Source organism: Conger conger, chromosome 10, assembly GCF_963514075.1.
Source record: "Conger conger chromosome 10, fConCon1.1, whole genome shotgun sequence".
Lineage (NCBI taxonomy): Eukaryota > Metazoa > Chordata > Actinopteri > Anguilliformes > Congridae > Conger > Conger conger.
Window position 1 is genome coordinate 19,652,918 of NC_083769.1, and position 144,179 is coordinate 19,797,096.

General features: G+C 42.5%; 1 protein-coding gene across 1 annotated transcript; it reads right to left on the reverse strand.

The window, feature by feature from the left end:
- Positions 1-3,679: 3,679 nt before the first annotated feature.
- On the reverse strand, positions 3,680-66,061 carry LOC133138727 (teashirt homolog 2). The gene is made up of 2 exons (XM_061257719.1): positions 65,638-66,061; positions 3,680-7,521 (listed from the first exon to the last, which is right to left on the reverse strand). The coding sequence occupies exons 1-2, from the start codon at positions 65,675-65,677 to the stop codon at positions 4,451-4,453; spliced, it is 3,111 nt and encodes a 1,036-aa protein (XP_061113703.1). The 5' UTR covers positions 65,678-66,061; the 3' UTR covers positions 3,680-4,450.
- Between the last annotated feature and the right edge of the window lie 78,118 nt (positions 66,062-144,179).

The window sequence follows — 144,179 nt, forward strand, 5'->3', positions numbered from 1 at the left end:
AAGCGAGGCCTAAATAATTTACGGCTTTAATCTGTTCACTGAGGTGTGTGGTCTATGACAGTAATTATAAATGCAAGGAGAAATTATAGCTGAATACGTTAACTGCATTAGGAGTCATCTGATGAGCAACCGTGATTGCCTGCTCATTTCCAACAATAGAGGGCAAGTTGGTGTCAGAATATTCAAATCAGGACAGAGCTGTGTGCTTTTTCCCATTTACCATCAAATGTCAGTTGCCCGTTATAAAACAGAGATATGATGGGTGGTGGTAATTGAGGACTTGATTGCTTAAAAAAAGATGAAATGGCATTAAATGTTTATGAATTTAGAAGGCAATTATTTTTTTAATAGCTTTGAAATCAGGGAGAAGAAAAAAGAAATATGTTTAATCATTATGATTCCGCAATGGCGCAACATATCAAGTAAAGCCAATTTAATCACACAAAAAACCTAATTGGGGGTTGCGTGATTAATATTAGATATCGAGCAAGGAATTGTGTGAGCGGGGGAAGAAGAGCTTTTGAAAAACAAGGATTCGGGCACCAACTTCCCGTAAGGTTTCACATAACCTGAGGAGCAAGGATAAAAATATGTCTTTCAGAATATTCAGTACAGCGTGTGCAGTTTAAAAACATTTTAAATGGGACTTTCTTGCTGCTAAGGTGATTTTCAGCCATAATGGCTATAATGTCTCCTCAATTTTACTGCATTATTGTTGTTTTCCCTCCTGAAACTGGTGGTTATAAAAACTGTGCCAAATCCACTTCTGGGATTTGTAGAGAGTCTTTCCTATTTGTACTGTACGGCATCTCACAAGAAGCCCAAACGACATGAACATCCACATTAAATATTTTAGCACCCGCTCTCATCCCTGCTTTATTTGGGAGCACAATGTCCTCGGATATTTTGGAAAAAGGCCCCAGTGATGAATGAAGAGCCTCATTTGCGGAGACTGGTCTGCAGAGGAGCCGTTTGGTCGCACGCTACTCCGTTGCTGCGGGAAAATGAAAAGGACCCGACTCGCCCATCGATCAAACAGGGGTGCGTGTGGCTCTGAGACACACAGCACGTGACTCCGTTTACAGATATGATGAGGGATAATCACCATTTTGACGTATACCATTGCACCAAGTTTACACTTTTTGGAGATTTATTTTATTTTATTTATTTTTTTACAAAATGACTGCTCCACTCGTCAGGTTCAGAAGAAAATAGAATAATTGTTCTGTTGAGGAAACGGGGGCACATATTTAAATTTTTATTTTACGAGCAGAATATTTCTTTCTGAGAAATACCCTTTTCTCTACCATTGTACAAGCTCCATTTTATAATGATGTGAAGGCTGCAGCTTCTACCTGAATAAAAGGCTTGTTTGTGACACTATGCACATTTTGTCAGTTACTTAAATTTGGGGATAGCTTGGAATAGAGTGATACTGCATTATGGGAGGAAAAAATGCCTGAAGTGCGTTTACTTTTCTCAGGCAGTGAGTCCTTCTTTCCAATTCTGACGGTTTTTGACATTTTATTAAATCCTTTGCTTAAAGCTTGAAATTCTACATTTTTTTACTGGATGATTGACGGCACACTGCATGCCATGAAATGTTTTTAAAATATATGCGGTGCAAGTTAATCATTTTTGTGCAGCACTGGGGTAACATCCACACATCAACACAAGAACAACAGTTAAGTACACTGTTAAGATTCCTAAACTGGTCCATGAGTGGCAATATGCATCTACGATTTACAGCATTTCCTGTCAGGCATGATTGCTAGACTAACTGTTTGTATAGCACAAGTTGTGAATAAACTGCAGAACTGAGTGTGAAATTCTTTTTGAATCTATTTTGTTAGTTTTGGAAAGGCAGGGATGGTGTGCTGGTGTAAGTTGTTTGGGAGCCCAGTTGGTGGTGAGTTTGAATCTCAGGTGTGATGCTGCTGTTGCTCCCTCCAACAAGGTAAAATTCTGCAATAGATTCTATACAACTTAATAAACCGATAAATATGAATGAATATACACAGTGGATATACCAACAGATAATGTGTACCATAATGACTTGAATTACTAATATTATAATTAATAGTATAATAATTAGTTTAATGGCATTTTCATTCTTGACATCTGAGCAGAATTTAAAGGCCTCCCTACTCAGAATACATGCACCATGGCAAATTTGTAAGTTTGTTAAAATTATTAGAAACACTGAATTATGTCAAAAACTCCAAGTTCAAGTTCAAGTTACTTTATTTGTACCCGTAGGTAGACTCAGTCATCAATCTAAATAAATCTCTCCATATAGTCAGGATTATTCTGGGTGGGTATCATTCTCTCAAGTAGCAGACTCCGAAGAGTAGAATGTGCCCAGATTTTTCCAGTAAAAAGATTTGTGTGTTGGGGGAAGAAATGGGTCAGGATGACCATCCCTTAGAAGAAAACCCTACTCTGAACTGCTGCCCATTTTCTTTAAAAAGCTGTTTGGGTGTGGCTTTGAGCTACTCTCCACCTGGCAGTAGTCTTGACCAACAAGCAGACATTGTGGTGAATCTCATCTGCCTTTCATTTGTTCATCTTATGACTTTTCTGCTGAAGGTTTATCCTCTTTAACTTTTACATTTCCTACTACATCTTATCAGACTTTAGGTTTATAGGTCTGTTGACAGTAATTTTCCAGCTTCCAACTGCTCAAATTTCCAACTGCTTCCAACTGCTTAAATTTCAAGATGCAGTAGCATTTAATTACAACTGCCTGTTGATTCACAGTCCATTTGAATAAATGTTATTAAATCAAATGTATGGGGAAAATGCTGTGTCAGCAATGAAAAGGGTTCTTCGCACTGCATCCCCCAATCACATCCGAATTGTTAAAATAATGTGTCTTGAAACATCAAGAGTTGCTAAGCTTAATAAAAAATAGTCAAAATAAAGCTGCTTTGGGGAGATACAGAATTTCTGTTTGTTTGAAATGTGAATTTTTTTTTGTCTAAATATCAAATACCGTGAATTTCCTAATGAGGACATCATCAAAACTGGATGTCATAAAAAATCAATTTCTTTACTGTATTTGAGATCTGTCCAGCTGGAGATGGGTAATCTACAACATTAAGTATTCTCCTTGCCTGTCAGTTGAATCTGGGAGGAAAAAGCAGGCAAAACTTTTACATATGCTTGATGTGCAGTCACATATGTGTGTGTGTTTTTCACCTTGGGTGACTAGGGGGGCTTCGTAGCTGTGACTGGGTATTTGACTACCTTATTAACGATGACAAAAAAGGCAGTCAAATTATGGTGGCAGTGTGTACTGTAATGCTTTGGGAAGTTGCAACTCGAAGGTTGTAGGTTCACTACCAAATTGCTCAAGTAATCCAAATTGCTCCAGTAAATATGCAGCTGAGCAGATGGATTGCGTGCAAAGTAAGCAAGTTATGCAAGTTGCTCTGGATAAGTGCCTAAAACAGTGGTTCCCAACCCTGTTCCTCGAGGTCGACCATCCTGTAGCATTCCACTCCAACCCTAAGAAAGCATATGTGTGCCATATTACATTTGAAATAAAAACCTACAGTAGATCTCCAGGAACAGCATTGCGCCCCAACCACTGGCCTAAAATTTAAAGTATATTTGTATTAATGATCTACAACACAGACCCAAGATGGCAAGCTTTAGACTTAAAGTGAAGAGGCCATTTTGAAAATGTTAACACTTTATTTTGCATTGGTACAAAAGGTGCGGGTCTCAGTTGTTTTACCTTCTTATTTTTGCAACATGAAACACTATTTTTGTTCTGCAATATTTACATTGATGAGAGACGCCCTTGTTTCCAGCCTGTCTAACGTTGGTAGGTCATGTACAGAATCTGAGTCTAAACTGGTGATTAAACATTTATTAAAGTGCTTTTTTCTGTTCTATCATTGCAACACAAACATTTTACAGAGCAATATACTATACATCTCAATAAATGTGTTCACAGGTGTCTCGACTACCTGTTGGAAACATCTGCATACTTACGCAGGTGTCTCATTGAAATTGTAAATTACAATTAACGCATTAATCAATTTGCCATAAAAGTAATACAATTAAAACCTGGCATATCATACAAATAAATAGTAGTCATAGCCAATGCTATTGCATGCAAACATCAGCAATTATGTTTCAAGCAGTAATACAATTCATTACTGGTGATGAATTTGAACTGGGTGCAAAAACAATCAGCTGATGAGTCATTTAACCATATGTGTTTTTTTCCCCTCAGTAACAATTTTTTTCTAGTCCAGCCAGTAGGGTCCATATTGGCCTAAATCAAAGTTTATTGTTAAGTAATGCTACTTGAAACATGGCGAGAAAACATGACCCGTGTTGGGGATGGGAAACAAAGCAAAGCAATTACAGTAACGAAAATAACAAAAAAATGGTAAACGGGTGGTAAAATGTGAATTTTTCAGCATGCTGGCCAGTGCTAATCTTTGTCCATTTCTACGTACTGTGAATGATTCTCTGGCGATTTGCTGTGAGTTTTGCTCAAATGAAGCTTGACAGCATGGTTGCTAGCGAATGTCCGGCTACAGAGTTTACATCTGAACTTAGAGTCAAGGTCTTCTTCTGCAGAAAGAGTCTCTGTCGCCCTGACACCAAGGACCTTTGAAAGCTCTGGCTCTACTTTCGTCTGATGCTCAATGGGTAATTTGCTCATGTCTTTTATCTGAAATCCCAGGTGGGACTCCAAGTGGCAAATAAAAGCGGCCGGTGTCCTGAACTGAGATGCACAGTCATTGCAGTAGAAAATTGGGCTGCCTGTGTCCATGTTCTTCAAGAACTTTGTCCCTCCTGTTTTCCTCAGCTGGTATTTCACATTGGCCAGCCAGTGGCTGATGGTGGTCATGGACAGGCCGGTGAACTTGGAGATGTGCATGCGTTCCTGAGGGCCGAGGTCAGACAGCAGGTACTTGCCCTCCGAGGTCAGGAATAGGCTGGATGCGAATTGGGCCTGCAGGATGAGGAGGTGCTGTGGGTTCCAGTTGGATTGCCTGCCCTTCCGCTTGTGCACAGAGTATATCTCCGCTGACACATCCTCAAAACGCCGCACATCTGTCTCCAACTTCACAGCAGGCATCCTGGAAGACACAGAAGGCTTTGGCGTGGTGGCTTTTGGCAGGACCTTGACCATATCGGCAATGTCGGACAGGGCATGCTTCTGTGGCACAGGAGTGGACGACTGCAGGTGCAAGGAACCCATCTTGTGGTTCTTGTATTTCGTCAAGTCAATGGGCTGGTCATTGCTCTGGAACAGAAAAGAGTTACTGATCCTGCTGGATCTGGGAGGTACAAGAGCCAGAGCTGGTTTCTCCAGGCCTCTGCTTGGTTTGGAGAACAAGGACTGGGAGCAGCTGGTCAGTGTGGCCTCAGGCTTGGGATTGGAGGGCTTGTTGGCTTTCCCCAGATGATTGTTCAGTACGGACTGCAGTGCACTTAGTGGGTTTATGCCTAGGATCTCTGGGGAGTCATTAACAAGTGGTGGGATGTGGTTGACGCCATTGCCTATGGGGGGGCTTGGGGACGCCTTGTCCCTATCTGAAAAATCCGGACTGAGCTTGCTTCTGATGGTGTCAATCCTTTCCTTCTCAGGTTCACTGTCTATCTTTGAGGAGGAGGAGTCCTCCTGGCTATCACTCTCCTCAGTTTCAGCCCGCTCAGACTTGCTGTTCTGGCCATCCATCCCATCACCCATGGGGCCTCTGTCCTTTTTGACATCCCTGCTGTGGCGCTGGCCCTGAAAGCTGTCTGTACCAACACCCCCTTGGAAAAACCTGCCTTTTGGTGCGATTGGCCTCAGCTTGTTGTTGAAGGTCTGCTTGAGCTGTATGGGTGATGAAGCAGAGAGGGGGGCGGACTTGATCACACCAGAAAGCTGGTAGGCAGCGTGAATGCTGGGATAGGCACTCCAGCTTGGGGTCCCTGTTTGGGCCTTGTTGATGGCAGAAGCCACTGTGTTGGCCAAAGACTTCAGTATATCCCCTCCTCCACCAGAGACTTGTTCAAGGTCTTCTTCGCGTAGGTATGGGTACTTGAAAGGTCCCTCCTCTGACTTTTGTTCCTCACCACCATTCTGTTTGTCATCTTTGACTTCCTCTGCCTCCTCTTTGCTGCCGTCGGTTGGTTTGTCACCAGCTCCTTCCTTCTGAGTATCCTTCTCAGCATCCCCAGAAGCAACGCTTTTTGGGGAGACCTTTCCACTGTCTGCATCGCCGTGGCTTTCGCTTGCAGGGGGCTCTGCCAGTGCCTGCATCTTCTCCACGGCCAGGGGGTCTAATGCCAGCTGCTTCCCCTTTTTGGAAGCAGAGCTGGTGACTTTGATGAAATGTCCTGTGACCATCATGTGAGTGGTGAGCTGCTGCAGGGTGTCGTGTGAGCTTCCGCACTCCATGCATTTGAGGATCTGGGACTTGCATGTCTCAAACTGCCACGTGTAGCTAGCGCCGTTCTGATAGCCATAGCGGTTGCTGTGGGAACTATGAAGGCCCGAAGCCCTCTGTGCATCTGTATAGGTGGACACCCCTGTGGTCGAGTCAGGGGAACAAGGTCTGGTGACTTCAAATGCCCGCTTCTTTGAAGGCGGGATTAACTTGGGGGCTATTACAGGAATGGGTTCTTTCAAAGGCACTTTTTGGTAATGCTTAGTCTTTATCATGTGGACACTCAGGTCTTGGAGGGAGTCAAAGGAGTGTCCACAAAACATGCACTTGAGGACCTTCTGGGCATCCTCCTTCCCCTCCATGTCCTGCAGGTTCCGCTTGCGCACTTTAGAGGAGGAGGCAGAAGCACCACTTCCCCTGCTGTGGTTGTCGTCCTGGTAGTGTCCACTCTTGTTCATGTGCACGGTGAGCTCCACCAGGGTGTCATAGGCTGCGCTGCAGTCCTTGCAGCGGAAGCGGCTCGCTCCCGTGAAAACCGTCCCGCAAGCCTTACTGCTACTCTGCCGGTACAGGTGCACAGAGCTGAAGAGGTTGGGCTTGGAGATTGGTTTGGGGGATAGGTTCTGCTGGAACGTCTTCGACAGGGCGTCCTGGTGCCAGTCGAACTCGCCCTTGGCAGTTCCGTTGGTGCTGTCGCAGCTGCCCTTGCTGGCATTGGCTCCTGCCTTCGGGTCCAGCCCGATGCCTGTCCAGTAGGAGTCAGACAGGAAGTTAGCGTAGGCGGCGCGCATCTTTTCCAGGCTGCTGTGCATCTCATCTTTCAGCTTGGCGCTCCTGCTCTCCTCGTCCCCATGGCTCCCGGGTGGCGAGGCGCTCTTGAAGTCTGAGAGGCGGTCGCTGGCGTCGCTGAGGCGAGACTCCAGCTCCGCCTCCTGGTTAGAGAGGACACTGATGGGTGAGTTCTGGTAGCTGTAGCTGCTCTTGTTATCGGTCTCCTTGTCCTCTGGCACTTTGGGGCTGGTCTTTTCTGAGCACTCCTCCTCAGTCAGAGTGTCATTGTCTGCGTCGTCCTCTCCAATGGACTCTCTGAGGCTGCCATCATCATCAGGCATGTAAACTAAAAGAGAAGGAAAGAGATTGAATAATCATAATAATAATAACAACAATATTAACAATGTTAATATATATTAAATATACTATTAAATATACTATTACTAAATATACTAATATACTATACAAGCATTCAAAAGCATTTTATTTACACAAGCATTTTAAAGTAACATGTAAAATACATGAAAAACAAAACAAATAAAAAAATCTAGAAAAATATCAGGACCAAAAGCAATTAAAAGGAATAGTAAAAACTAAAAGGAAAAGTATAGACTATGCAGGGTATATGCCCTCTAGTTGATCATTTAAAAATGTTGAGTATTGTCGGGAAATAAAACTTGATTAGAGAGGAGGAACTTTATTGTGTAAGGAAAGGGTTTTTGTGTTGCTGCGCCAATGTCAAACATGTGGGCTTCCAAAATAGAAATCATTGCAAAGAGTTGAACTGAACCATCATTCATCGAACTTTGATGGATTGTATGGGGATAAAAAATTACTGCAATTATACGCGCAAAGAAATAGTGTGGTGAACTCTAATTAAACCTGATGCAGGCATGTGATAAATGCACTTCATCGAAAACGGATTCTGATGGCAATTCACCACGGCAATCCGTCCCAGACTCCCCTTTTTCTTTTTGTACATTTTCTTTTCATTAGTGATCTCCTTGTGATCTCTCAAAATATTTATTAGGCCCCATGTTTTCCATCCTGTTCCGGAAAAAGCATCTGGGACATGTACGGCTGTGTGAGCAGCCCCCTCCTGCCCATTAGCCACCGCTGTGTAGCTCCTCTCTGCGAACAGCAGGTCGTCCTGCAGGGCCCTGTAATTCACGACAGGCCATTGACTGAGCGCCGTGTCAAAGGTCCCCCCTCCCCCCATGTAGAGATGTTTACAACAATCATGGGCCGCTGAGTGACAAAGGGAATTGATTTCTCTCAGGGTTTTCTAAGTGTTATTGCAAATGACCTATTCCAAAGTGATTATGAGTGTCTACACTGGCGCCGAACAGCCGAGGACCTCTTCCTTTCAGATAGCGTCCCGCCACACTGGGATTCCAATACATTAAATCGGTCAGGCTGCATTTAGAGGCTTCGCAAGCTGACTAGGGGCTTGATGAAAAGGCCATCTCTCATCAATCACTGATACATACAGGGTATGCACATCTCTATCATCTACTAACCCTCGCAGGTAAACCGCGGTTGTTTAACGAGGTTTCAAACGGAGGCAGTCGAGAGGCGGATGTAGGTTGACCTCTGCACAAGATTACTTCGATTGAGGAGGGATTATCTTATTCAGGGGGTGACATTGGCAGTTGTTTGCGTTTAAGCTGTGAAATGTGCAAATGGCGGGACTGGGGATAGCAGCATGAGTGAAAGGCTTTATTGCATATCAATAAAACCACAGCATTACTGGATTTGCCCATTTACAGTACATCATATCATGGTAATTCCAAAGATCTAGAAAGCCATGGAGAGAATCTATATTTTTACACCCTGTTGAGAGCAGCATGGCGGTGTGCGTGAGTGCAAGGAGTTCTCCATTCATGACTGATGAATCTATGGTATCTCCCATTTACAGTGGGCTACAGAATTATTGATACCCTTCTTGATAAATATGCACAAAAAAACCTGGAGCCCACTGTATGTATGGTTGTTAAGCACCTATGTATTCTTAAATACAGTTAGATTTTTCACCATCACATTTTTAAAGGAAGACACAGCTGCTTGTTGTCGTGACAATGCTGGCAAGTGTTGGAATATTCATTTCAATGCTTGTGGAGAAACAAGCTCATTACCTGCAATTTCAAAAGATTACACAACTAATCCCTCACATGGCTATACTATTCTTGACAACTCATAAACAGTAATTATCTTTTTCATTATTCACCTGTTCACTCTGGCAATGCACGGGACACAAATGTTATTGCATCAATTAACTGGTAATTAAAAAACAGTATTTCTAATTGGCACCCTCACTGGCGTCTCCAGATTTTTTTCTTTACTTTTGAGATGATGCATTATGTGTTCACATTTTGTGAATGCCTACGGCAGTGCTAATCATAATATCAATACTCTTCCCGAAGATGAGAATGCGCTGTGCCTTTTTGGTTTCGTAATCTTTTCAGTACTTCTAGGGAATTGACTGGGGTGATTACAGCCACAAACACTGCAACTGCGCCACACTCCTTATCTTCAGAGAGAATTGGCGCTTAAGAGTTCCCTGAGACCATTGCTTGTGGTATTACTTGAGGTCAGGATTTTACCTCATTGCTTCCCTGCTTCAGCAACGGTTTTTTATTTTCCCAGCGCCCCACCGGCTGGAAATGGCCATAGAGTAACTTTACACCAGGGTTTCACTAAGCTTTTTCAGAAGCCAACATAAGAGCCTTGTTCATTCACTTATGCATTTCATGTGGTTAATATTTCTCGTGGAGATACAGGCACTTTGTTAAGGGAATATTGAATGCGTATGCCTGAGAGCGCAACATTGTGCAGCCATTGAGTGTCTCCAGCCTTCGAATCTGGAAATAAGATTTTTTTTTATCAATATTTCACAAGCGCTTGAGGAGAAGCCCTGGAGGTGATCTACAGACAGCTAATGGAGTGAGCTGGAGATGGAGATGGGATTTGCCCCCTTCAAAACAAACATGTTCGCGCCACTCTGCCCGCAGAAGGGTTTCAGAGAGTGCGGTGACCCTGCTCCGACACAAGGGAGGTTTTCAGAAGGGCCCAGCTGGATGGGCGACGGGCTCCCTTCGCTCCACATTCTACATTGTCGTGAGTCCCTCGGGAACGGAGAATCGGGATTCACAGAGGTTATACGGAAAACAAGCTTGCTGAAGAAGACAAACTTCTAGATGGAGAATGGGCAGCTCCTGCAGAGGACCGCAGAATGAATACACAGGGCTTTGCAGGGGGTAGTGCAGCTGCCTGTGCCTTTGTACATTCTCCCCAGAGCACAAATTTACACTTCGGTACAATTGAATAGGAGTGAAAAATTCCGCCATTCCCCAAAGTCTCATGGCTTTTCCCTAATGTAACAGACAGAGGAGGATGAAGCAAATTATTGAGAGCAGTCTAACATTTTCAGTGAATGCGAAATCTCTTGCACAGTAAAATGTGCTCTCTCGGACAAACAAATAAATAACGATCCCCTGAAGAGGACACGTCTTCAGGACAGAAGTGCTTATGCATGTCCATTCATACGACATGTCACATTTCCATTTTTATGGTAATTGCTGACTTCAGCCTTTATGGTAACAAGCCTTTATATTGGATCTTATTCATGGAACTTTGCCTCATCAAAATCCGCAACAGCACGGGCCCCCTTGTTTAATTAATTAAGAACTGGTGTTCATAAATATTTTACAGACTGCCTCCAACAATGCTACACAAAGACATGCATACACTTTCCATTTCAACTCAGCTATAACAATTTGTATGACAATGTACACAACGCAACACTCCTTGACAGCACTTATGGTTGTTATTCAGTATTGAAATCTAGTAAATTATACAGTTACTGCATAGGTTGGTAATATTGATCTTTTTGCCAGTTCAAAACAAGCACTGTATGTTAGGGAGGTATTTGATCCAAGTGTTAAGGCACGCTGAGTGACACATATATGCAAGTAAATCTTTATAATCTTGTGCAATATTGTTCACGTTTCACCGACTGCCGATCTTTGTTTGTTGCCCATGCAGAAATGTGTAAACCTTCAGTTTCTTACTTCATTTGATGTAGTGCTAGTGACACTGAAGCTTTACATACTTAGATTGACGTAAATGTTTAAGAAAGAGAGAGAGCCGTTACTGGTTTAAACTACCTGAATTCAATCCTAACTATTATATTCATTATAAGTTCTTTGTTTAGAATGAAAATAGGTTAAAATGAATATTGGTGGTCTCTAACACCTTGAATCACTGAGACCTAGCTGGTCATTTATAAAGATGTTGACTGGATCCACACCTAACAGTTGTAATTACTTCAAAATTAAAGTGTAACCTACAGCACATCTGGATCCAGGAAGAGGCAGTTTGTCATTATAAAGGCACACATGTAGTTATACTTAGTGTTCAAGGAACCTACACTTTTTGTCAGTTCCTTGAAGATAAGTTTGAGCCAGGACCTCAGACAATCATTTTATTTGCTCTTCAAGTGCCTCTAGGCATTCAAAATCGAGACTATTTAAGTATATTTTTAAACATCACTAAATAAAGAATGCTTCCTGCATCATCCCTTTGCCCTCTCAGGCCTGATGCCCTGAATTAATCCAATCAAAGGCTCCAATTAACCTCTGGGCAAAGATCACCCAATACCCACATGACTACTTGGACCTCTCCAAACCCTTTGTAACGGAGAGCCTGTGTTTGCCAGCTTTCATCTGTGCCAAGCACCATGAATTTCCAGAACAGGGCCGAATGCAGGGCCGACGCTGGCCAGCCACTGCTGGCAGACACAGCTACAGTCACGCCTTTGAGCTGGGCTGCTTGCTTGTCAATTAAATGACTGTGTGTCATTTAAGTGTGACAAACAGGGACATGATGTTTAGCTATGGCTGTGTTTGTGATCTTAGTAGAAGTTACTCAATATGTTAGCAAGGACTCAAGATGTAAGTCATATATGGCCCTATTTATATAGTACGTAAAAAAGGGCAAAAACCTGAAAATGTCACAAATAGCCAAGGTAAATGGAACAGTCTGAGCCTTTTTTTATCATTTGACATGAATTATGACATTGTAGTGAGTTCTCCTGATAGACATCAAGCCTTGGATATATAAAGAATTTGGTTTACTGGGAAAGCTTTTTTCAATCAAATATCTAATGACGCAAGGGTACAGAGTGTATCCGAGCCTGTCTTTCCCCATCAAAGGATAGCTGCTAAGGCTACTGTGTAAATATTGTTGCATTTGCTATTTTGGTCCCGTAAATACAGCTTTCAGTCTAACTAGGCTTACAAAATAAGAAGCTGGCACGCCAGTTGCGGAGATGTAGCATGTCATAAACCCCTGTAAAGCCTCCAATCTGTGTCACTACAAATTTATATCTTCAGACAGGGATATGCAAAGGTCAGGAAACCTAGGGTGTCCATCATAAATCAACAACACCAAGTGTTTATAACGTTAATCCGTTAGAACAGACTCCTGGCATAACAAGCCTGCTATTCTCTGAGCAGCAACCCCCGCCCCAGCCAAGAAACTGCAGCCAATAGAGAGGGTTTAGCATGAGTGTATTGTTACCCCTCGCATCTTAACCTGCTCCTGATTTTTTTTTTTCCCTCTCCATTCTTTTAATGCACTGCATACAATTTTTTCTCCTACCTTAAACCCACAGAATGCGCGTCATAAAGACCCAAGTACCCAGCATAAGCTCGTACACGGGGGTGGTGGGATTGGCGTGTGCTTTTTTTTTTTTTTTTTTGCGGCACGACGAACGCCTTTAATTTCTTCCCCGACTTGTGTCCGTTAATCGGCCATTAGACGAGCCAAAGCGAGAAGGCAGGCGCGTTCTGACTTTAATAAAGGCTATAAACTTTGACCCCGGTCTCTCCCTCCAGTGGAAGTTTAGCTACGCGCAGGTCGCCAGGCGATGAAGTGACTGCGGAGATCACTCTTGTCTGCCGGCTTGTCTAGCCTTTATGAAATGGGAATTGGCAGTTTCTGTACATCACAAAACCAATCGTGCAGCGCTGGCTTGCTTGGCACTTCATTTGGCACGCCTTTGACCCACGGAAGAGAGGAGGAGACGTGTTCGGCATAACGAGCGCCCGCCCTGTCACCTTTTTAGCAGGTGCAGTCGCGGTGTCCGCGGGAACGGAACAAAGTTCCGCGGATACGTTCAGACAACTGCGTCCCACCAGGATCCATTTTACAAGGCTGTCACTCGTCGTACGAGCTGAAGCGCTGAATATGAAAAATACAGTTAATGTCTCCGTGTCACCGGTAATGTGTGTGACAAGGCAGATGGATTTAGAGGTTTTTTTTTCCCCGCTTTGCTCCCCCCGCCCCAAGACGAAGTATGTACGCATCAGCGTTTTGTCTGAACGATATAAAACGACAGTCCGCTTTCGGGAGGGAAGAATTCATTAGTGGATTTTTGATGTTTGATGGCAAGCGCTGAGGTGTCCCTTTAAAACGCTCCGCTCTTAATAATGCTAATCCTAAAATAATCCCAATAATCCTGTCAGCGTTATTGCTGGTACACATTTAATTGTTGATACTGTACATACAATAAACCATCCTGACAACTGACAAAGTGAGCACCCAGCATGGTCCCAGACTGCCGCGCATTAAGATTCTGTTAATGAATGCCTCAGCATTTTAAAAAGACTCCAGCTATAGAATTTTCAGGTAATTAAAGTCTTATTGCCACTGGGTGCAAATCATCTTCCAGGAAGACAGTTCTCAGATTGAGTTTCTCCGGGGTGTAAAAGTGTCAATTGACAGCTACCCTTGGGGCTGTTAAGATCATGTTTTAAAATAAGGATTGCGACAGAAGTAATATATGACAGCAGGCGATATTAAAAACATACTGAATATGGATAGTTTGTTTCCGCTTTTATGCCCCGAGTTTATGGTTCAGACTGTGTAAATCTGAATATCTAACTGTATAAATGCAAGACAAAAAAAAATAAGAAATCTAATAACCTGATCAAACCTGGACTGTTTTTACAGGATGGACATTTTCTCTTTTATGGTCAACCTCTTTTGATTGATCCGGATATAGCAGAACGGTGTAGCCTGGGGTTTGGCTCATGAACAGCTGCAATTTCTCGTACGTCCGCGTATATCCGAGAGGTAACACTATCTTTTGCGGAGACTAGGTAATTCATAGGTACCGCTGACAGGTCCAGAGGCCTGTGCCACTCTCCCATCCCTCTCCCCTTGTCTCAAGCTACAGTTTTGCTCCGCGCAAATCGATACCTTCTTTTTCTTCTCATCGATTGCCTAGCAGTGGGACCGGCGTAAGCAGGTCTGTTATGACATTTCTAGATTTCCTCCTGTCCTTGGAACAATCAATTACGTGCACGTGGCAATCAAAACCTCTTTGCAAAATGAACCTGCCCCCTGACATTTTCATCTCCCGGATTTATGCCACGCTCACGGGAGGCACGCAGCGGCCCACATAAGACCGCCGCCCGTGCACACGCACCCGCGCGCGCGCTAACAAAGCGGGTCAAAGACACGCTGTAACACCGAGACCCCCGCCCTCCCTCCCTGATGCGCTAAGCCTCCCCTGGAAGGGTTTCGCCCCCGTGCTTCCCACCGCGGCTTACGGTCGCAGAGGATATTGGTTTTTGGTGGACGGGTTTCCTGAGGTGTCAGGGCTACAGGGCTAAATTGTTAAGGGTACAGGAGAGTCGCGGGGAAAGAGGATAGCAGCCCTGGGCATTGTCATCGCAGTGACCTGCTGCTCTGGAGCATTCGTGCTTCCCCCGCGTATCACCGCACTCACCATGCACCGTTTATGGTTACTGCCATACGTTGCTGAAGGCGGACTCCATATTAAATGTTTCATTCGTGACCACACCCACACTGTGTGGACTTCGATTAGATGTGAAATTGGGGTTCAGGCATGACGGCACTGCATGACTACATTTGTCTAGCCATGACGGCACATCTCAAAACATTGCATTTCTCCAAGCAGTTCATGCCTGGGCGTCCATGATCTTTCTTTAGCAGTCTACCATTCTGAAAACACTCCCAGTTGATGCCGTAGATCTGAGACTAGACTCCCCTGGTCATTTAATAATTGCTTAGCGTTACATACAAGCTTCTGTTGATTAGACTCAACAACGTGGCATTCCCAATAGGTGCACATCAGAACAATGACAAGATGTCACTCAGGATTATCATCCAATTAACACTCTACCCCGTCACCTCCTGACTTTCTAAGCTCCAATTGCTACGCTACTACAAACTGCCTGTCATTATGAAGGGCTACAATTTCAAATACATTCACTTATTTCTATAATGTCCTATTAATGTAAGAGTGCCACACATGAGGAAAACTGAATAACTGTGGAAACCTGGTTATGATATGATAACTATATACTGCTGCTGTTGAAGGCGGTCATATAACGTGACTGCTGGATTAAGTCGATGAACACCAAATCTCCTCACAAAGAAACCGCCACAAAATAATTACACCTCCTACCCTAGATCCAAAACTCCCATTTTAGAGAAAATTGTTGTTTGTAGGTGTGAGTTCTGGTGCTGTACAATTCTCCTCCCGTTACGTGACCGCGCCTCGCCGAACCGCGCCACGCCACAGTGACGCAAACCGTACGGATCGGGAGAGCCGGACGCCCAACAGAGATGTCAAATGCAGATGTGAGCCATTAAGGAGATCAATCTGAGGCACTGTCATAGAGCCAGAGGATCCGGCCCGATATCGCTGCGTTAAACGCTTAATTAGCTCACTTTAAATACCGTTTGCCAATAAAGCGCCTGAGGCATCACAAGGCTTTTGTAAACATGTTCCGTCGTAGTTCCTTGTCAAGATAAGGAGAAAATACTCCTGAATTCTGCCCAAGCTGTCGGAGGGCTAAAAATAAAGCCGTAATCGTCCAATTAACGCAGAGATTGTCACGGACTAACCCTTGCTCTGTGTTCAGAGGCGATATTGGATTTTTGCTCTCTAGTATTTCGTTTCAAGTCTTTAATTGGCTTGTTGTACTTCAAAAAATACATTATGCACGGTTCCCGTGGTTCAATTGCAGTACTCCATGTTGCTTTGTTTTCCCTTTCTTTTCGGGTGGTGCCGCCTTTTTGACCGGAGTCGTGTGTAAAACGCCATTCTGTCGAGTGTCCCCAAGTTCACACTGTGTGTGGACAGACAATTACTGCAAAGATGGAAGACGCTTGAAAATAAATCTACATTCTATGGAGTGTGTGTTGGCAGTAATGGCACAGATTTTCCTGATGGCAGAGTATGACGTTGTGCTACTAAGAGAGATTGCTATCCATTTTTGTATGCATGAGGGGGATGTTACTTAATGCACATTACTTACTTGACTAACCAGGAGCAATTCATGCAGATAAATGCCTTCCTTTCATACGCCCACACGTTAAAAATTTAATAGTTTAATACAATCAAACAGACCGGCTCAACTGAGGAGATGAAAGACACAGGAAAGAATAGGATTTTTGTCGTCGCTCTACGGACAAAATAAGAAAATACTCTTTTGTACATCTCAGATGTTCTCATTTGAAAACATTTTCACGGATGTTTGTTTAATAAATATTAGTTGCATATGGCATTTAGAATAACAATAACACTAAATGTATTGAATGGTGTATAACAGGGTTGGAATACTGTAATTTATGCACATTTTGTATTTATTTATCCTTCGGTTTACCAGGTTGGTCAACTGAGAACTCTATTCTCTTTTGTAGTGATGACCCAGAGGAATCAAATTGGTAACAATGCAAGGGGTTGTGTAGCCAATCAGATATAAGTGGTGATCAGATTTAAATATTTTGAAATTTGGCCTGGACAATGAGGTTAACATACACACTCTTTATAAGTACTATTTTTTCAGGAACTAATACATTTAAGCAGAACATCACCATTACATTTTTGAACGATGCAGTGCCATATTGTTACAGTGAATCAGGGGAATATGTATATCTGTGTACTGCTGTTGTTCTTTGTATTAAAATGGCCACTAGCACAAACTTTCTCACCTCCGAAAGGATTTCAATGAAAACTGAGTGTTATAAGAAAATACATTGGACATGGACATTAGAGACTATTTTAAAAGTACACTAATTTTTAACACAAAATAAATTTTGAAGAGACAAGACCTTTGTTACAGAACAGAAATGCATTCCTGCAGAGCTGTGTCCAATGATACTGTGGTTCTTAGCTTGGAATGAGTACACAAAGTATTCTCATGAATGGATAATTCGCAGCTACATCTTCAGCTACCTGACAATGCTCCACACATACATACACACACACACACACACACACACACACACACACACACACACACATTTCTCAAGGGGGCACAGAACCACAGACTGTCGCTCGGCGCGATGCAGATTCCTGCTCTGGCGCCGTCCCCGCTCGCCGGTAGCCGAAAAGCCAGCGGTCCCCGCTGTGATGTCAGGGAGCCCTGCTGCTCTTCTGACGGCCGCTGGAAGCTTCCGCTCCGAGACGCATCACTCAGCCCCGTGCCTAATAGGAAGTGAGGGGCTGGCGAGGCCGGCAATCTGTACTGAAGCGCCCGAGTCATCACTCTGAACACGCCGCCGCCCGGACCTCGCGCGGCATCGTTTGCACAAGCCCCGCGTTTAGCGTGGGGGATTTCCCACAGGGGGACCACCCCCCCCCCCCACTTTATTCTCGTTCCGCCAGGGCGAAAGCAAGCGACACTGGGGGGGGGGGGACGACCATGTATAGAATTACCTACACCTCCGAGCCTCCCTCTCCCTCAAGTTTGTCACACGTCTGTTCGAGTGGGAGGCTTGACATGTGACGCGTGCCGCTTGGCGAACACCCTCCCGCGGCTGAGGATGTGGCCCGACACCTCCCGCACTGGAGGGGCTGAGAGCATCCAACGGCCGGAACATCTAATCTTCTCAGACCACGCCATGGAAGCCACAGCAGAAATCATCACGTTATTTTAGTTTTTTCTTTTTTCTTTTTAAGTTTTATACTGTTCATCCAATTAATTTATTTTAGCTGGGAGAACTGAAGAGAATCAAAGCTTCCTCTTATTGCCTTGGGTGCTGCCGGGGGGAAAACGCTGACTCAGACGAGTATGACGATTAGATCTCTCCATTTCGGCATGATGAGGAAGAACTGGGAGAAGTAATCTGCAAATTATACTAGACGACTCCAATTTTCGCTGCCATGCCCTGTGTCTGAAAACCGTTCTTTTTACAATCCACACTTGTAACATTAAACAAATAACCTATCAGAGTTGCTCTAAATAGATGCACATGCTTGCTTCTTCTAAAACTCCCTCCCTCCTTGTTGCTTTATAGGAAAGCGACTTGCTTGCTTGGTGTACGTGTCATCTAAATTCTAACGTCATGCAGTTGGTTGATGAGAGGAAGTGGAGGGTTTGGAGCTGATGCATGTTCTAACTCAGTGGTATAAACAAGGAGTGGAATCAGGGAAAGCGCAAGGGTGACACCAAGGCTAGCAAATTTTAAGTCCTCAAAATTGTGTGACACTGCATCAAAAGCTGCGCTCAGATCCAGTTTAACTATGAAGCCACCGTCTGGGTGGAGAATATTATTACTAACCAAGACTGTCAATATTGTTTTAATGGAACTGAGCATGTCTTGCTAGGTGTGTCTGATGCTTGGGAATAAATCCATCGTTCACATTTTGCTCTGCTGGTGCCCTTCACATCAGAGTGCCACAAGCTGCCCACTCCCATTCCCGCCCTCTACCACTTCCTATCTATTATTAATTCAGGTTTTTATGCCATTGGATGCTTCTCTGTATGTATTTATGATTTGGAGCTCGGTTCTGGGTCGGCATAGTTACTTTAGATTTAGTGCTTTAGCGATGCCGCACTTAAACCCGCAGGCCCGCTCATGTTGGCCAGGTCCAGCACCGTTGGTCATAAAACTCAGGTGAATGCACTTAGGTTGGCTTGCGCTGTAAGTCTCCGGATAAGAGCGTCTCCTAAACGGACACAGCGTAACGCGGGGCTCTTGCAGGGTGGGGCTCTTGCGGGACGCAGCGTGACGCGGGGCTCTTGCGGGGCTCTTGTGGGACACAGCGTAACGCGGGGCTCTTGCGGGGCTCTTGCGGGGCTCTTGCGGGGCTCTAGCAGGACACGTTCGGCGGCACGTGCCGCGTCCCTGCTAAGCCCCGGCGGTCCTCCGCTCCGTCCCGAGCCCAGCGTGAAATTTGGCCCCAAACTAATCTTCTGCTGTCGGCTTAAGCGGCCCGCCCGCACAATCCCACCCCGAGAAGCGAATGAAGAGCCTTTTTGTTGGGCCTCAGCTGCGGACAATCGGACAGTGTCGGGATTGTTCTTCGGATCGGGGGGAAAGCAGGGGAAAAGTCAAGCCGGCGTGGCTCTTTTCTCCTCTCCGGCCTGCACGACTTACGCTAAATATCCAGCCCTGACAGCTATGCAACTCTTCTGCCCAGATAATTTAAGAAAAGGGAAATAAACCTCTTCCTGGGAGGCTATGCCCATGCCTCGCATGCCTGCATTTTGTCCGCGCCCCATTCTGTCGCCTCCCCCCCCTCTCTTTTTTAGTGCAGAGCTGGTGACACGGCTCTCCAGAGCGACATGATGAGGTCTGATCGCCGCTTTCTGCAGAATGGCAGTTTACCCCTCATTCAACCTTATCAGAGGAGAGCCCATCATCGTCCTACTGTACGCCACTCATGCCGCATTACATATTGGAGCTGACCAGTCAAGCAAGCAAGGCATGCTAATAAAAGAGCAACTCGCCTCAGTTCAAATTTCCCTGATTGAATGTCAGTCAGGAATATTAGCATGGCGGGGGGAAACAGGGCCATCTTTAAAAACACCACTGTGCCTGGACATATTAGGCCTTTGTTCATACCTTCACAAGGCAGTGTAATGGGAGGGTTGCCTGCCTAAAGTGAGCTTCCGGTGCTTTTCAATGTACAGTGCTGCAACATAACGTATAGTCTGTCTAACTGCTGTAGCCCTGTACTCTTCACTTTGCATATTCAATTAAGTATCTGAAAAAGTATAAGTCCTCCATAGTATTTTGTTCCAATCACCTGGATAATTGGCAAAATTCTGCAGCTAGGAGGTAGAATGAATGAGTGAAATCAGTTGGCGGAGTTTGTGGGTGGAAGAAATGCATGACAGGACTTTCTGACCCCTGGACCTACTACCTTGGATACTCACACAGTACCCGTTCTTTGAAAATGTCTGAAAACAAAAAACAGTTGCTCGGAATGACTGCCTGGCACAAAGCTACATCTGGATTTCAATCTAAATTGCAGAGAGGTGGCATGAAGTCAGCATCTTAATTTATAAGAAATATGTGCACTGTGAGTCCAGCTGAAGAAAAGACAGCCAGCTAGCTGTATCTTCACCTAACCTGTGATGCTCAGGTTGGCGCAAGCTAAAATCAGGGTTCCACGTTAGCTCCGCTTCTTAAAAGTTTGCAAAGAATCAAAGATAGTAATTATTGTTATAGTAAATCTCACACTGTAGTTTTTATAATAATAATGAGATAAGTAGACCCACATTTTCTGGTAGCAATTAGTTATTATTGTTTTGTAAATAACTTGACACTCAAGAATATAAATGATTATGATGTTATGATGTTATTGATAAAAAAAAAGCATCTGAGGTTCTGGATGCAATGAACGGGAACAATATCATCAAATGTAATCGCAGCACTGTTAAACTCTGCATTTCCTACCATAGGCCTAGCCAGTTATAAGAATTTACACCTTCCAACACACACAGTTTTTAAGCATTTAAGAACTTCTATTTTATTTGCACCTTTCAGTTGTGTCAGAATAAACATCTTTAGGATGTCGCTGGAGTGAACCCAGTCACCTTCCAGGAGTTTAACTCAGGATAAATCCCTGAATATTTCACAAGGTCTTATAAACTAACGGACTCTTACAAATCACCCTTACTCATTTAATCAGCCATTAACCTGACTGTAAATATGAAGTAAAAAGTTACATTTGCTAAAAAATGTGTCGCTCACAAAGTATGCTGCATTTTGACAGAGGGGACCAATTCCGGGACCAATTCCGGTGAAATCTTCACCCACTGCCCCATGACTCATTTCTTCTCCACAAGTAGTTTCTTTGTAGTTTACCGTGCTTGGTACCATCCCATCTCGAGGGCCAGGCTTCAGAAAGGTGTTGGTGAATACTGACCTGAAATTAGTTGATAAGCATATTTCCCTGGAAAACGGGCAGAGAAACGCTCTGCCTCAACAGATCATATCCACCATATAGCTGTGACAAGAGCAGATAGCAATTATGGTTGGATTATTGATGTGTGTGAGTGTGTGTATGTGTGTGTGTGTGTGTGTGTGCGTGCATGTGTGTGCGTTTGTGTTTGCAGTGATTGAAGCTTCTCTCATTTTGCAAATCTGCTGATCATGTAGTCATTTGGCAAGGCGGTTTTGTCAAGCCGTGCTTAAAATCCACAGCGTTGGGATAATCACAGCATATCAGCTATAAATGATTCAGTTTCACTGCTGGACATAAAGTGTACCTTTTCACCTGAGGCATTTCTCTGAAACATTATCATTATTTCTAATATAATCTTATTTACATAATTGTCAGAGCATAAAAGCAATCTGGAACGACTGAAACTGAAAAACCGAAACCAAAGTAACAATTGTATTTTGTTGGATGTACCAGGCTAATACCAAGAACACATCATTTACAACTGAGCTTATTTTACTGGAGCAGGGGAGCTCTGTCTTCATCTAGTCAGAAACATCTCAGCAGGCAACCACACCATACCGGTGTGGAATCTGTATTTCAACAAAACCTTTTTAGTCAAAGATGGAAGTTATTTTAAGGAAATACAAAAAAAAAAAAACCTCTTCTGCTGACTGTCATCCACACTTTGTGGCAGCATCAATTTCATCCAACAACAGATATGCACTCAAGGAAGTTGAGAAAATGAAAGAATCAATTGTGAAAACCTGGACTGTTGTTTTTCACTTTGTATACAAAACTCAATTTTGACTGGCAGTGATTTCCGAGGGAAATGACTTGATGAATGATGAATTAATCCCCTTTCAAACAAATACGTACAAATGCTGAAATCATTTACAGTCCACTACTTATGACAACATCTATTTTACCATCTAGATGGCAAATTATAATGAATAGCTATGCTAATGTATACTGTGACATTTTATTAGAGGTATTTATTAGACTTCGAGGTTTGACGGATTGGGTGTTCAGAGATGCTCTTCTGCATACCACTGTTGTAATGTGTGGTTATCTGTGTTACTGTGACCTTCCTGTCAGCTTTGACCAGTCTGGCCCTTCTCCACTGACCTCTCTCATTAACAACGTGTTTCTCAGAACTGCTGCTCACGCTTTTTTTTGTTTTTTTCGCACCAATCTCTGCAAACTCTAGAGACTGTTGTGTGTGACAATCCCAGGAGATCAGCAGTTTCTGAGATACTCAAACCACCTTGTCTGGAACCAACAATCATTCCACAGTCAAAGTCACTTAGCATGTATTTGCTGTCACATGATTGGAGGCAACGGAACATACCAAGACTGCTAGCTGTACACTGTGTGATCTTCATACACTGGGCCTTGCCTGTGCCTTCAGCTTTATCCCATTTCAACAATAAACTTTCATCAAGGTCAGGCCATGCTGAAACCAACACTTTGACTGGTGGGATGTGCGTTCCTATTAAAACAATCTGCATCTTACTTACCCTCTCTCCCTCCCTCCCTCCATTCTCTATAGATCTTTCATTATATTCTGGATGTGCTCCAGTCAGTACTTTCCTTATACAAGCAGTTTTGTGCAGTTTTCAGCAAAGAAGGCATTTTTTTATATTCCAAGTTCATTAATAGTAGATTGCCACTTTTTCCCTTCATTAAATACAATGAGGCTCCACAGTAAATTTGCCGCAGAAGCGCGATACTGTCAGTTTCCATGGAACCAAAGGCTGTTTCATAGCGAGCATAAAGAGGAGAAGCGGTCCCGCCAAGCGACCGCGCCAGGGAAAGAGACGCGGCGAGGAGAAAGAGGGGAAGCGTCTCAAAACGCGAGGCTTCCTCCCGTTCCATTTCATTTTAATGGCAAATTTGTCGGGCGCTGTTGTCAAACGTCCTCGGCGAAATGATTAGAACCTGCTGTTTCTGAAAAGGCACAACTCCTCCATTCGCCTGGTGCGCATTGTCACTTTGACAGCCGGCTCCTGGAACAATTGCTGCCCAAATTTGTGAAATGTGTTGGCACCAAATCCCCGAAAACTTCCCCTCAATGCAGGCTTTCTGCCGGGCGCGGATATTTTGTTTCCACTCATTGCTGATATTTAGATGTTCATTAAAACCAAAACAAAACAAGAAAAGCTCAGTCAACTGAAGTGACAAACATCTCTCAGAGTAAGCACATCAACTATTGTACGAGATTGACAGTCTTCCATTGACTCCATATTTTGGTTCATTATGAGTGAGCAGGCCATTGTAATGTAAGCCAGCTAATGGGCGAATCACAGATGAAATCTTTGCTTTATCTGGACATTTCCACTGTTCCGGAAGCACTCATTGTGCTTTCAGTTTTCAAGTGCACTCTTTAGCCCACAAGTGTTAAGATACTGCAACAGTTATGTATTCCAGTATATTAGAGCTTGGAGAGTCTGAAAAAAAAAAACTTGCTAGGCTACATATTTAGATTTCCATATGAATTTATAGCACTATCGAAGATGAAACCAAACATTTCGAGTTGGTTTTGTCATTATTGGATTGTGTGTGTGTCTAGTATAATATGTGCCTACACACATAATATAATGTGTTCTGTACACACTAACATTCATATGTATCTCTACATGTACACACAGTGCAACTGCACAGCAGGGTTACACACGTCATATTTTATTGGAGAAAGTCCTGCTTTTTCTTTTGGTATTTCTATTAGGATTTGAGCTTGTCCACCTGTATAAACACGTTTTCCGCCCATCTGAAGTCTAACACAGAGAGATTTGCGGCACGGTCTAAACGGCGATGCAGGAGGCCGCGCGCGGAGAGCGGGTAATTCAGGGAAAAGGAGGTGGGCGGACGAGGCGGCGGAACGGAACCCGCACCCGCGAGGCCGCGGGTCGCAGGGGGGAGAGGAGGGGCGGCGGGGAGGCGGAGACGGAGCGACGGAGGACCGGTTAATGGAAGTGAGTGACAGGCTTTCAGAATGATTTACAACGCGCGGCTCCGCCGCCAAGCCGACCCTTGATGGATGATCCCGAAAGACGGAGACAAACCATAAATCATGTCTTTGAATCATTGACAAAGATAAAGGAGGGCGAGAAAAAGCAACGCCATTGACATTCATTCTTCCAATAATGTACATTGACGAGTTACACTACGGAGCCTTAATTAAAAAGTGAGCGTGCCCCCCCTCTCCTTGGCTGCGCTCCCCTTCGCCGCGGAGATATCAATGGCAATTAAAGATGCTGCGTCCTCGGCCAGCGCCCACAACTTCCTCCTCCACCTCGCAGCCGCCAGATTAGATAGGAGGGCCAGCGAAGATAATGTCAGATCCCAACCGTATCAAGCAAAAGTTGTTCAATTTGTTCCCATCTCCAAGAGGAGACGAGCATCCTTTTATTCAAATTGCGGTCCTAGGGTTGTAAGGTAGTTTTTACTCATTTTAACCTAAAAAAACCCATGATTAATCACTGACTGCAAAGCTATGTCGGTGTACGTTTTCCCGCGTAACTTTCGGCAGCCATGCTAGGGTTGTATGGTAGTTTTTACTCCTTTTAACCTAAAAAAACCCCCCATGATTAATCACCGACTGCAAAGCTACGTCAGTGTACGTTTTCCCGCGTAACTTTCAACAGCCATTCTCGACAGCACGTGAACTTGCGTAACACTTGGGTCGAGTACGTAATTGTTTTGGGCTCAAATACTTTTCTACGCTTTACTGCACTTGTCTGACATATTGAAACCTATAAAATACTCACAAAAAGTCAGAACCCAGCCTTCAGGTCCTCCTGGTTGCCTCAGTTGCACCAGGCAAGGTCAATGGAGCACAGAAAAGTATTTGAATCCAAAACAATGATATAGTATTTCACCCAGGTCTGGCATGCACCCACCACAACAAAATCATTGGGAATCAATTTTTATCTCCAAATAGGACTCTTCGATGGGGTACAGTCAGTGGCTAGAAATGAAGGAAAGCCCTGTAGGAGCAGAGGATCGGAATAACTGCATTCCACATCGGTGGCTAAAAAGCAGAGGGCCTTTAAGTATGGTGAACAGAGCAAGAGTTGCGCGTAAACCTAAACATGCGTCTCATGTGTCCCATTTCACTTCACTATTTGTTCCAGTTTGTTCTAGGAAAGGCATTAGCTGGGAAAGAGTGGAATATGTCTATTGATGCAGTCTTTTTCCAAGGGGAACGGACTGACAGCACAAATTAGTGCCATTACATCAGTTGTAATAACAACGCTAATACATTATATTATGCTCTTCAGATGGAGCAAAACAAAAATTAATATAGGATTGCAATGTAATTGCAGTGCACTCTCAGTTATTAAGTATCAATTATTTGGTTTGTTTGTCAATTATATTTTGTTCAGGCCTCTAAGTAGTTAGACATTTAGATATCTGATTGCTCCATTGTAAAGGGTTTCATCTGGAGGTTGAAGGTGTCGATGGTGAAATACCAAGGTAGAGTTGCAGGGGACAAAATGGTGAGATGAAGCTTCAGTTGGAAATGAACGAATGGGAGAGGCTCTCGATGACAGGGTGGTCAGGTTAAGCTGTGAACGGTGAAATAATTCTGGACAATTTTAGATGATGAAACAACCACATGAATGCTGGTAAAGGAGACATTGGAGAAGAAAGAGAAGTGGTTCAAATTAAATGTTTCAGATGATGAAACCGGTGAGGTTTTTAGATATGGTGAAATGGTCAGGTAAATCTGCCTGGCTATCAATCAAGCAGAATTCACAGAGCAGATGTTAAAATGATGAACATTTAATGTGCACCCACTGACTGTGTCAAACCGGCTTAACATATGATGAAACTAGGATGTAATTCCTGCTTATCAAATAAATATCAGTCTCCATCACGGTACTTACAGGTTTTTGTGTTATTTATTTATTTTTCTTAAAATGACTAAACCATTTTCTTTTCGTCACCCAAAATAGCATTGTAGCTGAATGCAGGGAGATTTTAAAAACAGTAAATGAATTAGAACATGTTCTACGGCAAAGTAAATATTCTCACTACGAGAGCATCCTCGAACATAAACAGGAAAATACAAGATTAAAAATGTCACAAGCACAAACATCCAACTGCATGACCTTACTGTCGTATGAGGCCAAGAATTCCAGATTACGGACAGTGTTTTTTCTAAATTCTTGAGCTATTTCACTTGTGTGGTAATTCCACATTTCCTTAACACGGCCTGAGAACGACCCGACTGCTCTGTTTCACAGCCTGAATGCTGGATACCAAACCCTGAGACTCCAATGTCTCTCTCCTGTTTCACAGCCTGAATGCTGGATACCAAACCCTGAGACAGGGATGCATTCTACCCGTTCTTTTCCAACTTTCATTTTCCAAAACCTCCCAGCTCTCCTGCCCAGCTTCCGTCACCCGGCCCCTAGCCGGAGGGTGCGGTCCCAGCGTGCCGAATGGAATATCGCAAGGTGGCACAGACTGGCAGTAATCCGGTCACGGGCTACCTGAGGTGGGCTCTTGCAGGAATTCCAAAGATTGATGAAAAGTTGAAAGGGACAATGGCAGACTCGCTCCAACTGGGAATGGGAATTTTGGCAGGAAGGAATGGAGCTGAGGGAACAATAAACGCCCGGGGGGCCAGCGCTGGCGGCGGTCGTCGTGATGGGGGGCATTTGTTGCCGTATTGAGAATGTGCGCGCCCAGTGCAATGGCTTTTGGGTAATGCCAACAGCACCAGCTCTCCCCAAAGCACAGTGCTAAAAACCCAATAGTATTTCAACTGGAAGCAGAACTGCAAATCGATTTGGTTTAATGTTTTTCAAATATGGTTTGACGGAGCCCTGGTGTAATAGTCAGGGTTTCCTTTAGACTTTTATGATATTTTGTTGGCGTGTAGTTGGTATGGTTTGGATATAAAAGTAGAACACGAAATGCTCAGAAAACTTTTTAGTAGAATGCAAGCTCTTCTTATCACAGAAACGACCACATTTGTGGCTACGCCACGCAGATATATTTAGCAGTAAAATTAGCAGTAACGCTCACCAAACGCTGCTTGTCACCTATTAGGGCTTAAGAACTGCTCTTCCGTGGGCTACAGTAGAGCGTTCGATAAACTCCTCTGAGTCTCTTTGTCTTCAGGCAGTCAGTACTTACTTGCCTCTGGGCCCTGTGATGTTAAATGGTCTTAAAAGATGATCCATGCAGTAATGAACAGCTCTTCCTGGCTCGGAGCCCGAAGCCGGAGCGTAATTAAGGCACGGCTACTCGAGGGGCGGCCCTTCAAGTCTGACTGCGCCTTTCTGCCACCACGTCACCGACCGCGCCCGTCATCCAAAAAAACATTCACACAAGTGTGACCACGTTCCGTTTCTGAAGTATCCGTCTTCCAGCGTATTTGGAAGGTTTAGGCCTGGGCGTTTTTTGCGGGGCCCTGGCCTCACACCCCCCTCCCTGCGCCGGCTTCGCTCGGACCACCCTGCTAGCCCGCGCCACGCACTGTGACAGGATGACGCGGCTCAGTCCTTGGACCCATCGCGCTGTTGTTCTTGGACCGTGGTGAAAGCAAATAGCAGCTAAAGGGCCGGCGCTCACAGTGAAACCAAACCCCGTGCAGCCATTCATCAAAAGCACAGACAGCCCCCACCCCCCCCCACCCCCAGGCACGGTCATCTCCTCCACTCTGGGTTTTAACTAGGACTCCAAATAATTCCAGAAATGACAAATGATACTTATATCTCTGGCCTGCGCAGAATCAATAAGCATGCAGGAGTACTATCCATCTTGAGAAGTATCGACATGGAGGCTCGCCATTGGTGGAGGAGAGCCTGCCGGCCTGTTCAGGACAATCTGGCTGTTAAATTAATAAACAGAATTGCAAAATACTGTAAACTGTGCTTAAATGTACACTCAGTGAGCACTTTATTAGGTATTTTAGACTTATTAATTATTCTGCTGCTATACCTATCCACTTAATGGCTTGACATGCTGTGTGTTCAGAGATGCTCTTCTGCATACCACTGTGGTTATTTGCGTTACTGTCATCTTCCTGTCAGCTATGACCAGTCTGGCCATTCTCCTCTGACCTCTCTCATTAACAAGGCGTTTCTGCCCACAGAACTGCTGCTCACTGGATGTTTTTTGTTCTCTCACACCATTCTCTACAAACTCTAGAGAGTACTGTGCATGGAAATCATAGGGGATCAGCAGTTTCTGAGATACTCAAACCACCCTGTCTGGCACCAAAAATCATTCCACGATCAAATCACTTAGATCCCGTTTTCCCCATTCTGATGGATGATGTGAACATTAACTGAAGCTCCTGAGCCGTATCCGCAAGGTTTTATGCATTGCACTGCATTTATCCTGCAACATTATTGATTAATTAGATAATCACATGAATAAGTTGGTGTACAAAGTACTACAAAGTGCTCAGTAAGTGTATATTGTACATACACATGTACAAAAACGCCCACTTCCACCCACACACATATGTGCACATATGAACATTAACAAAAGCTATTCATATAGAAATACAAATAATTTGTATGTATATATGTATGTGTGTGTATTGAATATAATGCGTCTGTGTGTATAATTATGTAATATACACATTCACCTTTTGTATACATATATTTTATGTAAATACATTTATTTACACATAGAGGAAATTCTATTTCTTATAATAGAGACATACACATACCTTGTAAAAGTGGAAATAAATCTGCACAAGTGCACATATATTGAATGTAGGAGTTATATTATATTATATTGGAGTTTTTTTATTTATTTTTTTAAAGGAGCCAATCTGATGTGAATTTTGCTAGCTGCTTCACGGCCGTCGTGCAGGTGTAGAGTAAGTGGGTTAACTCTAAATACACCCATCATTCCTGACGTCGCGCTGTAGCTGCGTCTGACCAGGTGTTTGGAAAAGCTTCAATGTAAGCCAGTGAAACACCTGCTCTGTAAACAGGCCGGGGTTCGGCCTCTCTCCGGGCAAACGGAACAGAAACCATCGTATTGCAGTGCTGTTTATTCAATATCAGCAATAATAGCTGATGTCTTTTCAGTGATAGGCTCAGTCAGGGCTGCCATGTTTTAACCAGTACAGAATTCAGCTGTACATTCTTGCTGCTTTTTTTAAAACTTACATTATTTTGATTGTTTTATGTGATGTTTTTATTTCACAAAAAAGTCAATGATTGCTTCATCACAAAGAGCTTAAATGAACAAAAAATGGTGTCGTTTGAATGTTAAAGCTGTGCCACGACGTTACAGGCGGCGTGCCAACGGACACTCGCTCTGGAGTTGTGACGGTTGGCAGTCGTCTCGTCTCTGCCATCTGTGACAGTTCTGAGCAGACCACAGTATTGAGCAATTTCCACACACCTTTTCATGATAAGGACATCATTTACTAAGACCTTTAGCGCACGCGAAAACTCTTAGCACATGCAAAACCAATAACACGACCAACGATTGGTTATTTGGTTGTGTCATCGGTTTCGCGTGTGCTAAAAGGTTTTCACCTGCTAACCATCTTCGTGAATCGGGCTGCAAGCGCCTTCCCACAACTTCGCCTTCCAGAAGCTTCCACACAGTCGGTTTGTCGTTATTTCTCTAACTTTTCGGGATGGCCTGCCCCACATTCTGCGGTTGTGAAGAAGCGTGCGGAGCCCGGGCGCCCGATACATCAACCCCAACGCCTCGCATACGGCGTCTTCGGAGCGAGCCGCTCCGTTTACCGCTACGCTTCCTCCGGCGCGAGCGGAAAGAAAGCCGGGGCCCGGCAGTGTCGGGGGCGACCCCCGAACAGGGACAGGGGTTTATTTTCACACAAACACCTGCGCGGTTTTTTTGGCGAAGGCAGGTTTTTCGGGGCTCAGCGCGGAGAGTTCCCCGTCGACGCGGCGAGCCGCCCTTCCTGCGCCGCATCAGAACGGGCTGACAGATAGCCCTTCAGTCGGCTTTCAGCCGCGCTTCCCCCCCAGGACACGTGATTGATGACTCGTGCCGCCACCTATATCCATTCTCCCCAGCAGCCGGCTGCCTTTCAGGCTGCGGATTCCCCAGAACTCAGGAACGCGTTTTTTCCTCTTTCTTTCCGCGAGATACGGTCACAAAGGAACCGTATGTCAGAGGGGGTATTTATTGCCACAGTGACTTCAGCTGGAAAACATCCCGCCCGACCAAATGTAGATCCTCAAGTCCGTCAACAGTGGCTTTAATGTCGATCCTATGCTCTCTCTCCTTCCAAATGCACTTGAGGGAGCAGGCTAATGTATTGCCGGCATTGCTAAACGGAGGAGGAAGCCAACACCTGTTTATTACGACTCAAGCAAAAATGCAGCAGCGCCTTCTAGGTTGCAAAATCAAACCCTTAACGTAAAGTTTTTTATGTTAATGTGACACGGGTAATGCCATCAAAATATCTCCCTGTGCACAATTACTGTAGCGCCGTGATTACAAAATTATTGCCAACTATGTCAGCAGTTTTTGGTAACCACTCAAATATTTTAATTTGAGAAACTCAAGATGAATCATTCTCTCTTCACAGACTAATTAAACCATGGCAGAAATGCATACACACACACAAACAGACAGATACACATGTTCTCACACACACACACACACACACGCGCGCACGCACACACACACACACACAAACACACACACAGAAACGGAGATATAAGACATATGCAGCGTTTTACAGAGAGACTTGACTTCTGACTGTTAGAAACACAAAAGGAGAGACAGAACTACAATGGGGAGAGCGGTCAAAAGAAGCAGTGCTGTAGCCCCTTCTTAGCCTATTTGCATTTCAGGTTTGATCTATTTGGACAGGTCTATAGCCTCACCCTTTATGTTCAAGGTTTCCGCTGAAAAAGGGCCTAAATCCATCAATTTTAACTATGCCACAACAGTAAACGCATTTAGGAACACTGAGCTTAGCCATATGGTGGAAGATTACACTGGAACAAAGACTCTGCCTCAGCAAATAAGGGCTGGGTCATCAATCACCGGGAATGACCAGAATTTAGGTTGTTGTTTCTTATGAAGCTCTGTCTAATAAAGCGGTGAACCGCAGTGACCACGGGGGTGCCCCGCTCAAGTACAGAACACTGTGGAAAAGACAAAATGTACCAAACGTTTCTGTTTGATAGTCACACACCGAAACACGTTAAAAGGTGCTCGTTATCTCTGAACAGTACCTCTGAAGTTTGTTTCATCTGAAATATGTCTGGCTTGACATGTCAAACGTGTTATTTCCACAATTTGTCAATTAAAAACGAAGCGCATCAATTAAAAATATAATTGGTTCACCCCGAAAAGATAAAGAAAAAGAAAAAGGTTGTCTTTCAGAGAAGTTGTATTGAGTAGATGAATACACAAAAATAGATTTGATTGCTAAATAAGACTGCATTTTAAATGCAGGACAAGAGAGAGACTGTGTGTGTGTGTGTTTGTGTGTTTAAGGGGTGATATTAAACATAAAAAAATCTGTCACCTTTTCCTTCAATTACTTTAATGAAATGCTTAAAAAAAATATATATAACACACACACCACAAAACATCCGAACATAAACCCATGCAGCAAAAACCTAAATAGTGACTAGCCCATATATGATTGAATCTCAGAACCTCACAAAGATGGGACACATTCAAATGAAAGCAAATCTCCAAACACTGCATAGTGAGCAGTGGATAAGCACAATGCATTCAATATCCAAGCCGTTTAGAGAAAAGACCGCTAATTAATTAGCATTTGCATCATGTATTTAATTGCAATCACACTTCTCTCTGGGGACTCATAAGGGACCATAATTGCAATTAAAACAAGGATAGGATGGTACAACAATGTCAGACAAACTGCTAATTTTGAGGGAAGGCAAGAAAAATTGTAGGGGGTGCCGTTGGATTTGTCACACAACATCTCCATTTCCTGGGACTTGGTACCTAAAGTGGCCATTTTCCGCCACAAAGTATAACAGCAGCACAGTGCTGTCACAGATGCCCCCCTCCCTCCAATAAAAGAACAAAGTGACACTGATTCCTTTTTGGAACGACTTTATTTACAGTGTCTTTATTTTCTATCGCGTTAGCCAGAGAAGGTACTGTTGAGCTTTATCTTGTCTGTCTTGCCTTGTCTGTCGTACAGCCCAAAACAGCCAGAAGGTATGTGACCACCATTAGGGTGGGCAAAGACATTGAGCAGTAAACATGACACACCATTGCACATGCGAGGAAACTGGGCATAGTATCCAGAGTCCTTCAATACTTTCCACTAACTGAAATTGACTTTAGCATTTTGCTGCCCAATTACAGTACAGTATGTTCTTACTGTTCCAGTCATACGGTCCCCTCCAAAAGTACTGGAACAGCAAGGCCAATTCCTTTGTTTTTACGGGGCTGAGATAAAAAGATGAACATGAGACAAGAGTTCAGAATTTCAGCTTTTATTTCCTGGTATTACACCTAGACATGTTAAACTACTTAGAACATAGCACCTTTGTATCAGACCGCCCAATTTTTAGGTGAGCAAAAGCATTGGAACAGAGAATATTTAAGTAAACAAAAGTAAATAACACTTAATATTTGGTAGCATATCCCTTGCTTGCAATAACTGCATCAAGCCTGCGACCCATTGACATCACTGAGCAGAATGTCTTTCTAGACTTCTGAATTTATCCTGCTGCTACCATCATAAGTTACATCATCAATAAAGATTAGTGAACCTCTCCAGAAGCAGCCATGCAAGCCCAAGCCATGACACTTCCTCCACCCTGCTTCACAGATGAGCTTGTATGTTTTGGATCATGAGCTGATCACTTCTTTCTCCACACTTTGGCCTTTCCATAACTTTGGTAGAGGTTAATCTTGGTCTTATCAGTCCATAAAACTTTGTACATCTCTGTACTTCTTTGCAAATTGTGGTATAGGCTCTATATTGCCGCCCTCTAAGTCTTCTTCAAAAGGTTGATTAAGTTGTTTAACAAGTCTTTAGATAAATTTAGATAAAAAATACCAGGAGATAAAAGCTCAAATTCAGATCTGTCCTCTCAAGTAAATTTTTTGACCTCAAACTCAATTGTCTTCAGTGTATATCAACAAACAAAGAAATTGACCTTGCTGTTCCAATACTTTTGGAGGGGACTGTGTTCCACTACATGTGTTCCAATTGGCAGTCAGTTTTCATGACAAAGTTGTTGGTTGACTGTGCTTTCCTCTTGACGACTAGCTTTTGGAAAGCAATCTAGCTGGGAAAAAAAAGAAAAAGAAAAGCAAAAATCCAAGGAAAACGAGGACATTGCATGTATTTACGTGATCTAAATTTCTATATTTTATTTTTTTCCCCAGAGGTGAACTTAATATTACATGGTCAAACATTTTCAAGAATTTCTAGTGAATTGTACGCAAGGGAATTAGTCTGTCGATAATCTGAATTCAATTAATATTTGACCTGGAAATAAATGCATTACTTATTTTCCCACAACACATTTTGATGAGTTAATGTTGTCAATTACTGACCTTGCCAAAACATCATTTAACATATTCCAGGAGAATGAAAATCACTTGGCAAAGCTTTAAGCCTAGAGCTTTATTTTTGTGTATGAAACGGAAACAGGACACTACCAAGGACCATGTCCTGGGGGGGGTCTGCTTCCACACAGGCAGACAGAAATAAATAAAATAAGATACACGCCATTGTAAATTAGCCATTAGGTTGTTTGTGCTGGATGCAGCCATTTTGAAAGGTTGAAATTCATATGCAGCAAGAAGTGATTGATTGCCATTCAGGATATGGACTAGAGAAAACTTATGAAAGCCATACCAAAAAAACATAGTGTTAAGTTACCTTTCTTCCGGGAAATTGGGGACATTTAACACAGTCAGGAATGAAAAACCCAAGACCCAAATCTCAGGAGTTAACCTAAATATGAATATGAAAAATTTTCTATTTTCTATTACCGTTGTATTTTGTATTAATATCATACTGCATTGCTGACAATCAGATCGAACTTTAAACAATTTACCTTGAAGTTAGCCTAATGACGTTATTCTCCTTGCTTCCACATGGTTTTCCTTCATTTCAGTTATTGCTAAATTAATTGTGTTGCAACAAATGCAACAATCAATAAAATTGAAAAAAGTAACAAATTGGAAGTTTCCCTCTTAACATTAGGCTACAGTGTCCTTTCCCTCAACATAACAATGTTAAGTAGAAAAGTGCATTGTGGGTAGATTTGAATTGGGTCAAACAGCTTGAGAGAAATGAAGTGAAAGGAATGGTATAAAAAAGGAAATAATTTGTTTCATTGAATGTAATGTGCCAAAGGCAACGGTTTCACTATTTCAGCTTCATATATTTTACATAAAATTGTCTGCAACTGGCTACGGGTTACAGATATTGACTTTAGGCTTGACAATGCTTTGTCTCAGTTATTTGTCTTTGATTGTATAAAATATCATACAGATAAACAGAAACCAACAAGATCTTGATAAAGTGCTATACCACAGACCTACGCATAAACTGATAATCACATTTATTTTTCTGTAATTGGATTCACTGACATCTTTAACACACCGAAACATTTCTGTGCAAGCGTTTTCATCATGCTAATCAGCATAATGATAGATGCATTATTTTAGCTGTATCAGCTTGGGATTGAGAAAACACGTGCATGTAGCTATATTTACTATGATCTTTGATATGATATGCTTGATAACAATGTACCATTCCTCAAATGTACACGTCATAACGATTACCATTCATTAGCGATTATGTGAGGATATGAACTTCTGTACACAAATGGACAAAGCAAATGCTTTTAAACTTACTCTGGAGAAAACTATAGAAGGTGAATATTGGAATAAACAGATGATTGTTTCTGTCAAGTCAAGATTACATTAGACGACAAGAAGAAGTTCTAAAATTTAGGATTTCCCCCTCATTAATGTTTAATCCTTAAATACCGCAACTGTAGTGATAGAGAAATATAGAGAAAATGATACTGCGTATTAGTTCTCCATCCTCCATTTCAAAACATCAATTCCGTTTGCTTAAATGACAAGAAGAGCCATATCCCAATGACATCATTGTCTTTTTGCAGGCCCAGACAAAAGGCTTGGTTTTGACACAGGAAGTGCAGGCCACCCCACTTATCCTGAGGGTAAGACGGATGACACCAGAGGATGTTTTTTGGGTGGAGTTCTGCTAAGCACAGGTCCCGGGACCGTTGGGTGGGTGGAACACGGCCTCCATTCAGGCTCTGAACACACATCACCAGCCAAACCCTCTGGGCTGTGAGCACAGCAGGGACGTGTAGCACTCTGGCGGCAAGGTAATCTTTACATTTACTCCGTACGGAAAGGGGCTCTCCACCAGTCTTTAGCCGAGTCGAAGCTCATCTTCCGTGACAAGAGCACGACCCGGAACACACTGCAATAGAGAGGGGTCGTGGCTCTGGAGCTCTGCCTCAGAGAACGTTCATTTAGGCTTCAGAAGACTATCTGAGCTCCCATGATTCTGATTGGACAATGAGGAATTTGCTGTACAGATGGGAGGGGGGGGGGTTTCTGTGGTCCCAGCAGCCAGCGTCACTCAGCCGTTTGATATGTGGCATTAAGGGGTTACTAATGACTCACTGCCCAAACTCTGATACCACTGTGCTGCAACTGCACTGCCTGGGAAAGTGTTAAGTAGAATAACTACCATTGTGAACTCAAGACAAAAGTCACTGAGAGGATTTTAAACAGGAACAAGGGATATTTCATGTAAAGTGCGTTTAGTCGCACTTTATTTCAAATTAAAAAGTCTTATTTTTTCATGTCAGAATGTGAACAGGTTATGATATAAAAGACCCCTTTTCTTTTCCTTACAAAACATACATCACTGCCAAAAAAAAGAAATGCACATTATTCTCCCTCTGTCTTTAAAAAACGGAGTGTTATTTCATCCCATTACCTGATATTATTCAGTTCTGTGTTTTTTTGTTGTCATTGTTCTTTGTCTGCTTGGGTCCTAAAGTGAACCAAGCAAGGACACAAAGTAACACAAAAGTAGTTGAGTTGCTCACATATCCCCCTTGGAAAAAAGTCCCTTCATTTAAAGATCAGCCACTCAGGAGAATCCACACACACCTCCGAAAGAATCTAAATCCCTTTTCCCACAACCTCTTTCAGCCCGGATGATAAATGACACCCGTCATTCTGTCGTTGCCAAGCAGCACAGAGGGGAATTCTACTGATATATGATTCACAAGAACAGGATATAAACTCCCACCCTACTCTCCACTCCACCCCCCCCCCCCTTCTTTCTTGCCAAATGTGGCTGACCTGGACACCGTCATGGCCTGGTTGTTGAAGGAAGAGGTGGCACAGACTCCAGAACCAAAAAAAAAAACTAAAATCATAAAACTTCTCTGAAATCCAATTTAAATAGACATGTAAGTAAAAATTGGCAGAGATGTACACAAAAAAATGCACTTGGCTGGCTTGAGTAACTTAGAAGTAATTACCAGAAAAAACATTACTGAATGAACAACCTTCCCCTGCCCCCAATTATAATAACTTAAGTGAGGCTAATTACTGCATGTTGATTATCTCAATTTTTTTCTGTGTGTGTGTGAGAAAGTGTGTATGTCTGTGTGAGGGAAAGGGTGTGTGTGTGTGTGTGTGTGTGTGTGTGTGAGAGAGGGAGAGAGTGTGTATGTCCATGGGAGAGAAAGAGAGGTGTGTGTGTGTGTGTTCAAATGCATGCATGCTAGCATGTTGGTGTCCTTTGCTACAGCGATGCCAATTTCGAACTTGATGAAAGGACGTGACACAGTGATGTATGAGGAAGCTCTATTGAGAAACATTTATCTTATAAATTCGCTAGGGGCCGTTTCACCCATACGCCATTACAGGCATGTTTCAATCAGTCCGCACACCTTACTCCAGCATCATGCTAAATATAGCGCTACGTACAGTCAGGAAAAAGTCCATGTTTAAATTTCATGTACTCAATACGTCAAATAGTTTTCTAAAGAACAAAAAAGATACAAACCTTTTCCCATATAAACAGATCCTCTACAGATTGCATATAATAATACTGTATTATATGACTCTGAATTTTGATAACTGAGTGTGTGTGTGTGTGCGTGCGTGCGTGCGTGCGTGCGTGCGTGTGTGTGTGTGTGTGTGTGTGTGACTTGGCCATTATCTGGATTGAGAAATGTATGAGCCGTATGTAATGTAATGTAAGAGGGGTATTTGGCTCACGAGCACAGAGGCCTCCGCCAGAGTGAGCTTCCTGTCCGGCCTATGCGGCTCCATCCCGCGCGCGACTCAGACCCAACCGGGGGGCCCGCCCCGCCGTCGCCCCCGCCCCACCCCAAATAAGAGGGGTGTGAGTAGTGGGCTGTGTGAGCCCGGGTCTGGGAGCACTCAATCACACAGACAGCGACATCCATTCTCCATCACTATCAGAGGGGGCCTCCGTAGGGGGGGGGGGGATATTTACGAGCGGTGTGTCCTTACGCGGGCCTCCGCGGCTGCCATCCCTGTGATATACCGCCGGGCTGGCAGCGGGACAGGACCGCCGTAGTTCATCCCCCCCCCCCGTTTTAACCGGGGAACACAGGGCCCAGGCCGGGCTCCCGAGAGCTTTTCGCCCGTTCGCCTGTCTGCTCTCTCTCTCTCTCTCTCTCTCTCTCTCTCTGACCGGGGCCGGTCCGCTTCCTGCCACGCACGCCAGCGCGTCATTTATTATTATGTCTGGTTAAAAAAATAAATAAAAAACACGACAAATTTGTTTATCCGTACTGAAGAGTTCCAAAAAAGATATATCTGAATTTTTGAGCACTCGAAGAGGGGTTGCGTTTCTGTGGCTGGGAAACGAACAACAGTGACCCAAACGCAGCAACCGCACTGCACTGCCTATATTTCATCTGCGGCCTGTTGTAAAAAAATATACCAGAATTTTACACAAAAAAAAAAACAAATATAAAATAAAATAAAAATGTAACTGCCAAGTTCTATAACATAAGGGATTTTTTAAGGGAGGGATTTTGAATTATTAATGAGAAAGCTGTGTTGTACAGCTGTGTTGTATGGGTATAGGTATAGTATGGGTTTTGTGGAGAGTGACGCAGACTAACTGATATAATCCCACGCATTTCTTGTGCTGGGAATCGAGACAAATACCATCTGAGTCATCCATCACATTTTACTCAGACTTCATAGTCGGTTCGTATTGTCGTTCAAGTTTTAATCACACAAGAAATTAGTCCGAATACCTTCACGGGCATACTTCCTAAAATATTCTGTAAATAAGTATCTCCTTCTTCTCCAAAGATCCTGGCCCTGTCCAACGCTTTCATTCTGTGTTAACTGGCGTGCGATTTGCCAATGCGAAAATGTTTGCTTTCCTCCAATTTCTTTTTAAAAAAAAGGCAAGACGTAGTTACGCAATGGAAACCAAGCTGGAACTTAAAACAGAATTGTGTAAAATAAATTACCCCAAAAGTCACAACAAGGCATCTCTGTACAAAGGAACGGCCTTTAAAAAAAAAAATTCTTTATTACTATTCAGATCTTCCCTGCCGTTACTTAGATATGGCGGTGAAGAGAAAGATCATTATTTGGCAAAGCTGGTCTTTGTGACTAATTTATTATCACGCTATGCTAACTCTGCTTGCGCCACGGACGAAAATGCTGCGCTCATTTTCAAACGATAAAACCCTCCGCGATCGTGTCAGGACTCTCTCCTGGATTAGGAAATTGCCCTTCTACTCCACCGCAGATATAGTACTCAGAGAAATAACAAGCTTGTGTCTCTTACACAAAAGCCTTCCTACATACAGCCCAGTTTCTCTTTCTCTAAGTGGCTTGCCATCAGGATAGAAGGACGTTACTTAATGTGCTTCGTCAACCAACTTAACATGATTATTCCATAGAGTATTTTAAGTGGCCTAAGCCATTTATTCTGACGGGCAAACGCTTCGGCCCGTGATGGCTTTCCATGCGTAAGATCACAGACACACAACCCGTTTCATTTTCCTGTTTTACGCCGAGTGTGTGTCACAGGAGGTGGTGTGTGGTCATCACAAAGCTCCGTAAACAAGAACATTTAGGAGCATGAGGCGTACACCATTTTGTCCAGATACCATTCAATAGATACCATTCAATGTGTACTTAGCTATTACTGTAATTGAATAGTGCAAACACAATGTATTTTGAGTATTTGATCTTAGCATATAATTATTAGCTTAACACTAATGTCATTAAATGCCAGGCCATTAGATTCACATTTACTATCCAAAAATAGTTGACAGTGGGCTACTAAAACTTAGCCAACATCTGCTCACTTAAAGTATAAACAGTAAGGGTAGGTAGGCTATATCACATTCATTCGCATTTTCATACAAGACTATCTTGGATTACCCCCTCATTTTCAAAACTTTAAAAAGTCAACCGGTTAACTGCATCTCCCTCACACACATTAGAAAAAACACTGGAGGTATTTTTCTTTTTTAAAACAGACAGTCTGCCCTCTTTATGTACTTTCTCCATTGTATTCATGGAAGGTTACAGATAGAGCTGGGATTAGAGTACATGAAGGTGACTTGAAGCCATGACCACACAGGGGGGATTTGTATACGGGTTAGGTGAGTGGCTGCCCTGGGCAAGGCAACACTTCTCACCCATACTAAGAGTATTTCAACATCTTGAGAAACCACCAGTCTGCCACAGACACTTTGAATTTCTGACCTGCTGCTTCCTATATGATGCGGTTCTGCAAAAATGGGAACGACGCTCTTAGGATTTTAAAACTATTTCCGATGGACTGATAAAAGTTTTAGGCTTAATATTTTCTCTAATCTGCACACACAACCTTTCAAGAGTCCAAAATCTATCCATGGAAACTTGGGAGCATATCTAAAAACATGAATTATATAACAACAAGTACTACTACTAAATTATTATTATTATTATTATTATTATTATTATTATTATTATTATTACTATTATTATCATTATCATTATCATTATCATTATCATTATCATTATTACTAAATGATATGAGTGTCATCTTCCTCACAGTGTAAATCAACCATGACATTTTTCAGAGATGGGGAACTGTTAGGAGATAACAGTTCATTATTTAAGGGTCGGTTTCAGCATAGCTCAAGTGTGTGATGGTGGAGGTGGTTGGTTTGTACATTTATCGTTCTACAGTTTGATTGTGCGAAACTAGCCGTGTGAGAGTGGAATGAAAGCACCTGAGAGCAGTGTGACTTTCGGCTTCTCCCGTAAGGAAATAATTGGCGAAGGGCCTGTGAAGCCAGCCGGCGGATTAGGAAATGAATTGGAAATGGCTTAAAATTGTCGCTCTCAAGCAAAGAGGGTTGCAACCACCGGGGGTTCATTTCCTCAGACGGGTCGAGGGATTAAAAGGAACTATAAAAGGTATCTGTAATGGTGCTGGTAATGTTTCATTGCCATTAAAAATGGCAGGAAAAACATCCACTTTGCGTTTTTTCCTTTCCCCGTCGGTCCCTCGTTTCTCAATTTTATTCCAACTTTGTTCTTTGCGGCCTCTCATTTAAATGCTCTCTCGCGCTTGCCTTTCCTGACAAACAGTTCTCCGTTAAACTTTAACATTTTCCCCGCTCGCTCTTCTGCATTATGGATTTGTTTCGTCTACGTCAATTGGGGAATTTTTACCGAATAAGCTTCTGCTTTTGAAAGCCTGCATTATTGCGTGCGGAGGAATGATTCTCTCGACAAGCCTGTTTCTGTGTGTTGCAGGCGTGGGTGCGCAGACGTGTCGAACCATCAGCGTCTCTCTCACCCCGCACCTATTTTCTTTCACAAATAACTCATAATGAAGTTTTACTTGCTTTTAAAGTCACTCCGACTCCTTCTGAACGTTTATTGCATAAGCATTTATTTCTCCACGGATTCAGTACGTATCGCAGATGTTAGTCTGTCAAAGGACAACAGACCTGTGAGGGCCAAATTCTTTCTCCTGGGTTCTCTGTCTCTCTATCGCTCGTCCTTGCTCTCTGTGTCTCTGTTCACCTCTGCGTCACCCATCTCCCGTGAGCTCAGCCCCAGAACATGCGGATATATGTGACATTTCTATCTTATTTCATGGCTGAGTCATAACTTTGACTTAGTCATTTATTCTGCTCTGTCAAAAACTCCAGAAAGCATTACTTTAGTTTTGCTCACTCTTCATTAACAGTTGTGCGGTTTTGGAAAAGGTGTTGCTATATCAAAATAACCAAGCTTTATGAGAGTATATACGTAGCAGACCCACTGATTACTAGCAACATTATCTCTTAACTTTAATACAAAAAAGGAGATAGATAATCCAATTATAATACTTCAATTACACTTATTCAAGAATACATAATTGAGAATAAGGGCAGAAAGCTTATTAGAATGCCATTCTCACAACAAACACTGGACCTGAACCCAATCGAACATCTGCCAAACATCAAGTAACATCAACAGATCATCTATGGGAAGTGTTGAGAGTGCTGGGGTAAAATGGAAGATGAGGTGTTGCATAAACTGGTGGAATCAATGGCTAGCAGAGTTTACACAGTAATATATATATATCCTCAAGTAATTAATTCAGTCGTATTCACACGTTATAAGCCTGGCAAAAGCAATTCAGTCCATAGCCATAAGTCCGCCTACTTTTTGGAACGTAACCAATATTTTCCAAATCAATTACACCAACTCAGTCCTCAGTCAAGGTAGGTCTAAGGTGGTGGTGGTAATTCAAAACCATCGATTCAAACACAAACTATGAGACTGTAGTTGATTAGCAAGAGGAAGCGCGTCTGGAATAAACACACTGAAAGTATTGAGTCAGTGACACAGTTTCAGTTGTTTTTTCTCTGTACTCCAGCACATTGGATTTGATATAAAGCAATGAATATTAGGTTAGAGTGCATGCTATCAGCTTTAATGTGAGAGTATGTATATCCATATTGGGTGATCCGTGTAGAAATTACTGCCCTGTTTATACACAGACCCCCCCCCACTTTAGGGGAGCAAATGTAATTGGACAATTGGCTGCTCAGAAATTCCCTGGCCAGCTGTGTGACATCATTTTATAATCCATTGGAAAACTCAAAAATAATGGTCTAGAGTTGATTGTTGGTGTGGAATGTGCATTTGGAGTCAGTAAATCAATGCCAGTAAAGCAGAACATCATGAGCCTGAAATATCAAGATAAATCAGAGACATAGCCAAAACACTGGGTGTGTCAAAATCAACTGTTTGCTACATTGTTAAGAAGCAAGCACACACTGGTGAGCTCAGAAAAGTCAAACGACCCCGTAGACCGACCATGGCAGACCATTGTAATAAATGACCAAAGAATAGTTTCAATTGTTATTTTGAACTGCCAAACAGATGAAGAACACCAGGATATAGGATATAGGCATAGGTGTGTCAAAGACTGCCATAAAGAGAAGACCTCAGCATAACCTCAGAGTGCTTACTGCAAGATGCACTTTATTCCAGAATTCAAAATTCTAGAATGTACTTTTTATGGACAGATGAGATGAGTACTAACCTGTACCAAAGTGATGGAAAGGGGAAAAGAAAGGAACTGCTCAGGATCGAAAGCACCCCCCCTTCTGATCTGGAGGTAGTGTCTTGGGCATCTATGACTGCCACTGAAACTGTCTCACATGTCTTCACTGATGAGGTAACTGCCGACGGCAGCAGCAGGATGAATTCTGAAGTGTGCAGAAACATCTTAACTGCTCAGATCCAACCAAATTCCTCAAAACCCACTGGACAGCACTTCACCTTGCAGCAGGACAATGACCCCAAACCACTTTTCAAAGCTAGAAACTGTAATTTTCTTGACTGGCCAAGTCAATCACCCTTCCTGAATCCGATTGAACATGTGCTTCACTTACTGAAGATGAGACTGAAGGCAAATTACCGAAGATGGCTATAGTACAGGCCTGACAGAGCATCACCAGCGTCTGGTCATGTCTATGCCTATTGCATCTCAATATTATGACTTTATTTCAGATTGTTAATTTGCCCAATTAGTTTTGTTCCCATAATTAAGGGCTCCAATTCCTACACATAGATGTGAATACGTTCAAATTAAAGTCTGCACTCTAACCTCATATTCATTGTTTTATTTGAAATTTGAAAGTGCAGGAAGACAGAGCCAAGACAACACAAAATGACCAGCAAAGCCACGCCTCGAGGGGCAGGAGCGATACACAGGCTCCTCCCTCCAAAAAATACTTCTGATATCACATTTGATCAATAGATTAGCTGCAACTACTTCACTGAAGAAGTATTTGCAAATGAATAGCGTATTGCTTATAATCCAAGAGCTAAACATATGGCGTGCTAATGGTGTAAAAAATAAAATAAAAATACCAGCGTAAAGTAATCCTTTACTTCCTCTACATTGCAGAAAGAAAATACATGAACAATATTTCATTTATTTTTATCTGCAACTGCATGGTGGGACCATTCATACCAAATATAGCTGTCAAGAGCATGTTCTTGATTATAGCCGACTCTTAACTAGGCTTTGGGGCGCACTGTGAAAAAACGCGTCTGCTCGTTTCAGGTAGGGTCCGCTGAGTGACTGGAGAACGGGGCCCGTTAGCGGGATTTACGAGCTGGCGGGTTTCTTCCCTTCCTCTGACGCAGCGCGGAGAGAAAAAGCTCGTTAGCGAACGGAAACGTTCACGCCCGCGCCGCACAATGGGACGCGGTGTCCGGTAAACACTCGGGCCGTTTCACGCCCGGCCCCGGCCCCGGGCCCCGCATCCGTTCCTGGAAGCGCTGCCCCCGCAGTAATCTCTCCCCCCCGCTGCCCCGCTCCGTATAAACCGCAGACCGCTTCATTAGTCTGCCTCCGGGAATGACTGATTGCTGCCAGTCACATAAAACCATCCCTCCACTCCCTCCGCGCTTCGCCTCCCAAAATAAGTTTTTCAGCTTGACACGCCGTTAAAGGACAGCGTTCCCGCGGAGCTGGGGAAGGGGCGGCCGGCCCCGTTTCCGCGCCCTCGGAGTCGGGCACAGGTCCCCTTCTGTTTCAACCCAAGCTGAAAACGGTTTTTGGAGGCGCTACAACCCGGCGTGGGGAAATTCGATTCCGGAGGAGTCTGTGTGAGGTTCTGAGAGACGGTTGAAAAAACGAAAAGCGTTTTATGTTAGGGCGGTGTCATAGGCAAGCCTAGCCTTCGCAGTCAAAAACGTAACAGAATCCCATGCTGGAGAAATGTATAGTCGGGGCTAATGGAGTCGGGTAGATTTTAGCAAAGAAAAACGGCATTACGCCGGGCCTTTCAAGAAGCCCGTGTCAGAAATCAGAGGGAAGAGCGGACTCTTTGGGGAACATGGCGGGTGGCAAAATAATAAAACGTCTTTGCTTTAATTCCTATCTCGCCAGGTAAAGCTGATCAAATCTGCAAAGATGTTTCAGGTTCAGAGTTTAAGTGTGAGAAAACACTCCCAAGAATGTTTGCCGAACACGTCTGAAACAAGGTGGGGTTTGCCATAGGTATCCAAACTGCCAGCCAAGCATTAAAAGGGAGCTTCAAAATAAAATCGGACCGTCTACTTAACCGGTCTACTTAACCGGACTATTTAACCTCACGTCCAGAACACAAGCCTTAAATGCATTCAGTACACAGATGAATGTTTTCCTATAATCTGCAGCGGTTTGTGGGAGGGAGCTCCCGGTGCGTTATACAGACGTGGCAGTTTGATCACAGGATACCGAGGCTCTGCGGTGCTAGGTGGATGGCAGGCCGCAGTAATAAAGCCGGTAATATCGCTATCTCACCCCTCCTCTCTCAAGGGCTGCTATAAACCTATTTCGAAAATTGCACCCATATATTTGCGGGAGACAGTTAGCTCATCCTCATGACAGTGCAAACTTTTAGGGTGAATTATGCCGGTGTCATTCAGAAGCGTTTATCAAAAACGGGTCAATTACTCATAGGCCGAAATTTCACACATCAAACAGCCTGTCGCCTAGTGAGCTGCCACTGTGGGGAGAATCCGGCTGGCACACGTACACGCACAGACACCTGAACGCACACGTACACGCACAGACACCTGAACGCACACGTACACGCACAGACACCTGAACGCACACGTACACGCACAGACACCTGAACGCACACGCACATTCACCTGAACGCACACATACACGCACAGACACCTGAACGCACACGTACACGCACAGACACCTGAACGCACACGTACACGCACAGACACCTGAACGCACACGCATGCGCACAGACACCTGAACACACTCACGCACACAGACACCTGAACGCACACGCACAGACACCTGAACGCACACGCACACCCACAGACACCTGAACACACACGCACACACAGACACCTGAACACACACGCACACGCACAGACACCTGAACACACACGCACACGCACAGACACCTGAACGCACACGCGCACACAGACCCCTGAACACACACGCACACCCACAGACACCTGAACACACTCACACACACAGACACCTGAACGCACACACACACCCACAGACACCTGAACACACACTCACAAGCACAGACACCTGAACGCACACGCACAGACACCTGAACACACACGCATGCGCACAGACACCTGAACACACACGCACGCGCACAGACACCTGAACACACTCACAAGCATAGACACCTGAACGCACACGCACAAGCAGACACCTGAACGCACACGCACAAGCAGACACCTGAACACACTCACACGCACAGACACCTGAACGCACACGCATGCGCACAGAAACCTGAATGCACACGCACAGACACCTGAACGCACACGCACATGTACAGACACCAGAACACACACGCACAGACACCTGAACGCACACGCACAAGCAGACACCTGAACACATGCACATGTACAGACACCAGAACACACACGCACAGACACCTGAACGCACACGCACAAGCAGACACCTGAACACACGCACACGCAGACACCTGAACACACACGCGCACAGACACCTGAACGCACACGCACACACACCTGAACACACATGCGCGCACAGACACCTGAGCACACACGCACACAGACACCTGAGCACACACGCGCACAGACACCTGAGCACACACGCGCACAGACACCTGAACGCACACGCGCACACATCGGAACACACACACGCGCACAGACACCTGAACGCACACGCGCGCACAGACACCTGAACGCACACACCTGAACACACACATGAGCACAGATATCTGAACACACACACATGCACAGACACCTGAACACACACACATGCACAGACACCTGAACACACACATGCATGCGCACCTACATATGCACACAGACCTGCATGCACACTCATACACACACATGCACACACAAAACCTGCACTCACATTAGACGGACATACAGATGACATACATAGGGGCAATGCGCCCACACACATCAGGTGCACATGAACCGAAAACCAGACACACGCACGGGGCAGACGCACACAGACGCAGGCCAGACACCCAAAACAACCCCAGACATTCAAGGACAACACCGGGGACGAGTCGATTGTGCCCAAACTATGATTAGAAAAGAGATGTTGATGGGACATTAGGATTCCTTTCTGGACTCACTTTCAGACTCAGCTTAGTCAGGAAATAGACTGGAACATTACAGGGGCACTTCAATAAGAGCACAAAGGAGTCTGCCTTTGACATTCAAACAACACATTTCAGACTGAGCTGCTTTTTGTTGCGCTAAGTCCCCCAAGTGTTTCTCCAGTGGTTACCCCCCAACAAGAAAAAAATAATTAATATAAAAAAAAAATAGCGACCTTGATGGTATCTTCAAAGCCTGTCAATAATTATAGAGTAAAAACAGACAGTGGCCAATTATTTTTATAACCATCCATTTCCTTAGCTTGGAGTAAGAGCTAACGTCCACACCCACCTATTTAATCACAGGTTATGCTTATTCCACCGCTGTTCATTCTGTGGCATTATCCAGCACTAATAGCACCTGAATAGACTGACACTTAATTTCAAATGAAAAATACCGGCCTTAGTAATGTTAGTAAAAGATAAAAGGGAATATATTCAAATGTGTTAATAGAATGCATACGTGAAATGATATTGTAATACAACAGGCCCTGCTGTTAAAAATGGACGATGTGTTTTATGTGGGAAACAGTTCAAGGTAAGAACTAAAAGGCTAGCCGTGAGATGGAAAATACCATTTTCTGAAATTACTGATTGTATTTTTACAACTCTCTGTAATTACCTGCCTACAATGTACTTTTGCATGCACGCATGCATATAAAACTTTTTTTTATTTATATGTTCTCAATGAAATGGTAAAAATGTTACGTGATCGTCATCCAAAATGTACATTATTCAAATATGGGTAAACAAAAATCAGTTTGTCATATTCACACGTCATATTCTTAGCGAAACGAGCTGCAGACGGCGTATGATCTGTGTGTATACACGCGTTGCATTTGTAACAGCTGCGTCTACGTGGCATCGTCCAATCAGACTCGTGATCTGCCGATTGTTATTCTGCACTGTCAGTGCTGCCTTGAAAACCTGCACGGGGAAACTCTCGCTTTTACGGCTTAACGTGCGTCTGACGGACGGAATTCTGAACGGACAATCGATCGGCAACAGGTCAAACGGATAAATGAGGTTCTCCTCCCCGCCGCCTCCCCTTTAACGTTTTAACAATTTCCATCATGAACCCTACAGTAGCCCTACTATGAAATGTGTTATTAATGAGCGTAGAAATGGCACAAAGCTTTGGCTTAAATTCCTTCCTTTTTGAACAAGTCATGTTTTGACAAGTTCAATTATATATTTTCTGTCTTATTAAAATTCAATCACTGTCAGCAAACCCAGCTATGAATAACTTGCTGCTGAACAGATGTAAACCTTGACTCACTGAGTACAGTATTTGAAACCGCTTTTGTAACAACAGCTCAGCTGTGTCTCAAACGCTGGCTACAGTACAACAGAAGACACTTTTTCCTCCATCTGGCCACCGCTGTGATTTACAATGCATTTTATTATTATTTTACATTTACTATTACAAGCACACTGCTTTGAATTTTTGCTTAGCAGACACCCTTTCCTAGCGTAACTTGCATATTTCTGTGTATTTTTTATTTTATTTTTTAAAAACACTCTTATGTCGATAGAAGGTTGGCAAGGTTAGGTACCCTGCTCAAGGGTACACCAGCAGCGTCCCACTGGGATTTGAGTCCCCGGGCCCCCTTGATATAAAGCAAGATCCCTAACGCTGATGACCACACAGGGACGCGGGCGCAAGCTGCTGACGCCAAGGCCGAAGGGAGACCGGGGGAGAGGCAAGAGCGTCGCCGAGGCAACGCCGACAACAACACGCAGTTTCACAGCCTGCTTTTCGCATTTCTCCCAATCAGTGGAGGAAATGAACATGGATGCCTCAGAGCGAGGGAGAGAGAGAGAGAGAGAGAGGGAGAGGGAGAGAGAGAGAGAGAGCGAGAGGAAGGAAACCAGGGGCTGATGAGGTCCCCAAAGGAGGTGTCTGGACAGGGCCTGAACATTTCACCTGGCCCCCTGCCAAGAGGCCAGCACCAGCGCTGAGCACAAAGAGAGCGGGCCCATACAAAACGGGAAAAAAAAAAGAAAAGAAAAAAGGAGCAGACGACAAAGCGAGACTCCGCCAGGACGATCTAGGGACTCAGGAGCTCCGGTCTCGAGAGATCTTAAGGCTCTCCGCTCTCAGCGTCTGGGAAAAGCACTTACAGCGGCAGCGATAAGCACACCAGGGAGGCGGTGGAGGGAACGGTGCTCCGATTCTCAGAGGGCGCTTTTCGCGGCGCTAGCGTAGCGTTTAGCGCTAGCCGCCCGATCGCTACCCCGCGGTTCTGCAGTTCGCTCGAGTCGCCGGTTCAAACCCGGGCGTCTCCTAGTCGGGGCGATTAAAAAAACGTCAGTTAAGTCCTGGAAAAGCGGGGCGGGGTTTACGGGTCTGAACGGCACCGCTCCTGCCAAACCCTCCTCAGAGAGGGGTGACCTGGCACTCTGGATACAACCAGGACATCCAGCAGGTGCTGCCGCTGCACAGCGCACATGCTTGGGGGATGTCATGAATCTTAATGACTGAAAAAAAGGGAGGGGGGGGGAACTGACAAGAAGAAGGACGATTCATGAACACAGCTACCACACCCCCTCCCCCGGAACCCAAATGTGTCACTATACAGTCGGGGCCTTCTGAGCGCTGACTCCATTTGGAAGGGGCCGTCTCTGGAAAAGACCAGTACATTTTTGCACACACTGGTGGCTCAGTACACACATTTAGGTCAAGCTAACAGTAAGTAACATACACAATCAAAACTGGCTTTCAGCCAGTAAGAAAAACTATAATTAAGTAGTTCATTTTTCATTTTTATAAAATGTGAATTTCTGTACTGGAAAACTGGTTACTGGTGTGTTCAGACCATCGTGTTAAATGAGGGTGACAGTCGTGGTTCAAGGTAAATAAAATATTCAAGGATGCAGTGATCTACTCCATTTGCACTCACCGTTGTAGTTTGTTTACTTAAACGTGTGCTGGCTGCTACTTGATTGTAATGAGAAACAAACACAGGAAATGGCATAGTTTTAAAACAACTGCTGTCAGCTCCCCCCTGTAATTACATGTAAATGCGGTTACCGTAGCGCTGTAGTCAGATACAGGATTTCCAACGACTGTATTTTAGAGATGGACACCTTTGCTCCAACGATTTTGTATACAGACACTCGCATCCCTCTATGGGTGGTGTATATTTTGATTCTCTGGAACAATGAACCAGATCCAGAACTTAAAAATACACAGTGAAGTTTCCACCCTCATAATTCTCTCAAGCTCGAAAATGAAAAGGTAAGATTTTGATCCACATTCAGGACAGACCGTTCCACATAAGCAACAGGAAGGGGGGACTGAAGGAGTCGTCCCTCTCCCCCCTTCACTGCATGGCCCATTTGGGAAGGACCGCGAGAGGCAGGCTCTGTCACCAGGCCTTCAGACGACCACGTCCTGCCACAACCAGGAAAGGGAGAGGAGTCTTGGCTCACTTGAGCAATATCAATTTCATAAAGACTAACCAGAGGCAGATTGTACAGACCTACTGCGGAGTGGCTTACAGTACGTACACACGTACGCAGGACTGTCAAGGACCCGGAAAAAACATGCACGGCCTCCCTAAGCTGCCCTACATATATTTGCTTCACACCATGAGCGCAGTGTCTCAAGGTTAAAAGGCACCAATAGTGTTCACATCAATAAGCTGGTGTGTTCCTTTCATTGTAAATAATAATAATAAAAAAATAAAAAAATAAAAAAATAATATCATAACTGACATTTGTGTACTGTGTGTTTACCGAATCAACAGTCAAACAAAACAAATGCGAAACAAATGTGTCTCAGCGAGGGGCAAAGGCAAAGGCCGATTTGCGGTTGAATGCCACTGGGTCGTCTTCTCTCCGCACCGCAAATCTCCTGGAGCCAAATTAGGAAGAGAATTGATTCGACTGTACCTCTGTAACAGAATCCCCTCTCTCTCTCCTAATTACTCTCTCTGGCAGTGTAATGTCAGGTATTACAGCACTCATCCCACAAAGGCCCTGAGCTAAACTGCACCCGGGGCCACCAGAGATGCTCAAAGCACTGGCAAAACTGAGCGAAGCCGCCTCAACCTGGGGTCAGAGGTAGTTATGCGATCCTCTGGCGAGGGGGCTCACTCAGATTGCCTGGAGGCAAAGCGCGGAAAGAAGCCCACCAAGGGTAGGGAATATTGCACAGGTTTGCGAGAGACTCAAGGTTATGCAAGCGTGAGATGCTGTAGACGGACAGGGGAGCAGATGCGTGAGATGCGAAACGGACCAGGTATGGGGAAGATGGGAGAGGCTAATCACATCCTGAAATCATGAATGTGGTGAATAATAGGAAGTGGAGTCCCTCAAGGACCAGTGATGGGACCTCAGTCTTTTCTTCAAAACAGGAGATTGGTAGAGAATGGCCGCCTCTTGTCTTGCTTTATTTTTTCCATCCATTGTTCTTACGATTGATTTGCACTTGCAATGAATTTGAAATAATCAAAAGTTATTTTTTCCAAAACAGTTCCCTTCCCAGCCACTATTTATGATTAGCAGAATTTGCAGAATTATGCACTGGAATTAAATCTAAACCCTTGAGTGCCGAAGCATGTGTGTAAGCATGAGTGCAATTTCAGTTTTTCAGAGGCATTTGTAACTGCTTTTACGCACACACAGACTTCTAAATCGCAGCAGTGGGCTCTGACATGACTCTCTGTAATAACTCACATTTCTGCAACTACAGCAGGGTAATCTCTTGGCAAAAAGAAGCAGAGAATTAAGCTGTGGTCATTGATTGAGGCATTAAGATGTGTGCACCTCTATCAAATGGAAAAATCTTCATTCAGCAGTTAAAATAAAACGAAAATCCCCCTCCTACTCAAGCACAGCCTCTTTAAGGGTATACAAACAATGGGCTGTCTAATTCTTTCTATATGTGTCAGAATGCCAGAAATGTATCTTGGTCTGTCAGTCATAAAACATTTACACTCATATCCAGTCAGTGACATAATTCTACACCCACATGTAAATTACAGGAATCTCTCATAAGCCGAGTCTTACAGGAAGCCCATGGCATTGTGTTATGGTTTAGTCAGATACAGTTGGGCCACAATTAAGCATAAGTCTTCCTGTACAAAGCCCCTGTCTATGAGCCATAAATCACATGCAGTCGGAATCAAGAGCCATAAATCCACCCTTTCGGGAAATCCTCCTTTTTTGTTTATTTTTTAGATGGCAAAAGGGCTCCCTTTTGTTTCAGCGAAAATTCAAATAAAAAGAAATCTTCCTGATGGGGAAATGTTAAGCTAGTTTTCCTCCTTGTTTTTTTCATGTTTTTAAATATTTGATAGCAAATATTCAACCTATTTTAATATTTCCTCATAAAATATAATTTAGTGGCTGTGTTGATTCCAGTTAGTTCAGTGGCCATGTAAAGAGGGAGGATCCTAATTTTAATATAATTTCTATCATATGTATTCATATGATAGACATGCACTAGACACATGCACAGCTGCACTCCAAGTATACATTCTGCTCTGGATAGGAACGTCTACTGTATACCTAATGTAAGTTCAGAATGAGAACAGTTAGTCGCACTAATCCAAATCTTTTATGCTCAGGTTGTTTGATTTAAGTCGGGAAAATAACCTTGAAAAATCTTAAACTGCTGTTCATTCAAAACCTCCAGAGAAATAACCGATTAAAGTGTACCTGCTGTGCTGTTCTAAAAATACACCATAAATGAATACATTATTAACTGAACTGTTAATAAAAAATTATTCTGTACACTTCATCATAACAATGCTTAAATATTAAACTATGTTTATAGTTGCATTTTGTTATCGATGCAGAAAATAATTAAACATCCTGTAAAGCAAAGACTATTGGTAATTGGTTCAGGTGTTCACAGCATTTAATTGGCAGAATCTCTACATAATTATAGCTTCTTCTTTTTTTCAGAGGAGCCATAAAATATTATAATGATCAGCTAACCTAAAAAACTTTCTTAAATGAAATCACTCAGGCACATTTTTTACAGCTTCCAAATGCTGACATCACTACTTTTGAATGCTGGAGATGCGCAACTAGACATTTAATCATCAACGCGTCTTTAACTGATTTTTATTTTTTTGACTGAGCAGCATCTACTCTATGCTATAACAGAAAAAGTCAGCAAAGAGCCAGCCTCACTAAAATAAGCAGGAAGTTATTTTCGTACAGGCCCAGTCAGATTTTGTCATATTGAGGACTGGCATGTAGACATAGCCAATACATCAGGTAAGCAGCAGTCTTCCTTCAGAAAAAAACAATCAGATGAGCGATTTACATTTCATCATCCGTCTGTCTCACTTTGCACGCCTAACTAAAAAGCAGAAGCTTCGGTTTTGTAAAGTACGTTTTGCAGCTTGAGATTTTTACTCTGTTTTTCCCCCCTGCCAGCAAAAGCAGAAAAAAGGAGAATACCTGCAAAGAAAACATTGTCAAGATGACAAAATCGAAAATATCAGGACACATCTGCTTTCTCACACCCAGATGACAAGATAACGCTATTTGCTGTATTGGGAAGAGTGGGAAGGTGGCAAAGTTCATCTTCTTACATTAGCGGAATTACTGTGCCCTTATCTCCATGCCTGACATTGGTGCAGGGGAGACGGCGCGTTTGCAGAATTTGGAACGGCTGAAAGACAGATTTCTCAAAAAAATTCCCGACAATACATGCAAATCAAAAGCAATGTGAATGTTCCGGTTTTCAGTCACCGCCAATGGCAGTACTGCATATTCAGCATAAGCAGCATTAAAAATACATTTCAAAAATAAAAAAGTGATCCAGAAATAACCTTATCAATATGCCAATCGGACGTGATCGTTAAGCAACTGAGCGATTGACTGACTTGCACTTGTTCCCAGGCTTCTATAATCCATTTACTAAATATTTACCTTGAATGTTCATCCATAAAACAATCAATGCGAGGGGGTGGGGGTAAAAAAATCATTAACAAACACCGATGCAGACTAATTACACTGCACCTTCACTTTGAACAGGTAGTTCGGCCCACAGCAGCCAACCGCACGACAGATCAGACAGAACAGGGCAAAGCCGGATGCAAAGAAAGTGGGCAAAATGGCACTCGGTGCCATCAGAATTCCTCAGTGGTGTTTTGACTTTATTTTATCAACATGGAGCACATCTGGTACCCTGCTTGTGTTACGCCTCAGATGCAGCGAGGCAGCAGACCTGCAACGCCGCGGTACAAGTTCAGACAGTTTTTATCCCGTTTTGAAAACGTCTGTGTTTGGACTTAGCGCACATGATACCAGCCCTCACCCTCGGCGACAACAAAGCGGATCTCAGACAAAGCAGTCTTTATTACGGCTCGATTATATGACCTTAACAAACACAAGTGTTCCTTTTCTGCCTCACACCTCCCTTATGGAAATGGTGCGTATTGTCTATTGTAAACTATATAGACTTCTTGAAAGGTATAATGATACGTACGTATTTATTTTGACTTATTTGTCTTCTGCTGCTGTAGCCTATCCACTTAAGAGGTTTAATGTGTTGTGTGTTCAGAGATGCTCTTCCGCACACCACTGTTGTAATGTGTGGTTATTTGTGTTAGTCACTTGTTAGCTTTGACCAGCCTGGCCCTTCTCCCCTGCCCTCTCTCATTAACAAGGCATCTTTTCCTGCAGAACTGCTGCTCACTGGATGTTTTTTTGTTTTTCGCACCATTCTCTGCCAAACCCTTTTTAAAATTAACCAGATGCGCCATTTTCCCTTAAACATGGACTTATTACACAGGTAAGTTTGAAGAACCAACACTTATTTTCTTACTAATTTTCAAGACTGCAGTCATTCTGGGTGCTCTTAATTAGGACATCAGTGTGACCTATTGAAGGACTAGTCTGCCATCTCTATTCTATGGCGGAGTCGTCACAGCTGTTATGGGTTTCAATCATGCTACTATCATAGCCAAATAAATGCTGTCTTATGCTCACGAGATGGGAACAAACTAAGACGGATGGGGAGGGTGGGGGGCTTGCTTATTTGAAAAGTTCCTGGCATCCTCCTTTCATGGTTTGTGTTGGAGAGTTTCTGAAAGTACAGTAGGAGACACTGTGTGGGGGATAGCTGCAGTGGTTAATCCAAGAACAGTTATGAAATACACCCTCTGTAAAGAAGGCCTTTGTGTGCAGAAGAGCCTCCAGTGGCACATAATTCTGGGAAATAGTACTGACCTATGGTGGCTGCATAGTACTTCCAGGTCAGTAACACGCAGTTCAATTCAACCCTTCCATGTAATATACAGTGTTTCATTTTGTCCTTGAGATCAACTGACTGACTTTGTCTGTCGTTAGGGTGCTTTCAAAGCATCACTGCACCGATGAGGATGACTCACCTTTTTTATTTAATTTTTTTAAACAGGTTTTGATTGTATCACCTGGTGAATCGGGGAGATCAATGTCCTTTGTCACTGGGAATTCAAACCGTATTTGGCAAATAACACGTATAATAACATGGGGTTTAGTCATTGATTGAGAGAGCTTGACTGCGCTCTACCCCCCCCCCCCCCAGTTCTATTTCGGGACTTAGTCGAGTGTGCATGTCCAAACATTATTACGGAAGACACCGTCCTCATATGTGATGGGATTAGCAAAATTTCAAAGCTTATTTTTGACCTCCAGTAGAAAATTGAGAGCATACGCTGGCGAAGGCCAACTGGGAACTGCAGAACATCAAGTTGATTCATCAAATTAGCTCATACGTAATTGCACCGCATGACTGGTCCTGGAGCTCGTCAGCTATAAAGCTGTCAAAAAGCCATCAGCCTCAATGTTAAATGAAGACAAAACCATAAGGTTCAGAGCGCGATGCTCTTTGGACATTAGCCCTGTGAGATGGCTTGGATTACCCACCTCCCCCACCCCCACCCCCACCCCTGCTGGCCATCCCCTTGTTTACACACAGCACAAGTCCATTATATCTACTAACTACGAGGCATTTTTTTCCTCAATTTAGTGCAATTTTTACAGACGGCCTAATTCGTTTTTCCTCTGACAAGCCTCTTAGTTCAGGTTAATTGCGAGCGAGCTGCAGACTGAATAATGCAATGCGTATCGAAGGAAAACGTGGCACTGTACGTGAAGTCACTTTTTTTCTTTTTTTTAATGGGGCCCCGCCCTGCGTATGGCACCAGCGTGGTGCCTGCTGTACGTGAGCGCGCTACGCTAGTGGCACCACTCCGCTGCGAAGAGGAGCACTGTACGCCACTGCTGCGCGCAATTCCACCCGACGCAAAAAAACCCAGGGTGAAATATCTTAATTTCACACTTGGCATTACATCTCCCTCACAGGGAACAATGAGATTGAACAGCGCCTCAAACCACTCTTTCATAAGCCCCTTTATTCTCCCGCAACATTAAAATAATTAACGCTCGAGAAGCCGATTCAGCTTCAACGGCAAAAACCGATCACAATTAAAAATGAGAAGACGGGAGGACTGCTGATTCTCTCTACCTTCTTTGTACAAAACTCTAACGAATGTCTGAGCGGACGCGGATGAGTCCGAATGCAGGGCCTTCAGAAAGGAGAAGCGGTTAATCACGCGACACTGTGGGGTGTAAACATTTCTGAGAGGAATGTGGGGCATCGGGCCTGGCCCAGGCCAGTCCCAGACCTACATGAGCCAGTCCTGGACCCATGACACCTGCAGCTTGGAGGAAGCTGTTATGCAAAATGCTAATGATCAGCACAGCAGGTGAGAATCTGCATAATCACAAGAGCATCAACCGTGCGTACGCACACACGCGCACACACAAACACACACACCTACACACACACATATTCAAACACACAGCCCTACACACACGCACACACACACACGTACGTGCATAAACACAGCCCTATACACACACACACATACATGCGTACACACAGCCCTATACACACACACACGCACACACACACACATGTACATGCATAAACACAGCCATATACACACACACACGTACATACATACATACTCACATACACACGCACACTCACATACACAGGCACACACGCACACACATTAAATCACACAGCCCTACACATACACACATTTACATACATACATAAATACATACTTACACACACACACGCACACACATACACACATAGGTACATGCATAAACACAGCCCTACATACACACACACATGTAAATACATACACGCACACACACATACATACATACACTCACACACACACATACATACATACATACATACATACACACACCCAGGCGCACACACACACACATACATTCAAACACACAGCCCTACACACACACACACACACACACACCGCTCCTGGCTAACCTAATCCACAAGGCCTTTGGCTGCCTGTCACTTACGCAGGCCAATAGCCATCCACAAAAAGTCATGCGCGGTCAATTTTGAAAAACAATTGACACGTCGAAGGAAATCGCATGTTTTTCTCATTTTGCTCACTTTTGAAATATAGCAGCATTGGCAAGGGCAACATCGCATGGAAGAACCTACAGAAAACTGAACACCAGTGTAAAAAAATCAGCAAGTAGGTTAAACAGACAAAACAAAGGTAATGCAAGGATGGCTAATCCGACAGGAAGTAGAACTGCCCCCATCCTCTCTGGTATTACTGTATACAAGAAGGGTAACAAGAAACGTTTAATCAATTAGCCTTATTCAGATAACGGAGATCAAGCAAATAACAACTGCAGTCAGGAAAATACTATAACACAGTCAAGAAAAATGTTTTTTATACCATTATAAGAATGCGTATGATCACATTTATTTATGTGGACTACAACGATTCAACCTGGAGTTTGATGGCATGCATGTAAAAATAGCTTTTTGTTAAGTTTTTTTTTTTTGCACCCACTTAATTCTCTCCGGCAGTATTTCTCTCTGATTTATGTCATTCAGAAATGAGACTGACAGATTCCCCGTTACAATACGTGCATACAGTATGAAGAAAAGTTTACTTTCGTAATTGTTACAAAGCACACCATCATTCAAACATCACGTCTCTTGCTCCAACTGGCAATAATTGCAGGAGGTTAATTTATATAATAAATCTTAATTGGGTCCAATTAAAGACTCGATTGGAGACACGTCAGGTACGGTACAGAGGACTTCAGTTTGTGCAAACAATTTTTATTTTTGGAACGTTCCTGCATGGAAGAATTAACGGAGAACACTAAACAGTCGACAACTAATAAAAACCCATGCAGGCTTTCAGGTTAAACTGAAATGCGGTAGACAAAACAAGCATGTTGCGCTCGGCTCCACGCAGAGCGGGTTATGTTTTGGCACAGAGACAGTCGGTGAGGGGATCAGACAGCAGGATTATAGGAGGGTCAGGGCTGCTTCTTCGCAGAGCAGAAGAACTGATACGATCGCACTGCGACATCCTCGCCATCCTCATACTGCCAGACTGCTAAAAACACACGAGGTTAGAGGTTGACGAGGCCCGACGTGAAGGGCTTGTATCCGCAGCTATCGCGGGTCATAGGCCACCAAGGAGAAATCTGTAATCATATCGACCAACATTACATCCTTCACCAATGACAAAAAAAAGCTTTTTATTTTAAAATTCAGGGTGAAATGTGACACAAACGCAAAAAAAATTACTTTGAAGAAATGTTTGTTGTGAGCACCTCCAGTCTAGCTATCAACGTCCACGTTAAAACTAAACAGGAAAAGGACCCTCACCTAGCATGAACAGACCTGCATGAGATCTGAGTTCAGCCCTACTCAGTATGCCACCATCGACCCGTTCAATTTCCTCCTCATCAGATTTGTCTACATCTGCAGGAACAACCGCAGTAATTATAACGATCATTATTTTGCTGTTGTTATTGTGTACTGTACATGTTAAGTTAGGGACAGGCTATCTTGGACTGACCTGCATTCTGCATTCATCAGCTTCATTTCTGGCCAGGGATTTAGTCGTGAATTTACAAAACCACTGTGTGTTCATCCGCCATTAATGATTTACAGAATTTAACATTCAAATTTGCCTATTTAGCGTTTAAATAGTGAGAGTGCGCAGTGTGTTAAGCTAGAGCACTTCTGACATTTTAAATCGATTGGTTTGAAGCGCTTGAGCCACGCACGCTACCAGACACGTTTGCTACCATGTGTTAATTAAGTCCGTATGATAACTAAATGCAGCACCCAGTATTCTGCCTGACATGAAGGTACCGTACTGTAGGTGCATACATCGTCTTCATTTGGGGGGGTGGGGGGGAATACAGTGCACACATTAAAAACAGGCAGACAGAGATTAGGAGAAGGATAGCATAATTACAGCTATTTCCTCCACAAACATTCAAATTCATCCCACTCTCGGCGCCATTAAAATGCGGCTGAAAAGCTGGGACTTTTCCGGGAGACACCCTCTTCCTAAAGGATTACTATCCAAAGGCTCCGATACACAGCTGGTCAAGTCGGAGCACCTGTAAAACCAAAATCACGTCTGAATTGAGACGGGCACCGCGTCGCGGAGTGAACCGGGGTCAACGCGAGCGTGTGATCTGCAATCCAATACTCCCTCACTTTCTTTTTTTGACGCTTTTCTTTAAAGTCAAAAGGCTAACAACCCCTTTCCTGATCCGCGAGTACCTTCAGAAATGCATCTGGGATCTGGCGGTAACTCTATCTGACGCTGATTGTTCCGCACAACTTTGGGAGCCATATGGCTGACAGAGATAGCCCTAGCCTCGCAAAACCATCTACCGACCAATCAGATCAAAGCCATTCATTTCACTTATTATGACTAACTGCAGGCCTCGTATTTGAGTGCTTTATTCCAAGGAAGTCAGACACAAACCCTTTTGCTATAAGCTCAAGTTTATCTCGCTCACCTGATGTAGGAATACAGATATATTTTTTAATTCCTTCTCGCTGCCCAAACTTCCTTCACGTAATCGAACACCGCAGAAACCGAAAGGTGTTTTTTTTCCTTTTAAATTAGGCCTGCTCCACCTGGCTGATTTTTCACACACCAAAAAGCTGCATGCTACCAATTGTCCTTTTGTCCAGTTTCAAACACTGAATCACCAGCTCTGCAGGGACCAAGGAGGGAAAAAAAAGCACTATTGTAATTTATTTTTATCCTTTCATGTCCGGGTGGAATAATGGCTTTTCATTCAGCCTGAAATAAACTCTTGGTAACCTGCCCAATGTCACTGAATTACTGAGGTAAGACGGATAAATATGCAAAGATAAAAATAATAATAATAATGATAATAATAATACAATTATAAAAACAATAATAATAATAAAAATATTATTAATATTATTAATATTATTAATATTGTTATTATTATTAGTAGTAGTAGTCGTAGTATTAACAAGAAGAAGAAATAGCTTCTCCACACTAGTAAATGCACTAGTATTTATCCACTTTGAATCGAGCAGCGTATGAAATTGTACCATGTGCCTGGAAAAGGGTGGCAGGTCTCTGAGGAACAGCACAGGTGAGCTGAGAGAAGCTGGAGGTTCCAGGTCTGGAGCCCGACAGCAGGGGGGGGGGCACTAGAGAGAGAGGAAGAGCCCGCTGCATTGCTCAAGGGCAACCCAAAGCCTATTTCCCCCCTCCCAAACCCCATCTGCCTTTCAGACAAACAAAGGCTCTGAAACCATTATCTTCACCTGTCACCTCTGGTATGCTAGTTCAGATGGGGTGAGATTAAACCAAAAAAAAAAGAATTATATTCTAAAAAAAAGACCTCGTCCATTTAGTTTCAACTGCGTGATTTTAAGGAAGACCATGCAAGAAAGCTGTGGACAACCAATATATTTCTTGAGGCAAAGTTATATAAAAATGTGTGTTCTTTTAATTACATACAGCTATTTGTAATGCAGTCCATAGGTTGACACAGGTTGGAGATGGCCAGCCAGCTTGCGTTTTGCTGGTGGTGACCTCAAAGCGGGCTGTGCTCTGAGAGTCACCCCGGGTTCACCCCGGCTCTTATTAGCTCGACCTCGGTTTCCGTGATTCAGCTTCTTGGTGGAGCGCGACCTTCGACGGGCCTCCACTGATAAGCCACAGTCCCCACAGGATGTCATCGGCCGAAACACAGCCGCCAGGTCTCTCTCTCGAATAACTGACCTGGTACCGACCGGGGGGCTCGAAGCCTTTCATAATGTGGAGTCACAAACAGCCGCCAGGAGTGTGTATGTGAGGGAACAGCCGTAAAAGACACAGGACGTATCTTCAGTAACTTTACAGGTTTTTGTTATCACTCATTTGCCATTTTGAAATGGACGCCTGCGCCCATTTTTTTTCCTGCGCAGACGACTTTGCCATTTCAAAACAAAATGCCCTCCGTCACAGCCCTAACCTGCAAACTGCAGTTCTGAGGCAGTGAAAAGTGAACCTAATATGAACGAGCAACGGCACAGTAAGGCCCAGTCATACGACACGCACTTGTGAGAGAAATGACAAAAGGCAAGCCCAGGAAGATCTGTAACAAAAGGAGGCAAACCTTGACAAAAAGACATGGAGCAGAGTTTAACGCCATCTTTTCTCTCAGGTTTACATCTCGTGGTTGTTTGCAATACCTCATCAGGCCACTTCTTGCTTTTTTGTTTATCCTGAGGTGGATAAACAACATCTGCCTTGATCCAAACGGGTTCCCAGCACAAACCACTTAGGAGGACTTTCAGCTCAGCCAATTCCCAGAAGCTGCTGTCAGTCACTTACTGGCACAGCAACACTTAATGCTTTTGTCTGTTCCTCAATTTATCTTGTTAACAGCAAATTGGGCTAACGGTTCGAAGCTCAGAATTATTGTAAAACCAATAGCGGAAACACTTCCCCTGACGCGAAACAGCGTCAGGGTGGGCCCCCAATTTAGGAAAAGAATAAAAAAGACGAGAGATAGCCCTTTTTCAAACCAACAACAAAAATGAGTCTCCTGATCGTAAATCACAGAAAATTCTATTGTTACCAAGATGCGGCAGAAACGAATAAAACTTGAAGGAAACTCAGGCTTTTGTACGACAACACTCTTGTACTCTTTGGAAACTTTAAAAAGGGACATTCCAGAACCATGCCAGAGTAAGCTTACAGAGATGCCTTTACAATATCTCCTCGGACAGTGTCATCGTATGCCCATACTTTTCGTTTTATTTAATTTTATTCTTAACCCAAAACTTTTCCATTTTTAAAAATCATATATCTGACCTTCGCCTTAATGCCGGTTGTCTTGAAATTACAAAGATTAATTGCAGCCCGATTGCACAATTACTCACGGGGTGAAACAGCGTGCCTCAATGTTGGCCGCTCTTAACAACACACCACAGCGATATTGTCTTTGCTGCAGAAAGAAAAATAAAATGGCTTTTTTTTCCAACAGGGGGATACTGCGGCTTTAAGAACGCTGACTCTCAGAAACTTATTATTTCCTTTCTTTTTTTTTTCGCATCTTCTATGGTCTCATTTTAATACCTTTTCTTTCCTTGTTCCCCCTCCACACATCATTAAACATATTATTATAACATGACTGTCAGCCTGCGTCTTTTTGCCCTATTCTTGCTCAGCCAGGTAATCAATTTGTCGTCACTCTCAGCAGCCCCAGTAAACTCATCAAGCGAAATGAGTTACAGCTGCAGAGAGCCTTCAAGAATATAAAAAGAGAGCGAGGGAGAGAGAGAGAGGGGAAAAAGAGAAATGACAACGCAGCCAGGAATATTCCACCACTGATAGCACATCCCAGGTCTCGAAGATGAAATATTAATGCACAATTTGTTTATCTGCAGGCTCACATCTTTCTAGCACCGAGCTGTTAATTTTCTATCGGCGCAGACAACGGATCAGTCAGTCATGAACTCTTCACAGCCATTACCCGGAGACATTTTGATTAAGTATTCCTAATGTAGTGGATAGGAAAGAATGAAAACACTCTGCCTGCCAACTTTTGATTGACCATTAAGCTTCTGATGAATGTGCCTGTCAGAGAGGAGACAATTACCTCAACAATGAAGAAACTCTTGTGGAAGCCTTATTTCTCTATAGGCCTGACACATTTACCAGATTACAGGCGAGGCGACGGGAAGCGTGTAAACGGATCGCTAAGGAATCTTCTCAAAAGTTCTCAAAATAATCATGTGTGTATTGTTTGAGAGGGGGAAAAAAAGGGGAGCTTTTTTGCTGAGTGAAGTGTGAAAGAAATGGGTGGAAAGGCTGTGTGTGTGTGTGGGTGTGTGTGTGTGTGTTGGGGGGGGTAATTGAGGGGTGTGCAGGGGGTGAAAGCAGGGACGGTTAGATAAAGGTCTCCGATTCTTGAGAGGGTAAAAGGATCTGCCACTATTGGCACACAAAGCTCACCATCTGGAAAGTAGTTTTTTTTTAACCATAATAAAGAGTGATAATTTCTTAACTGATTTTATCCACAAAACCAATGTAGCAACATCCATAACCAAAAAAAAGCATCCTCATTATGGATTTTTTTATCTGCATTTAAAAATTGTAGCAGTGTGCTTATGCTAAATATGCAAGCATCATATGTATCAACAAATTGCATCCATGCATGTGCAATTCATTTACAGTGAAATTAAGATTCTAGCCAGGTAAAATATGCAATTTTTTACAGTTACTGAAAATGTGACAGGTGCTACAAGGTGCTTTTAATTCCCAATAGCTGAAAATCTATATTGGGATTTTCAGGTAACTGCAGTATTTATATGACTAAATCACATTACAAGTAATTCTGCCACAAAATGGCAATGTCAATATATTGTCACTGCTTGTTTCTTCTGACGTTTGAATATTCAGTTATTTTACTAATGCTAATTATATGTAGGGTACCAGCTGATGAAGGCAGCTTCTACTATCATGGATAATGAAAATAAGAATACTACAAACTAGAATAATACCAGCAATACGTCCTTCTTGTTTGTCTTGTTTGAATATCGTGAACTTAATCAATTCCTTGCAAGCAGGACAAATTCCGTGTACCCCCTAAATAACGCTATGTACTACTGTTTATGATGTTGTTTTCGTCATTTAAGCACACATTATCGAGAGCGATAATCAACACATAATAAATTCAAAAATGTAATATAGTATAAAGTTGTAAAAAGGAAAGGTGTAACTTCAGAATATATTTATTATTATTATTATTATTATTATTATTATTATTATTATTATGTTTTTTCTGCTTCCAAATGTCGTTTGTTTAGAAGACATATATGAAGAAAGTACAATGAATTCTTTGAGGATGATCCCTAACTCTAAGACTCGATCTTCTTCCTTAACATTACACATTATTCCTGTTTTTCCCCCTTTTCATTTTTATAAGGATTGATTTTAAAAAAGGCCCACATTACACACTAATACATGACAATTACTGAACATGTCTGAGCTAGGGGGGAACCAGAGAGCGTGCAATGCGTCACCGGTACACATGGGTTACGCTAGTGAGTGATTTATTCATATCCATCAGGAATAAATATATCAATGACTGCCACGTGACAGGTAATCCATCACCTGTCAAATCAAAAGCAAGCAATAAAATGGAAAAATAGTGTTTTGTTGGTGGTAGTGTCGCGAGAGAAAAAAATGAACTTTATTGTACGAACCCCTAAGCCTCAAATGGAGACCGTAAACAAAACAATAAAGCAAAATATTTCCGCTCGGAATATGATAACATTTAATGACTGGCGTCCATAGTCTTCCATAAAATTAAAGTAAATCATGCCTTATCGCGTAGGCTACTAGCTACTTAACAGTACATGAAGCACTTTCATACAACCAGAAAGTTATAATATTGTTGCATAGAACTGACTAAGTACTTTCCCGCTGTGTATGTTCAACTCATGCCCGTAAATACAACAAATAAAATCACACCAATCTCGTTTTTCATTCCTTAAAACGTTTAAATAATGCAACTGTAACGTGCTAGTGTCGTGTAGTGTAATGAGTGTGTGTGTGTGTGTGTGTGTGACGTGAGAGAGGAAGAGAGTGAGCGAGGGAGAGAGAGAGAGATCATTTATCATATATCCCGGTTATGGAGTTCATTGTGAGGTCAACAATGAAATTTGGACTTGACTGTAAAATGTTTTTTTTCCCCTTTTTTTCTTCATTTTCCCTCAGCAGCCCATTACAGCTGGCGTCCTTAAAATCGTGGGGCATCGTAAAGTTTAAAAGTTTAAACAACGGATTTTCAGACAAGAAACAAAACCCGAAATCAGCTAACGAAACGTGGGATGCAACGTTTACGCTAATGACAACAAGGAAAACACTTATGAAGCAACGATAATTTAGGCTAGAAACTGTTAGGGGGAACTGTCACGTACAGTATGGATATCAGGAAAATTGTGGTTTGAGGACGAATTGCTTGTTTAAAGGATATACGGACTAACCTACACCTTGTTCGGTTACAGTACAGTGAAGTTGTCTATTTAACTGTCTTGTCCGGTTTGTCCCTTGTTAAGTGCGGGGGGTCATTCGCGCTTTCCTTAGAAAAATACTAAGGTACCAATTGCATACACTGAATCAGAGTCGAAGTAGTCAAATGTGAGTAGTCTATTTGAAATGCATCACGTACATGTTATACTCGTTTCGCTATAACTGACAGAGATTGTTATGATAGCCAGGTCAATTTGTCCCCTTACCCGCAGCCCGTTTCGGCGCTTGCTGTTTTCTTCTTGGCATCTTTGAACTCGTGGTTCACGTTGACTCTGCCCAGGTAAAATTCGTATGCGGTCTGAGATAGTCCATACAGAAAGAGCGAGTCTTTCTTTTAATCTCAGTACTTCTGATCTCTTCTTTAAAATCCAGTATCAGAAACGTTTCTTGAAAAAAAGATTTCGTAGCGGGTATTCACTTGTTATGTCCCCAGATCTATGGCGGATTGTTTTCTTTTCTTTCCGTTTTTTTTTTTCTTCTCTCGAAACCAGAGAGCGATTGCTGTCAGATGCCAGTCTCCCTCCCTCTCCTCTCTCTCCCTTTCTCTATAAGTAAAGGACAGAGAGGAGCTCTTGAATGTAATACTATATCAGACACCGCACAGGCAGGGCGAGGCGATGCCAGCGAACATCGATCCACAGAACAAACTGAACATTAAAAACTCCTCCCTCCTCGCCTGGACTTGATGATGGCAGCGAGACATTTGTTACACTAGATAACCACGAGTTTATTAAAGAGACAGAGGCCGGACTGAACATGCGGATGTGAGGGCAAGCATTGTGGAAGAGAAAAGGGAAGCGAGTGTGTGTAGTGTTATTTATTTATTTATTTATTTATAATAACTATGTACAATATTGTAGGACTGAAGTGGGCTACCGTCACGTGGTTATAGCACCACTGTAATTTTGCTAAATATTTTAAAAGTTATTTTTAGAATATACAATAGGTTTTGTAGATAGCAGATGACATGCACTACAGTAAACCAGTTTTTAATTTTAATATATTCTTCCTGCATAGCCCTTATAATCAGACTGATATATTTTGTGAAATAAATTGATATTATAGATATTATAGATTATCGATTGATCATCTTAAATGTTTGAAATGACAAAATGGATTTTGGATGTAATGTGATCACTAAAATGTGTAATTCAATTTTTTTATTCTCAGTATGTATTTCTGAAATGTGTTGAAGCAACACTGTCCAGGCATACAGTGACCAAATGAAAACCCCTTTGCATGTTCATCATTACTATAGGGAAAGGTCATGACCATATGTGTGTAAGAGAATGTGTAAGAAAACATACAAGCACCCCTCACAGACCAATGGAAATTGCATGTATGACAACAGACCAGACTGTCGCTTCAAAGTACACAGTGGTCCTTTGACATGTCTAAGTCAGAGAGCTTTTCAGACTGTGACGTCACCACCCTTGAGTCTGTGAGGAAAGTCTCTTTGTTTTCCTTCGTCCCTTCAGTATGGGTGCCCACACAGCCGCTGGCCATTGTGAAGTCCATCGCCCGTGGGCGACCCACGTACCGCACAGCACATACAACCACAACGCAAAAGTAAAATGGAACTGAGAACTCCCCATTGCAGCCGGCACACACTTATGGGCCCAAAGTGCCTGCCAGACCATCGAGGTCAGAAATAAATATGCACTTCCACACAAGCTGCGTTTACATTTAGCCACATAAAAAAGCTTATTTAGGGCGATTTATAAAAGCGGATGTATAAAGGTTTAGGCAAAGGCCAGAGTCGATACCAGGTGATCGGTGTCACAGTGATAGTATAGTGGCTGCCAGTAGGTAAACCCACAGCATAACATTAGATGCCATAATAGGAGCAAGAGGGGATTAAGGATACAATGCTTTACTGTAGTAGCAAAATAGATTTGAGGCTATAATGTTCGCTGTAGCATAGACATGGTAAGTAAACCACTCAGAGTTCAGCATTAGTTGGGCCAAGATTCAGTATAAATGGATGTGCTTAGATGGATAGACAGTAACTTGGCTGCTCTGACTGTACTGGGGGAAAGTTCTATAGCGTTCCAGGATCAGCTGACCTGGCCTTTAAGGACACCGATAGGCCACACGGCAAGCATCCGTCCCCTCCCAGAACTCATTCCGTGTTTAACAGTTGCCTGATGCGGCGTTCTCTCACACCCCCTGTATATTTCCCCAACTGACAACGTACACATGTCAATCTCTCGCCGTGCCCGAACCTCTCTTGAACTCCTGCTGAACCCGCGTGATCAATCACCGCCTGCAAACCCACCCCGGCCTTACCTGTCTGGCAGCTTTTAGCACCCTGCGTACAGAGCGCGCTCCCGCTGACAGCCCCGCACACACACACACACACACACACTCCTCTCCCTTATCTACGCCTGCGTGACCTGCTTGCTGACATCTGGTCCGACTCCATCCACGTCTGTCAGGAACCTGTGTGGGTGGGTGGGGCTTCAAGGAAGGGCAGGCATGCAGGCATATAACTCGTGCGTGCGGTAAAATGCCGAGTGTTAATTCAACTCTAATAGAGTACACATAAGTCTAGTCCATATGTATATGGGACCATATGTACTCTGTAAGTTGTTGTGGTGTTTTACACCAGACATTTTACTGTGTACCTGTGTGTGTTTTTGCGTGTGGTTTTGTTTTATACTGTAAATCTATGCGTATAGGCATCTATGAGTAATTCACATGTTTGTGCTTGTGTGTTTTTTTTTATGTTTGTGAGCATGTTTTGTGTGTGTATTTGTTTATTTCCTTTTGAATGCATTTGTGTGTTCATTTTACGGTGTTTATGTACAATGGACTCCAGAATTATTTGAATTTTAAAAAAGGCTGCATATAATAAACAACATGGATAATGATCTATATTTTATGTTCAAGCAGACAGGATAGCATACAATTTTTTTCTGAAAACCACAGGTGCCGAAATTTTGTAAGAGGATGCAAGTGCATATTATCCCTACAGATGGTAAGGAAGATGGTGAGGGAGGCCAGAAGGTTTGCAGTTTAAGAATTGCAGAGTTTGGTTGTGTCTTGGGGTGACCAAGTCTAATGATAAATAAGCATCTTGAGTTTGCCAAACCTCATTCCCATTATGACTGCTATGGTCAGATGGACATTTTGGCCATACACACTATCAACACGTTTGCAGGCAAAATGCGTAGGAGAAGCACCTTATACCTACTTTCAAATATAGCAGTGGATCATTGCTGTTTTTGAGATGTTTTGCTGCCAGTGGTCCAGGGGCACTATTTAACATCAATGGCAAAATTAATTCAACAGAGTACCAGGAAATCCTGGCAGAAAATCTGGTTGGCTCTTTAGCTGTCATGTTTGCCAGTGGTGTTTGCATAAAATATTAAACCAGCGGTGCTAATTGTGGAACCTGTTTTTTGGGGAAGTAATTTATTTGAAAATGACTTTGGTTGATTCCATTAAATTAATAAAAACACTACTTCACACATTATTTTTTAGTTTACAGCATTTTTTGTGCATATTCATCAAGGGTGCCAATAATTCTGGAGCCCACAGTATGTACTCATGTTTTTGAGTGTGCAGGGTCATGTGTGCATATATGTGTGTGTGTATTGCATGTCTGTATTTTTAGGTGACTGTGCATTTGTGTGTATGTGGTCGTGATCATATGTGTTCATTTGGGTGTATGTACTCATGTTTTTTTTGTGTATACAGGTATGTGCGCGTGTTCCTGTGTGTGTATATGTGTGTGTTTATGTTTATGTTTGTGTATGTTTGTATGTATGAGTGTGCACATGTATGCCTGCAAGTGGGCAAAATGTTGGAATGGGAGGGAGTTTCTCCACCTTATTATTTTACCCATAAACAGCCGCGTGTTTACATGTCCGTACAGAGAGACTGGGAATCATATGCATGTCCTGAGGCCCTCGTTTGTTGACACTGCTGTTTATAACATGCATACATTACCCAAGAGGTCTGGAATAGCACAGCAGTGTGGCGGCAGACAGAAACAAACGGCTTGCCACCTCACCTGCAACGCCAGTCATCAGGCAGACGCACACTCTGGCCTCCTGCACACAAGACCCAACGCCGCATGCCTAGCAAATTACCCTTAAATTTATTCGCTCTCCCCGCGTCCCTTACCAGCGCTAAAAAGAAAGGCATACATCCATTGGAATTCTGAAGGTCAATGGGCGGGCTTGGTTCAGTTCGGGCCAAGCCGGCCTTTCTGTTCCCGTCGCCACTTTAATTAGCAGTCGCGTTAGCGGTAGCATTTCCCGCTTTTCCATGACTGCTTCCGACACTTCACCTGACAATACACCGTTCCCATCTCTCCCTGCGCCCCAGGTTATCAGAGCACAGTTCGGCGCTGCAGTCCAACAAACCAAAACTTTTCTGTCCCAGTAGATTAAGTCAGAGTTCATTTTTCTATTTCAATGTGAATGACTTAATAGCTGGGGAATTGTGGAGGGGTTTTTCACATTTTTGTTTTCTTGATGAATTATTAAAAACCTGTTTATGTTGGAAAATTCTGATGTTTTGCTATTTTTCCACATAAATTACCCCATAAAATAGAAATGACAAATATAGCAAAATACCTCCCTGTAATTCCCTAGCTATTTTGGTTAAGAAGCATCAAGTAATGTTGGTAGCTGTGTCTATAAGTTGTGGAAGCGAAATATCATAACATCTCAATATTCACCTGTCCAGCCAAAATCACCATTTTCACCTGTGGTGCCTCCCCTGAAAGGTCCTGAGTTTGAATGTTTTTGTTTTTTGAGTGCGCAAAGAGCTGGGTGGCCCTAGAAGAGATTTCTGGCAGACAGTCAGGAGCCCCCTCCCTGTGTCACATGTCGGTTAAGTGTGCTGTACGCAGTGGCGTACAGATTTGAGTTATTTCCAGCAGTGGGGGGAGAGCTGTAAAGGAAACAATAAATCAATCACTCACGGTGCGCGTGTGATATTTAAAATGCAATCAGAGAACGGGGTATTAACGCAGCCTCTGATTTGATCTCATTTATCTGTACAGCTGTTCCTCTGCATCATTGTGCTATACAGTTTGAAGAGAAGGGCTTCCAAAGGTTTTCATATTTAATTCATATTTTCCTTTTACAAACAGCTTCTCTCTTTAAGGTGTGTGCGTGCACATGTGTGTAAGGTGTGTGTGTGTGTGTGTGTGTGTTAGAAAGGGGTATTAAATTGATGGTAGAATCATCAAAAATATGGTGTTAAACCACCTTCAGAAAAATGGTGTACTATCTTACTGAAATAACTCATTGATGTTCAACCAATCTTGTTTTTTTGGGGGAGTGAAACCTTTTTATTCCTTTAAAATAAGTCAGTGACTGACAGCGTATTATTGATTCACACATTATGAGGTTCCTATAACCTCATTCCACATCCACATGCTGTGGATCCCACACTCCTAATGTCCTCCCCGTGTATAATGGTTTTTGCTGAAGCAAATCTCTTCATCACTTAAGGTTGTTTTAAGCATGTTTAAGTTCTTCCATGATTTTGTGATTTTTTTAATTCAGATTTTAACACAAAGCTAGTTTACAGAATTTGCTTTCACTTGCTTTGACTTAGAGCCACTTGACAAATGGCTTAGTTTCACTGACCCTGTGAATAATTTAATAATTTTGGATTTAGGCCTTAGGTGATTTCAGTTGTAGTATGAAGCATTCCAGAAAATACAATTATGCTTTAAATGAATATGGAATATGTAACTATATGTAATCTATCTAAAATAATGTAGCAGCAGTATGTAGTAAGAGGGGAAAATCATCCCTCATTAGACATCAAAAGCATCTGATTACAGCTGCTCATGTTTGGAATTGGGGTTAGAAATTGGAGTCGAAATCAAACACAAAGCAAGCAAACACAAGGAGGCTCATGACCAAGTCTGAGAACCACTGCTGCAGGCTACCATGATACAAGAGTCTGAAATGTCGCATCTTCATTTGACCGTTTGCATCTTTGTGGATGAAGTGTGTAGGTTCTCACCTTGCTCTCGCCCCCCCCCAAACACACACACACACACACACACGCACACACACACACACTCTCTCTCTCGTTGGCCTAATTAAAATGCACTACCTCTATTGAACACCTAAAGGCCTGCTGGGGAAGTTAGGGAAGGTAAACCTGCTTCTGATTCCCAGTTGAAATTTGCACGTGAATCTGACAGCTGGTGATCGAAGGATATTTAGGGATTTAGCTTAATTAGGTTCAAAGTGAAACACCGTACAGGAGCACATACTGTTAGCGGCAGATGCTTACCTGGTAGCCATGCCCATGTTTCGGGGAGGCGAGAAAGACCACAGACTTAACTAATGGTAAAACATCAAGAATGAGTTGTTTTATTCTCTTAAAGACAGACAGTGAGTGTATGGGTACATTTCTGTTGTGAATGTAGTGTTAAATGCATTGCAATTTCCACACCGAGAATGAACTCTAGAACTCTTTTGTTAGCTTTCTTGTGCCAAGAGGTGCTAATTGTCCAGTTACTTTTGCCTCCCTAAAATGGGTAAATATGTGTAAAAAAAAAAAAAAGGCTGTGATTCCTACCAGGATCACCTGATACGGATGTAAATACCCTCAAATTGTTTTATTTATTTAATGTAAAATCCACTGTACTGCAGGATGAAGTCAAAACAACAAAACATTTGAGTCACTGTTCCAATAGTTTTACATTTAAATGTATATGTCTTTGATGAAAAAATTTAGCATGAATGTATGCACGTTTCTGAATTGTCAGTAAAACAGTATTGCTTGCTCACAAGATTTGCTGTATATCATAACTTTAGCAATGGTAGCTGTGACTATTGTGGTCGTAATAACAACAATATCACAATCAACAGCAGAGTTTGTACTTACTAGTAGTAGAAGCAATAACAGCAGGCATAGTAGTATGAGTACTAGTAGGTGTACCTCCCCTGCTGAAAAAAACGCTCAAGCTAGGTTTTGAAACAGGTCGACAGTTGACCAGTTCAGAACAGCTCCCAGCTGAACATGGTTTAGCTGGTCAACAAGTTCAGACCAGCTCCACGCTTGACATGGTTTGACCAGTTCAGGCAATGTTTCTGAAAGCTAGACCAGCTTATGACCAGCTTGACCAGCTCAATTTTTAAGCTGGTCAAGCTAGCATAACTGTATTTTACTGCAGGGGGTAGTATCAATAGTATTATCAGCAACAGCAGGTGTACTACTTTTAGTAATATTAAATGTAGTGTAATAGTACTAAGTGGCAGTGGTGTATTGGTGTGTGCTGTAATGTTGCTTCGCTGTGTGCACATTTCTTGCTGTAAGGTAACACTGATCTCCCCAGCTCCAGGTGATGAGCTGATTACACTGATGAATGTGTAACTCGCATTCCTCTCATTCTCCACGCCAGCCAATCAGCTCCCTCCTTTTTCTCCAGATTCCACACCGAACAATAGGAGGTTAATTATTTCCAAGGGCAAACGATGAAGCCATTCCAATTTCGCCTAAGCGTCCAATTAAGCAGTATCCCCGGTATCGTTTCTGCAATAAAAATAATCATAATAATTTGAAAGGAGCACCAAAGGGGCCCCGCGTATAGACAGTGTTGAGACACAGCGAGGAGTCCGGACCAGACATGACGAGATCGGTGTGTGCGCATGTAGGGGTGGGGGGGTTTGGGCGGTGCAGATTGTTTTTGGTCTTTTTGATAAGACCTGAGACTTTTAACCCAGTAATTTCTGAGCAAGCAGCATCCACCACGGCGATCGCTTGACCTATTTTTTTTTGCTTTTTCCACATGTAACATATCGTCGGAAGCAGCCTCGTGAAATGACTTAATTATACATGCTTGATTTCAGAATGAATGGCTTGAAGACCATGACTCCACTGGAGGATTGACACACGCGAGCGTGCTCGACACGCACACACACTGAGTCGCGCGCCGGTCGGCAGAGCACACGATTCCCCCCCTCCGCTGCGTTAATTCAGTGTGTTGGGCACAGGCGCAGCAGTGAAGATAAATGCCCTGTCATTTTTTAATGATTTTTTTCCCTACCAAACCTTCGCTTGATTGTATAGGGTTTTGTCAGCTAATTGCTTAAAAAAGAGGCGGAGGGAGACGGTCGGTTGTTGTTTTATGTAGTATGCACACAATATTCAGTACCAGGGGGGTGGAAGTCTTTGTATGAGGGGTTTTACATTAATCCACATATATACACATTCTCTGGAGAGCAATATTTCTGCACGCGCACGCGTACGCACACAAACACACACACACACACACTCGTACACATGCACAGATGCACAAATGTAAATGAGGTAATAGATACATTTTCCTTTTGGTTCACTGCAATTGTTATGATGTTTTTCATTGCTTGCAGTTGTAGTTTGACAGTTGAATTCTACAACTCATAGCCTCAGAGAGACTGCTGCAAAACAATCCCAAACATTCAGAACAAAAATATTTTTTTCAGTCAGTATTGTAATATTTTGACAGAAATTTGGCAAAACAGAATTTGACATGAGCTGAACAGTTGAGACTGTTCTTCACTATTCAGTGTCACTGGTATGATTTGATTGTACAGCAGCATTACCCCAGTATTCACCTCTGAGAGCAGTGGATGTGATGAACATCTAGTATCCTGGAATTTTGTGGTTTCTTTTTCTTTTTCATTTCAGGTACCTTTGTAGTTTGATGCTGTACTTGTATCATGAGAATCTATGTGTGTGTATGTATATGACTAAGTACATGTGCACTTGTGTGTGTATATGCGTGTGTGTGTGTGTGTGTGTGTGCACATGTGTGTGTGTGATGGCACAGTAATATGCAGTTCAGTAATATCTGGGCCTGGGTTGTCACTTGTCCTATGGCACTCTGTTAGCTTTAGCTTTGTCGACAGCGTGTCCACCCTGGGTTTGTCAGTGTTACTTCAAACCTGACCCATCTTGTTCAGTTCAAGGCCAGGGATACTGACGGACACTTCTGGATCTCCACCCTGGTATCTGTCGTCGGGTGAACGCTCCTGTTTGTGGCACTTCTGGGCCTGACGACGTGAAATTTGTTGACAAACGCAGGGCGGGGGGAATCTAGAGCGGTGCCAACTTTCATGAGCATAACTCTGTCTGACGCGTTTCTGAAAAGCAACTTTCATAAGCATAACTCTGTCTGACGCGTTTCTGAAAAGCAACTTTCATAAGCATAACTCCGTCTGACGCATTTCTGAAAAGCAACTTTCGGGCGGCAGTCAAGCGGAAATGCTGGTGACTGTCATGCTTCATCAATACCTCATAGATCGATCAGAGCTTGAAAATTCTGATCGTTTCATGTTTCGGATGCCTTAAATGTGCCTGTGCATGTGATTTGTTGTGTATGAGTACATTCCAATTCATTTTAATCAACCCCTGACTTTCCTGCACTCTCAGAAATAAAGTGACAGTACATTTTTGTTCTTCAAGGATCAAATTTCTCAAATGTACCGTGAAAGTACAGGAATGTTCTCTTTTGGTATGAATGAGTATGTTTTTCAAACAAAAAAAGGTAAAAATTGTATGTACATGTAGTGTACCCTCCCAGCATTTGTGCCTTCTTAGGCACTTTTCATACATTTATTTCTGAGAGTGTGCGGTGGGGGCGAGACTGTGGACTGTTTTGAAATGCAAACAAAAAAAAATATTGAAAGAAATTATCCTTGCCATGTAACAACAACTCTCCCCAGCTGAAGATTATTAATTTCAGAGAGAGAGGTAGCAAAAATTGCACTCGGATTTTCAAGGGGTATTTTTTCCCTTGATGGAAAACGTGTGAATAACTTTCCGCATATACGCCTAAAATCACACCATCCTGTTTTATAAAAACATTACGGCAAAAAAACCCTCAGAGTCGAGCGAAACGGAAAACCCTCTAAGGCGGCATCACTCTTTTAAAATAGTTCATTTACTTTTACGGACTTGTAAATACGTTGAAACCCGTCCCCTTTTTTAAATTGAGATTGAGGCAATCAGATTACAAAGAGTGCCACCCATATTCTTGTTTTTTGAAGAGCTGAGCAGCTCCAGCTTTTAATAAGCATGTAATAAGAAGGGAAACAGCTGGTGGCTGTGTCACAGATGGTGCCGTTCTTGGCATCTCTACGGAGGGGACCACACATACAGATGGCTCATTATTCCAGCATTTGGTTATGCATATTGCACAAAATTTTCTTCCAGTGCTTAACAACCAGGATAAGCAATACAGGTGTTACTATCTCTCGCACTTCCCGCCACACGGTCGCGTTCGCCGTAACCGCCGCGAATATCGACCGCGCGTCTATCGGCTTTCCCGCCTCTGTGCGGCCGCGCCATCACGGGCGCGCATATGTCTCCTCCGTCCTTTTAATGCCAAATCTGCCAAAAAATATGTCCCTCTGTTAGCAGGTCTATACGCGATTGTGACCTCTCGGTCGGTGTATCAAGGGCGTTGTTTTTGGCAGACAGGACTTCCAATAGAGGCGCTGAGAAATTAAGAGCAGGCTGAGCCTTTTTTTCATCAGCTCCGGAGGACAGTGCCCTGCCCGATCGCAGTCAATTCCGAGGTCAGGGGGCGCTATTTATTTGCTACAATTGCAGGTAAGTACAGATGCTGTAAACCCCTGAGCCGTTGGCAGCGGCCGTTTGAACATGAGGCTTGTGGGAAATTCTCTGTAGTCTGGAGCATTATGAGCAGCCTCTACTAGCATGTGGCACGGGGGGCTGTGGAGGTAATTGAAAATGGAAGTAAGTCGCAAATAAAGAATTCCAAAAATCTGTTTTCTGTTAGTTTCCTCCGCTTACTCTGGTTTTGATTGAGCGTTTTAAACCGTGGATGCCTTCTAATTGGCCGCGGTCAAATAAAAATCTGGCTAATGAGGCTCCGCGTTCATTTGCTGAGCTCCTTTCAAGTCCTTCCTCTTTGTAAATGAGACCACAGGTTAGTCTGCCGCAATATGGAGGACATTTAGCCTCAGACTAAAGCAGGCTATTCTGCCTGCACTGAATGTGTCTGGATATGTACCGTAGAATCCTCAAACAAGGACAGACACAAGGCCTAGCAATTACACCAACATAAACATCTAGACCTTGATTTTCTTTTGAATTTGTATATCTGATACACAAAAAACTGTACATGTCATTCTGTGTAATAAAAGATATTGTACAAGACTGAACCTTATTTGACTGTATAGTTATGTCAAAACATTTTAACGTCATGCTCACAGCAGGCTAATACATTAATAATAGTAGTAGTAATAATAGTAATAATAATAATAATAATAATAATAATAATAATAATAATTAATTAATTGTTAAATTGTTAAACAATTTTTACGGAATGTCGCTTTTCGTTTCATTTTCGTTTTAGGTATAAGTATGCTACTAAATAGAATCATGTTGAAAAATTAACAGACATCCCCTAAAGATATGTAGTATCCCCCCCTACCCCATCTTTATATGTGAAGAAAAGAACACAGGGACCCCATTAACAGGTGTTTAGCTTCGCAACAGACAGACTGATAAAACCGCATCTCTCATCATCAATATCTCCCCCACCTCCTCTCTCCTCCTCCTCTCTCCGGGGCGCGCGGGGGGTCTGACCCCGGCGTGTTGCCGTAATTGCCGCGGTCCCCGCTCCGTCCCGGATGGCTCGTACGGAACGGGCCTCGCGCCTCTCCGCGGTGACACTCCTCCCGTAACGGATCCGCCGAGCCCTAATGGAAAACAGCTGGCTTTCGCCCGGGCAACAGCGGGGGGAAGTCACGTGACTCGCGCGGCCCGCGTTGCCGCGGCAACCACAAGCCATGATGTTGACGCCGACGACGGTGATAATGACGGCGATGATCATCATCATTACCATTACCATCATCGTAAATCAAAACACGGGCTGTTTTTTATCATTATAAAGGTATTCGGGACACCCACTGTATCATGTTTGCCATTCCACGTGAATAATTAGAATGTGTGTGATATGTACTTTGTATTAATAAATACTAAAGAATTGATTGCAGTTATTTAGAGGTGAAGTTAAAGTACCCCTGTACAAAATGGACAAAAGATTGGACTGCCTGGTGAGATCAATAATCATTTTTATGAAAGCATATTTTCTCAAACAACGTTGTCGCATTTACCTTTACTGATGTCTTCCAGTCACCAATGGAAAGGATTTTATTCCATTCGCAATTTCTCATTCTTTGAGTGACATGGGTTTATTCCAGACACACACACACACACACACACAATGCAACTGACACACCAAGTGCCTGGATACAGTCTGTGCTGGATACAGTCCTTTTTCTGGACTTTGTAAAAACGCATTTGAGACCCATGGGCTGTGAAGATAATTAAGCCGTGTGGTTTCCCTTAACAAAAACACATGCTAATTTTTGTTTGTTATTCCCACTACATGTTTGGTCATACTCTTGGACTACCTAACTCATAATGTTGTTTGTCAGGAGAACTGCAGGGTGTTCTGGGAAAATCTCCTCACCTGCATTGACTGCGCCTGAGCGCTTCAGTAGAACACACTGGAGCGTGTGTAGCCAGCCCTGTCCCCGGAGGGCCTTAGGCCTGCTGGATTGTGTTGTTAATGAATCAGTTATTGGTGTAGCAGTAACTCACCACACTATGGGCCTGATTTACTAAGACCTTTAGCGGGCAGAACCTTTTAGTGCATGCAAAACTAATAACACAACCAATGATTGGTGCGACACAAATAACAGTGACCAATCATTGGTCATGTCATTGGTTTTGCAATGGCTAAAAGGTTGCGCACGTGTTAAATCCGGCCCTGTCCTTCGCGGGTGTAAGCTAGTTGCATATTTTACGGCGAAAGTAAAAGCCTGCAGTTCTCCAAGGCTGAGGCTGGCTAATTCGGTCCTAAATGAACTGAGCTACATGCAAAGACATTGCCTGTGTGTCACGGGATGATGTCAGCGAATATAAATTAGGCCGGCGCACCCTCCCCGCATTGTCTGCGCATTATATGATGAACTCCGCCGACTGTGATTCTCCTTTAAGTCCATGATTAAGTGGCGGTTAATCAGAAAGAGGGATGTCCACGCATCCCCAAGATTGACAGCGTTTTCATTGGTACCTCTTCACACTCTGCGTACACAGGAGCTGTCCGCTCTAATTTATAACACCGCACAATGTGACCTTTAATACGGGAAATAACTATAATGCACTTTAGCACATGTCAGTCTCAGGTCAGAACTGTCCCTCGTGTCATATGTTATGTCTTCAGAGTCATTTAATCAAGGGGAGGGACGTGGGGATTTGGGCGTGCTTACACTCCCACTGTATGGATACTTAACAGCACATTAGCTCTAGCGCACCTTAACAGTGCATTTAGCGGTCATGCAATCATATCGCCATGGTTTTGTCCTAAATGCAAAGTATAATAATGACTGAAGATAACCGTCTCGTTTTTTTTTTTTTTTTACAAGAGGCTTTAATGATTTTAATATTTTTCTAAATTGGCAAGTTAATGTTAAGGAAGTAGTTCCGTGGTGTTTAAATTAAGTTTAACTTTTTTTTTTTATTGTATACTACACATCACACATTCCTTAAAAAAAAAAATTCACAGCCCTGTACACTGAATACTGATTGGTGTTGGAATCCATAGCATGCAGCGCTTCCTTTGTAAGACATCATTAATCAAACACGGATCAGCTTTTGAACCATTGCGTAATTACAGGCCGATTTCAAAGCAGAAGTGGGTAGTCCTGGTGGATATTACCATCATCCATAATTGGTAAAAGTGTGTGTTCAGTGTTCTTTCTTGTTTTAAATGAGTTGTGCATGGATTCATTTAAATTGCTTAATTATTCCACAAGTAGGAGACAAAATCAGTAGTGTAAAGATGCATTCCTTGCTTGAATCATGTATTTTCTGGAAAATGTTGTTAATGTGACATACAAATTACTGCCAAACTTGTATTATGTTAAAACATCAGGGTTAGCATTCGGTTTTGGTTTAACCTGAGGCCAGTTTGTAGTTTGGAGTAGGAATATGATTGGTAATAATCAGTAATACGAGGCCAGCATTCATTATAACATGTATTATAAACCATAAATATTTGCCACTTTAATAGTTTGAATTCATAGTTATTCAATATTCATACATTTGAATTCATAGTCAGTGCATAGTGCTTACACATGTAAATACAATGTTATTACAAGAGTACTATGACTGTGGTGTAAAGTGGGGTAGTCCTTTGTTTACTGACTTCTCACCCAGAGCAGGAAAGATATGCACAATAAAGAGAGTGATTGCTCAGGTCTGTTACTTTTTCAGATCAATTTTTACATCCCGTTTCCATACTGTGGAATTAAAGTGAAGAAAAAGGACATTGTTACACATTCAAAACGAGATCGGTTCGGAAAGGCAGGTCAGGTTTATTTTTGTCACCGATTCTCTCTCTGATCTTTTTTTTTTTTTGCCTTCACGCTCATTTCATCGCTCATCAGCTCCGTTGTCATGTCCGCTCTATCCTTCTGATGGCAAAACTGACAATTAGCGAGATGATTCTGCACAAAACCATCTGGACGGACACATTTCCCTTTGCTGAAGGAGGCAGTTTTCTTTTTTTTCAGCGTGTCGAAATACCGCTCAAGGTCACCACTCTTGGCTGCGGAAAGCGTCGGGTTCTCCGGCTCGGGCCAAAAAGCGCCGCCACTCCAATCGTAATGATCCGGAGTCACAGCTCATTTACCGACGCCGCCGTGGCGAGGAGTAATCCACATAAGGACACAAATATGAAGGATGCAATCCGGCCATCGACGTGTCCCTCCGCAGATTAATTTTATGCTTTACGCATTTACCTTTTCTCACAATTCATCACCATCTCCGCCAACACGCGCGTGCTTCATTCTTAAGCATGATCGATGCTGTTGTTTTAAGGCAGATCCGTACCCGGAAGGGAGGGGCTGGGGAGAAGACTGCGGCCGTGCCAGACCCTCGGTTTGGGTCTCACTTCTGGCTCCTGGCAAATCACTGAGAGGAAACAAGAGTTTGGCGTCCATCTAATAATATGTAATAGTAATTGATGTTTTTTATCAAACACAACTTTCAGTTGATTAGACCAAACAGGGGACTAACCCCCCCTGGAGCAAGGCAGGTTTAAGGGCCTTGCTCAAGGGCCTGACAGCTGTGCGGATGTTATCGTAGCTACACCGTTGAACCACCAACCTTCATGGTCCCAGTTATGTATCTTAGCCTCGAGGCTACGCTAACTCAATACACCCTATTTGTCTCCCTCCCCTCATTCTGAGCACACGAGAGTGGCCGCAGTTATCGGTTATCGGTTATTGGTCAATTCCGTTCTCTGGACCCAGGTTCACAACAGCTCAAAGGCCTCACAAATGCTGCGAATAAATATGGTCCTGTATCGTGTTCTTCTCCTGGGTGATCAATGCTCATAGGGTAAGTCTATGCGTTTGTGTCATTTCCATCTGTTAATGTCGTGTTGAACAGCAAAATGCATGGTGTAAAATCAACAGGGTGATAATGTGCTCTTAACTCTAATCGAGTACATATCATCCCAGCTGGACCCAGCTTTAAACACTGTTAGCATTGAAATAACAGTTACAGTTCATTTAACACAGGGACATTTGTTGTTTTGTTGGCATGCATGCAATATGACTGTAAGGACACATAAAATATATTCATTTCATTATACTATGTGGTTAAAAAAGTGTAAATATCTGGTGGACAGGTGATAGCACATTTTGGGAAGAAAAGTACACAATACAATTATTCTCATTTGAAGTCAGTTCCTTTTTTTGAAGGGGTGCACGTAACCAGAGTTATCTTGTTTATGTTGATATAATTGTTCAGTCCAAATCATTTATTTGGTCATCGCATATTTGCGAGATAGAAGCTTCTTTTCTCGTCGGCTCTGGAGGAGAAGAAAGACTTGCCGAGCGGCTGGCTGGAATTCCACAAAGGACCAGAAGTTTGAAGCTGGCCAGGTTTGACAGTATTTCTGCAGGGGGGGAGCTGGCTCTCACTTAATCACCAGCTCGGTAAACGATGGCCAAAGAGGAGACTGTTATTTACCATCCCCGGGATCCACACAAGAGGAATAGTTTTGCGGAGCAGAACTTAACCCGGGCCAGATTACAAACTCTCCCTCTATCTCGCCGTCATCTGTCAGTGCTGCCTGCCTTTTTTCGCCTTTTTCTCCTACCTCTTCTTCTGCTGCACACACCCCTCATCACACGCCATTAAGCACCTCCTCCCAACATGTCACTGGAAGGGGGGAGAGTGTAGACCTCATAAAATGTACCCTCCCAATGTCTGCCAGCAATCCATTGTGCGTCCCGCAAAAATGAGCACCTCGAGAAGGCTCAATGCCAAACGACGAGATGTTGAAGCGAGGCCCCGGCTAACCATCGTCTGTTGCCCATAAAGATCCCGGGGCAGGAGTATGGCCGTTAAACCTAGCCTCCTGATCAAGATCCCTCCCAAAAAACATCTGACCACCTAATCGTCTAGCCCAGTGGTTCTCAACCTCTTTGCCCCCAACCAAACCTCTGATCTAACCTACATCGTACAAGCTACACAATTCCTTGAATTCTCAACCCACATCAATTCCTGAGGTCCATCACAGCAGCAGTGAATGGAGGTGTAAAATAATATTTAAACTTGTAGTGGAGGTATGTTTGGGGGGAATAATGCTCAGGGGGAGGGGCTGCATGCGTGTGGAATAGCTGAAGTTGTCTTAGAGCGGACAGATCAGCGTGTTCATTATTAAGCTGGAGAGTAGGCGCGGTACTCTTTGCAGGCAGGCTGACTAAATGTAACTTTGGTGTGAACCACTCGGGCGAGGAAGGCAATGTACGTTTTTAATGTAACTCGGCGAAATGCTTTTCGGCGGTAAATGAAAAGGGCACCCGGTCTACAATTTTTGTTCATGTGTTGTGACGCAGAAAATACATGTGTAAAGCCAGTTATGTTTTGGTGCCGCCGTACTTAAATACATTCACTTACAGCGGCAGTAACACCCCAAACCTCATTCTGTGAGGACATTTCCAACACTCAACTTAGCAGCTGTTCAGGACTGATATTATGAGGTATGACAAGATACATGACGTCACTCTATGATAAAATATTTTAAATAATATAAATAATATAAGAATCATATATGGAGTATGTATTTATGTATGTACACTATTTATGCATACATATACACATGCACGTACATATATGTGGTTGTGCACGGTTGTGCCTCTTGTTAGATAATGTCTGAACCACACTTGCAAGCAAAACACTAAAATCGCCTGCCTCGTCGTTTCGCCGTTCTGGGACCAATATTATATTAAAGCTGTACCAAATAATATAAGAATTTGTTGCAGTTAATCAACTCATGCTTTAATCACCAAATCATTTAAAGTAAAATTGAGTTTTTAGAGTCTTTTTGATATGAAAGGGGGGTGTTTTGATATCAAACCCCCCCCCCCACAGTGACAAAGAAGAAATCCCATCTGTCTGTCCCATATCCCTGGTCACTCGCTGTGGATTTGACCGTTTGCGGTTTTCCTGACCCCTTACCTGGACCGTGTGTGGTCATTCGATCATACGTGTGGCACCGCTGGCTGACGAACATGCTTTCCTACTCACCAGGGGGATTGTTTGACTTGTGTTGATGACGCTGCTCAACCACATTCACACGGAACATTTCATTTGTGGTTTGTGTGTGTGTGTGTCTGAGCATGTGTGTGAGTGAGTGTGTGTGTGTGAGTGTGTATGTGTGTGAGTGTGTGTGTGTGCGTGTGTGTGAGCGTGTGTGAGTGTGTGTGTGTGCGTGTGCGTGTGAGCGTGTGTGAGCGTGTCTGTGTGTGTGTGTGTGTGTGTGTGTGTGAGTGTGAGTGTGTGAGCATGTGTGAGTGTGAGTGTGTGTGAGTGTGTGTGTGTGTGTGTGTGAGTGTGTGTGAGCATGTGTGAGTGTGTGTGAGCGTGTGTGTGTGTGTGTGCGAGTGTGTGTTTGCGTGTGTGAGTGTGAGTGTGAGAGTGTGAGAGTGTGAGTGTGAGTGTGTGTGTGAGTGTGAGTGTGTGAGTGTGCGTGTGAGTGTGTGAGTGTGTGTGTGCGCGTGTGAGCGTGTGTGAGTGTGAGCGTGTGTGAGTGTGTGAGTGTGTGTGTGTGTGAGTGTGTGCGTGTGGGAGGGGGGCAGAGGGAGCAGCTGGCTTCCATCTTTAAACGCTTCCTCTGATCCATAAAGGGTACAAAATGATTTCATTGGAAATGTGATAAAAACGGTTTGAAAAAACACACAATACTCTGGTGCTCAGCAATGTCAACGGCTATTATATGCCAGACGCAGGCTATGGCCAGATGCTGGCACGATCTGCCAGCCATCGAGGAGCGCAGTAAGTTTTCTCATCTGAAAAAACAAACGTTCTGGCAGGGAGCAGCGGTTTCCAGCATATCTCGCCTGCGCTGCACTGGCATAGCATGAAGCGCAGTGTCTTTAGAGGGAGACTACGGGGAGCGGTTGATCCAAAGCGCTTTTACTGTTTTTTAATGATACCTCCGAAGTCTCTTCCCAATGGAGAACGGGAAGGCTACGTTTACAATACTTATGCAGGGTAGCTCACTACACTGCAAAAACCCAAAAATAAGTACTTCATGAAGAAAAAACTAGATTTGAAGGAATTTTTTGCAGTGTAGATTTCAAGAACGCAAAGTGAGAGGATTTAAGAAAGTCTGAAATCGTTTTAGAAAAATGTATTGATGGAATGAATACGATGTTAAAAAAGGCTATTCGGCAAGTCATGCAGAAGAAAACATGGTTACACAGGAACATATTCATAGTTCTGTGGCTGACCTCTATAGTCTTGCCATTGAGTGCATTACAGACAATGCTGCTCCTAAATGTTAAATGTCTCCTGAGCGTGAAGGGCTAAGTGGTATGGGCGGAAGCGAGGATGGCTGTTTTAGCCAGGCATAGCTACACCGGCTCCACAACGCAAACGCCACACACCCACACACACACACCCACACACTCACTCACTCACTCACTCTCACACACACACACACCCACACGTGCGCGCGCGCGACACACAGACTTCCCACCGAACATCGTCATCGCCAAGTCCCTCTCCCAGGCCAGTTTACAACACGTTTTGATTGTTGTTGTTCGGAGATGAGACCCCCATCAGTTGCAGTCCAGCTGAGAGCACATTCAGGGCCCTCCCCAGTGGCCGGTCGCCCTGGCGATGGGAGACCAGACCCCGCCTGTTTTTCATCCCTGGCTTAGCACCGCTGGGAAGGACCTGTCGCCATGCACCAAAAAAAAAAGTTTTGTCAGTCGTTTTGACTGTGTTTTCTGCTTATTCTTACTGGATGAGCCTGTACTGTAGCCCCAGTCCCATCCAATCACTGTGTACCTTGCCTTATAGCCCCAGTCCCAGCCAATCATAGTGCACCTCAAATTATAGCTCCAGTCCCAGCCAATCACAGTGCACCTCGAATTATAGCTCCAGTCCCAGCCAATCGCAGTGCACCTCACCTAATAGCCCCAGTCCCATCCAATTGCAGTGTACTAGCTTTCAACATGTTCAGGGTACCATTTCCAGCTTGGAGAATCAACCCCCACAACAAGGTTTTCCACAGCCCTCAGATTCCACAGACCTCCAGGTGGGGGCTAGTCCTTGTGCTACTTTTCGTCCAGCGCTGGTCCTCCTTTCCGTGGGGTTGTTTTTCTCGGCCGGGTTCTCTCGGGCGCGGCAGACAGCCAGACGGAAAGCAGGGGACAGGGGAAGGAGAAAACGAGGGCTAAAATGGGCGCTCCCGGAAGACGGTGCCTTTTGCAGTAAACGCGGCGCGGCCTCTCCCTGTGGGTCCCGGCAGGGGGCTCAAAGCACTGGGGAAGCTCCCGTTTGAAGAACATCTGCCACGCTGACAAACAATAAGCATGACAGACCCCAGGGGAAACCAGCTGTGAGCTCTGCATTTTATTTTCCCTCCAAGGCCAGAGGCTCGAACGCGGCCGCGCTAACGCTAACGGAACGTGCTTTCCAACACGCTCTGCTTTTCACAGTGATACTCTACTGCACATGGATTAAAGCAAAGATGTGTTCACCTCTTTGCAGGTCAGTGGGGTGGGTTTCTCTGGATTCTCTCAAACAACGTAAAATGTTATCCTTGAAGTTTATTTGCCTGTCTTTACAGTGCCGTAATGAACACATCTAAACAGGCCACAAGCGCTATTACACACATAAACATACTAGGTAATAGGTTTTTAATATGAGATCTTTAAAGTTTTTCCCTGTTCTGTGAGGTATGTGTCACATAGCCGGGAAAGCTGAAATTAAGCCATCGTCTGACTGCACAGATCTGTGTCAGGCCTGTCCCTTGCGAACTCGAGGTGCCGGGGAGCCTCCACGGCGTAGCTCAGGCACCGAGCCGCTGGCTCTCAGACGGCCGCACGTCAAAGCCGGCGCCAACGCAAACGCAATCACCTGCAACGCGTGCCGCCGCAGCCCGGAAATAATTCAGAGCGAGGAACGCGATATCGATTCATTTCAGATCTCTGTCGCGGAATGTCCTTCATTAATCTCCCCCCGGTCCCGGGCGGCTCCCGTGCCCGGGTGTCAGGGTGGTCTCCGGTGCGGACTGACCTAGACTCCCTCTCTGCGGTGTAGGAGGGGCGGGCCTACATCGCCTCCTTTTTTCTAATGCTCTTGCAGTTTCTCTTGGCTTAATTGAGAATTTGAACAAACAAATTAATCATCGCAGCCCATAAAAATGACAGGATTCATGCAGTAGCATTCTTCATTCTCTCTAATTTGTTGTACCCCCCCTTCTCCCTCCACCTCCCTCATCCCTTTCTTAAATCCCCATAGTGTTTTTTTTGTGCTGAATCCACGAGTTTACCCCCCTTATGAAAATTACAAATAGTTGTCAAGGTTAACGAGTTAATATTCTCATTCAATATTTATTTTATGGCGGGGAGGGGGGGGGGGGGGGGGGGGGCTCTGTTCGGTGCGTCCTCTCCCAGCCTCTGCGATGGGTTTGTTAATCAAAATGACAAGGACAGTGTCCTTTTGATAATCCCCTGAATCATCCGGAATAAAAAATGGACTTTATTAATCAGGCGCCACTGATTCATTGTTATGAAGCGCCGCTCGCAAATACCCCGGCATTCTCTTAATTTCTGCGGAAGCTTAACAATCTCCCCGATGGTTTGAAGCCTATCGGGCCCCTCCACCGCTGAGCAGCCGCGGCAATAAATAGCCGGGTAGGCTGCTCCTCTCCTCTGCCGAGATCATGCTCGGCTGACAGTTACAAAATACAATTATTGCCCGCTTCTGCTTATAAATTCATAATTTGCATAAGAAGGAAGGTGGAGCTGGAATTTATTTCAGTCTGTTGAAACGGGGGGGATGGTGGACGGAGCGTTTTTGCTCTAAAGTAGTCTAAAGTAATGACAATATCGAGGTGGTTTAAGTTTCTGGTTGCGCTGCGCCGTATGCAATGGCTTGGGAGGGCGGGGTAATACTACGGTAAAAATCGGGTAACATTGCAGCCGTTAAGTCGCAATTATCTGATCTCCCCCCAGAGTGTCTAACTGGAAACAGAAACAAAGAGCCGAGTCACAATTATGTAGATTTTAAGTGGTATCGGAGCTGTGAAGTGCTAATACCAACTTTCCTATTGTTTGAAAACTAAGCAAAATTGTGGATACCTCATGTACAGAAACAAAGTATAATAATACTCTTTGAAGCTATTGTAATGCTATTCTTGGGGCTACGCTGCAAGTGTCCAATGCAGAGTTACTGTTTCTGGTGATCATTACTGTATTTCATTAGGGGATCTTCTTTGCCACTTTCCCTTTCTGTGTTAAGTTACGTTGTGCTTAAAATGTGCTAGTAATTGAGTCATATCATATCACATTTCTTTGTATAGTGAATTTAACAAGCATGTGTCACAATATGCAGTGGACCCTGGCCTTAACCCCACAAGAGCAGGCCTTGTGCCACGGTGGCATGGAAAAAACTCCCTGGGTGGGGCAGACCGTAGGAAACCTTGGGAGGAACCAGACTCGAGGGGGGAGTCCATTCTCCTCTGACCAGCTAGTGCGATAGATAGCAGCAAGGACACTAATTGGGGATTACACAAGTGACCCCGCCAGGAAATTAAACTGGCTTCATGGCTGTAAGTTTCCACATTAGTTCTACTGTTAAAAGCTTGAATTAGTCACTAATTTGTAATAATTATTTCTGTTATTTGTTATTTCTGTTAATCGTATATTAGTTACAGTACTTACAGTACTTTTGAAAATCTGGAAGAAAAGGAAAGAAAAACAGAACCATATCTTCAATGTCGTCTATTTATAACATAATGCATTTTCAGAAACGGGGGTTTTCCAGACCAGGCTAGATAGTATCCTGCTTTTAGGTAAACTAACCATTAGGTACAGTACACTGGTAATAGGAAAAGGTGCGCATGCTGGGCTGAATAGCCTATTTTCCTCATTATGTTATGTTAAATAACCATGCCATGACTGCTCTACAATAGATTCATGACACACACAATACATGGGGATCAGTAATAAATGAAAGATAACTGAAAAGTAATTGTTGACTTTTCTACTTAAAGATTTTTCTACTTTCCTGCTTATTTAGGATAGCAGCTGGGAGATATTGTTGAATGAAATATTATTTCAGGAAAATGGATTGAAAGTTTATGTACAGCAAACATTGTGAATAATGGAAAGCATTTGCAGTTGCGCAAAGCAAATGAAGATGTAGGGGAATGGACACGTTTGACAGTTTAGTACTCTCCCTGGTCCAAAAATGGTTTGAGCTCGGGAAAGAAAAGAGAGAACTCCCATTGGCTGCACACTGCAGAGTACGCTCGCATGTGAAGTGTGATCCCAAAACGATCTCGCGCAGACCGGCTTAATTTAGAGTATCTCAAAAAGTGGGGCAATTAATACTGCATACATTGAATGGATATAATTAATATATAAAATGAAATCCATTTTGCATTGAAAATGGAGCAAGGTTGGATTGTAATCTAATTTGCATGAACGTGTCAGGCGGGCAGCTCTGGGCTGCTCTGAAGTGCTCTCCATGAAAAGGAATAGGGAAGATGGCTCCCAAATTTCCACATCTTCAGGGGATTTCCCGCTGATCAATTCTTAGCATTACTGGTAGTGGACATGAAATAAAAAAATTCTGCCTCTCATGATCCCTTGATCAAATTTAAATGATGCCTGTCTCTACTGTATCACCTAATATGCTTTTCTACCCTGACCAGCACAAGAACGGCTGTTCTTAATCTGGACCAGTGGGCTAGAAACTTATGGACCATAGGTTGCTCTTTTCACTCCTGGGTGGGTCACTATCTTCTTCCTGAATGGCTCGAACACAGAAATTACAAATGTGTAGATAAGAATATGACTTATCTGACTTGGAAAGACTTGTGTATTGAGCTCCTCACAACAAGTCTAACAAAATGGTGTAAAAACAAAGATACCGCTTGTCTTACAGAAGCCCATAGAAAACAGGATGTAGAATAATACATGCATGATGTTGAGTTACTGCATGTAAGCTACCCTGGGCAATGATAGGAAATAGCCAGAGAAGTTGTTGAATGATGAACCCAAGACGGGCTGAACGACCTGTTCTTGTCATTACGCGTTCTTAGTTTCTTATGTAAATGACCTATTAGGAAAACAAATTGTATCTGCCTTACCAAACCGGGCGCTTGATTGAGCGAATACGCCAAAAGTAACAGCGTCCCTGTAAAATGCGTGCTGCGCACATTTTTGGAAATGAGAGCGAATCCGGCGCAAATGTTTTTAATAAGGTGGCCATCCTCTGTACCTTTCCAAACGACGGCAAATTTCTCAGCAGGCCGGCCGCACCGGCTAATTGTGGCAGCGCGTTATCCATCAAAATGAATTATTTAACCGTATTGTTAATAGCTATCCTGGACCGGGGAGGTTTGGGAAGAGAGACAAAAGCACTCTCGGTGAATCCCCCCCCCCACCCAATTCCTGTGCTTGTGAAAGGAAAGCTTCCACACTCTCTCCCGGGCCTGCTGTTCGGCGCTGAGAGCCACAGATAAACTCGCAGAAAACCCAGGAAGTCATAAATTGTGAAGATGTTAAAATAACTGGGCAGAGAGGAATGTTATATGCAGTGTAACACGGTCAAATTAAACTCCAGTGCTGATTTGCTGTCCCTTTCCTCAGTCGCTGAATGCTTTCAGTTTTGTTCAACGTAAAAAAAAAAACGCTTGGCAAAACCGAATCTGTTTACCCAACCTTATGGTCGCCGTCGGTTTCCTTTTGAATACTCTGATAACAAGTCAAAATAAATTATGTTTTGACTGCGCCTAACTGAACATCCATTATGTTATTTGTAAATTACAGTGGAAATGTTACCATGGCTACGTCTACCCTTGAAGAGAAGGTCAATAAGTCATCAAGACTTTAGTATACAACATACAGACAGCTCGTCCTTGTAGTCGTCCTCAGTTCAGCATCCAACTTTTTTGTTAAGAAGGCCAATGCAGGAATTTCTATGTAACCTTCTTTTATCTTCACTTATGTATGATACAAATCAAGCTCACTCTTTAAAACAATCATGTTAAAAAGGACCATTTGATATAAACCTGCTTTTAAAAGCTTTCTGCTTAAAAAATCTAATCTGAAGTGAAATTATCATGACAGAGCTCATGCACTCTTCATATTTACACACAGTATGTTTTTTACAGTATATATCAATTATGTGACTCATAATTTGTATAACAGAATGAAACTAATAGTTGATTACTAAATACGTTTCATAATGTTGTTTTAATTCCTTATCTAGAATTGTTACTGCATCTTAATGCATTTCACTGCATAAAGAAACATGGAGCAGTTTCAAAGTTGAAGAGTACACTGTGATCTGATTAGTAAAGATCAGCAAGGTAAAAAAAAACAGCACGGCATCGGAAACCCCATTCAAATATCTCACCAGGCAGGTTCTATAAACACAGTTCACCAAACACAAATTCCAGCAGGCCCAAAGTACGACATAAATCTTCTCCTCGGGGGAATAGTTCCCCTTGATAACTTTTTACCCCTTTTACAGGCTTAATTTAAGGCCTGAGCTTCTGAAGGAAATGATTTTATGATTCTACAAGCTCTCGGGTCCACTTTCATTAGAAGGTCAAAACGAAATATATTCAGTGCCCCTCATCAAAGCGGACCCTTTTTTAGATGCAGTCCATCTTCCGGTGCGTGTTCTGCGTTTGACCTCAAAATATGCATCTCATGTTTCTCCCGAGGCATTATCAATTTTGAGTTGCACATCCTTCAGATAATCTTGTATGAAATTTGCACTAGCTGTCAGACAAGATAATTGTCTGACGTGTAAGTTCTTTTAAAGGAAAGAGCGGTCCCGTGAAACCAATCGGAGACGAGGAGCGTCATGCCTTTCATATTGGGGAAGGGATAAGTGTTAACCCAGAACCAGTTATTATGTATATCCATGAGTGAGTGTGAGCATACATCATACATTTTAATTGTAGGTAATTACACGATAATTAACTAACTGTATCGGAAGGGAAAGTCATCCCTCTGGCAGGTCTCACACTGCCCTAGCATGCATGAAGTGGTTTAGGCACCAGCCCAACTCGCCGTATTTAGTAACTAGCATCCACCTCTCTTTTAGGAGGTTATAACCTCGGGTGGAACTTTCAACTCGACAGGAAGTTCACTTATCCTCAGTGTCACCTGCATTGTAATGTTTTCCAGCAGGTACATGTCGGTTCAGGTTCCTGTTCTCAGTCTCCTTTCGGCATGCACAACATACACAAATCATGGAGCAGAGGCTGGAAACTATGATCCCATTATAGGATTCAAAATAAAGCAGGTTTTTCTGAGCTATTTATTTTCAGTGGTTGTGTTAAACATTTGCAGTGGTAGTAACATTTTAGGGTTTTCCCCTGCTTTTTCACCTGGAACTAGAAATTTGTTTAGGGGTGGGGGGCCGGGTCTGGGCACACTCACACACAGCCCCCAAAAACATGTGTAATAATGATAGTAATAATTTGTTAATTATCTGATGCCGAAGCAATTTACAGTTGATTAGACTAAGCAGGGGACAATCTCTCCCTGGAAGGTTACGTGCCTTGCTCAAGGGCCCAACGGCTGTGCGGATCTTATCGTGGCTACACTGGGGCTTAAACCACCAGCTCCCAGTACGGAGGTGAGAAGTACTTTTCACCACAGGTGCCCCAGCTGCTGCTCCTGCACAGTGAGAACAGCTGGGCTGCAGGATACGGCTGGGCAGGGCCCGTTTGTGGTCCCAACTGGACAATATAAATGTCCCATCTGAATAATTTATTGATATTTGACCGCTAGTTTGGAATTAATTCCACCTTTTTTTCTCCTTCTCCTTATCCCCTTCAGTCCATGATCTGTTCTGACAGCCCCCTCTGCTTTGAAATGTAGCTTCTAGCACAAATTCTAAATCCGGCAACCTTACTGCATGACCCCAAATGACCAGAAGCGTCACTAGTGAGCAATGAGACAGGGGTTATCTTAACTACAAGTGCCCTCCCTCCCTGAGTTCCTGGGATTGTCTCTTTGGCACAGTCGGCTTCAGTGAGATCTTGGTTTGAATAATGTGTGAGCACCACTGCCCTAACAAAACGGTCATGTGAAATTTGTGAAAATGGCTTAATAATTTAAAAAAAATATTCACATGTGAAAAGAAAAGGGTACCTACGAAGAGAACATTTTCACGTTATTGTATTTTTTCATATGAATTTTGCTTTTGAAACAAACAAAAGCAAAACATGCAAAACATGCTGTGAAATTCCACATTATGACATATGAACCACCATTTTGTGAAAACAACACCTCTCTTGAAATAGCATACTATAGGTTACCTTTTTGTGCTCTCATCTTATTAGAGGGATTATTGTCCACATGCGTCACATGTGGAGAAGAAGATTGTCTTTTTAACAAATCAGACTTCTCATGAAATTTCTCAAGAGGGAGAAAACACTGGGAAGACTATGTAGCAGCAATACCGCAGGTGAAACAACTGGTAATGTTCACCCAGTCAAATTGGTTGAATATTCTTCTGGTGATTTACCCTGTATTCAAACTGCAGTTTGATCTTGGCCACCTTGCTAGCTTAATCTTACTCATAAAAAAATAACAGGTTGCAACATTTTTCGAAACAAATGCTTTTTTTTCCCCATCTCCTCTCAGTATCACCTCCCCCATCCCTCCCCCCGGTGTAGTTGTGTATGTCAAAACCAAGTCAAATTATACATTCTATCTAACCATACATGTAAGTACAAGATCTAAGCATAGTATTCTCTTTCCTTGGACAACCTTACAACCTAAATCCTGAGGTTACATTTATCGATTACAGTAGAACCTCGACCGAATACATGGGAAATTTGGAATTTTCGGAACTCTGAAGGTGACGTTGAAATACACCAATTTTACAAAATTAAATATCTATTTCAGTTCAGTTTATTTTGAGTCATAATAAACCAATAACCGTAAAGCCATTTAACAGTAGGTTAACTGTTATACATGCATAAAATAGGCAACAATAGGTAGCTAAATTGTAAACTTGTAAAATAGCCAAATCAGAAACAAATCTGTGTGTTACGTTGGCAAAGCAACAAGGTTTTACGCTCTTGTGGATGTAGGCAAGCGGCAAGCGAAAGTCAAAGTCGTCGCAATGTGATGCAATCTTTACTGGATTATAAATAATGGTCTCTCTTGCACGAGATGGCCATCTAACATCACAATTGCATTAATGGGCTAAAACCAGCAAAACAATTACACAACCAAATTAATTATCTGACATAATTGCAACCATGATGCCCCAAAACATGTTTGCTTCTTTGTTATCCATTTTGACCAAAGTGTCCAATTAATTTAACAGGGTAGCCCTCTTAAGACTGCTGTCTTGTTCCTTTGCATTTCTTGTTGAATTCAGTTTGGCTTTCACATAATTATTTTCCTTCTTTATTAAAATTATCCATGCACTGGCATGACATTCATTTTACTTATATGGCACTTATTATCCGGAATTAATTGCCTAAAATGATCATTTCCTGTGTTGGGCATCCACAGATGTTGATGTAAAACAATGGATTGCTGGAGAGATCAGTGGACACAAACAAACAGATCTAATAGCTTGAACCTTGCACTCGACACAAAGCTTTAAGTAGACCATCAGAGGGACTGAACAAATGAACAATATCTCTGTCCAAATATCTCTGGGCACATATCGTTAAATGCCGTGCTGCACAGGACAATTTTAATCAAGTCACTAGCATCTGAAAAGAGACATTCGGTGAGCGACTGCAGCTTTCACGTCCAAGAAATAAAACCTTTCAGCTGAGTAATTGGCATCCTGCAATCTTTACACAACCAAATAAACTGAGTGGCCGGGTCTTCCAGGGTATACTGGACCAGGACGAGAAAAAAAACGAGAACTAAAGAGGAGCAGGAAGCACAACAATGGGGTGGTCCAGCAGCAAGATTTCTTCTGAAGATGGTCTTCATCATAAAAGAAAATTCAGATTTGCAGCCTGTTGTTCCTCTTGCTCATATTGGTGTGGTTTTACATTCCACCTAGGAAATCTCACTGAAATTACACAGAAAAAGAAAAATGCTACAAATAACTACTCTACTTGCAATGAAAGCCTATGCTGAGATGTTTTAGTGTTTGTATTTATTTTTCAATTTCAGAGGTTTGTATAATAGCTGTGAAAATAGTACCATTTGTAAAAGTTTTACCTGCCAAGGCCAGAGCAGAGACTTATACAGTGCCCGGGTTTGATTTAACAAAACGACTTGCTTTGCTAGCTGGCATACCATGTCCTGCAAGTACTGCTTATGGAACTTGGGTGTCAAACTTAAATCCTTGAGGGCTGTAGTGTCTGCAGGTCTACAGGGTTTTGTTAATTTAGGTATTAAGAACAAAGTGTGAGGATTCTTTAGCCAGTCAGTGATTTAAAGGAACCGTTGGTGCTGAAACACATCGAAGACCAGCAGACACCGCAGCCCTCTGGGGCTGCATTCTGACACCTGTGATCTAGTAGTTTCTGTACTGTTTAACTCCAGGCATAACACCTCATTCCAGCTGGTGAACACAGAGCTCTACCTTAGAAGCCAGGGGATGACCCTTTTTTCCTATGAAGTGCTTTATAGATCAGACCTGATGTTCTGAACTGTTTATTTTGGAATTATATTTCTCAGCCTCATAATGGCTTCATTGACAGTCATTGGCACAACTTTGGGCCTCATGTTGACAAATGGCAAAAACAAAGGCAATACAAAGCCTAGAATCAAGACTAGATACTGAAAGCTTTCTTATACCTGCACTGAAGAAGCAGTTGAATACACCTGACTATTCAGAAGCAGCTGAGAGGCCAATGATCCAATTACTTTTGGTCCACTAAAATGGACTATATATAAAAAAGGATGTGATTCCTACACGTATGGATGTAAATACCCTCAAATTACAATGTGCAGTTTAACCACAGATTTATTGTTTCATTTCACATCCGACATGCTGGACTACAGAGGCAATGGCTCGATGTTCAAAACCGAAATAGCCACATGACGTCCTTATGTCCGATCACAAAGCGCCACCATGCCAAACCAGAACCTACAGCCTCCTTCACCAAACCTTTTAATGGTGATCTATGGGCTCCGGGAACATACGTACGACACTCTGGTGACAAGTCTGGTACGCATCAGCCAGTTCCAGCTTTTTTCCCCAAGTAATTCCACCGCTTGGCTATTCAGGGTTCGCCCTGTGGCGAGAGAGAGCGCTCCGTTCTCCAGAAATAGCAGTAGCTCATCTTTCACAAGGACTTGGGTCGTCTAATTGGAGGGGTGGAATTCATCTGGATCCTGGTCTCTTAAATAAAGGTGACAGTTATGATGTGTGGTTAATATTGAATATTGGGAATGCTTAGCTCCCCCCACCCCCCACCCCCAAAGGCATGTGGCATGCATATGAACACATCATTTGTCCTCTGACATCTCATCAAATGTCTTTTACCCATCAGCAAAAAAAAGAAAGCAAATATTTTCACTCTAGACTAGTCACACACAAAGACGATAATTAGCTGTATTCATCTTGAATGTGACCAGTGTATTTTGGAATTGTGGTTTTGTTTTCCTGTTTTTTCTGTCGAATACATAGTCATTTTTATGTGTAATGTTTATTATATTAAATATTTGTCCCATACCATTGAATGAGTATTGAATTTAGTTGCTCATCCAGTGGTAAATGCAAGCCGCGCAAGACAGCTGTCCCATTTCATGAGGTATACATGTGACATGCACACATTCTGTGGTCATTTTCATGCCTGTAGTTTTGGGGTGTTTAGTTGCTGTCCTGATAAGGGTCAAGTGACCTTGTGGTTGTGAAATCCTGCCGATTTTTGTAGCAATCAAAGAGTCTTAAGAGTTATCGGTGTAACTAAGCTGGCAGATTTGCAGACTTTCTTTCCCCTTGGTTGTGTGCGTCCGTGTGTCCACAGCCGGCCTGTTCCTTATCTCTCTCCAACAGTAGAACCTTGAAGATATGAACCTATTGGGAATGGGGGTTATTGGGAATTTAGAAATGTTCATAACTTTGGTAAACTATACACATTTTAAATTGAATCATGGTTACTTGAATTACTTGTGTCTTGTTATTATTATTATTATTATTATTATTATTATTATTATTATTAATTATTATTATTATTATTATTATTAATATTTTAACTGTAGTTTTTAGATATATTGTATAAGTTAATAACTCATTATCAAGCAAGCCGTAAGCATTGTCATAAGAACACTATTTTTTTCTTACCTTCACTTTTTTCAAAAGATCCAGCATAATTAGATGCAGCATAATAATAACCTGTCTATAGTTGACAACTGCTAGCAGAAAGAGGCTACCCGTCTTGAATTCTCAGGAAAAAAGAAAAATGAAAACATTACAAACTGTATGAGTAGTTAATGTCATAAATAATGTAGCTTATGCTTATCTATTTGAAACTGAAAGCTATTAACCAAGGAAAATGCTCAAATTAGACTGCTTCTAGCCCTGTTAATTAATAAATGCATCTGATATGGACAAATGCATTAAAGCATATGTTTTACTGTGTGCAGGGAAAATATATTTGGATACCCCCATATTAAGTACATTAGTGAGAGCATTTTGGTCAGATAATATTAAAAGTTAAACAGTAACTTGTAGTCATGACCATGATGTCAAAAATATTTTAGCAAAATAAGATCCTGGCGACTTGCCCAATGAAAATATGTATTTATTGAGTAGTTTGTTTTTAGTTTGTTTTAGCAAATAAAAGCAGTTGAGATCTCTAATAACTTCAGTCCTGGAGAGTCGCATTGTCTGCAGGTTTAACTCCAAACTCTAGTCCTGGAGGGCCGCAGTGTCTGCAGGTTTAACTCCAGTCCTGAAGGGCCGCAGTGTCTGTAGGTTTAACTCCAGTCCTGGAGGGCCGCAGTGTCTGCAGGTTTAACTCCAGTCCTGAAGGGCCACAGTGTCTGCAGGTTTAACTCCAGTCCTGGAGGTCGAAAGTGTCTGCAGGTTTAACTCCAGTCCTGAGGGCAGTGCATTCCCACAATCACAACAATGCATCACTGAACAGTGGCATCTGCTCTATTCAAGTTTTAGCCATACAATACACTTCCGTGCACATGCCCAGACAAACCTTACGCTGCCATCTCTACCAGTGACACCAGACAAACCTTACACTGCCATCTCCACCAGTGACACCAGACAAACCTTACACTGCCATCTCCACCAGTGACACCAGACAAACCTTACGCTGCCATCTCCACCAGTGACACCAGACACACCTTACGCTGCCATTTCCTCCAGTGACACCAGACAAACCTTACACTGCCATCTCCACCAGTGACACCAGACATACCTTAAACTTCCATCTCCACCAGTGACAGTGTGTTCTTCTTTAGCATGTAGAGAATCCAGAACTGCAAAGAATGTATCAGTGCAATCTGTTGGACCATTTACATTTTTTCACAATTTGCCCATTTGCCCACTCTCACTGCTAAACTCACAGAAAATCTTCTGCCAAACTGCCAGAAACAGTTGAAATCTTTAATCTTCTGCCAAAAATAAGCATACAGAACAGTAAGCAATTCACTCAACATCAAAAAATGTAGTTATACTTTAGTTTTTAAATTCTTTCTTTTAAATTCTAGTATTGATTCTAGAAAAATGTAGTTAAACTAAAAAAAAATAAGACCATACATGCAGTAGTTTAGGGTTAAACCCTGTCTCTGTTGTCTTTCTTCTCTTCCTGATAATGACATTTATTAGGTTTTATTTACCTATTTACCTTTAAGACATTCGTAAAAAAGATCCACTGGCAAAATACAAAAACAAGCAATTTGGAGATAGTATTCCATTTCGATGGAACTAACATATGATGTACAATTTTACTAAAACCAGCTAAGATAAGATACAAGAATATACATTACGCTTGTTTGAGTTCCTGAGCTTCCATTTGCCAAAACCCATAGATATTTTTTCATCTTCGAATGTATGTGTGATGTCAGTTTGTATGGTTATTGTTATTTTTTATTTTTTAAAAGAAGCATTGTAAAATGTCCAGTGTTAATTCAATAGAGAACATATCAGTCCAAGAGGGACCATATGTACTCTGTTGATTTAACACTGAACATTTGACTTTGAATGCTACAGTAAGAAAACAGAAACATAAAGTTAAGATGCGCAGAAGGCATTGGTTAACTTTAGCTGGAACATCCACCCAGACAAAGCTTCATTTGAAGAGGAGATTAGCTGTGTGTAGGGAGATAGTTTACAGATGCGTTTACAGCATGGTTGTGCTCCTCATGCATTCCCTGGAATGTGTCCAGGCCTCTTTACGTTGTGCAGAGCTATGCTCAACAACCTCTTTCACAAAGGTGGCCATTCATTTGGTAGTGTTTGTGCTGGATAATTTATTTATATGTATTTAATGTATTCATATTTAAGATGAAGAGTACTGTGTGTTGCAGCTACTGTGTACTCAATGTATCGTATTGCATGTTACTGTATGCCAGGGATCAGCACCTTATGGTCCTCTAGGGCCCGGAACTGCTGGTTCTCCACCCTACCTTTACCTGGGAGTCAGGTGTGAAGACAGTCTGGCCAATCAGTAGCACTATTTAACTGGGAGAAAAGAAAATCAGGGCTGGGTTCGGATTTAAGTTGATGATTCCTACTGTATGCTAACCGATTCTACAGTATATACTGGTCCTAAGTAGTTTGAACTACTGCTTAACATTTTCATTTTTGGTATAGTTAAATGTCAAAAGGATTTCTGTGAGGTTTTAATAACACATACCTTCCTTTCTTATAAATGCTTAGTTGTAGATCAAGTAAGGTAACATGATTTCTGCTTACACTTTATTTGAAGGGTCCTATAACGGCTATATAATAAGCACTACATGAGCATTCATAAGCACCTATAACTGATGTAAGGATCTAGTGTCAGTTCCCTTGGTATGTCATGGTAATGTCACTTGCTGCATTAATATTGACTTGGCACACCATAAGCCTATTTGCAGTTATTGACATAAGCGTGTATGAATGCTTTTGTAGTGCTTATGAATGTATTGTGTAATCCTCATGAAGGAGGGATACAGTTCTTGTAGAGGACCCTTCAAATAAAGTGTTAACTGATTTGTGGTATATATCTTGGTTATTCCAACCCTTTTGGAGAAGAGCAGAGAAAAAGAGATCCCTCAAATGGTTCAATTTTGGAGTTGGAGACAGATATTAACCTGTGTCATTTTGAATGTTCAGTTTCCCAATTTTTTTCCTCATCTTCGAAGGAGGCCTTGGCGACGGTTTGATTGCTTGCTGCGTAATGAGCGCATGCCCACATTTAATCTATCATAGACTGAATTGCCAGTGATAGCATTATTTGTTGCGCTTTGATCATCATCATTATTTTCCCAATAAGAAACTCTCCGCCGCATTGTCAATGAGGCCGCGCTACCAACCAACCCACGGACCCCCGTAAAAAGATGTCATTCCCGCAAATAGTTCCCCGCAGCCTGACCCGCCCCCCCCGCCCTCCCCCCTTATTTGTTCTTCAATATGCATGGGGAAATCACAATCAAATTCTCTGTCTTCAATTGCCATTTGGAAATGAATAGGAGGAGCAGAGACACAAAATAATGCCTGCAGCCTTTCCCTGTCACCCACTTACGTTGTGCATCGCATTTAAAAATAAAACACGCATATAAAACTGAGAATTTGTATCAGAGGAGAAAGGCATTTTGATAAATTGCTGATAAAAAAAGAGAGGGAAAAAAAGCAGGACAGTCAGTCTCCTCTGACATATTTGTTCTTTAACAACAAATCAATGGAGCCGAGAACTGGCACCTGAATGCAGAACAATGGCTAGATGAAGCAAAGATTGTCTTCATTAAGCGCATTAATATTCATAGAAAGTAGAAAATCTGACACCGGAGAGGACTTGCTAACCTTTTCTCATATTAGATTTTTACTTCTTAACACAATTACAGTCCGGCAATGACTTAATTAATGCCGCTTTCTGTCAGGCGGCTTTAAAGAACTGTCAATTTGGCCCCGCTCCGCCTGTCAGCCGGGAAGAAAGACAGTCATCCCGCTCGGGCGGGAGACAGCCGGAATCGCTGCGCCGGATAGAGTCACATTCCCAGACACCTTGCCAAATTGATTCTTTTTAAGGGCTTTCTTGCGGATTATCATTTCACCTCCCACCCCCCCCCCCCCCACCCCACAATGTGCGTTTTAAATCTAAAGTAAATCTATATCTCGTTTTGCTATTGCTCGGCGTCTTTTCCACGTGTACTGCTCGCAGTTTTTTTTTCCTATGCTGATCTCAGTTGCATTTTGAATATGTTCGTATTCCGTAGGGCCAGACATGTCTCCTCATTCTGATAAATCAGCAGGATGTGTAATATGGACGTAAACATGCGGGTATAAAAAATGGGTCCTTCAATTATCCTGTGCTGGAATTCTGATGTCTGATAACCACAACAAGATGTTGATATTGTATGAATTAATCTCCTGCATTTTCCCCCCTTAGTTAATTAAACTTTATACCCCTGTGTATTGCAGCTATTGTTTCAGCTGAGCTCTAAAAGCAGTGATTTAATGCGTGCAGGGCTTTATCTGGCCCTCTTAAATATCCACAAATAAAGCAGGATACTGTGTTTCTGCTCCTTCCCCAGCTGGAATAATTTCCTGCATTCACAAGGGTATTGCAGTTCAAGATTGGGAAATGTTGGAAACAAAATGTCTGACACTGACAGCAGGGACAAATGAGTGAAGCATGCAGTACTTTGGAGCAGTTTTCTAAATTAAATTGCTTTCTGTGAGGGAATTTGTAGAACATTCCAGAAGTTCTCCGTCATTCTTCCTCATTTAGTATCATGAGTGCAGTGTGTCAGTGGTCTCGCAAGTGCAATTTCTAGTGTGAAGCAATATCAAAGTGTTATTTACCGATTAATTGTTCAAATAGTGTAATTAATTAGGCAATAATTTGCATTTGTTGGTGTGATTAACCAACATAATGTTTCTGAATGAATGGATGGATATGTATGTGAATTGATTCATATATTGATTCAATGAACATACTCAGATCTTTCATAGCCTTTTAATTACTTTACTGTTTTAGCATTATACAATAGAGAATATATTAATCTATATGACTGAGACTTCTACTGAAATAGAAACCCTGATTGCAGTCGTACTTATAGCAGTAGCTCATTAAATATTTGCATATCTGTGACACATTGGATCTCTTTCCTCATTACTTTATCCTGTTGTTGAGAAATTTTAGGAATGTTCTGACTTTACAAGATCAATTAGAGACCAAACAAAACAAACAGTGGCAGTGACAAACTGTTTTTATTGCTGCGTAGCATAGCATATTTAATAGCTCTTTGGAATCTTCAAGGTATTCAAGGTAAACAAACAAAAACTAAATAATTCTGAAAAAGAAATGAAAAATAGTGCACAAAGTCTTTTTTTTTATTCAGTGCCTCTCACTGTTGTGAGGAGCGGGGTGCCGGCGGTCCGAACCGCTCCCGCTAATGATCGACTCTGCTCCAGCGCCTGTTTTGATCAGAAATACGTTCCCACCAGCTCGTCAAGAGGCATTGGCCGAAATTGCAGTAATGGCCGTGCCGTGGCGAACAGCGAGTCTTTATCAACTATTCATGGATCTAATAACCCTACCAGTAATTCTCGGATTCTTCCAGAAAGCTTTGGGAAGGCAGAAAAGGGAGGGGATAATTCTCCTCTGACAGCGGAGTTGTTCCCATTGTTTAGTAATTATAGAGGAACAGGATTTGCGAAAGAGTGGTGAAATAGCGAACGCATAAAAGGATCTGGGGATGTTTTAAGCGGAGCACCGACCGGTTTGTGACAAATTGTAATGATCAGTAATATCACTGTAATTGTGATGACATTCACTGAAGTGCCATGTATCTTCAGCACTGCCCTCCTCTGCGATACACAAAATACGCCCATAAATATTATAATATTTTATCTTCTCAAACTTTCATATATTATACTTCTAAATGTTCAATTGATCAAGCATTCAGAGTATGAAAAATCCAAAACTAAAAGATTCAGTGCATGTTGTGCAATGTTATGTATATTGTTTGGTATATAGTATATTTTTGTGTGTCCTAGACAGAATGTGAGTTGGATTTGTTCTCACTGAAAGCATTTAAATTGTTTCTTTGAATTCCATGTAATATTAATTTAGTTACAGTTATCTGGCATATCTGGTTTGTTCTTGTTTTTCGCATTTCTTGCACAAAAACTATCACAAAAATAGCAATGATGACACATCCTCGTAGCAAGCCGTAAGGAATAGTTAATGATAAATGTTTGCCCATATGATAATAATAATTGTTAGCTAGTTCAGTTAGATTGAGATGGAGAAGAAGAGTGGCACAATAATGCAGTAGAGCACTGCGTTTTAACAACATCTTGGTAAATTGAAAGCCCTTTTTTGTCCGTATTTCTGGTGAATCAGTAATAACCTGAAAGCAAAGATACTGACTCCTATTGGTCAGCTCCAACCTCACAATGTGCCCCTCACATCGAGGTAGTGTACAAGGCTTCGAATCTGGTTCAAATCCAAGCTTAAAAACGTTTTTTTAATGTAAAAACATATGATGTGTGACAACGCGGTTGTACTTACAAGCCTGGTACTTACCTTGAACTCCTTCAGCCAGCATCCTCCTGTAGAAATGTTTGAGATAATTGCTTTGACCAAGAACTTTTGCAAAACAAGATTATATTGGATTGAAAAATATAGAGATGGGCAACTAAACTGGTTCCTGGAATGAAGTCTAGACTAAGCTATTCAGGCTTAACAAAAAGAGGGGTATGACTGATAATTTTACATTCCTAAAAGGGATTAACAAGGTGGACTGAAGTACAGAATATTTTTTCAGGTTTAGTTTTGGACATAGGCAGAAAGTAATCTGAAGCTATATTCTGCTGTAATATGTAGAAGTATTTTTTTACAAAGAGCCAGTGTGTGGAACAGTGTGCCTGGTCATTGAGCAGTGGCAATGACCCTCAGACGAGTTTACAGTGTTTGTCTTTAAATGACTCACAATTAAATGTAAGTGTCAAAAGTCAAGGCTAAAGTTAAGGACGCATGTTGATTGAATCCTGGCCTAACGCTAGCAGCTCGGCTGCATCCAACAACCTATTTTCTGGTCAACAGCTCTGAGGCGCGCCATTTTCCAACGCATTGTTATGTGTACAGTATTGAATTCATTTTCCAGCATAATGTAACCGAAGCTGTTGGTATAAAGCATCGCTTTCATGGGCAAACACAGACAATGCGGGTCGCAACTACTGCCACCTAGGATATCATGATCAAAGGAATGGAAATACAAAAAAAATCATTCAGATCACATCCTGTTGTCTCGAGCAAGGCCAGACCGCCTCGGTGTACTGTTTCTGCTGTCTCTGATAACAGCAGAGCAGCCTCTTCTCTGGGTGAATTTAGGTTACCACAGTCCATCGACGCCATGCTCAGAAAACAAAACACAAAATTAATTCAGACCATCTGTGAATTACAAACCATTGAATGCCACTGTCTTCATTTGTGATTGCACAGACAAGTGATGATTTCATGACTAAATGCTTCCACAATGTGATGTTTAGTATTATTTTTGAGTTTAGACCGAATCTAAAGGGCCTGTCACATATTGATAATGACAGCTATTCAGAATTTTGTTAACTATAAATCCAATAAAATAAAGTATTGATCAAATCCACTTCCATGTTGTGGCATTTTAAATTGTTCTCTATGATACTAGGATGTGACCTATGATGGGTTTTCTCTAGTTCCTGATGTGGTTCCTAAATGAATGTATAAAATTAGAAAATGTTATTTACAATAAACACATTCTTCATATTAAACAAACGTAACGACTGTTACTGAATCACTGCAGATATTTTAATGCAAAGCAGTATGCTCCTGTTATTTTCCAAAAGGCAAATAGCTGTAGTCTAGCTATTCTTGAGGAAGTAGTGTATACCTTTCATGTGTGCTCAAGGTTTGGTGGCAGGTTGCTCAAACCATTAAAATTCACCTTACATTTTTGGCCAATTCACATTCCCAAATGACTGACCCAGAAGCTGTTTGCAGCTACTCAGTGCAGGCATTAAAAAACAAGGAAGCAAATAGCAGCCTCGCAGTGCATCCATCCAAAATAGCAACATTCGAGCTAATCACCTGCATTTCCACTTTTCCTCCTTCAGGGGAAGCAGATTTGTGTACAACCTAGCTCACAATGCATGCATAAGCCTGGTTATAAACAGACTACTTGGGCTGAACATGGTTCAGAGAGAGGGATACTCACTGAACCGGAGGACCACCACAGCATCTCCACTCCAAAACAAGTTCTGTATTTTGTATACCTTGTATACCAATGGCTAATAACCTTGCAAATGTTATTCCCCAGACAAACTTATTTTGCCCTAATTGCCTATTGGGAGTTTAGTGAGCAACGAACTCACTTAAAAATAAAAAAAAGTACCTCATCCATTTATTGCACTTCTAACAATAACGACGAATGTTGATTGAATCCAGGCCTAAAAACAATGTAATTGATTTTTACAATTATCTAGAAATGAATTTAGCAGAGCCTCACCTATTTTAAGATACACCAGACTTGTGATCCACAGGACGTAATATAACTGGACTTTAAAGGTATCGCGGAGAAACCTGTGGTTATAGTGATCCAGATGTACCCTTTAAGGCATACCCCCGCACCCACACCCACCCCTCCCCCCCTTTTCCTTACCCGTCTGATTTTGGAAAAGATGCACCGCACGGGTGTTGACATACTGGGCACAGCGCTTTAAGGCGATACCCGCAATTATTCTCAACAAGGTGTAATTCGCTTGTCATGCGCTGGCTTCGGGTGGCAGATTAACACCGCCAGGGTTTGCTTTCAACACCGAATCGAAAACAATGGAGGCTTCACAAAGCAATCATGTCGTAGTGGAGAGAGAAAGGGAGGGAGAGAGAGAGAGAGAAAGAGAGAAAGAGAGAGAGAAAAAGTGAGGGACTAATTGGAATTGTACACGAGCAGCAGCGAGCTCATTAAAACCTTGAGCACTACCTCATGATAAACCGCCACTTTAAGGGGTGGCATTAATGTGATGAGGCAAAGGCTTTATTTCACACTTTCCAATGAACACATCTCCCGGTTAAGCTCTTTAAATTCACTCAGCGGTACGTTTGGGAATGCTCGGCTCCTAATTGCTACTGGAAATCAGGGAGACACTAACAAAACTCTCACAATCAAGCAGGACTAAAATATTCATTAACTAATTGTCATTCACATTGGTGGGCTTTCATTGGCCGGGCACCGAGAAAGTGCAGTAATCTCACTGTACGGAGAGGTGAAAAAAGCAATGCAGTGCATCTCTCTTCAAATGGACATTTAAGCTACCCTCCTTGGGTTTCGTAAAAAGAAAAAGCTTTAATATTAAGCGGAGGAAGGGAGCAAAAGAAAATGAGACTTCCGTAATGTGGCGAAAATGTTGTCAGGCTGAAGAGTTCTTCATTAGCTTGCCAAAGAGGAGCCCCCCTCTTCGCCCTCTTATAGCCAGGCTTAAAGCATCATGGTGGCACTTTGAAGTGCACGTTTTGTTTGCCTCGTTCTTTCCTTTCGCTCAAAACAAAAAAAATAAAATAGTGATGATGCAGTCCAGTATGGCTGGGCTAAATTAGCATGAGAGATGGGGGCTCTCGGATGGATCGCTTTGTTAGCTGCTTTTGTTGCTATAGTGGGCTACTCTTCAAATAGCTTTTTAACTCACTGTGAAACTTGCGCATCTTTGATTTAGAGCAATTATGCTATCCCTTGAAAATGAGTGAGGATAGTTTGAATGAGTGGCAATTGCAAATGAGAGTAATTGCCTACCTTTGTGGTTGATGCATTAATACTGCGGAAATGCGAAGAGGACATGGAAGGGAAATTAAAAGCTATTGTCACCGGAAGGTTTGTGAGATTCCCCACTGATCCCCAGCTGAAAAACATAAATTATAATGTACCTGTCTTTGCTAAAAAAATATATATTTTTAGTTTGCCCCACAATAGTTGTCAGCACTAGTTTAATGTTTGAAATGTGAAATGTTATGCAATTTTCCAATGAGGTATTTATACTGATGATACTACTCTATGCCATTTAAAATAGACAGGATTCGGCGAAGTACCAGGTGGAAGAGGCCTTCTTGGCAAGACAGAATGCTTTTCAAAGAATTTTACTGCGGCCCTCAAAATGTGCATTTTTATCAACATTAGCATTTATGATGCAATGGGATGCTAGGTGGCACTTGGAGGCAGCTGGATGGTAATCCATGGTAATCTATAAAGTAGTGTAGTGGTTCATTTAATGAATGATGTTGTAGTACAATGTTTAGGGGGCTGGCATTCCAACTAAGAGGTGGTGGGTTCAATTCCCAGGAAGGGAATCGTATCTCTTATCTCTGGATAAGAGTGTCTGCTAAATGCATAAAAATGGATAGTAATGTGGCACAGTTGTTGTCCCCCACCCAATGAAATCAGGGGCAGGACTATAGATTGCTGTCAGTTCATTGGTTTGTCTGTTCGTTCATCACACTGTTGTACTTTGGGTCCATCACAGTACTACTAACGCAAGGAGTCCAGAACCCAGTCTCTTACTACTAGTATGTAGTACAGTATGTAATTTATTAATTAATTGATTAAATATTTATTTATTTAGTTTAGCTATTATTAAATGGCAGGATTACACAAGTCAAGAAGAGGCATGGGATAGCTACACTACATTTCTGCTTGCTTTCATCGCTTGCTTATGAAGCACAATGTTTGTAGCTATGTTATACAGCTATTTAACAATCTTGCTTTGTGTGCTCTTTAGATTGCTCGTTAGCAAAGCAGTTCTTTCATAAATACATTCGTTTATAAAAGCAAGATGTTGGCTACTGTGCGCTGCCAAGTTGTAACCAGTTAACTTTTAAATAAACATATAATTGAAACTCAAATATCATGTTAAATCAGCAGGTCTAACAATTAGAATTTTATTAGGTTTTAGAAAGTGGATTTATTATGTTTTGCTAAATATTACTAAAACATTAAAGCGGTGATAACACACATTGCATCACACCAAACCAGTATCCTTCGATGCAAATGGAAGGACCACTAAATGTCAGTAATTGCTAATGTATACAGATGAGATTTTAATGTTTTCGTGATTGGATTGTAGTTTCCAAGCTGCAAGATGACTTTTCCAGGTTCTCCTATGTGGCACTCACAAATGCCGCTTTTTCCAGAACAGTGTCTAGCCATTTTAGCTACCGTAAGTAGTAAGTAGTAGTAAGTATGTTGAGTTAGTCAAGTATTTATCCATTAAAAACGTAGCATAACTGTATTCATAGTACCAACATCAGGCATCAAGTAGGCTAAATGTCCCCCACCTAATAAAGGGTGGCGACGTCATTTGATGTCAAAATGTCAGTCTCCCCTGTCCATTAAACAGTGCATTTCTCTGAGCTCAGTGTACTCCACCTACTCTTATTTTGGGCTAGTCCCTGTTAAGTTGTCCGGGTAAAAGTGTCATACCATATGTTTATTATTTGCTTGTTAAAAGGATTGGAGTGGTTGTGGATTCAAATCCAAAGTTTGGCACTGGCCCCTTCCAGCACTGCTGAACCTTTGCTTCTGTGATCGTCATCCAGAAGCATCACCGTATGTGAACCATTCTGGATGAGGGGGTCTAAAATAATAAATATGCACTTCCTTTATCGTTATTTCAGGCCTCCTGACATCCCTTACCCAGCCCAGGTTTGAGAACCACATACTTAGACAACAACAAATCAAAGTGTCTTAGGCTTTCAGAGTTGTGTGTAAAATGGTAATGAGGGCATGGACATGTTCTGAAAGTCACCTTTGAAAATATGAACTGTGAAACATTATTAATCATCGACATTGCTTATAACTTGACCCAGCAGAGCTTTACTGTTTTGTACCATGATATACTATATCAATATATAATACCATACTTTTATTTTAAATGATCCATCCTAATAATATATTCTGCTATAATCATATATATCTACTCATCTGGAGTGTGTGTGTCTATATATAGATAATATATACATATACTGTCTTACACTACTGCTCAGATGATTGTATGTCAGTTTGTCCTGTGTTGTAAGTCGCTCTGCATAAAGGCCCAGACACACCAAACCGAAGGTCGGCCGTCGGACGTCGGTGGCGCCCTGTCGGCCGAGTCTTTCCGGTGTGTCTTGTCGGCGTGTTTTGGAGGGCTCCGACGCCGATTCAACATGTTGAATCGGCGTCGGAGCCCCCGGAGCCGTCAATGAGAGAGAGCTCTCTGATTGGCTGTCCAGCTAGCGAATCAGTGCACGAGAAGAGAAACAGAAGCGACGAAAGCAAGCCATTCCAAAGTTACTATCACTACCAGACATAATTTTCGATAAGTATTACTAAATAGCGAGAGAACAAGGAAATTGCTGCAAACTGTTTGTTGTGAGCGAGACAATGGCTACTTCTAGGTCCAACGCAATGCAAACGCATTCCCCGGTCTTCCGGTTTCCATTTTCTGAAAGACAAATACAAACTACCACCACGCAGGCGCAGAACGTACGTGCAACTCGGCCGTCGGCGGACCGTCGTTGCGGTGTGTTCGGGCCTTAAGAGGGACTGCTAAATGAATGTGATGCCATCTAATGTAATGTAATGCACCATAATCACCGGCAGTTCATTTGAAGCTGCCATGTGCAAACATAAGAGATAAAAGCCAGATACATTTCGCATCTGCGCTAAATCAAGATTACACCTGTTCCTGTATCAGAACAAAACATACCTGTACATGCGTAGTTTATAACCGACGCTTACAGAGTACAGTAAGAGTCGAGCGTGTCATATCCGCAATCGGTCGTGAGCACGGAACGGATTCGTGCGCGGAGAGTCGTTCACACTGGGCTGCGGAAGCTGGATTTCGTGACCTGGGGGCTTGTTTATTGGCCGGGCTCTGCCTCTGAATCACGTCGTCAGAGGGTTTGTTGTTGTCACTGTCAGGAAGAGCGGATGGACGGGATCCAGAGCTGCGTGACGCCGGCGGGATTGCGCCATGGCAACATATGCTATTACAGATGTCCTGTTAGAGCGCAAATTGGAAAGTGTGTCGGCATTGGTGGATCTTTGGGCTTCATCCGAACAGCATGCTGCAAACCTTTTTATACACAGAGGACTTTACAAAGTTATTTAATCCTTAAACGAGTGCAGGTTCGCCAGCAACTACTAAGTTGAGCAAAAACAAAATCCAACGGATTTCGAACCCAAGCAGGGGGAATTAGAAACAGATTTATGTAATTTAATGAAAACAATAAATATTGTACATAGCATAATGCATACAACATACAGTTTAAATGAACTTGCATAAATAAATCGCTGTAGTCGCTGCAAAGAAATTATGTAGAGAGAAAATGAAATATTATTTACCACATTCAAATGTTAAATTACATCCAAAATGACATTTGGTTTTACAACCACGACGCAAAAGCATTATTCTATTTGAGGAGTGCCAGTTGAGCCTGCTGCTCCCGTTGCATCCGCTGTGAGACTGATCTTGACAAGGATAAGTCTTCCCCCTGCTCCACCGATGCACCCTGCTCCGATGCGAGATTCCTGCACTTATTTTGTGTTCCTTCATATCTCTGTAGCGCCATCTCTTATGTTTAAAGGCTGACTATAAATCCAGTATCAGGCCTTAATGACCGTGGCAGGCCTGCCGGTAATATGTCACTGTTCGGATAGCACCCAGTAGGGAATATACCATGCCAGTCTTCGTAATTGCAGGCACAGAAAGATTTATACCGCCATTATACGCGCTATTATATATAGAAAGGACTCGAACACAAAATTACAATAAAAAAATGCTCACTTCTTAATGCTGCAAATTTAGCTAGGGCTCGTTATATTTCAGTAAATAGCAAAGGGATGAAAATACGCATGCAATACATGTTTGATTATAAGAAGGTCCTGTGATGGTAAATGGAGTGTTTTTTTCTTGTGTTTGGGATTGAGAAATGAAACGGTATTGTTTTCCTTCGGAGGGTGCTGATGAGAGAAGACACAATGAACTGTCGGGGGCGTGTTTTTACGTTCAGGGAAATATGGGATTGCGGTTTGAAAGTAGAAGGGCACTGCTAGGCTCGAAGGCACAGAAAGAGGAGGGGGGGGTGGCAAACGTCTTATTGCACCATGAAGCAAAATGACAGAGGAAAACATACGTCTCAATTAGGTGGGGGTGTAGCAGACTGTGAGACAAAAGGCCCGCGAACAGGGCGTGGCTGCACAGGGCTTTCCGTGGCCCTGTCCCCGAGCGCGGCGGCTCTGAGACTGGAGGAGACATTAATTGAACTCCCGGGGTGTTCCGCGCGGAAAGGCTGCGTCGCGTGACCCCCCCCCGGCTCTCGGGAGCGGGGGGGTGGGGGGTGTGGGGTGCGGTGGGGCAGGTGCACGCTGACGTAGATCGGGGGGCCTCGGACAGCTCAGGGCTGGGGGAGTGTTCACCCGGCGACGGAGAAACAGGGATTAGCGTCAGCGATTGTTACACTCGGGCGTCTTGCGGACGCGCTTATCCAGCTTATCCTACGTCTCCCAGCATACCGCCTGTTTATACAGCTGGATGTTTCCTGAAGCAATACAGCTTAAGTACCTTCGCTCAAGGGCACAACGGCCGAGCCCCGCCTCGGATTCGAACTCGTAACCTCTGTTCCAAGCCCAGTTCACGAATTACCATTCTTTCACACCATTATACTGTACTATACCACTCTGCTGTCCCATACTACACTCCACCAGCATTCTATACCTCCATCTTTATACTACACCACCACCATTACACTACACTTCTGCCATTACTCTACAATCCTTCAATTTTTCTACACCATTATATTACACCACCATCTTCTTATACCACACTGCTGCCAGTATATTACACTGCCAGTTCCTTATACATCACCACTGCCATTATACTACACTCCCACCATTATGCTTTACTTGCTACAGACAGGCCTTACACATCGCTTCTGTTGCTACACTACATTGCCACTATTATGCTACAGTCCCAGTTAGTATTACACACCACCACTGCCCGGGTTTTTTGTTCTGTGAGAGGTGGCCGACACCAGCGCGAATTACAAACGCGGGGGTCTGCGGCCACCGGGAACAAACAGCAGCAAGGTGCTTTGGCCCGGTGATGGATATCCGCTCGGGAACATATGCTGCTCGCAGCAGAGTGGCGGAGAGAGTGATGGTGATGCAATACTCCTGTGCCACCGCACCTCGGGGCCTCTGTTTCACCCACTGACCTTTTGATACGGCCGGTCCTCTGACATTATGTTGTTGTGGCTGCTGCTTGTTTGTTTTTTTATATTTGTTTCTTAATACCTTTGAATGAACCACAACAGAACCAGTCTCACCTCGATGCTGAACTCGACTGAGACAGGGGCAAAAAATACAGGGAAACGAATGCAATTTGTTACACAGAGGTGTAAACCATTCTAAAACAGAGGCAAGCAAACTTCATATTTCACATTTCAAATTACATGGGTGTGAAATACCGGCCATCCCTGCTGACCGACCTGGTGCCGTGGAAAATTTGTGGGCCGGTGAGAGAACCCCCACGTGGCCAGGAGACGGGCACCCGGACAGGGCGGGACTGCGGGTCGTCCTCCCGTTTTGGGCGCGTGCAGATCGAAAGCTCCCAGGAACGCTTTGTCCTTCCCAGCCGGTCCGCCCCGCGTCTCTGAGCTCGGGAGACTCACTCAGCGGTGACAGCCCGGCCACATCATACCTCCGCGATCAAATATAGTTTTATTAGATCTGTCTTGCGGAGCGACGCTCCACGGCGAAAACATGTTTTGTTCTCTTTAACCTATTCCACTGGGGGACGCAAACCAACAGTGACACTGTCATTTGTGAGCACTGCGGTAAGACTCCCCCGTGGTACAAATGTCAGATTACAGTGTGCGGTACTAGTTATCCTCTCTAAATATAGCTCCTCTGGTATCACGGCCTGTCGTAAGAATTCACGGTTTCACACACATGCCCTTTACCGGGACTGCAGACACTGTCACAAACCTAAGGAAGCACTTGAATGCGATTAATTGTAAATTCATAACTGTCTCTGACTGTCTTTGTGAGTCTGAAGGAGAAGGACTTGCTCCTGTGCATTCCTGACGTTCCACGGCACATGCTTTCATGACGGCATACATAGGCGTGAATCTGACCGCGCCGCCATTTTGTAGCTCCCGCCATGGGAAAGGTTGCACTCCCCTCCAAATTATAATATGCAGATTGCAGCTAAACAGGAGAAACATCCTCACCTGCAGCAAACTGTTAAACAGAGATGGAGAAGCAAGCAAGGTTGTTCCTGAAAAAAAGCCATTTATCGATATAAAATCCTTGATTCTGAGTACCCCTGAAATTCGAGCACGAGCCAGCAGGTCACAGACAGAGCTATTAGACACTGTTTAGCATATTCATGGGTAACATTTAGAGCAGTGTTTTTCTTGCCGTGACTCTTGCATCTGAAATGGATACGTAATGCTAATAACCCAGCTGAGAGTGAATTGGTTTTCACATATGTAAATATTTTTAGTTGCAGTGTGATACCGTGTTGTGAAAACACTGCACCTAACATCTCAGAGAAACCAGTGTTTCACAGCACATTACTGTGCCGGAGCCGTAATTTATCATTTCTTTTTAATTTATTATTTTTTAAATTGCACACAAAACAAATAAAATTGAACGTAGCTAAACAGAGTGCTGGGCTGGACTGATATGAATATTAACGAGATGTGCTCGTTCTGCTGTTAATGGAAGCCACATAAGAACTATTTTATGGCTCATAAGACATGAATGCAATCAACACATTTTTTAGCTGTGGCAACGGGTTCCTTCTAGTCTGCTAACTAGTCAACAAATTACTGTGAGTCATTTAATTATTTAAAAAAGTATTCATGTTAGTTCAAGGAAGCATTTTCCTTTTCGCTTGGAAGCTGGTCAGGTTAAATTGATTGCTGGCTCTGTAATAGGCTAGCTCCTTCAGTCTTTTGATGCAGGCCTCTCCTCTGATTGGCGCTAGCTCTTCTGTAGCACTGCGTGTCTGCCATGCTGGAGGAGCACACATGCTGTAGCGTTAACTAATGTAGTGGCACAATTAGGCGCAAAAAAAGTGTGAAAAAACAGAAAACATTCAGCTGATGAGATTTACAATTCTTGTCTTTCATTCTATTCCGGTAATGCTATGCACTTAAAAAGGACCTAGATCAATTCAAAGGTAAATTGCTAAAATAATTATTTTCATTATTTTCTTAATTTTATTAAATGATTTTGTTTAAGCCTGTTATGCAATACAATATACTGGTTAAGGAACATTGAAAATTGGGGCCTTTCTTGGGGCCCCAATTGGGGCACTTCTATTGTGCCCTTGAGGCAGGTACTTACTGTAACTGGAATTGCTTCAGCATACTGTATATCCAGCTGTAGAAATGTGCAGTATGTAAAAATGTGAGTGCAAGGTACTTTGAGTAAGAGCATTTGTAAAATGCAAAAATACAGTATAAAATAGTTTTATTCATCTCTCTACGTCCATAAAATGTAATTGTATGAAGTCACATTACAATTTGACTAATGAAATATTGTAAATATGAAACATATTGTTCACCTTCCTTCACTTTTATATGTTTCATTGGCTTACCTGTTCATATATTCATATATAGATTTCTATGGAATTATTCAAATATTAATTCAGTACCAGATCTGAGATGCAGTCACATGTTCAGCTCTCCTTACCTTGAGTGCAGAATTTAAGTAAATAAAATAAGACATGACATCATGGAATGGCACAATATTGTGCCTTTAAACTGAGGCACTGAGATATCACTTTGTTTGATTTTTATTTACAATAATTGTTTGTTTGTTTGTTTGTTTGTTTGTTTGTTCTTGAACCCTCTTGACAGCAGGCATAATCCTGGTATCTTCTGAAAGGTCTTCCAAGAGTCAGAATTACTGTAAATATTACAAAAACAAAGTTACAGAAGCTCATACACAGTGAAAGTGGAAGCTCGTTTTCTCACTGAAAATAATTTATGTTTTTGACTGGATACAGACTATTGTATTTTATACCTTATTTCTTGTAGTGGGGGTACAGGGGCGGCCTGTAGTGTAGTGGTTAAGGTAAATGACTGGGACACGTAAGGTCGGTGGTTCTAATCCCGGTGTAGCCACAATAAGATGCACACAGCCGTTTGGCCCTTGAGCAAGGCGATTGTCTCCTGCTTAATCTAATCAATTGTACGTCACTCTGGATAAGAGCGTCTGCCAAATGCCAATAATGTCATGTAATGTAATGTAATGTTATGTAATGTAGGTGGATTTCCAAAATGCAGAGAAGGGGAGGTCCCCCCACACCTGTTTTAACACCCATATGTTACTGAATAAGGAACTGTTGTCACTAAAGCAATAGCATGTTAAAATAGGTTATGGAGGCGGAACGAGTTTTAACGTTTTCAAATGGTATATCCTGTTACCATAGTGATTGAAAATTACATCCTGAAGAAAGGAATGAATGCAAAAAAACCCTTCAGGGGTTAAAAAATGGAAACTGCTGGATCATTTTAATTTTAATGATTTAAAAGAAAATTTCTATTTAAGCATGCAACAGTTTTGCTTCCTTCTATGCCATGTATAACCAAAAATGCCATAGCCTCTATACTGCCTTTCTACTTGCTTGATATGTATTGCTACTTTGCAATATTTGTATTTCAAAATATTTTGAGTAATTATTTTGTTAACTTAATGTTGTTAAATTGATGCACAAATATCAACTTCGGTGTGGATTTTAATCAGTTACATGTTTTTTTGTGCAAAAAGAAATTACTCTTTTAATTTGCAAAGTTAAAAAAGATGAACCACATTGTACTGTTTGATGAGAATAAAGAGACAACCGTTTTATGCAGCTCCCCATTTAGACTTGACGGTGGCCCCTTGCCTCTCCTGACAATCCCCCATGCATCTGTGACACACTCCAGGAACTTTGCCGACTGCCGCTGCTTTTTAATGATCAATTAATCCCAAACCACGTTCTCACACTCGCAATTAATGTCACGCAAACAACCAAATCTCCCCTGACTTTCGTCTATTTGTCTCAAGTAATCACCCAGATTATCTGGCATAAATGATGTATACGTTCATGTTCCCTGCTCCCAAATAAATAAATAAATAAATAAAAAGTGTCTTGCACAAAGCTGACATGCAGAGATTAACAACCTTGCCTAAAATGAATACACTGATACAATATATCGGCATTGTCCGTAAAAGTCTACAGGGGTCCTTTAGGTCTTTAGGTCCTCTTTGTGCAGCCTGATGAATGATCTTCAATGCTCTTCCACTGGCTTCATACACAACAAGGCCATCGAGAGTTGCAAAATGCACATGGAGATGGATGACCCTCCACAGATGTTACTTTCTTACTGTTACTCTGTTATTTAGCCCTATTTTGCAGGATGGAAGTGCATTGAATGTTTTGCATTGAAAGCCATTGATTATCAGCCATTGTACTGACTCCCAACAGATCATTCTGGATCATCACCATTTCATCCATTTCAGCCCAAATCTTTAAAGAATCACCTCTGATGTGTCCTTCAATGATACATCCAGTGCAGATGTCTTATAATTCACTGGACATGTTATAATGAAGTTACCTTAATTCACTAATTTGGGGTGTGGTTTAGTATGCTTGTCAAATTATGAAAGTCCTTGAAAATCTCACAGTTAATACAAGGTTGATACTGGTCCAGACCATATATGAAATAAATTATTGCAGGGGTACCCAACTGAACCCAAATCTAGATCACTATAAATAAAGTGACTGTCCTAAAAGTCTATTGAAACTGTAAAGGGGCTGGAAATAGTTGAAATAACCATGAATTATCACAGAGGGATGTATCCACTACACATCCACAAAATATCTATTCAAAGTAATGTCAATAACTATAATAACATACATTTCAATCAGACATACAATCTATATCTGTATCAGGTTTGTATGGGCTTGGTTTGGACTGCCTTGCTACCTCTCCTCCCTCCACAACTCCCAAAACATACCACCCACAAGTAAATTGTAATGGAAAAGACCGGAGACTGGAAGAGTGATGGGGATTAGACACAGAAAGGCCCCAGTCGGGATTCAAGCCCAGAATGTTTTTGTTGTGAGGCAACGTTGTTATCCACTGCACCACCGTAGCACCAAATAGCTCTAGCTACAAATTCCTCCATATATACTAATCTCATGAAACTATGGGAGGAGGTATGCAACATGAGACTAAAAAATGTATTGGCCCTTAGGTCAGATCCTTCTTGATGTCATCTGGACCCAATAGCTCTGAGTCTGGTAATAAATTGAACTCTATCCATTTAATCCCTAGATAGGAATAGATGGAAATGTTTAGACTGATATACATTCACTGAGCACTTTATTTGGTAGATCTGTACATTAGCTTGTTAATGCAAATATTTCACCAACCAACTAAATGCATGAAAGCTAGCAGACATGGTCAAGATGTTTGGCTGTTTTTCAGACCAAATGTCAGAATGGGGAAGAAATGTGATCTAAATCACTGTGACTGTGGAATGATTGTTTGTGCCAGGCAAGGTGGTTTGAATATCTCAGAAACAGCTGATCTCCTGGGATTTTCACGCACAACAGCCTCTAGAGTTTGAATGGTGTGATCCAGTGAGCAGCATTTCTTCAGGCAAAAACACCTTGTTAATGAGAGACGTCAGAGGAGAAGGGCCAGACAGGAAGCTGACAGGAAGGTGACAGTAATGCAAATAATCACACATTACAACAGTGGTATACAGAAGAGTATCTCTGAACACACAACGTGTCGTGCCTCTAAGTGGATAGGCTACAGCAGCAGAAGACCAATAAGTCCAATAAATACCTAATAGAGTGCTCACTGAGTTCAGTGAAGTGCAATTGATTTCTGTACTGTTGCTGATGCTTAATGCATACCATAGTAATGGCATACAATAGGCTGAAGCCATTCACAGACAGTCGGTGAAAAAAAATCAGTGAGGCCAAGGAAGTAGTTTTGGTCATGATGTCTCAACTCGTTGGGTCATGATCTCTCAACTAGTTTGGGTCATGATCTCTCAACTAGTTTGGATCATGATCTCTCAACTAGTTTGGATCATGATCTCTCAACTAGTTTGGATCATGATCTCTCAACTCGTTGGGTCATGATCTCTCAACTCGTTGGGTCATGATCTCTCAACTAGGATTGGCCACAGGGTGTCTTCTTGGCTTTCGACTTGGAGGGAAGCCAAGAAGCAAAATAAATGAATAAAATACAACAATTAAGCTCTGTTAGCTCCACCCATTTGTGCTTTGTGAGGGGGAAGAACATTTCAATGAAAGTGGTAAGGTGTTAACAGAAATGTATTGCACGAGGGTTTCAGCATCTAAGTAAAAAAAAGAAAAACAAAGCTGTTTTTGATCAAAAAGGTTCAGTAACTGTGCTGTTCAATGTGTATCTTTTATAAATCAAGGCCTTCATACTGTAACATCTTTTTGAATAAAGGTGGCATCAAGAATATGCCACACTATCATGTCAGAAATAACTGAATATAACTGAACCTTGGTTAAATAAATAATACATCTATTGGTCACCTATGGGAGGAAATAGAGTCTGGTTTTGGCATTATGGACCGCGCCCTTCTCACAGAGTGCTCAACCCTCTCTTCAGAAACACAGAAGTTTCCAGAAAGGGTGACTGAAATGTCTTTCAGCCCTCGAGGGGAGTGACCCCAATTGCACACAAATGAATGCTGTTACAGTCATCCTGCCCCCCTTTCACATTTTTCATCCCCCAACCATGAAGGATGCCACCTGCAATAATTCTGCTTACTGCTGGAAATAAACTTAAGGAACCTAAGGAAGAGTAAGGATATTGTTTTGACAATATCATATTTCTCTGCTAGAGCAGCATCCATGTAGCTCAAGTTTTTTCAAACAATCCGTGCCTTTGCCTTCATTTGAATGCAGGATGGATGGCCCCTGCCATAGCCAGCCACTTTATAAAATGTGATTATTATGATTTTGATTATTTCTTCTTCTTTTTTTTACCTCTTTTTCTAGTGTTATTACAAATGCAAAATAAATCAAAGCCTATCAGGCCATAGGTTTCTCCGGCATCCGTTCCCATGAATAATCAAGCTGTGCTCTGGACCCTCAGAGTAATTATCTGTGTTCGGTGACAGCCAAAGGCGCTGTGGAACCGAAAGTGGGAGATGTAGTGTACATTTCATGAGTGACAAAGAAGATTAGAAGAGTGATTTCTTTTACACACAACTCTGACCCGTGCCAGGCTGTGCCTGCAGGAATGTGATTCGGGTCACCTGGAGCAAGGAGAGTTTATGTGTGTTTAAAGAAGAAGTCTCTTTGGCCATGAGCAGGTTGTTTTCTGTGTGTTCCAGAGAGCGGTGACAAGAGTGGTACTGAGGAGCAGGGAGTGTGTTCCAGTGAGCGGTACTGAGGTGCAGGGAGTGGTGATGAGAGCTGTACTGAAGCGCAGGGAGCGGGTGGCGTTAGCGGTACTGAAGCGCAGGGAGCGGGTGGCGTTAGCGGTGCTGAAGCGCAGGGAGCGGGTGGCGTTAGCGGTGCTGAGGCACAGGGAGCGGGTGGCGTTAGCGGGTGGCGTTAGCGGTACTGAAGCGCAGGGAGCGGGTGGCGTTAGCGGGTGGCGTTAGCGGTGCTGAGGCGCAGGGAGCAGGTGGCGTTAGCGGGTGGCGTTAGCGGTGCTGAGGCGCAGGGAGCGGGTGGAGTTAGCGGGTGGCGTTAGCGGTGCTGAGGCGCAGGGAGCGGGTGGCGTTAGCGGGTGGCGTTAGCGGTGCTGAGGCGCAGGGAGCGGGTGGCGTTAGCGGGTGGCGTTAGCGGTGCTGAGGCGCAGGGAGCGGGTGGAGTTAGCGGGTGGCGTTAGCGGTGCTGAGGCGCAGGGAGCGGGTGGCACGGAGCAGCCTGCACATCTCCCCCTGGCCATCACCCCCCCTCCCCCCCACCCCGCCCTCTCGTGGTGCCGGGACACGTCTCCCGTCTGCTTTTGTCTGGTCTTGTCAAGTGGCTGACATTCTGATTTAATCAACATTCAAGCTCTGCCAGATGAATTAGATCGCTATCAAAAATGTGTGAGGGGACGCCACGTCCCTCACTTGTCAGAGGCAGATTTGTCTGCTGGTTTTATTTATTTATTGTATTTGGCCAAAGAGATTTCTTCTAAGCCTGCGAGGGGAAGTAAAGCTTGTTGTGTAATAAAAAGCCTTGATGAGTCGGTGTAGCGACGCTGGATCCGTTTTAGGATTTTAAAGCTTATTTTCTCACTCACAAGCGACGTCACCTTGTTCCCGTCTTTTCTGCCAGCTCAGGAGCAGGAGGAAAACAAAACAAAACAAAAAAAAAAACACACATTCAATCTAAACAACCCCTGGATTGTGCAATAGTAATTCAGTTTGACGTGACAGGTCGAAACTGGTTTTAGACTCATTTCAAAAGAGCAGATTCGCGCAGCCTCTCAGAAATCATCAAAGCGCTCCTGAGAGGGGGGGGTGGGGTGTGAACTTTCCTGATTACTCAGTTGTCAACAAGAGAATGATCAAGACGTCCCTTTGATGTCCCAAAGCAGGTAATATTCTATGTGAGGGTGGATGTACAAAGCACTAATTGAGACACTTCCGGAGTTATTTCATGTACGGAAAAAGTCAGTTAAGGTACTTTATTTAAGTCATAAAAACACATTACCAAGTTCTGTTTTCTCATGGCAGACAGAATGATAAACTGGCAGCTCATCCGACACAGAAGCCCAAATTTGGTGCATCATAAGAAACATTAATCCCATCACAATCTTTATAAAATCTTTGTAAAGCAAAAAGAATAAAGTCCAATTAAGAACAATGTAACTTCAATAATTTAAATAATGAAGTAAAATGAAAAATAAAGTATAGATGCAGTGAAATTCTGCATGATAGGAAAGAATTCTTCTGTTATTTAATGTTTTTGGCTTCGATTTATGAAAAAAAAGACAGACAGACATTTCTGAAAGGATGGTGAAGTATTGGGATAGACACGAGGTTAAAAAAAGTTACAGTAAAATATTAAAGAGTAAATTCAGACACATTTACTTTATCATTGCTGTGGCCCTTGAAGTCCACCATGAATATTACATTGCTTTCCATTTTCCATCAGCCCTGAGTTCAGCTGAAAGTACGATGGCTTTGTTCCAGGCAGACACGGCCCCGACCAGTGCCTTTGTTTTCATTACTGCTAGATTGCTGCGTTTTTTTCCGCCAAAAAAATTCTGAAATCTCACTTTTTTTGGAGAGGGATTCCATCCATCCCTGCTTTTGAAATTTGATAATGGTTTCTATCTGGCCTGACATGTCATTTTCAGAAGGACTATGACTTGTCATCGTGGGATTGACCATGATCTGACACGTTGTCTGCCTCTTCCTGTTCCCCAAGAACTAATTTAACTGTTTCCCAGTAAAACGCTTCCTATTGGAGCTGAAACTCATTCCTGCCGCGCTGTGGTATAGGCAGTGTTGTTTGTGGCTACGTCATGTTTGCGATGCATCAGGTGTGAAATGAATTCAGAATGACCTTTGATTTGATTCCACATCCTCTGAGCTCATAGCGGCAGGTCATTCCCCACTTCAGGATGATGGGAGAGAGCTGTTCTTATACAAAAGTGCCATATATACAGTGCATGACATTAGCGTCTCGTGAGACTTGACTGGTTGAGGAAATCCTATTTTTCAACTTATGTCATTTGGGTTATATTTTGTCTGTAAAATAAAAACCATGTCATTTAACCGTCTAGTGTCTCAGTGCCACAAAGCCGGTTAAACAAATGGTAATTTTCCAGGAAAATTATCATAAGACGATGTCTAATAATATATTTTGTACCGGCATTCATTTAAACTCATAGATTTATATCTGTTTGAACCTGTCAAAAACGAAATAATGAACAAAAAATAATACTGAAATATTTTGCAAATGATTTAGATTTTTGATTAGTATTACAGCTCATGATGTTGAAACAGTCCCATTTCCTGTTAGACAAGGAGAACGTAGAAGATTGTCACTTATGCAATGAAAGGAAGTATCATATAGAGGTATTATTAGACACAGACACATCCAGCAGAAATCATTAGGAGGAACACATCTGAAATAAAATTGTACCCACCCTCTGCTCCTTGCATCCCACTGCGCAATATTTGCAGTTTCCAAAGGCCCACTCAAGACTTTTCAGATGATGATGTAAAAATAAAATGAAATGAGATGTCAGTGCAGCGTGAGGACACATCAGTCTAACACAGTGGTGCCAGCTCAGTGCCGTACCCACCATTGCTTTTGTACTTTATCTGAACAGAACTCGCCGTCAGTAAAGCACCAGATTTGTCCGTCACGTGAAAACACACAGGAGGGAAGGAATACAAACTATAGAGTCCGCTCATCATGTCTGTTGATTTCTCTTTGATTTATTTTTGTATTTAATTTTCCTAGCAGAAGAAGGTATGCCATTTTAGTGTGTGTGTGTGTGACAGTATGCATGTGTTTGTGTGCAAGCGGGCATGCACGAGTGCATGTGTGCATTGGTTGCTGCATGCGTACATCTATGTGTGTTTGTGTGTGTGTGTCTGGCGACTTGTGTGTGCTTGTGTATACGTGTGTGCGTTTATGTTATGTTTGTGGGTGTATTTGTGCTTGCGTGTGTTTAAGTTTGTTTGTGTGTGCCTGGGTGCATGTGTGAGTGTGCATGTGTGGTATATGTGTGTGTGTGTGTGTGTGTGTGTGTGTGTGGGTGCTTGTGTGTGTGTGCATGTGTGCGCATGTGTGTGTGTATGTGCGCACGCGCATGTGTGTGAACAGAAATCTCCAGCTGAAACATTCATGTGAACGGCTAAAAACACAGAAAAGGGATTAGTGGGAATCCACCATGTTTTGACAGGCAAAGTCCTGACATGGATTGAAAAGACAGGACTCATCTGATATGTTCAACACGGGGCCTACAGCAAATCTACTAAGTGGCTGTCAGCATTTCTGATGCAGTGGGGGGGGGGGGGGGTCAGTTTGGCTGATGCAGCATATTTGCTGTTCCATAAGATATATTTGTAATTTGGACGGTTGTTAAATATTATACTTGAGTGTAATATGCTCTCTGTATGTGGCCCTTCATACGGATACTGTAGCTCATTTCAGCCATCGTTTGCCTGATGCTGGCGCTCATGTTAAATAGAAAAATATAATGTAGTAAAATGTAAAACCCTTCAACAAAAACATACAAAGCGGCCGCAGTTGCAGCTGCTTGTTTAGCATGAGAATAAAGTGCATGAGCGGTCTGGCGTCCTGGATAAAGAGGGTGTTTCAGCGTACAAGTGGATGCAGATTGAGATGTCACCGTCCACTTCCAGTTCACTGGTCTGACATTTCAATCACTCACAGCGAAGGAGATCCTGACAGTGGGGATGTTCAGAGCCAGCTGTTTTCATGGTCCGAAGCTTCACAAATGTGCAGCCGAGTTGAAGGGTAGTTTGGAGAATATTAAACAAGCAGAGTGACTACACTCGCAGTCGGGAAATCGTGCTTGTGTGTGTGTCTGTGTGTGTGTGTGTGTGTGTGTCTGTGTGTGTGTGTGGTTTTATGTCTGTCTAAACTTTTCCTGAGCTGGATCCGTGTTTTAATAATGCAGCCGATTTGAATATGTGCTTGAGTCAGACCTGGAGTTCTGATAAATGGAGTTCTGATTAATGCTCCATTTGTCCATTGTACCTGGGACGTGGGTCTTTCGCCCTTGCTAAGGCCAAAGACCCAGAATAAAAACATGGTGTTAGTCAGTCTGTGAGGTTTCACAATCACCATAAAATGAGCTTGCACAGCAAAAAGTAATACTTTTGCTTACTTTTGAGTTAAGGAGAGAAATTTGTCTCGAGTCCTAAGCTGCAGTGCAATAGACTTCTGGGAAAGCAGGTAAGGATGGAATAGAATCCAAATAAGAGTAAATAAATTGGTAACTGGCAGTGACTGGTGCTTCATAAGTACTAATAACTCCATCATAAGAACTACATAGCACTTTCACAAACACTAGCTATAAACATTTGTAAATGTTAATGTTCAAGTCAATAGGCAAGCATTATGGTTTGTGTCATGTGGTATGTCATGACATTGTGTCTGGAAACATAAATAATGATGTAACACACCACATACCTATTCGGTGTTATTAGCATTCATTTTTCTGTGTTTATTTAGGGCTTATGAAGGTACTATGAAGGACTATTAATTGAAAGTGTTACCACAAAGTTGCATGGATGTAGTTCTCGAATTATTGCTCACATCATGTTAGTTACTGTCATTTGATGTTTTGAATGGTTAGTTTCAGCATATAGTAATTTAATAGTCCAAAAATACACAAGCTTCTGCAGTTTTAGATAGCAGCCAGAACTGAATTGTCAAATAAACGGAAAGACCATTCCACAGCAAAACAGACATATGAAACAGTTATATATTTCATGAGTATTGGGACATTTTAATGTGGTTGCCATGCTTAATATACCCTTTGAAAATGTGTAATTGCTTTTGCCCTAAATAAGCATGGTTTTTCCTCTTGCTACACATACATGCCTTTCTGCTGACATGGCCCCCGCAGCTGCAGTCAGAGGTCAGGCACCTCATATTGTGAGGAGTTTTGATGTCACACGGATACAAGGGCCAACACTAAGTGACAAACAGGGAAATAAACGGGAATGAAGGACAACCGCAAGCACACCACTGGACACATACCTACTCACCACTGGATTCTGAATGTCAAGCAACTTCTGAACAAACTCCATTTGAAAAGGTTGACCTCATGAGAGATTTAAAAAGGAAATGAGCTATATCTCCCATTTCAATTTTATACAAAAATAAACCCAAAACATAACCTGAATGTCCTGTTTTTTAAAGCTATGAATGCTGGTGCATGCTGTATGAATCATTAAAATATATTTCATATCATTTCATTTTTACAAGATAAAGTTTTTTATTGTTACTTATTGGAACCCATCTAAAATAGAATGTGTTCATGTTTTACATTGTTCTATTGCAAAAGATTCCTGGGGAATGTGATTCCTGTGTGAGATTCCTGCTGCTGTAACCTATCCACTTAGGGGTTTGAAGTATTGTGTGTTAATCAATCTCCATTGAATAACCCATAAGGACAAAGTGAAAACATGTTTTTAGAAATTTTAGAAAATGTATTAAAAATCTAAAACTGAAATCTCTCATTTATAAGTATTCAGTCCCTAAATTCAGTACTTTGTAGAAGCCCCTTTGGCAGCAATTACAGCTTTGAGTCTTCTTGGGTAAGTCTCTACAAGTTTTGCACACCTGGATTTATCTCATTCTTCTTGGCAGATCCTCTCAAGCTCCATAAGATTGGATAGGAAGCATCTGTGAACTGCCATCTTCAGCTCTCTCCACAGATGTTCTACGGGGTTTAAATCTTGGCTTTGGCTGTGCCACTCAAGGACAGTAGGAGCCTTGTCCCGAAGCCACTCCAGTGTTGTCTTGGCTGTATACTTTGTGTCATTGTCGTGCAGAAAGGTGAATACTGTAAACCACTGTAAACACTGGGCATGGAAACATCACTTCATCAGTAAACACACTATTACCATTGTGTCTACTATGTACTTTTTCCTTTAGCTCCATGTTAGAGGTTAAATTATTATTATGATAATGAATGTTTTGGCAAGATGACAAAAATGTACAAATGTAATTTGCAGATATTGACTGGATGACTGATCCGTGGCATGGGCTCAGAGTGAGTTGCCTGGACAGGCATATGAGTGACTTTAGAATTGTGCTGTGCAGGGTCCTGTAGTATAGTATAGTACAGGGTAGTATATTTTATTTTAGGGTCAGGTAGTGCAGCACTGTGTTGGGTGGTGCAGTAGCACAGTATAGTGTTGGGTCGTGTAGTATTATGCAGGCTAGCGTACTGTGATTCTGGGTAGTGTAGCATATTGTAGTCTAGTATAGTGTAGTGTAATATTGGGTAGTGTAGTATAGGGTAGTGTAGCATAGTGTAGTGTAATATTGGGTAGTGTAGTATAGGGTAGTGTAGTATAGTGTAGTGTAATATTGGGTAGTGTAGTATAGGGTCGTGTAGCATAGTGTAGTGTAATATAGTGTAGTGTAGCATAGTGTACTGTAGCATGGTGTAGTGTAATATAGTGTAGTGTAGCATAGTGTAGTGTAATATTGGGTAGTGTAGTATAGGGTAGTGTAGCATAGTGTAGTGTAATATTGGGTAGTGTAGTATAGGGTAGTGTAGCATAGTGTAGTGTAATATTGGGTAGTGTAGTATAGGGTAGTGTAGCATAGTGTAGTGTAATATTGGGTAGTGTAGTATAGGGTAGTGTAGCATAGTGTAGTGTAATATTGGGTAGTGTAGTATAGGGTAGTCTAGTATAGTGTAGTGTAATATTGGGTAGTGTAGTATAGGGTAGTGTAGCATAGTGTAGTGTAATATTGGGTAGTGTAGTATAGGGTAGTGTAGCATAGTGTAGTGTAATATTGGGTAGTGTAGTATAGGGTAGTGTAGCATAGTGTAGTGTAATATTGGGTAGTGTAGTATAGGGTAGTGTAGCATAGTGTAGTGTAATATTGGGTAGTGTAGTATAGGGTAGTGTAGCATAGTGTAGTGTAATATTGGGTAGTGCAGTATAGGGTAATGTAGCATAGTGTCGCCTAATGTAGTCTAGTATAGGCCAATGTAGCAGAGTATAGCCTAATGTAATGTAGTGTAATAGGGTAATGAAGAATAGTGTAGTGTGGTATATGGTAGGGTAGCGTAGTGTAGTGTAGTATAGGGTAGTGTAGAGTAGTGTAGTGCACTAAAGTGTATTATAGTTTAGTGATATCGAGTTGTGTACTGTAGTATAGGTTAGTGTAGGATAATGTTGTGTAATATAGGGTAATGTAGTATATGGTGTAGTGTAACATAGGGTTGCGTAGTGAAAAGATCTTGCATGGTGTGTTTTTACAGCGCTGCTACGGCTTGCCATTTATAGTCACTGCATGTCCTCTGCTCTCTGGTTGTGTCTTTTCTGTCAGGAGAGACCATGTTAAATGCCCGTGTCCGTTTCTCCCTCTCATCTCTCTCCCGTCTCCTGTGTGCTGCCCTTTCAGACGTCAGTGCCGTCGCGCGGGCCCTGTGGGGAGTGCCGCACGCGGACATTCGGCAGGAAGTCAGAGAAACAAGGTGAGGACGAGACGCCGCGCTGAACGGAACCCAGCGTAATTACCTGAGCGACAACCCTCGCCTCCGCCGATGCTGAACCGATGTAGCCCAGGGCCAATTCTCTTAAAATTCTTTTAATGAACTCCAGGTTTTTGTTTCTATTTCGCATCCTTGTCTTTCCCTCCATTTTTTTCTTCCCTCAAGTTCACTTTCCCCCGTGAATGGAAAGGTTCCACTGCTCCTAATTTCAGCTAACCCCAGCTAACACACAATGTTCACACAATGTTATTGGAATGTCTGGTCAATGTTATAACTTTGCCTCCATGCGGAAGCAATATGTTTTCAATTGTTTTAAAGAATCTCATTTCGGAATGAAAACTCCAAACTGATAAACGGTTTTATTAACTTTGAAACAATACATTGTGACAATAGCTACACCACCACCTTCCATAAACCTATTAAATTAACATACTTGTACCTTTCTTGATCACACAAGCATGCACGTACATATGAGTTGTAAAATCTCAGTACAGCTACTGTATACTGAAGGAAAATTAGTTTTCAGTTTCAATACAATGCCTCCAGGAAAGATACTGTCTTTCTGAGGTTCTTTGGATATTCAACTGGGAAGACATGATAAAGTGGAGAAGCAAGGGCCAAGGCAAGGTAGATATCCGCACTGCATTAATTAACATACCAATGTTGTCCATGTTGATAATGATGGCATTGCTCTGTAGTGGGCAACTGCTTAAATAGTCCAACAGGATACACAGAGTCCAGTTTTTTTTTTTAAGTGCTACACTGCATTGTCAAAACAATGAGTATCATCTGAAAGAATTTTTCATTAAACTGTTATAAAATAAAAGACTGAATATGTATTGGAACATAAAAATGAACTGAAAATCTTTTTGGCATAGCAAAAACTGGCACTGTGTCAACCAACATAATTAGGAATGTTCAAAAAGAATACCTTACCTTGTCAATGACAAACAGCTGCTCTGGGTCTTCTTTGAAAATTTGAGGGAAGAATCAGTACTCTAGGATTGACAATCTGGCCTGAAAAGTACACATTGTCAAGAATTAAATAAAGAGCTTTTCACATGACAAAACCAGAATATCATTGCTTCAATTTAAGCATCTCTACACACCTCTTTCTTTCATCCTGTCTTTCATCCATACCCAGTAATATTTACTATATTTTTGCAAGTTAGCGTATAGGCTACCACATGCCACAGTTAGAGTAGCAACACCCACTTTCCCAGAGTTTTGCACCGCGCAGCAATAGTGAGAAGGAAATTGAAGGAAATAAATGTTGAAATATGCCTATTTACATTCCACTATTGCAATGTGTTTAGCAATATCCTTCATGTAGATAGTTGTTCAGCTGATTGTGAATTAGCACCATAGAGGAGATTGTGCTGTACGTGTGAGTATTACTCCTCTAGCATTGTGAGTGCTGAAGACATCTTTCTCGCTCTTAAAACCTGCGTGTCTTTGAAGCGGTAGCAAGTTAAGGAAAGGAGAAACACAGTTCATCCTGTACTGCAATTGTCCAAGTAAATGTCCATATTTTTAATTGATATAATTCCTTATTTATTTAATTTACAATATACAAATCTTTGGCATGTTTTCGATACACCACCACCGAGAAGCGACGATGACATCACCCACAATCATTTCTAACAACAGGTTAATTAGCGTCCACATTTTGAGATAGCTGGCAACAAGAGGCAAGCAGGCAAATCGACCAGGGCTTTCCCCCCTCAAAGCAGGATTACTGAGTTAGCTGGATAAGTGCACTGAGTATGAGAAATCAGATAGAAAGATCAGATGAGTCAATTGTCTCCGATTTCAAATGTTATTCCGCGTTCCAAAGTTCTGTCAATAGTTTTTACATAGTTCTGGAGGATTTCTAAATACTGTGAGCTCTAGTATTTGGCCTTCTGTAACCTTACCTTTCAACAGATGATTACTCTCAAGCTGTTTTTGTTTACTTTGCCTGATTAAAAATCAAACCATTGATTTGCTCAAAAACAAAGACCAATAGGTAAAATGATTAGCAGTTTGTTTTGAGATTGCATTATTGTTCTTTGCTTCATAAATTGTACAACATTTTCCTATCCACTTTCATGATTACCTACCTTTTTTATATATCATTTGATGATTTTACAGTTTAAAAGCTCATGATATAGCATTTATTTTTGTAACTTCTAAACAAAAATTTGCTAGCCTGAATTAAAGCCCTTTGGCACCTGAAATCATTGAATGAATCTACATTCTATAATGCAATGAGAAGAAAATGCTATTACAGGAATTAATAAGACTTATAGATTTTTTTCCCCCCGCTAATTATTCATTCAGATTACTGCCATCTTTGTTAAACAACCTCACATTGCAGTTATGTTTGTCATCATTTCTCATCATTTTTCTTCCTACAGTATATGTCAAAATAAAATTTTTTGTTAATCCAGCAAAATACTAAATGAACACAGTGTGTCAAAAATGGAACATATGGCCCCAAGCAACCCCATGTGGAAAGCGAAAGCAATAAAGCTATCTGCTGGATGGTTGCACAAATTGACAGTAAGTTACTTTTTGGTGATGTGGCTGATCTCCATAGATTGCGTATTAATTGCAGCTACACATGCGCATTCAACACAGACAGACAATAATGCCAGCACAGTGTATAATTACTATTTAGTTAAGCAAATCGCTGGCTATTGCTAATAACATTATCATAAACGAAAGCTAGTTTAGGTTTCCATCAACTAGTAGCCTACTATCTATGGACATTTGTGAACAAATAGCAGTCGGCTTCCTATATATTTCGGTATGCTCTAACAAAGACTTATTCAAGAATACGTAAAAGTCAAACAATGTGTAGCTGTTTATAATGTACCGTAAGAACATCAGTACCAACATTAGCGGTTGCCTATAAGTGGCAAATTAATTCAATTAAGACCGTTTGAGTGCTAATAGCCCAGATATACTATGTACATATTGAGCTGTGGGAACACACTGTGTCCTGGAATAAACTGTGTGACAAGGAATAGAGAAACGCTTTGCTTAAGGAGGGTGAACGCGCCGATGTCCACCCATTTGAAGCGTTTCGGGGATGTGTTAAAATGTTCATTTCAACTGTTCTCAATAACACATTCTTGAGCAAGACGTGGCCTAATGAAAACAACAGGAAAATGCTAGTTCAGTTGTTTATCATCATACAATCCTAGGTCGTCCAGTTTTCTATTTTGAATTGCGAATACAGATTGGAATACAGATCTAGTATGGAGAGTTATTTCCTCTCACGCAACATGAGGCAACTTGAAGAGTTTGATAGTCGAACTTGGTTGCCGCAAGTTCATTGACAACGGCTTCGGGCCATTACGCATCCCCATATAAAATACCTTAGAGGAGGTGAGCCTTTTATACTTTTTTTATTCACAAAAACTGGAAACCCACGACGTCCGTCAGGGTGCCAGGATGAAAGATGTGTAATTACTTGTATGCAGGCAGCAAACTAACCACGTTTTCGAGAAAGAAGGGCAGTATTCCAAAGTGGGTGTTTGCACAACGTCCCCTTCCTCCACTGGCCTGACTTTCATAGTCCAGGAAGGAAGAGCCTGCAATATTCCACATTAAGTATGCAAGGGATAACCTGGAGTAGGCTGGAATTAAAGAGAAGCCCAAGGCAGTATGCCGGATGCATCACTATTGACTGACCAATGGGACTGTGCCTTTAAGAGCCTGTGTAAAAGTGACTGACAGCCACACTGAAAGTTATCAGCGTGTGCTGTGTTCCATTTCTCCACACACTCTCCCATCCAGCCGGTCCTGAGGTCCCATTTGAGGAGAAAAACGAGAAAAGCACGTCTCACAGTCACCCCGCATTTATCAAAACCTTTTGCGGTTTTATCACTTTAAACAACCCCTGGCTCCCGACGTTTGGCAAAAAAAATAAAATAAAAAAATAAACCTTGGCAGCCGACACCCGTGTGTTCCCTCAGGGACAACACTTAACTACTTCCACTGTCAAGAAAGGTGAGCGTCCAAAGCTAGCACGCTGCGCAAACCCAGGTTCATGTATTGATTCCTTCAAGCTGAATCTCTTACAGCGACACCTCAAAACACTAAGCACAATTTCATCTGATGCAGAACAGGTCAATGCACTCTTAAGCTACCTGGCCGTACTCACACGATGGGCCACAGCCACCTGCATTAATAAATGCTACTAAGTTAGGTAACCGGTAAATCATGGGCTGTATTGAATTGTGGTAAGTTATTTTTATTCATTTATTTAACTAGGAACACCCAATTGAGATCAAAATCTCTTTTACAAGTGGCCCAACAAGATAGTTCACAATCAAGTGACAACATCAAGGCGATTAAGACAGTAGTATAGCAGAGAGCTTAAGAGTCACGAATGTTTAAAATCATCTATTTAAATCAGTTTGTCTAGTTTAAGATTTTTTTGCAGATTGTTCCAAATATATGGTACACAATGACAGAAACCAATCTTTCCAAGTTCAGTAAAGGGACGGGGATCTTTAAAAAATATCACATGAATTCCTATTCCTATTTAGCAGACAGCTGAGGTAGGAAGTACACCAATTTTTGTTTTATAGATGAATATCTACCAGTGGATCAATCTGTGCAGGTGTAAAGATGTCAACCCAGACCATTCATATAAGCGACAGTGATGAGTTAAGGATTTAGCACCTGTAATGAAGCGCAAAGCGCGATGATAAACTGTATCACATGTAAAGTAGTAAAGGAAGCATGCATAGTGTGTCTCCATAGTCTAATACAGGTAAAATATAGAGTCTCTTCTTCATCTTGAACTAAAACAAAATATATCACTAAAATAGAAGCCTTACTTTATTCGTAGTTTCTTATCATCAAGCCAGCTTCCAAGGTGTTTACAGGAAGATACCCTTTCAATGAACGTGCTATCAAAAGTGCTGATTTTCAATTCATCCAAAAAGTGGCAAATGAGACTTTGAAAACACTACAGGTTTAGTTTTGCCCACATTGAGGACCAGGTGCAGATCCAAAAGTGCACACCGAATATACTTCAAAGCGTTCTGAAGCATTTGAAAGGCTTAGACAAGGGTGGGGGCACAGCAACAAAGAGTCGTGTTAGAGGTATCGTCACCTCTTAACCAGGGGAGGCCTTGCAGTAGGCTGCCTTCCAATCACTGCGAAGAGTGCTGGTTTAAAAAAGACAGATTAAAAACTGTGACTGAGGAGTTTGACAATAAGTGGTTCAGCGATCTTCAGAAGCCTTTGGCTTAACAGATAAGGACCAACTGATTTTCTATTATTCCATAATACTTGGCCATGAGCAGAAGAAATAGGGCTAAAAGCAAAAAGCTCAGTTCCTATGGAAGACAGTGAGACTCCAGGTCTTGTAATTCCCGATAACCCTTAATTCAACTTAAATTAAACCAGTAGATATTAAAGGTTTATTAAAAAGAATTAACATATTACCCTAACTAGGTAGTGGCTGAGTGTGAAACATAATTTTCTGAGGAACAGAAGAGGACACATGATTTGATGCTCTTCCTGAATTTGGCAGGATTTTTGTAGGTTAACATTAAGAGAGGTTATATAAAACTCTGCTTTACGTTTCCTAACCAGAGAAGTTCATTTGTTCCTTAGGGAGCAGTCAGTTTGAGAATCTGACTGCCGTAGGTCAGGGTCGTCCAGTCTCACCTGAAACGGGGGGAAGAATTTGTTACAGCCTAGTACTATGACACTCAATTCAACGACTCAACTAATCATGGTTTGATCAAGATCTGGATTAGCTGAATCAGTTCTTTTAGTGTTAGGCAAAATGGTTCACCCGCACTGGGTGGGGGCTGGAGTCAGGCACCTGTGTTGACTGGGAGAGGCCAGGGAAGTCTACCTTGAGTCCAAGGCTCACTTGTGATGATCACCCCTGTAACATTAGCATAGCGTGTTGTGTTTCTTTAGGGACATTCCTCCACCCTACTTTTCAATTTCTGCAGTGGCATCCAGGCCCTGTTTACACTTGTATCAGTTGTCAAATCTGATTTGGATATATCCGATATGTGTGGTTGTCTGTTCGCCCAAGATTTGCAATGTGCTGTACTTCCGATTTTGTGCTTTCAGTCCGACATGGAATTTCTCCCTTGTCGCGTGAGGACTGGCTCTGTAACAGGGTGTCTGGCGACTCTTGCATGTTTATAATGGGATGTTATTTGTCAGCAGAATGCTGGCAACCGGAGAAGACACTTACTGGAGCATTTACCTTCAAATCTAATACTGGCAAAATGCGATCCAGACTACCTATGATTCAGATTGGATTAGGACAAATTCGATCTATATCCAGTTTCTTGCATTCAGACCATGATGTTCAGATGTGACATACGTATATTGGGTTTGTCAAGAAACTGGATATATCTTGTTGAAAAAGACAGTATAAACAGAGTCAGTGTGTTCGTTTGCTTCCAGCTCTGCATCCACAACTAGAACAGTGCCTCCAGTTTGACAGTAAGTTATATTTAGGCCCTCCAGTTCAGCATTAAGTTCTATTTCGTCCCACTGGTTTGCCATTAAGTTCTATTTAGTCCCTCCAGTTTGGCATTAAGTTCTATTTAGTCCCTCCAGTTCAGCATTAAGTTCCATCTAGTCTCTCCAGTTTGACAATAAGTTCTATTTAGCCCCCTGGAACATTTCTGCATTTCTGAGCATTTTATGAGCATTTCTGAGCCTTTTAAAAACCTTAACAAGACAGCATTTCTGAGCATGCATTTCTGAGCATTTTAAAAAGCTTAACAAGACAGCATTGCTAATTGAAAGAAAAATAAAATATAAGGTATAAAATATTTAACCTGAATTTGTCATGAGAATTTTATTTTAAAAAACATTCTGCTCATGAGACCAGACCAGTTCTGTAATGTGGACTTCTCAGTTAAATCCAAAAGCAGTGAATTAAGAACAGCATGTCCACAAATTATTTTTTTGAAAAGTTTGAATTAAAACATGCCTAAATGTGACCATAAGTTACAGCACCTAGAAGACTCCCTCCTAATAATGAGTGGCAAAGGCACAGTCAAAAATGAACGATGTTGTAGCTTAGGTTTCTCATAGTTCATTTACCTCAAGGTGTAAAAGGTGCAAATGTCCACCCAGAACTCATAAAGAGAGAAAGCAGATTGCGACAATTAGCTGCCGCCTACTTATCGTTCATAAAATGCTCGAGACAATTTGTTGTGCTTCTCTGTTTGATACGCTGCAGGCTTAGGGAAATTTTCTTGTTGATGTCTTACAGCTCTCAGAGGAGTAAAGACATTGAGTGAAATGGGACCAGCATAATTCCTCGCTCTCATAAAACAAACAAATGTAAAGCTCATGTTCTAGCTTGATTTATTATGAGAATGCCTGCCCACAATCCCTCCCTCTCCCCACCCCACCTTTTACTGTGCAGACGGTGGGGGATATGGGGGGTTGTGTGTTTGTGATGGAAAACTAAACCACATTTTTGCATAAAAGAAGAGTGCCCTGCTGCTTTTTTGAAATCGAACAGTTATTCTCGGTCATATATCTTTAGTGGTTCAAGAAGCAAATGTGACACATGCCGAGGACTTCATCCGTTGTAAGAATCAGTTGTGAACTATTAATAATGTCTTATTGTACACAGATTAATTGACGGAATTTAACCCTTTCCCCCATTTGACAGCAGAGCTTCAGGACTTGTGGGTGGCTGATGGACATGGACAGATGTAGTCTCTGTCGTTAAAAAACAGGCCAGTAAGGTCACAGTTGTGGGGCATGGTATTTAAACTGTTTTTCTTGTCAAAACATATTGCAATCAATTTAAAAGGTATTGTAAGAACTTGCCAAGTTTCATATTTACAATTTTTGGTGATTAGGCCAAAGTGCCTCGATATTACGTCCACAGAACTGTCATATTCTCATACGAGGTCACTGGGCGTACCCCAAGATACCATCAAGATGTTCTTTATCCATTTTAACTCACTGACCTTCCCTACTTTCATGGGTGCTGCGGTCTTCAAATAGAAAAATCAGGGCATTGCGATCACTGTATGGTCTCCGAAACCACGTCATGTAGCAGGGCTCATAGCAGACGTGTTCCCTTTTTCCGACCCAGTGAAACATCAATATTTGACATGTGGAATGGCTCACATGGTTATATTAGGTACTACTCCTTCTTATAAGGGGTCTGAATACAAATCTTCCAAATCCAATAAGGATATCCACAGTCACATGATGTCCCTACACTGTCAGGTATCTTCAGAATAGTAATTCATTTTATTTAAAAGAAATGTGCAAATTATTGATCATTATTGATATATGAAAATATAATGGGGATATATGAGAAGTGCCGTAATGTTGGAACATATGCGTAGCTCTGATGTTTGTATATAAGGGGTCATTATCATGTAAAATAAATATGTTTTCTATATGTTTAATTTAGTAAAACATACTAATCAACATATATAATTGTTACAAACCTTTTTGTAAATGGGAAATGGCTGTGTGTCAGAATGAGTGAGGTGCTATTGCACATTGTCATTTGATATGATTCAGACAATCGCCCGGTATGTCTCCACAAGCCTCCACAACACAAAGAAAAGTCTTATTTCAGTCGATTAATAACCAACATCAGAACTATAATCTAAATAATGTCATTCATGTGTAGTTCCCGTCTGAAAAGCAATTAGTGACACACATAAGATATATCAAACCTATGTAACCTTTAAAAGCATAGGTGTATTAAAAAGTGGTATTCCACATGATATAATATTTGTGTTTATTTCATAGATTTTTTTTTATTTAATTGTACAGTACTTGATATATTGTTATAGAAGATGTACCATTGTAGAGAAAAACGTAAAAATATGTGGTCTTCTAATATGATCCAAGCAAGAGAACACCTTAAATCACTGCAAATTCAGGAGGTTGTTGACCCAATTAGCATTCGCACCCCCTCTTTCAGAACTGGAAAAACAATCTCCTTCCCAGATACGCCCGCAATCGTTTATGATTGAGGCTCTGAACTGAACTCAACAAGAGGGGCATTGTCGCTCAGCAAAAAACCTTTAGGTTTTACAAGAAATGTAACCTCCGGTGCTGCTCAGTCATCTAAGAAACATTAACTCTACGGTTTGTTTACCCGCGTGTGCAGTTATGAATCCCAAGAGTGCCGCAACCTGTGCATAACTCACCCTCAGGGCCTCGGTATAATTTTCACTATGAAATGAAATTTTATGGCATGCAAGATTAGCCGACACTAATGCAAGGTCAAAAGTAATAGAATCAATAGGCAGGCTCGGTGACGTTAACATTTAGAGAAAATTACAGGCAGAAAATGCTGTCGAAAACAGAATGAAACGAGTCTCGGCAGAATTCGTATTGATGTCTTTTCATTATTTCTAATAATTTGACTTTCTTTGTGCAGTGCGGCGCGGCGGCCGCTGCTGTGGTTTATCACCGTCTCTGTGTGCAGCGAGGGGACATTCCACCGCTGTCAGCGCCCAATGACCTTCCTCAGCCAATCACAGCCGCTCCCCTTAATTGATTAATGGCGTTTTAACGGGGATGGATTAAAGGGCCCGGCTAACCTTGTTACATAAACCTCGGTGATGTGTTCTGTTACTATGATTCCTTACTCTATGAACTGGGAAAGCAAAACAAAAGGGGGGGGGGGGGGAGCCTTTGTTGTATTCCGGGTTCTCGGAAAGCCAAGGTGTGGCTTTGTTCCGCTCAGACGTACCGTTCTACTTCTGTTACATCTTTGCAGTTGCGACCGCGGCGACCAACCTAGTCTAATGGCCTGACACGGCGTGTTTAATTGCCCGGCGAGGAGGCGTGTAGGACCACAACAACGACGAATTGCGTTTCGGTGGAATTATTTGAACGCAGGTCAGAAGCTCATAGAACATTTCCGCGAGAAGGCGACAAGGAAAATGAGCGGAGCGTCACCCTGCGGCAGTAAAACCGCCGCGGTTCGACTGCGGTTCCTGCGGCAGCGGAAGAGCGCGCGACGGTCACGTTTTTAGCCGCGGCGCTGGTGCCGGGGAGTGACGGGGACTCGGGTAGACCGGTGTAAACAAGCCGACCCCTGTTTTACCGCTCTCCGTCGCAGTGTCAATACACACGCGAGGGAGGGAGAGCGCGTGACAAACAGTCCCTCCCCCCCCCCCCACACACACACACACGGTACCCCCACGTTGTTTTATCGTCTCTGCTCCAAATAATGAAAATAACAGTTATGCACGCCCCCCCCCTCCTTTTTTTTTTCCAGGGCTGCGATTGTCACATCAACTTCTCATCTCCTGTTTTTATTGCTGTCATTATAGTTAAACATCGCACTGTTAATTCTGTTAATTAAAAAGCTGATTGCTTTTGCCAGTCTGCACTCTCCATTTGGTTAGTCCATATGGCAGCAGATTACTTGTTGTAAATTTCAATGAAGTCTTATCAGTGTACAGCTACATATAATCAAGCAGTACAAGTACTTAAATTAAGTCTATAAACCCTAATTATCTCCCTTTGCACTCTGTACACTACTTTTCCTAGTACTTAAAGAATTATATCTGCTCATCCAGTGCAGCGGTATAGGGGCGTGCAGGCGCGTGTGTTGTGCACATATGAGTAATGGCTCATTGTTTAGTATCTGCCTTCGACCAGACCGAGCCGCCCCTTATCTACGCCTGGAAGAAGACATGAATCTGGAAGGGCCCCCGCTTTGATAGCCCTTGTCATTTGCGAGGAGTGGGTTTTTATAGAGACCCCGCAGCGGCGGAGGGAGATTGAATCGATAAACGAAACATCGGAGCATTTGTCCAGGCCGGGGTCACCGGTCCTCACGGACAAGCAGGGGACGATCCTGGCCATCCGCGACACGGGAATGAGCCGCGGGGAGAGGGGCACGGCGGAGCGGGCCGGGGCATTAAACGCGTGGGGCGGGGGTCGGGGGGAGGGCGGTTACTGAACATATCACGCTGGGTCTTATTTGCTAAGGCTGAGGGTCAGTGTTAGCACATGCACAGTCTGTGTGCTTTGTTTGGTTTTTATTATTGGGCTTTGCCTAAGAGAATGAAATGCATGAAATAGAGTGTGTGTTAAAAACGTAAGGTCCGTAATTGAGAGCATTAATGTATGCCATATATTTTCCTCTCAGATACAAACATATGCTTTGTTTATTTTGTTTTTAAATCTGGAAATGTATTTTGAATATATTTTTATTCACAGTATGTGTATTCTGATGGAATACATTGAATATTGACACGTTTAAGCATATATTCTACAACATACCTTCTAAACACGCAAGCCTGTGTACATAAAACTGCATGCATTGCAGTGGCAGCAATTTATTTTTACTTTGTCATATATTTCATGCCTTTTGACGTGTGAAAATAGGAACGCCTCGCATTTCGGATGGCCCAATTTACCCTATAAATACACAGCATATTTCATTTTTCATCAGGGCATTGAGTCTGTCAAAAACTTGCATATCAAAATTACAGTTTGTTCTAAAAACAGTTTTTTTAACCTGTTTTTTTGGGCGCTCCTGCCTTCTGATGTGAGCTACAGTACTGTCACTAAGATTACGACTGCTGTATATCAAGGGTAAGAAACTGCTCGGCAAACGCCTTAATGGTTTTTTCGAGGAATTTGAATGAAGGCTACGTGTGGCTGATGTCTCAAAGGAAAGTATAGTTTTGGCCCTTTAGTTTGTTGAAGGGGAAAAAAATAAAATAAAACATTTCCACTTTGGAAGCGGCAAGTTATGATGGAGGGCTTCTTATTTAAAACATATGTGTTGCTCTTATGCAAAATTTATTGTCTCTTCCCTCCCGCGAGGGCATCTGTATTTTAACTTTACATTCCTGTGTGAAGGGAGGGCTCTTATGCCGGGAACTGTATCTTATCACCAAAATGGCTGTCTTTTTATTCCCGCATATCAACATAAATTGTGCTGAAACTTCAGTTGATGTTGCCGATATAATCGGACCTGTATTTGTTAGCATCGTCTCATTTGTGTTTTGTGTTTTTTTCCATTGCTGAGTGATTGAGTGCAACTTATGGAAATCATATCGTTAGCTCGGTGCTAGGCAGACATTTTTGTTATTCTCTTTGCTTTAGAGTCCCAGCTCAATCTTGGAAAGGTGAGTTTATCTTTTTTGGTTTGGTTCATTCTCATTCAGAACTGAACCCCAAATATTTGAGCTGACAGGGCAACAATTGTGATGTTTTTCTTTACGTTGCTAGTTTTTGGCTTCTCAAAAGCGAAAGCCATACCACAGTCACCTTGGCCTGTGTAAGAAAAGGTAAGTCGGAAGGAGAAGTGCGGAATGTGCCGGGGGGTGTCGTCGATGCCTTCGGACCGTTGGAATAAGTACTCGGATCACAGCCACTGCCTCAGGGGACCTGGCAGAGCGACGGCACGGAGACCTCCGGTCTTGTGCAGTGGCGTTATTGTCACAGCCGACATTATGAAGTCTGCGGAACGTTCCGGAAAAAAGGTACGCGTCTTGACCCAGGAGAGAGCACTGACCTACTTTGCCGATTTCTTTTTTATCCGCTATCCTTCCAGCTCGACTCATCGGTGAGGGCTAGGAAATGGTTTCTCTGAAGGACACATGACCACCCCCCCTCCCCTCCTCTATGTTTTGATCCCCTCTTTTCCCCCTCGTTTACCTCTGGTTTCCCCCCAGCACTAATCACAAGTCTTTCTCCATGCTCATTGTATGATGACTTACTGGCCATAGGGCTAATCCAATGGAAAATGTACCAGGGTCTATCGGGCCAGCCAGGGCTGGTTCCAGCATGACTTTGGTCAGCCCTGGTTTGTGAGTGGAAAATGGAGTAGCTCCATCTTAGGCTCAGTGTAGGATCTGTTATTTTTCTTTGGTAGAATTGAACCTTTCTTTGGTAGAATTGAACCTTTGGTAAAAGTTTATATCCTTCAGTGTTCATCTCAATCCAAAAGAACCATGTTGTGAAGAAGCTATCCAAGCCAACAGAGAGAGGCACCTAGCTGAGCAAGTTTCCGAGAGGAAGGGTAACTTTGTTTAGGTTTTATGAGAATATGGAATTATACCAGCTCTGCTTGGTTTCTTTCCATCATGGCAGGCTGTAAAATACCCAGAAATTCCATATCAGCACATAGTGCCTGATATTAGGGTGTCAGACAAGTTGGCCTGAATTCAGTCAACACTTCCCAATTCAAATAAAAGCAAGTGTTGTTTTTTTTCTTCACAAACAGATTTTGGTGAGTTAATTTTAGGTGATCACTGAGAATTCTGAAATAGCATTCAGTAAAAGATAGATGGCCTGCTGTAAAATCCAGCGATGCCAGCTTCACCAGCTTGAAAGTTGAACTGGTCAAGCTGGTCATAAGATGGTCTAGTTGGGTACAAGCTGGTCAACCAGCATGGCCAAGCTGGTCATAAGGCTCATCTAGCTGGGTAAGGGCTGATCAACCAGTTAGTGCTGGTAGCTTAACAACAAAACATAGCTTGAGCTGGTCAAACCATGTCAAGCTGGGAGTGGGTCTAAACTGGTCAACCAGCTAAACCATGTTGAGCTGGGAGCTGGTCTGACCTAGCCAACCAGCTAAACCATGTTGAGCTGGGAGCTGGTCTGACCTGGCCAACCAGCTAAACCATGTTGAGCTGGGAGCTGGTCTGAACTGGCCAACCAGCAACCAGCTGTTTCAAAACCTAGCTTAAGCTGGGTGGACACTTATTGCAGTGATGAGACTTTTCTCTCCAGCTCTTCCCAAGTCGCTTACCACTAATTTGCAATGTTAAACCACAACATAATCCTACATGTATTACACTTCCATAATTATGTGTGAGCTACCTTGCATGGCCTTTACTGCCAGTGAGCTGCATGTTAGTCACAGGCATCTGTGGTTTCATAGCTTCATAATGGGTGGAGGCATGACACAGGACAAATCACTGGCTCCTCCGAAACAGTCAAATGTCTTTTACTCTCCCCAGAACATTTATATGATTGAGTAACAGATTACACGTTACCCACCCTAAACTGGAGTTCTTTAAGCCAAGCTCTCCAATCACCACCGTACCGCACCTTTACACAGAAGTAGTGCGCTTAACTGAAAGATAACAGATTCAAATTCTAGCCTTGTCCAGACTTCTTTATTAGCATGCAGAGCTGCTATGATGATGATGATGATGATGATGATGATGATAATAATAATAATAATAATAATAATAATAAAATTCCTTACATTTAATAGCACTTTTCTCACAATGATGAAGGGGAAACTCAACCTCAACTGCTACCAAAGTAAAGCACCCATCTGGGTAATGCACGGCAGCCATTTTGTGCCAGAAAGCTCACCGCACATCAGCTGAGGTGGAGAGGGAGGGTATATTACACACTTACAGGAAACAGGCTGGTGAAAGAATGTATGAACGCACATCATTCCCAATGTGGATCACTTAGTCCGGGTGCGGAGCAGGGAACCGCAAGGCAGTAAACAGCACAGTGGTATTCGTTTTGCCTTCATTTGCTCTTACATTCGTTCACTTAGGCAGCGCCCTTATCTGGAGCGACTTACACATTAGTGCTTATAATGAGACTAGATAAACGGAAGCATAGGCACAGAAATCACCAGTAACACAATAAGAACAGTGTCAATGGAAATGACAGGGCTAATATAGTACATATAGCTTTCCTCAGTTTTAAAAGACCCATACTATGAGTATATATCTGTTTTTCTGATATTGTGCCACTTGTTCACAACATTCCCTATATTCCACTTTATGATATACTAACTGCTAGTGGTGGGCTAGACAGAATGCTTGTGGTGGGCTTGACAGATAGATAAGATATGATAGCTATAGTATGATGTACAGTACTTATACAGACACTCACTCAGTACTGTGTGAGAATGAGTATGGAAAAGGGTTCAGAAAGAAAGGGAAAGATAGGCTCACCATTCTTAAACTGAGCTGGGGCTCTCAGCTAACGGTGATATGATTTCCACAAGTTGCACTCAATTCTGATGTTGTGTCAGGAGGGAGGGGTGGGGGTGGGTCCCTTTACTCGTGGCTTCTTCTTTCCTTGTGCCCCCTGCTTTCGTCTTTGAAAAGCCTTTGAAAGGCTTACTGTACGTGGAGGAAGCCAGGCCCTGTCTCGGCCAGGGCTGTTCTCACACACATGGAATGCTCCTGTTTACAGTAGGGAGAGAGAAACTCTCTGACGTGTCTCCCATTGGCCTACAGCGGCCCTGACATCCATCAGTTCAAAAGTGCACCACGCGCATCATTAACCCCTCCCTTCACACCCGCCAGCCAATCACCACAGAGATAGGCAGTGGAGCCTACACAGAATGGTATCTGTGTATACGTTGGAGATAAACATTTACGTGAATGTGACAAAGCAATGCTTAATGTTTCTGTCAGACCAGGAGCCTTTGTCTGTTCTGATCTAGTTCACCGGTCTCAAGCCTTAAGGCCCAGGTTGAACACGAGGGGAGAAGTTTTCATGTGTCATGTTCATTCTGATGACGTCATTATCCACCCAGAATCTATTTTCAGTAGCTGGCTCATCTGGTTCATAATGATGGACAGAGCATGTGAGAGCAATTCTCAGGTAGGCTACTGCAGCTTATAACCTCAGTCTGAAAATGTGAAACTCAGTCAGGTTTTATTCATTCACAGCTTTTGGGAACTGCGAGTCTCAGACCAGATATTTTGGCCAACGCTTGAACCTGAGGTTTGGACCACTGCCAGGAGTTACAGCCTGTGCCAAATGGAATGATTATTTCTATTTTTGTAAATGAGGAGACACGGTCAGTTCTGCACTTGGCAATAGATATATTATTATAAAGTATATGCCATTACACAAAAGCACATGGCTTGCAACTTACCTCAATCAATTCCCGCATTCCCGTGATTGAAAATGAAACCATTTATAATTTCATAATTTACAGCCGCGGAATCGGATATCGCTCTGATAACAAACTAAAACCGATCAGGAATAAATAAGGCGCAGGCCGTCCTGACAGGCCTTCATTTATTAATCGTAAATATTGGGATCGTGGGTTTGCTGTTTTACGGTGAATAGAGAGGGGGGGGTAAGGGGGTAATAGAACACATTGCGCTCTTAATTTGTGGAGGTTGCCAGTCCACGCTCTTTCCGGAAGGCCGTCGTTCATCATGCAGGGGACTGTTATTTTTAATGAGCCCGTTATCATTCATTTTAGGGCATCCCACCTTTCCTTGACACAGATAGTATTTCTTTTTTTATATAGGACACAGGATTTATGCATCCTTTCTCCTCAACTTCTCTTCTTTCTCCCTGGGCTGTCTCGCTGTCAGGCCGTCTCTTCCCCGTTGACAGTTTTTTCCGGGATTCGGGAACGAGCACGCGGCCCGCCACCTCGGGCGCCCGGAGGGCCGGCAGGGGGTCCAGAGCCTGAGCGAATTTACAGTCGGGAACATCCCGGCACTTGCTTTTATCTCCAGCTGGGAATGACGGCCCTGGAGCGGGGCCACTCGGCTCTGGTCCCAGAGGTCTCGCCCGTATACCTGTACGCGTCCAACCAAACATTCTGCCTTCATTTTATAAACAGCTGTACACATCAACACTGGTTTCCTCCTCCGGCAGACTGGATGAAGTATTTCCACCAAAGACATTACAGTTATTTACAGTTATTTAGCTGGCACTCTTATGCAAAGCGACTTACAGCTGATTAGACTAAACAGGGGAAATTCCCCCCTGGAGCAATGTGTGGTTAAGGGCCTAACAGCTGTGCAGATCTTATCGTGGCGACACCAGGGCCTGAACCACCAACCTTCCAGGTCCCAGTCATGTACCTTAGCCAGTAGACAACTGGCTGCCCCCTCTGGCCACACATGTAGCCACAGTGCATGACTGTCTGAAATGTCCAATGGCCAATTGTGCCAATGTAGTAAATGAGAGAAGAAGCTAAGTGCAAAACCCCGAAATGTTTCTCACTAGCACCGGCCTTCCACATTTAACTCCGGCCAGGACTCGCAGTCGGGACCACTTGGCCCTCTGTCCGGGATTTGCGTCGGAATCGGAAAGCTCGAGCACCCTGTGAATTTCATCAGACAATTGCTCCAAAAACAGGCAGTGAGGATTAGGGAGTGCGGGGTGAGGGCAGAAGTTGTGTCAGTTAATATCCAGCTTTATAAATGGGTCATACGCAGAAGGTAATCTATGCAAGTCGCTCCAGATAAGGGCGTCTGCTAAGGAAATCAATAATGTAATAATGTCATGTGGATACATATTGTGCTGAGCCGAGCCCTTCTCTGGGGCCGTGTAGTCCTCTTTGCATGAGCGAGGGGCCTCAGACTCCCTGCTCGCTTTCAGTGTTCATTACCGTCAGGGTAATTCTCCTAATTCCAAAGACCACGGGCATTTGTTGAGCATTTGGCGGTTACGTGCCCTTGCACGTGCCCACAGACACCACGTACCTTTGACGCTTCGCCAACGCACACATAGTCTCAGTATCTGCTCTGTTTTCAGCATATAATCTGACAAATCCATGTCAGCAATGACAATACATTTCACTTTGGCTTATTTGTCTAGATATTGTACATTATTGTCATTGCACATGCTAACAATGGTAACAATACGTCAATGGATAAAGATGCTATGTACTGTATACAAAATTGCAAAATTATTTTTCACTCTTCGGAAATGTAGCCAGTGTCAGCGTACTTAATCAGTGTATAAGATTATTTTAAAACTATAATTAGAATTATATACTGTATGAGTGATATAATTACAGCATATGTGCATAATTACATTTCTGAAAATACAAACATGATGTATATAAATAGATTAGTA

What these genes read in the sequence shown, in the direction of transcription:
- LOC133138727 (XM_061257719.1), bottom strand. Translation starts at nt 65,677, where the DNA reads ATGCCAAGAAGAAAACAGCAAGCGCCGAAACGGGCTGCGG. An exon ending in AGCGCCGAAACGGGCTGCGG is followed by an intron (nt 7,522 to 65,637) that starts GTAAGGGGACAA and finishes CTTCTCTTTTAG; the next exon opens with TTTACATGCCTGATGATGAT.